General features: G+C 39.9%; 7 protein-coding genes, 1 long non-coding RNA gene and 1 other non-coding gene across 10 annotated transcripts in view; 5 read left to right on the top strand and 4 right to left on the bottom strand.

Moving 5' to 3' along the window:
• Nucleotides 1-34,376: 34,376 nt before the first annotated feature.
• Nucleotides 34,377-37,052, top strand: LOC119477408 (alpha-1,6-mannosyl-glycoprotein 2-beta-N-acetylglucosaminyltransferase). The gene is made up of 2 exons (XM_037751502.1): nucleotides 34,377-34,522; nucleotides 34,637-37,052. Exon 2 carries the CDS (start codon nucleotides 34,895-34,897, stop codon nucleotides 36,158-36,160), a length of 1,266 nt encoding a protein of 421 aa, XP_037607430.1. The 5' UTR covers nucleotides 34,377-34,522; nucleotides 34,637-34,894; the 3' UTR covers nucleotides 36,161-37,052.
• Nucleotides 37,053-41,048: 3,996 nt separating this feature from the next.
• Nucleotides 41,049-58,162, top strand: brox (BRO1 domain and CAAX motif containing). The gene is made up of 13 exons (XM_037751503.1): nucleotides 41,049-41,202; nucleotides 42,040-42,141; nucleotides 42,410-42,516; nucleotides 45,348-45,444; nucleotides 46,959-47,054; nucleotides 47,202-47,274; nucleotides 49,376-49,481; nucleotides 50,999-51,088; nucleotides 52,459-52,544; nucleotides 52,674-52,755; nucleotides 54,778-54,928; nucleotides 56,037-56,196; nucleotides 57,307-58,162. Exons 2-13 carry the CDS (start codon nucleotides 42,041-42,043, stop codon nucleotides 57,388-57,390), a joined length of 1,233 nt encoding a protein of 410 aa, XP_037607431.1. The 5' UTR covers nucleotides 41,049-41,202; nucleotide 42,040; the 3' UTR covers nucleotides 57,391-58,162.
• Nucleotides 58,163-60,852: 2,690 nt separating this feature from the next.
• On the top strand, nucleotides 60,853-62,581 carry LOC119477417 (protein FAM177A1). The gene is made up of 5 exons (XM_037751511.1): nucleotides 60,853-61,492; nucleotides 61,716-61,883; nucleotides 61,972-62,026; nucleotides 62,116-62,210; nucleotides 62,332-62,581. Exons 1-5 carry the CDS (start codon nucleotides 61,469-61,471, stop codon nucleotides 62,542-62,544), a joined length of 555 nt encoding a protein of 184 aa, XP_037607439.1. The 5' UTR covers nucleotides 60,853-61,468; the 3' UTR covers nucleotides 62,545-62,581.
• On the bottom strand, nucleotides 62,296-63,862 carry LOC119477421. The gene is made up of 2 exons (XR_005204228.1): nucleotides 63,298-63,862; nucleotides 62,296-62,462 (listed from the first exon to the last, which is right to left on the bottom strand). It is a non-coding gene; the product is annotated as an uncharacterized LOC119477421 (long non-coding RNA).
• Nucleotides 63,458-63,539, bottom strand: trnas-gcu. The gene has a single exon. It is a non-coding gene; the product is annotated as a tRNA-Ser (tRNA).
• Nucleotides 63,863-65,273: 1,411 nt separating the features above from the next.
• On the top strand, nucleotides 65,274-74,532 carry mep1a.1 (meprin A, alpha (PABA peptide hydrolase), tandem duplicate 1). The gene is made up of 13 exons (XM_037751549.1): nucleotides 65,274-65,277; nucleotides 65,984-66,028; nucleotides 66,140-66,180; nucleotides 66,964-67,039; nucleotides 68,144-68,261; nucleotides 68,426-68,601; nucleotides 69,117-69,335; nucleotides 69,534-69,680; nucleotides 69,800-70,015; nucleotides 71,810-72,274; nucleotides 73,889-74,062; nucleotides 74,144-74,228; nucleotides 74,315-74,532. Exons 1-12 carry the CDS (start codon nucleotides 65,274-65,276, stop codon nucleotides 74,191-74,193), a joined length of 1,731 nt encoding a protein of 576 aa, XP_037607477.1. The 3' UTR covers nucleotides 74,194-74,228; nucleotides 74,315-74,532.
• A 10,422-nt stretch (nucleotides 74,533-84,954) lies between these two features.
• Nucleotides 84,955-95,121, top strand: mep1a.2 (meprin A, alpha (PABA peptide hydrolase), tandem duplicate 2). Its single transcript, XM_037751487.1, has 14 exons — nucleotides 84,955-85,017; nucleotides 85,136-85,160; nucleotides 85,243-85,296; nucleotides 86,806-86,843; nucleotides 86,928-87,003; nucleotides 87,098-87,215; nucleotides 87,402-87,577; nucleotides 87,981-88,202; nucleotides 88,633-88,779; nucleotides 89,881-90,096; nucleotides 90,282-90,728; nucleotides 91,905-92,078; nucleotides 92,327-92,531; nucleotides 94,546-95,121. The coding sequence occupies exons 1-14, from the start codon at nucleotides 84,955-84,957 to the stop codon at nucleotides 94,694-94,696; spliced, it is 2,112 nt and encodes a 703-aa protein (XP_037607415.1). The 3' UTR covers nucleotides 94,697-95,121.
• A 984-nt stretch (nucleotides 95,122-96,105) lies between these two features.
• On the bottom strand, nucleotides 96,106-124,621 carry adgrf3b (adhesion G protein-coupled receptor F3b). Its single transcript, XM_037751479.1, has 19 exons — nucleotides 123,920-124,621; nucleotides 123,520-123,611; nucleotides 120,564-120,624; nucleotides 120,335-120,347; nucleotides 117,242-117,394; nucleotides 114,253-114,405; nucleotides 113,749-113,810; nucleotides 113,583-113,641; nucleotides 110,917-111,041; nucleotides 108,557-108,790; nucleotides 106,442-106,681; nucleotides 105,477-105,617; nucleotides 104,130-104,329; nucleotides 103,152-103,343; nucleotides 99,216-100,529; nucleotides 97,848-97,889; nucleotides 97,571-97,600; nucleotides 97,411-97,484; nucleotides 96,106-96,299 (listed from the first exon to the last, which is right to left on the bottom strand). The coding sequence occupies exons 3-18, from the start codon at nucleotides 120,615-120,617 to the stop codon at nucleotides 97,419-97,421; spliced, it is 3,078 nt and encodes a 1,025-aa protein (XP_037607407.1). The 5' UTR covers nucleotides 120,618-120,624; nucleotides 123,520-123,611; nucleotides 123,920-124,621; the 3' UTR covers nucleotides 96,106-96,299; nucleotides 97,411-97,418.
• Nucleotides 124,622-139,740: 15,119 nt separating this feature from the next.
• The window catches only part of LOC119477398 (adhesion G-protein coupled receptor F1-like), a 14,555-nt gene continuing 10,116 nt past the window's right edge, over nucleotides 139,741-144,179 (bottom strand). The window contains exons 10-14 of one of the 2 annotated variants that reach the window (XM_037751482.1): nucleotides 143,611-144,179; nucleotides 143,411-143,452; nucleotides 142,370-142,411; nucleotides 142,218-142,278; nucleotides 139,741-140,622 (exon numbers count right to left, since the gene is read on the bottom strand). The exon at nucleotides 143,611-144,179 is cut by the window's right edge and continues 793 nt beyond it. In XM_037751482.1, coding sequence (XP_037607410.1) covers nucleotides 140,564-140,622; nucleotides 142,218-142,278; nucleotides 142,370-142,411; nucleotides 143,411-143,452; nucleotides 143,611-144,179 — 773 coding nt within the window. In that variant the 3' untranslated portion in view covers nucleotides 139,741-140,563. The remainder of the gene's footprint in view (nucleotides 140,623-142,217; nucleotides 142,279-142,369; nucleotides 142,412-143,410; nucleotides 143,453-143,610) is intronic. The other variant, XM_037751483.1, reaches the window with a different exon arrangement.

The following is a 144,179-nucleotide window of genomic DNA, read 5'->3' as shown; positions in this document are numbered from 1 at the left end:
ATGATATCATTGTGAAATCTCCTTCAGTGTTGTGTGTCAATGTTGGAACTGGATCTGCAGCATGACATACTTATGTTTCAGCAACTCCCAGATATATTAGTAACATATTACATTTAAAAAAAAATAAATAATAATTTTACACAAATACTGCCAGAGATCCCCTGGTTTATATTTTTAGTATGTGGGTGAGCTGAAGAGTGACCTGTTATGTATAGTAAGTATATTCCGAAAATCAGAGATTTCGAGAATAAAGTCGAAATATTTCAATATGAAAGTTGTTTGAGAATAAAATTGAAAAGTTACAAGAAAAAAAAAAGCATTTTTCTCGTAAAATTACGGCATTATTTGTCCTGACAGTGGCCCTAATGCTCTGTCGTAACCTGTGACTGGAAGGTTTACGCATAATATCCTGAGACAAACAGAACATTTTCTCTGGAAATGCCAAACAGTGCAGTGCTTCCTTTCAATCTGGTGATCAGTTGGCAACACCATCCATGTGCGTTGTGTTCTGCCAACGATGTCCTGGACAGTGACTAGTATTTGAGTTGGCAGCCATGTCGCCCCCCCCCCCCCCCCCCTCTTTATGATAGTAGTGGAAAAAAAGAAGCAATCTGTGAGAGGAGAAAGTCCCCTGAGTGAAAGCGTTACTGGCAGGCCTTTTGGCGTCATCTGTGACCCGTTTCTTCTGTCTGGCATGGATCACCGCTTACTGCATGTCAGTGAACGCTGGTTTAGTCTGAATGTGGAGAGAGTGTGAGGACTAAGAGTGAGTCAAGTGCGTGAGAGTGCGTGTGCAATTCATGCTCCAGATATGATGCATTAAAATAAATAGCAGCGATTTTGCGGGAATTCTATCGGACGGATGATTTGACGTCATGAACGACATCAGGATTCTTTGGGACCCGCTTCCTTTTTACTCGCAGGAAGAAAAGTTAACTCCCACATTAGCTCAAGTGCGGTGCCATATTTTGTCAGACAATGATTAATTTCCCACTCCAGATGTAAAATAAAAAAGCACATTCTGCCACGAGGGATTCTGTTGACCTTTGAATGAAGAAAGTTAATGTGAAATATTTGTGGAGTATCTTCCTTTGGGACTGGGAAACCAGAACGGGACAGTTCAATTCAGTGTCATCAAGTTTGTCTGTTTTTTCCCTTATCATGCTTCCGTCATACAGTAGACGTACATTGTTGCATAAAGTAATTTTGGTTGAGGATGATGATGTGCAACAAGCATGAGAAAAAAGTAAATGGCAAACACACTAAACTGGAATAGAGTGCTCCAGGGATGATGTATTTTTGTAGGCCAGGAAGTTAGCATCGCCCTGGTTCCCTCGACAAAACAGACAATGGGATTGTTCCATTGGGTTTTGCATTATTGCAGAAAATCAGCTCTGTGGCAAACACACGTTTATGATACTGACACGTTTTGTTCAGCAAGATAATCTCCACAAATTAACACCACGTTTATCATTTTTCAAGAGTAAATGCAATCACCAGAAGTGAAAAGCTAACGTTAGGCTATAAACGAACAACAACACGGTCGCGTGAGCGCGAGTACACACAACGAGGCTGTAAAGGAGGACGAGTCGGCGTGATGTTGTTAAGCATCATTTGGCCACTTGTTAGCAACCCCCTTTTTTAAGACACGTAATGTCACGGTCTGTGCTGTTTCTCTGCCATATATATAAAAAATAATATTTGGTAGTTACACATTGATAATAGGGCTGTCGGTCGATTAAAATATTTAACCCTTATTAATCGCTTATTTGTTTATCTGTTCAAAATGTACCTTAAAGAGAGATTTGTCAAGTATTTAATACTCTTATCAACATGGGAGTGGGTAAATATGCTGCTTTATGCAAATGTATATAATTATTTATTATTGGAAATCAATTAACAACACAAAACAATGACAGATATTGTCCAGAAACCCTCACAGGTACTGCATTTAGCATAAAATAATATGCTCAAATCATAACATGGCAAACTGCAGCCCAACAGGCAACAACAGCTGTCAGTGTGTCAGTGTGCTGACTTGACTATGACTTGCCCCAAACTGCATGTGATTATCATATAATGGGCATGTCTGTAAAGGGGAGACTCGTGGGTACCCATAGAACCCATTTACATTCACATATCTGGAGGTCAGAGGTCAAAGGAGCCCTTTGAAAATGGCCACGACAGTTTTTCCTCTCCAAAATTTAGCGGAACTTTGGGGCGTTATTTAACTTCCTCAGAGACAAGCTACAAGCAATGGATTCCTTAGGTTTTCTAGTTTCATATGATGCCAGTATCTTCACTCTACGTTTTAACTGAGCCTGCTACAACCTAAATATCGCAAGTTCATCTTAAGAGGACCAAAGTTGAACTAATGACTTCCAGTATTGTTCTCCTAATCAGAGCTGAAACAATCGGCATCCCCTTGTTAGTTCCAGTAGACCGCAAACTTCCATGGAAACGCACTTCCATCTTGCCGTTACAAATGTGCCATCACTCTGTGTTCTTTGTATTTCTTTGGCATGTCAAGCAAACCCCAGAGTTTGACCTCTGGTCAGTATTTTTAGCTGTTCAGGTCCCACCTCATCAGCCGTTGTCTCTTCTGAACGGCCTTGAGCAATTCGTCCGAAAGCGTGTGCCAGCTCTTGTTAAACATAAAGTGACAATAATTTTTCATTGCTCGTTAGTCAACGTATCCAAGGCCTCGGGACATCGCCCCGGTGAGTTACCTGACATTCTCACAATAAGATACAGTAACTTGTACGTGATTTTTATTAGCTGATGATTTGAGAGGAAAATGTGTCTTTGTCCACACATCCTCTTTGGCAACCATGTTTGTTTGTGTCACTATGGAGGTCATTTAATTGCTGAGGCAATGATATCATAATAAAATACACCGCTAATACGCCAAGTCGTAAATCCAATGCGACAGGAGCTCGCTGCAGTGCCAGTTGGATTCTGTTCCTCTCACACAGCCTCTCAACCTTCTCCTGTTGCTAGCGGGGTGATTTAGTTCTTCCTACAACCAGAGGCCATTGTTGCTGAGATCACGTAGACGTCAACATTTGGCTGTGTTTTTACAGGTTTCTTTTGGGAGACCACAAATATTCCATTTACAACAAGGCAAACCACAAAAAGAGCCATCATTGTAAAAGAAAAAAAGTCTCACATTTGCTTAGTGGAATAATCAGCAGTGAGTGCTATATAAAAAACTGCTCTCCAAAGTGCAGGGTTTGGTTAATTGGAACACTGAGTCTCCTTATAAAAGCTCCCGGAACACCACAGCTTTGGAAAGGGACTCTGCTCGGTCTCTGGAACGGGTATGAAGTCAAAAGCTGAACTGATTCCCAGTGTAACCATCCCACAAACAAAGAGCCAAGTCAGAGGACCAATTTGAGAAAATTATTTGAAAATCTTGTTCAAAGCTGCGTCTCAGCAGCATGAGTCAGCCTTGAATTAAAGATAAATGGAAGATCTCTCACTTCCCTTGTTCATCTCTTGGGTTGGAATATAAACGTATATTTAGTAAGTTAGTTTAATGTGCTTTTAGTTTCATGACTCCAGAAGCCTTTAGCATTTGTCCAAACTGTTAAAGGTCCCATATTATAAAAAAGTGATATTTTCATGTTTTTATTATTATAAAGCAGGCTTAAGTCCAATATAAATACTGTGAAAGTATGGAAACACTAAATCCACAGGGAAACACACACAGCCCTTATTCACAAACTCTGCATTTGCAACAAGCTGTCAGGATTTCTGCCCATTTGTGATGTCACAAATATACAATATTTAGACCCTTTACACAGATTTAAACGTAAACATTCTGAATGTGTCCCAGTTATTCCTGGTTGCAGTGTATGTGAATATTATCAGCTGACAGGAAGTACACATGGACCCAAGCTGTTGCCTAGCAATGCAATTCTGTTGTAATTCCGTCAGAATGCGCTAAAACGGACATTTGAACATTACAGCATGTAAACATGTTCTAGTAGAAACCCAATATACAAGTATGAACCTGAAAATGAGCACAATATGGGACCTTTAAAGCAGCAGTGGGTAGAAATGGAGCAAATATGATTAAAAAAAAAGTTATTTCTATAAAACGGTCACTATATCCTGACAGTAGTGCATGAGACAGGTAATCTGAAAAAAAATCATGTTCCTCTGTGTCCTCCGGTGTCCTCCAGGGCTCCTAGCGCATCTGCAAGATTTCACAGACCGGACAAAAAAACAACCAATCAGAGCCGAGCTGGAGCCTCGCCGTCTCCGAGCAAGCTGTCAATCACTCGCGAACTCCGATCGAACGGTCAAACTAGGCAACGCTGATCAATAGAAATCAATATTCTGGTGCTGTAATGCCTATTTCTCTCCTTTTACACGAAAAAATAGCCATTACAGTAACAGAATATTAATTATATTATTAATTGCTTAGTTTAACCGTTTGATCAGAGTTTGCGAGCAATTGACAGCTGCCTCCGTTGAATGGCGAGAATATAGTCCTGATGATTAAAAATAGCTAGATAATTTTCCCCATATTTATTTGCAATGCTTGTACCCGCCAAGGGTGAAGTTAATTGGATGAATAGATCTTGAGATATGTGAAGGGGCAGTGACACACATATACACAGACAGACAGAGAGAGAATACTTCCTGTGTAGTCGGATGATGCTGCTACAGTGCCACCTATTGGCCAAATTGAATCAAATTTGTCATGCTCACTCAGATATCCTATCTGCAATTTTCCACCAAATGTGGTCCCAATAGCACAAAGTGTTTAGGAGATAAGAAATGTTTTTGTAATATAATCTCTGTCCACAGCATTTGAGCTAACTTTGAGGGCCAGATATAGCAAAACTACATTTTGCAAACTGGTTTATTCAAGGCAACGGCAGTCAAGTGCATGATGTCAAAAGGTTCATGTAAACAACTTAACCCTAATATGACCTTGACTGGAGTGTGGCCAGAATATAGTCCCGATGGCGATAAAGATTAAAAATAGCTTTAATAATTTTTCCCATATTTATTTGTAATGATTAATTGGATTTCTAAAGGACTGAACATTCAGTTCTAGCGTGACATTAGCAGCAGCTGCGCTCTCGCTCTTTCGTGAGATCTGGAGAAAGAAAAAGAAAGGAAGTCAGAAGGTCCATTACGCTGCTGTAAAACACCCTTTTCATATTCTCCTCATCCTCTCCTGGTTTTTTAAGTTTTCCACAGGATGTTGTTCTCTGTTTCCCTGGGTGACCTCCACGCCAAATTAATCAGATTCAATAATAGTGGAACTCTTCGGCATTACTCACCATTCGACCTCACCTGATTCAAAACATGTGGGAAACCAGTCGCAGTATTCATGTTTCAGTATCATTTTCTGGGGTGTAGGCCTCCAATATGAGGGCCAGAACCGATGGAAACAAACAGAGAATGACAGCACAACAATAGACACTGGACTGTAAACGTGCCAAAGCCCTCACTGACTTCTAGCAGGCAGAGTATAACTCCATCCAGAGGACAGTAAGAGTTTTTTTCCACCTTCGGTTGCCTTGCACATTTTATATGCATTATATAAAACCTGTAAAACAACACGACATTGCTGGACTCCGGCCTTGAATGTGCTGCATAATTCAGGCGGAGACGGAGCATGCACGCCTTGAAATCCAGCCTCGGGGTCGGAATTTTTGCTGATGTTTTTGGGTTCTTTTTCAAATTCCTCACACTGCTTAGTGTGTTCAAATGTTTAAAGCAGCAGTAGGCAGAATATTTTTTGGCATCATTGGGCAAAAATTCCATAATAACCTTTCAGCATATTTTAATTCAAGGTCCCATATCATGCCCATTTTCAGGTTCATACTTGTATTTTGTGTTTATACTAGAACATGTTTACATGCTGTAATGTTCAAAAAAACTTTATTTTCCTCATACCGTCTGCCTGAATATAGCTGTATTCACCCTCTGTCTGAAACACTCCGTTTTAGCGCATTTCAATTGAATTGCAACAGAATTGCGTTGCTAGGAAACAGCTTGGGTCCATGTTAACTTCCTGTCAGCTGATGTCATTTACATACACTGCAACAGGAAATAAACTGGGACACATTTAGAATGTTTACGTTTAAAACCGTGAAATGGTCTAAACATTGTAGATTTGTGACATCACAAATGGACAGAAATCCCGACGGCTTGTTTAAAACGCGCAATTTCTGAATACGAGCTCTGTGTATTTCTCTTTGGATTAAGCATTTCGATACTTTCACAGTGTTTATATAGAAGTTAAACCTGCTTTATAATATAAAAGTCATAAAAATTACACTTTTTACATTATGGGACCTTTAAATGACCGTCAAAAGGCATTGTTTTTTTTCACCCATTTTCATTCATATATCTTTAAAAATCTTTATTTAACCTCCTTTGCGACAAGCTAGTAGGAGGGTTTTGTAGTTTCATATGATGCCAGCATCTTCACTCTCGCTTTAAAAGCCCGCTACAACCTAAAAATCGTTGATGCGTTAAAGAAATTAGTGGCGTTAAAATGAATTTGCGTTAACGCGATAACTTTGACAGTCCTATTGTTTTTATTATATATTTAGTAAAAGTAGACCGAACCTGACCTGAACCAGAACGTCATTTGTAAATATCGGTTAGGAAACAACACCTAATTAAACAAATCCTGTCTAATCTCCATTACCACTCGTCTCCATCCCTGGCCTGCTATCAGTTGTATTCTCCAGAATTATTCACGGAATGATAAGTAATACTCAACCAAAGCTTATAATCACTGTGAGCATTCCTTCATTTTTGGCTCTGGCTCCATGAACATAAATTATTTTTTCAGTAGCTTATCCAGCCCACAGAATGTTATGATCCCACTGATGGTCGGTAGCCTCCCTGTTTCACCAGAATAGTATGTAATTAATGTTCCTTTTAACAGCTCGGAGACGGGATGAACATGCTAGATTAAATTCAGAGTTTCAATACCTTGCGCAACGTCACTTCGACATGCGGACTGGAGGAGCACAGGAGAAGAGGAGAACAGTCATGGAATTAATCGTAATTCAATATTTGAATCGATTGACAACCCATATGTATCGGTATCATGTTGAATAACCTGCTATGTAGTCGTAGCCTTCTGATAACGTACAGGTCTGGACAACTTAGATTTTTATATAGCAGATTTTCATCATGAGGAGAAGCTTGCGACCGGAGGAAAACAAAATAATGAGCAATATCCATAGATTTATTGTAGATTAAAGATCAACTAAATTCAATAATACAACACTATATTGATTGTGATGATTATTATAATGACGGTTATATAGTAGGGGAGAGCAGGGTTAGTTGGGACACTTTTGTATCGACGCCAAATAACCTCCCGTACTCACAGACTTCTTGAACAGTAATGAAAATCTGAGAAACTCTGTCACAGTTAACACGATAATAACGCTTTAAAGGTCCCATATTGTAAAAAGTGAGATTTTCATGTCTTTTATATCATAAAGCAGGTTAAAGTGATATACTGTACAAATACTGTGAAAGTATCAAAACACTCAATCCATGAAGAAATACACACAGCCCGTATTCAGAAACTGTGTGTTTGAAACAAGACGATTTCTGTCCATTTGTGATGTCAGTTTTAAACGTAAACATTCTAAATGTGTCCCAGTTTATTTCCTGTTGCAGTGTATGTGAATGACATCAGCTGACAGGATGTTAACATGGACCCAAACTGTTTCCTAGCAGCGTAATTCCGTTGCCACTTCGTTGAAATGTTTTAGACAGAGGGTAAATACAGGCATATTCAGACAGACAGTATGAGAAAAATAATGTGTTTTTTGAACATTAAAGCATGTAAACATGTTCTAGTAGAAACCCAAAATACAAACATGAACCTGAAAATGAACACGATATGGGACCTTTAAGGCAAATTTTTTTTAGCGCCACTAATTTCTTTAACGCAGTAACGGGTGACAAATCTCCTTTTAAGGTACATTTTTAACAGAAAAAAAAGCGTGATTAAATTGCGATTAATCGTGATAAACTATTGACAATCATGCGATTAAATATTTGAATCAATTGAAAATAATTTGATCCCTGAACAGATACGTTGGTCTGCTAACAATTTATCATTCTTTTTAGAGTCCAACCCAGACGCGAAAGGCACAATTTTGTTAAATGTACAAGGACTGCATTTTCCCCAAATTTCGTCGGTGGGTATAGGGTTGGTTGGGACACCTTTTTCTATATATATAAACTGGAAAAAAAAAGTTTGGAAACTTGTGTTTGGTCGATTATTTCTCTGTTGTCACAATGCTAATGGTCATTGTATTTTACATCGTTGGAAAGCCTGTTTATTTACCTTCACAATGATGTCCAACTTGTAAGGATCATGCATTTGTGGGATGAGCAGCACGGCTGATTATGTGGGTAGCGCCCAAGAAAAATGTTCCAAAATGCTCTGCCAATGGTAAACAGTGTATTCTCATAAGGCTACAGGAAGCCTGCAATGACTGCCCCTCACCGTCAGGCCCGTTTGCGCTGGCGTCGACAACACAGACAATGGAACCTGAACGTGTGGGGGAATGTCATGTTCAGTGATGAGTCCAGGTTCTGTCTGCCAAAGTTGGGTGGCAGGGTCAAAGTATGGAGACTACGTGGAGAACGCTATGCTGATTGTTGCACCGATGGAGTAACAGCTTTTGGTGGGGGCAGTGTCATGGTGTGGGGGCGGCATCTCCCTCACTGGCAAAACAAGGCTTGTCATCATTGAAGGCCATCTCAATGCACTGAGATATCGGGATGAGATCCTGCAGCCAGTGGCGATCCCATATCTCCACAATCTGGGACCTAACTTCATCCTCCAAGATGACAACGCTCGCCCCCACAGAGCCAGGGTTATCACAGACTACCTCCACAATGTGGGAGTAGAGAGAATGGAACGGCCTGCCAAGAGTCCAGACCTCAACCCAATTCAACACTTGTAGGATCAGCTTGGGCGTGCTGTACGTGTTAGAGTGACCAACACAACCTCGTTGGCTGACCTGCAATGAATCCTGGTTGAGGAATGGAACGCCATCCCACAGCAACGTGTGACCAGGTTGGTGACCAGCATGAGGAGGAGGTGCCAGGCTGTTGTGGCTGCGTATGGATCTTTCACCGCTACTGAGGCTCCTGACGGTGTATTAAATGAATAAAGTGTAAAATAGCCAATATGTCTTGTTTGTTCCTTGTTACTGATAGAGAGTTCAATCATCCAATCCACCAAACAACTCAAAACAAGAGTCAGTACCAGCAGGAGAATACACTGTTTACCATTGACGGAGCATTTTGGCAAATTGTTCTTGGGCGCTACCCACATAATCAGCTGTGCTGCTCATCCACAAATGCATGATCCTTACAAGTTGGACATCATTGTGAAGGTAAATAAACAGGCTTTCTAACGATGTAAAATACAATGACCATTAGCATTGTAACAACAGAGAAATAATCCACCAAACACAAGTTTCCGAACTTTCTTTTCCCAGTATATATATAATTTAAATTGAAAAAAATTGCAGTCTAAATTTGAACACCTTATTTTTACAATATCACATGTTCTCACATTTCTTTGAGAAAAAGAAAACATATTTAAAACTAGAATGGCACTCGGGGAGAGCGCAGACCTCCGCCAAGGTGCGTGACTTTAAAAACAGATCACAGCTCACGGCTGGCGGTACCGTGAGGTGGTCGGCTTATTATTAACTCGGTGTGTTTCCGTATAACGTGTCGGCGAATAACTCTTTCGTTCAGCAGCCTTGTTATGTCTGTATAACGTTACACTACGTTGTCTCTCATCGCGTCATCTACCGCTTTTTTCTTTCTCACTGCAGATGGCCAGCAGCTCCCGCCACACCTTGATGTCTCACCACACATCCGCACACGTATCTCTCTGCTCGAAGAAGGAGGCGAGATCATGCGTCATCAGTTACACTGCACATGTGTTATACCCTTTGGTTTTAATGCTCAGGCTGATTGGAATTCCTAAAAAATTCCTGAATCCGGATCCGGATCGTCACCAAAATCGAGTGGATTATTCATTGTGCTACACCCCACCCCTCCAAAATATTTCATTAAAATCCATCACGAACTTTTGGAGTAATCCTGCTAACAGACAGACGGACAGACGGACAAACAAACCAACGCCGCTGAAAACATAACCTCCTTCAAGGCAAAACTTCAGACAGCTAACACTAGCATCAACTGATAAAATAAGCCTTCCAAGAATATGTTTTTTTTTGCATGTGGCATAACTAAAAACAGTATGGTAGAAGAAAAATAACAAAAGAGCCAAAAATGTATTTACACTCTGTATATTTCAAAACTGTGAATAAAATGTGAGGAATAGTCAAGAGGTCTCCACTTTGAGGTTTGAAGAGTGTCTAACATAATAAGTTAGAAAGCAACTAGGAATAGCATGCCTGTCCTGTCCCTACCGTCCCCCTGTTCCAACCGATCCCGCTCTCCCCTATTGTAGGCTATATAGTGTCATATCACCCTATCACTCTGGTTGGGTATGAAAAACAGAGGACCAACCAGAACTAGAACTCAAAGTCAAGACAAAAACAATGAAGTTTGACCAAAAAAAAAAAAGCAGATGTAATTTGCTCAGTTGTCATGGAGATAGAGATACTACAAATAAACAAAAGATGATGAGTTTCTGTTCAGATTCACATTCTAATATCCCCTGGTTCCTCACAAGTCAGGACTGAAACAACGGAAATCATGCATGAGTACAAAGCAAGTATGCACCTTGGCACACTCAGACTGGCTAACCCCTGCTGTGTTGTGTGCTGGCTGGTATTTCCTTAGTAATCTTCCAGCTTTTTCTTTGGTGGGATCAGTCCCCTGTCTGTCCGTCTCTGACTGTCTGCTCAGACTGTGGGAAAATCCTCCTCTAAAAAGGTAGAGAATCCCGAGCATGTTGTCCTAAAATGGCATTTTTATTAGTGGAAATATAGGTGCTATAGGTTCTAATATTGCCTTTTTGGATCACTGTAAAGATCACATACTAATAACATGTCTGTAAATCCGCCTGTAACAATACATAGACCCATTTTTATTGGACAATATACTGTATAGAGCAGGGGTCTGCAACCTGCGTCTCTTTAGCTCCTCTCCAGTGGCTCCCTGTGGATTTTTAAAAATGGAAATGAATAACTCTTTTTTGTTTACATTTTCATTTTTATATATCATTGTGGTAGGTCTATGGTACGACGGTACGACGGAGTATTAGGGCCACATTGAGGAAAAAAAAATAAATCTGAGATTTTGAGAATAAAGTCAGAAGTTTACCAGAAAAAGTCTTAGTATTATGATAATAAAGTCATAGTTTTATGAGAAAAAAGTCGTAATATTACAATAATAAAGCCAAAGGTTTACGAGAAAATAGTCGTAATATTATGAAATTAAAGTAATAAGTTTACAAGAAAAAAGCTGTAATATTACGATAATAAAGTCATATTATAAAGTAGTAATTTTATGTGTTATTTTCTTTTTTCTTGTAATGTTATGACTTTATTCCCGTAATATTACGACTTTTTTTCTCATAAACTTACGACTTTATTCTCTTAACATTGCGACTTTTTTTCTCGTTAACTTATGACTTATTTCTCTTAATATTATGACTTTATTCTGGAAACCTCCAATTTTCTTCCCTCAATACTCTGTAGTACATTTTCTCTTTGCCCTCACTGCATTAGACTTATATACTATATACTTAGACTATAAGCTGTGTTACCTTCATCACAATGCTCAAATGTTTTGCGGCTCCAGACAGATTTTTTCTTTTTGCCTAAAATGTCTCTTTTGATAGTAAAGGTTGCTGACCCCTGGTATATACGGTCACAGCAGCTGCCGTCAGGACAGGCTTGGCCTGAAGTACAAATCTTTTAAAACTTTTAAACAAGAAAAGATGAAGTGCATGTGTGCTCATAACTTCTGGAAAGTTTTCATAGTTATATTTCAAGACACTGCGCATTGCCTGGGGGAGAGGCGTCTGTTTATTCAACCTGAAAGAGTTTAAATTTCTCTATTGTGCTCATACGCGAGATGACAGTTATATGGTCGTCTGGGGGAATGGATCTGTCTGGTCTGTGTTCTGATTACATTCTCATCCTCATCTTCAACACATTACTCTCCAACTAACATATTACCACAGCAGTGAGGGGAATAGAGCGTTAAAGGTATAATATGCAACATTTTTTATGCCCCACTCGAAGTGTGTGGTGGTGTCTGTATCTACAGAGACTGTACAGCCCATTTTCTCTTTTCTTCTTATTTTGCTGTGTTCAGGACGTTTCTAAGCGTCAGCAAAGAGCCTGTGGGCTCCACGTGGGGATGTAACCCCCAGCCAATAAGCAAGGTGTGCAGCCCCGTTCTTCATTCCCAGGTCAAATACCGCCGCTTTGTCACGCCCCCACGGCGTAAGTCACCCTTTAGCTCTGTCAGTTACAAAGCGTCCGTATTTGATGGATGAGAATGGGTTGTTACATCGCTGTGTAGATTATGTGCTTCAGTTTTCCCCCTGCTCCTCTATCTCTGTCCTCTGCCTGCTGCTATTAGTGTGTCTGAGTAGTGAGGACAGGATGCCCTTCGGCTGCATTCTTTCAAAATCTGGCAACGCGGCACCTTCCCACAGGGTTGTGCAGAGGTGGGGGTGTGTTTATTTACGCTTTAGAATGAAATTATTGGCAATAAAATGAATTTGCGCTAATGTGTTATTATTGCGTTAACTTTGACAGCCCTGAATATAATGTTTTATTTGTCCCATTAACGCTGCCCCCTGTCTTCATTCACTCCGTAGCTCGCTCCGCCATCGTTGCTGTTCTCTCTCTCTCTCTTGGCTTGTCGTGGAGGAGTTATTTTAACTCGATCTTTTCCTAAAGCTAAACCAAGTAGTTTTTGTCACGTAACTTCCGTACTTAAGTTACAGCGCTACCGGTGTTATTTAAACCCAAACTGTGATCTTTTCCTAAGCCTAACTAAGTAGTTTTGCTGCCTAAACCTAACCAAGTCAATCTTTTCCTAAACCTAACTAAGTAGTTTATTGCCTAAACCTAACTAAGTAGTTTGTTGCCTAAGCATAACCAAATTGATCTTTTCCTAAACCTAACTAAGTAGTTTTGTTGCCTAAACCTAACAAAGTCGTTTGTTGCCTATGCCTAACCAAGTTGATCTTTTCCTAAAACCTTACTAAGTAGTTTGTTGCCTAAGCCTAACCAAGTCGTTCTTTTCCTAAACCTAACTAAGTAGTTTTATTTTGAAAAGACTGGAGCGGAAATTGACACATGCGTCACGTGTCGCTGGACATTCGTAGGAAAACGCACAAAAAATACGTTGTCAAAAGTCGTGCTGAGCGTCAGGAGAAAAAAAAAGGGAAATTTGTGTCTATGTTTATGGATCAAATAGATCAAATTTCGTGACTATTTCACGACTTGCCGTGAGACTGTGTTGGACGTACAGCAGGCTACATATTTAGTTCAGTCATTAAGTAACTATCTACAATCCAGTCCCCATCTGGAAGACTGCATCACAGACTGCTGGACAATGGGCACTATGGTAACTGTGATTAAAAACAAACACACTTTCGCCCACTTGTGTCCTCAAGTGTTGTTCAAGATCTCCCCCAACCCCCCACCACCCGCCACCACCACCATCCAAAGATTTCCTGCTTTCTCCTCCGCTGCCATCAATCACACTCGATTTGTTTTCAAACATTCCTCCCCTCGGTGACTCAGAGCGCAGGGCTTTCGGTTCCACATCCCTTTGCCTTACAGCTATCTGTCCAACACTTGTAGCTTCAGCATATGGGAATCAGCAAAAGCTCTTGACACCGGGCCCGTCTCCCCTCGATGTGATCCAAGAGGCCTGAAACCAGATGTGCAGCTTCCGTTCCACGGTGTCCTTTCTCACCATTGTGCCGTTCGGCTGCGCCAACAAACACAAGAGTTATAACCGCTGCTGATGATAAAAATGAGTGATTGACGTGGAAAATGTAAGCTCACTAATTCACATACTCTGATAAAAGCCAATTTTTTTTTGCACGCAATGAAGCCACAAGCAGATAAATGGCTCGACTTTTCACATCAACTGTGTTTTCAACCAGGACAAACTTTGTTAAGCATAATTGGCAGCGTGGATCCAGGACATGCTTCTTGAATTTGGCTGTTGAAAAGTGGATGGATACAAGCTGTAGTGTGTCTGGTGGACTCAATAGAATCACATTCTGCTCAAACGGACTGGGAGAGTCACGCTCATTCTAGGTACTGATGATGATGTTTTACCACAAAAATCTTGCAATGGCTGGGCTTTACAGACGGCAATGGCACATTTATTTATGTCTTTGCTGCTCCAAAATCAAGAGAAATAGACTGCAAAACCATCCAAACACAACAACAATTTATATATTTATGCATTGGGTGAATTCTAGAAAATAATGTGTCTTTTCCATTTTTTGATATTTTATTTTCAGATAATGAAGCTGTTGCAACGGCAAAAAACTCCTATAAGACGTATCGCAGCTGTTGCTAGGTTACATGATGCATACTTGTGATAATTAGACAGAAGTCAAGGTTTACAAGCCCCATCGTCCTTTACAGAAGGGCAGAGGAATTTGGAGGGGAGGCTTTGGGAGTCTAAAATTACATTTGAGGTTTTGCCTCCTAAGCCCCCCCCCCCCCTCCTACCTGGACAGATACAGCATTGATTTCCACAGAATATTCTTGGCACTAATAGAAATTCTCAGGTTGAATAAAATATCCGTTGTTTTTGACAAGGCGGGCTTGGATATGACCCCAGATCCACAGTTGTCTGGTTTCACAACTCAGCAGTTGGGGATCAGAATAATCTCTGTAGCAGGATGTGAGAGGTCTTTTGTGTTATTTATAACAACAAGTATGCTAACAAAGTCGTTTTATTCTCTAAAAGACAACTGGAAACAATTAACATACACATTTCTGTTCAATAAGAGAAAAGATCCCCCTTAACACACCGCTGACTCCTCCGCTGATCCCTGCATTCACACCCACACACTGATACAAGACTTAGAGAGACATCCAATCAAATAACCACACACACACACACACACACACACACACACACGTACAAATATACACACACACTCTCTCTCATTTCCTGGCATGAAAGACAAGCTGAGGGTGTCAGGGAGAGGGTGTTCTAACGCATGACTAGCTCGCTGTCATCTGCTTTCACTTACTTCTCACCACCTCCCTGTCATGACACCGACTGGCTCGGCAACTCGCTGCGTAGCTCCACATACATGTTTCCAGCTCTGGATCTCCTTATTCTGTATTTGTCCCATTATTATTTGTCTAATTTTTTCTTGCTCTCTTTTTCTGATCTTCTTTCTTCCTTATTTTTCCACTTTTTGCACCACAGACCTTCTGTCATGTCTCTTTCTCAATCAACCACACATTATCTGTTAGTGATATGTCTCACTGTCTTGGTACTACTTTAAAGCATTAGTAGGCGAGATTGGAGCAAATGTGATTAAAAAAAGTTATTTTTATAAAACGGTTGCTATATCCTGACAGTAGTACATGAAACAGGTAACCTGAAAAAAATCATGCTCCTCTGTGTCCTCCGGTGCTCCTAACGGCATCTGCAAGATTTCACAGACCAGAGGAGACAAGCAGTAATAGCTGATCTGAGGTCTGCTGTCCATCTGCCGTCAATGAGAGCCAGCTGTCAATCACTCACGAACTCCGACCAAACGGTCAAACTAGGCAGCGCTGATCAAATATGAATCAATATTCTGTTACGTTAATGCCTATTTCTCTCCTCAGATGTTTTCAGAATCATCTTGTAGTGCACAGTTTAGCTGTAAAATGAGAAAGTTTGTGACGCCGCCGCCGCCATTGTGAAATCTGGTGAAGGAACGCCAAGTTCCGGTCACATGACCGGATCACAGCCAATAGGAACGCTCTCTTTTTCTAATTAGTTTCATATGATGTCAGTATCTGTAAATCTGAGCCCGCTACAACCTAAAATCGCAAGTCGCGTTAATGCGTTAAGTGGTGTTAAAACAAATTTGCATTAACGAGTTATTATCGTGTTAACTTTTGCAGCCCTAGTTTTAGTATTGCACTGTGTATGGGTTCACAGGCCCAATCAGCATCTATAGGCTCACCATGTTGACTGCTGTGGGCTCCAACTAAATACCATTTATCATGAGGGCTACAGGACATAATCCTACAGAAAGTATGTTACAGGTAGCGTTTTTGTAGAATACAAACAAAACGATAACCGCTAAACAAAAGTTGCAATCCACAGATTGGTTTGTCCTTTACATTATTGACATAGTTAAAAGCACAATGAGTAGATTTTCCTCAAAACCAAAAATAATCCCTCTCGATCGACACTTAACGGTCCGGTGTGTAGGATCTGGCGGTATCTATCAGTGAGGTGAGGAGATTGTATGCCTCTCCCGTGTGCCAAATGTTTTGGAGAGCTACGGTGGCCGACGCAAAAACACAAATGGCCCTCTGTCGAGCCATTTGGAGCAGAGCCAGTGCGTGGAGTATTTGTGTATGTGGGAATTGAGTTGTGAAGCAAGAGAGAGAGAGAGAGAGAGTAACATTATCAACTCCGGCCCAAGCAGGAAAAGTTAACAGTGTTTGGTTTGTCCGTTCTGGGCTACTGTAGAAACATGGGGGTGCAATAGGGAGGCACCGATACGGTACCAGTATTGGGTCCGATACTGTGCTCATGTACTCGCAAAACGGCTTCGATACAACGGCACCGATACCACTTTACGGTAGTGTGACATTAACCTCTTTTAACCTCTCGTCACCATCTTTCGGGTCCTATCGCACGCGCTCACGCTCCACCTCCTTGACGGTGCAGGCGAGACGGGCCGGTGGTGGTCCACCTCAGACGGCGAGCGCCAGCCCTCACTTTCATTGCGCCACAGGGTTTTGCTTGCACCCTCTGACTCATGCGTGCGTTAGACTCCTTGGTCCGTGTTTCAAGAGGGTTGGGTGGGTTCAAGACATCGCGGCAGACCCCTGGCTCACTTTGTCCACGGCCCTGGGAAGCACCTCCACCCCGAGCCTTTCCAAGCCGACCCAGAGACGGTCGCGGCGCACCGCCTCGTATGCGGTACTGCCAAGCCTGCCGTGTGTCGCTCATACCCTCCAGCTGGCTGTTAACGAGGGTCTGTTGGCACAGAGAAGTACTCGTATCGGTACTCGGTATCGGAGAGTACCCAAATGTAAGTACTTGTACATGTACTCGGCCTAAAAAAAAGTGGCATCCCTAGGGTGCAACATGATGGACTCCGTGGAGAGGAGCCGCTCCCTATGTAGATATAAACGGCTCATTCTAAGCTAACGAAAACACAACGGTTCTTATTATCAGGTGATTATACACTAAAGAAAACATACTTATTAATATTATATTATATTTCTGCCAATAGAACGCCCTAATTGTTACACACTGGCCATTTAATACCCACTAGAAGTGTGTGGTGGTGTGTGTATCTGCCTGTATTTTCTCTTTTCTTTTCATTTTGCTGTGTCTGGGACATTTACGGGCGTCAGCCTTTATAAAAAAAACAGATGCCAGATTTATGTACACATTCACACAACTCTCCACACAATTAAATAGTTTTGCTACAATAATTCCCTCATACATTAGCTCCTTGTAAAAATTCAAGAACATTTTCTGTCCGTCACACAGGCACATGATGTTAGCAGTTAGCTCACAGTTATTCTCTGAGCTGAACCAGCTGCCTTTAACCCCAGCCGGGCTGTGCTTCACTGTTGTGGCTTTGAGCACAATGAGCTCATCTGTTTTATCATCACGCGAGGGATGTTTTCATAAATTGTACAATGGGAGGTTTCAACCAATGGGATTGGTCCAGAACATGTTCTGCTGTTAATTTTTATTCCCCTCGGTTGCTATGTCAACTCCTGATGTATCCAGAGACCTGGATCCAGACTTCTTTTTTTCATTCAGTTACCACTTTGAAGGAATTGTCTTATACTTCAGAAATGACTGCTGACAATTACAACAACCACAAACATTTGGCAAATGCGGAAAGCTACGTTTAAAGTGATAGTCCACCTAAGATCTCTGATATTTGCAGTGCAACAAGCTGTAAACCCAACATCAACATACTATCATCTTATCAAGTTGATATACAATGTGTTAGCAAAAAAAGTTACAATCCAGCACATATAAAGCAACAGCAGCATTTAGTTGATGGAAGTAAGTAACTCCTTGTAGCTCTGATTTGGTCTCCACCAACACCTGAGAAATATATCTGGCTCTTTAGCTGCTAAACGCTCAACTATGTTCACCAGCTAGCTACTAACTTTGTCTGTTTGCTGTTTGGTGCTGTGCAGGAAGTGTCATTTGACCCCTTGTAAATACAAAAATATTGATTATTGCAGCTTTAAAGGAGACCAATTATGCCTTTCCTCTTTCCTTTAGTGTGTTATATAGTTTTTTTGTGAATGTAAAAGGTCTGCAAAGTTACACTCCAAAGGGAGTTACTCTGCGCCAAAAGAAACACTGCTCCTGAACTGCCTGAAACGCCTCGCTTGAATCCTGCCTTTTCTTCCGTAACATGGTGATGTCACCAAGTAACATATTTTGCCTAACGGCAAAGTTTGGCACGCCCTCAAACAAAGCTACTTAGAGCGGAGCTGGAGCGGAGTCTAAAGAGTTTGGTTCGGTTGACCAATCATAACAGTGGGCCAGCTGACCAATCAGAGCAGACTTAGCTTTTTGAGAGAGGGCGCGGCCAGGAGCTCAAACAGAGCGTTTCAGACAGAGGGTGAAAAGAAGTGCAGCAGCACAGCCGGTATGAGAAAAATAGAGCTTTTTTTTTTACATGAAAGCATTTAAACATGTTCTAGTAGAAACCCAAAATACAAGTATGCACCTGAAAAAAAAAGCATAATAGGTCCTCTTTAAAAGAGTAACTAGTTATTTTACAAACTGATTCTTTAGTAAAACAATGTATTTTAGGTATAAACACTAAAGCATTGCACGCTCTGCATAATACTTTTACTGGCAGGTATTCAGCTTTAAGCCTTCCTCGTGGTCCTCAGCACTGCCCTGAGTGTTTAATATGCTGTAACAGTGAGTACATTTGTGATGTCATCAGAGGGAGGTACTGCCAGGGTTAAAATAGGGAACCTCCTCTCTGCTGCTGTAACGTAATCCTCCACTGCGGCCTCCTCTGGTTGTCTCTGGACAATACTGGCACATCCATTTCCAGATTTTTATCACCAATTGTTAAATTACAATGAAGTGAAAACAGCATTTAATCTCTGTCATGTGTATTGAGAACAATGGTAAATCTTGTGCTCAGCATGTGTCTCAAATCATTTTTCACTATGTTCTGAAAAACTTGAGGCTGAGTTTTGAGTTATGCTTTTGCTGGCTATGTCTCTATCCCTCTCTATTAAAACATCCAGATTTCATAATGTAACAATTGTGGTAAAAGTGGAACACAAGAACCGGGGAATACTGGCTTTATTGTTTGCTTTCTGTCTGGACGCTGCCTTTGGACCATAATTGGTTAGACGCTGAAAATGTGTCAAATCTGCTTCAAATAATGAAAATGGCCTAATGTAATTATCAGCACTCAACAAGACATTGAAGGTTTAAAGCTTCACAGCATAGGGGTCAATGTTTAAAGGTCCCATATCGTGCTGCAACAGGAAATAAACTGGGACACATTTAGAATGTTTACGTTTAAAACTGTGTAATGGTCTAAATATTGTATATTTGTGACATCACAAATGGACAGAATTCCTAACGGCTTGTTTCAAACGCACAATTTCTGAATACGGGCTGTGCGTATTTCTCCATATATTGAGCATTTTGATAGTTTAACAGTATTTATATAGCACTTAAATCTGCTTTATAATGTAAAAGACCTGAAAATCTCACTTTTTACAATATGGGACCTTTAGTGATAATATTAACTTTTACAAGGCACGTTCTATTGAGGATGTAGCGAATAATTCCGATCACAATTTCCCCAAGGTAATATCTTTAAATTGTTTTGTTTTGTCTTACCAAAGTTCAAAATCAAATGATAATGAATTTACAATGATATAAAATGGAGAGAAGCGAGCAAATGCTTACATTCGAGAAGCTGGAAACAGGTAATGTTTGCTTGATAAATGACTGTGATAAATGAAGCGATTATCAAAATAACTGCCAATTTATTTTCTGGCAATCGTCTAATTGATCAATTGGCATATTGTTTCAGCTTTAGTATCTCCTGGTCTACTGTATTAGCACACATTGGGGGTTGTAGGATAATAAATAAATGATCAAATAAATAAATTAATTAATGAATACATTAATAAATGAATGAATAAATAAATAAATACACAAATAAATAATCAAATGAATAAATAAATAAACAAATACATAAACCAAAAATAGATAAAAAACAAATAAACAAATAAATAAACAAATGAATAAATAAATAAACAAATAAATAAATCATAAAATCATACACTTTATTTATATAACACCTTTCAAAACAATGTTACAAAGTGCTTTATAAAAGAAAAAAACAAAACAAATCAAAACAAATATGCACCATAAATGAATAAAATCCAGTAAATATAATATATAATAATAATAAAACACCCAAAGTGCATTCTGCCTAAATTAAGATAAACAAACGATATAGGGCACATTTGCTTTTACCAAAGCAGAAAGTACCGGAAACCTGTGTCATTGTTGGGTGTTTTGATTTGGCGCTGTAGTAGTGGTAATGGATGAGGATCTTCCCCCAACAAACCAGAGGCCCTAAGAATATATCCCTCACTGGCTTCCCAGCAGCCCATTGGTTATAATGCTCAGTCTGGGAATTAATCCCATAGATAGGACACTATAATGTCTTTAGTTTTTATAAATCTTTGCTGGACTTTGTATATGTACAAAAAGAGAACCCAAATCATAATGTGATAAACTACTTTATGCAAGAGCCACACAGAGCGACATGAGATTACATAATCCAAAAATGATTTCCACACTCATATCCTGTTGTCCACCTCAGTCTTCAGTCTCAAGTGTATTTTCTTTGGAAGCTGGGTAGTAAATTTGTTTCTGCAGCAGAAGGAAGCATGTGTGTTTATTGCAGCTGTTACAACATTGTCTTTAAGGATGTACAGTAACTTTAAGACTGTTGCATGTCAGAGATGTAGAGCACTTTATTTAATTGTAGTTTGACTTGGCATTCTGAGGTGGCCTGTAAAAGGAGACCTTTACATTTGTTCATTCCGATGTGGGGACCTCCCTGTAGAGGAATGCTGTTTGTGCTGGTCACCATGTTAAGATACAGCCGCATGTACATTTGACCAAGCTTAAGAAACAAATCCTCTTACACTGCCTATGGTGAAATACAACAGTGTGTCTAAAGAGAGTCGTTTCAGCTGCTTCCTTCATGGAACTCAAGTGTTTTTTATCCAAACTTTGATGCTAAACTGTAAACAGACGGCCTTGAAACCTGAATTCTAACATTGTTCTCAATGGCACTGCCATCATACCTCCCAGGATTGTTGAAGGAAAGATGCATTATGTGGGGATTGTAATGCTGACTTCAAAGGCAAGGGGCGCCCTGAAGGAGCTCCCCACTGATGTTGCATTATGGGACATGTGGGATTCAGTGTCTCTGGAGCTTGACACATAGTAGGGACTAAAAGTCAGGATATCTCCGACTCTGCTGCTTTGATTTTTACTATGCTCTGTATTAGCTGTCTCTTTTGAGCATAGTTAGATAGATAGATAGATAGATAGATGTACTTTATTGATCCCAAATTGGGAAATTCTTGAAATGAATCTCGGCAGACATGTAAAAGGCCACTCAAAACTCTTACATAGGAGCTATACCTGCATCATTTAGCATCTCTTTTGTCGTTTTTTGTCTCTTTGTAGTAATTTTGTGTCTCTTTGTAGTAATTTTGTGTCTCTTTGTCGTGCCTGGTAGTGGGTGTATGTGTTGTCCTCCCATCTGCAGGTTCCCGCACTCCCTGATGTAATCAGCTCACCTGAGTCTCAACACGCAGCTGGCAGTAATCAGGTCATCAGCTACTCTACTTATACCTGGGCTCCTAAGTCACTGAAAGTCACCAGATCGTTGACTCGACCCAGTTGGTAGCTTTGCCTCGGCCGCTCAGTTTGTGAGTTGTTTCTTATTCCAAGTTTTGATTGTATTTTTTCATCCACTAACGTGTGTCTCTATGTGCCTAGGATTCCTGCCTGCCTGTGCTGCACTACTCCCCAGCCTCGGCATTACCTTGGTCATTTCACGATTCATCTTTTTGGCAATTAAGCCTCATTGTTACATTTTTCATCTGCCTCCTGAGTCTGCATCTGGGTCCGCCTGTATCTGGTCTTAACAGTTTTGTGTCTCATTGTAGTCGTTTTGTGTCTCTTTGTAGTTGTTTTCCTGTCTCTTTGTAGTCGATTTGTGTCATTGTAGTTGTTTTGTGTCTTTGTAGTCCTTTTTGTGTCTCGTCATTCTGTGTCTCTTCGTTGTCAATTTGTGTCTCTTTGTTGTCATTCTGTGTCTCTTTGTAGTTGTTTTGCATCTATATGTAGTCGTTTTGTAAATGGAGTTGCATTTATATAGCGCTTTTCTGGTCTTCCGACCACTCAATGCTCTTTACACTACATGGCAGAGGCTGCCATGCAAGGTTTGTGTCTCTTTGTTGTCATTTTGTGTCGCTATGTAGTTATTTGATGTCTCTTTATAGTCCTATTGTTTCTCTTTGTAGTCGTTTTGCATCCCTTTGTGATCATTTTGGGTCGATTGTTTTGCGTCTCTTTCAGTGACAGATGAACCATACTCTAGGGAGATGCTGTTGGTTGAAAAGCTTCAGCTGAACCTCAGAATCCCTCATTCTCAAAGAAGCACAATATTAAGTTACTGGAGTAAAGCCATTTAATTAATTTCTTAATAACTCTTTGCTCTAAGTCAGTGTATTTTGTGAAGAGAATAACCAACAGAGTCCACTACTCATTTTTCAGTAAAAGAGGGCATATCATTAAATCACTAGAACTAATTCACAGATGACCCAACAGCAGGTGGTGCCACACTGCAGCCAAAAAAGCAACCCTTTTACTTGGAATACAAGTGACTTGATGACATCAATGAGTAATATTACATGTACATGAAGGGTTTTAAACGGCCCTCGACTCTGTGATCCAACTGAGAGTTATAGCTGTCTGAACCCAGGTTAATATAAACACACTTGAATACAAGGTATTGTATTTACAAGAATTGAACTTAATTTAAAAAAAAAAAAAAAAGCTGTTTAACTGTTCTGAACCCCGTTTGGGTGTTGTGACTAATGACTCGCTCTCTTGCTTCACCAGAGAGGATGAGAGCTGATGCCATCTATTGATTAGTTCCACATTCTTTTTTGTTTAGAGGATGAGGACATGGTGTACTTTTCAAACATGCAGTATGCAGATAGAGGGCTCCCTGTTGATGAGGAATATATGGGCGATGTACAGTTATTGCTGTTTGTACATTTATTTTTCAACTTAATGCTGTGGTTTGGGGGAAATGATAAACAGCGTTTCTTGGAATGCAGCCAATTATTACTCACAAAGAGGAATATTTTTTTGAGAGCCTGTCGGACGAAACTCCAGATTCAAATTTCTGATAGGAAAAAGCTGTTGTTGTGGGAAGTATTACAGACACACAGGGCCTTCAGTTCTGTTTAAAGTGGCAATCCTTAACGTTTCCGTCCTGGTTGATTTAAAGGTCCCATATCGTGCTCATTTTCAGGTTCATACTTGTATTTTGTGTTTGTACTAGAACATGTTTACATGCTGTAAGGTTAAAAAAACCTTTATTTTCCTCATACTGTCTGTCTGAATATACCTGTATTCATGCTTTGTCTGAAACGCTCCGTTTTAGTGCATTTCAACAGAATTGCAACGGAATTACGTTGCTAGGCAACAGTTTGGGTCAATGTTTACTTCCTGTCAGCTGAGGATATTTACATACACAGCAACAGGAAATAAACTCGGACACATTTAGAATGTTTACGTTTAAAACCGTGCAATGGTCTAAATATTGTATATTTGTTTGTTTCAAACGCACAATTTCTGAATACGGGTTGTGTGTGTTTCTCCGTACATTGAGCGTTTTGATAGTTTAACAGTATTTCTATAGCACTTAAACCTGATTTATAATGTAAAAGACATGACAATCTCATTTTTTACAATATGGGACCTTTAACAGACATTTATTTAATTGAAAATCTTCAAGATTGCCACTTTAAGTGACATGACCTTGCTGCATGCTAGCCTTCAAAGTGTCCAAATGTGTCAAGAAAGTATAATAAACTATCTATATCATATCCCAAACGAATGCATGTACACTTAGGAGAACTCACATCACATTAGGAGTGGGAAATAGGTACATAAACTGTTAAACACTGTTAATTCAGATTTACAGCAATACAGACAATGATGAGCCACCATGTTGAGTGTATGTAGGATTCTAGTTTACTAAGATACAGGGCACCACAAGAAGTCTCTGTGACCATGCTCAGAAGAAGACTCTCCACTCTGCAGTTGACTGCTACCATCTAGTGGCTACAATAAGAAACCACACTGAGTGTATGACTCACACGTTTGGAACGTCTGACTCATGCTCACTTTATCAGTTAATGGTGTTTATGTGCCAGAGGCTTCACACGGTCTTTCCTGACAAAATTGGATTTGCAGAATCAACACAGTTTCCGAATAGAGAGATGAAAAGCTTCTATGATGTGTCACATTCTGTTCAATTCATGTTTTTCTGGGTAACTTGGTTGAACAAAGACGAATCCGGTGAAAAATACTGGAAGTACCCGTCACTGCGGTGGCATCTCCCTACAATAAGCACATATTTTAATGCAAGTTGTCCTAAAAAGTGTACAATATTCTACTTTTACCTTTACTGTCTATGTAACGTTACTTTTGACAACAATGTCGGGAAGAAACCTGAGCAGTTCTCAGCTGCCTTAAGTTAGCCTGACATCGTGGGTAAAAAACACTAGACTTAAGCCCATGAGACTCGTGTTAAACCAGAAGTCAATATTGATTTATTTGTCACGTAACTTCCGTACTTAAATTGCGTCACTTCTGGAGTTATTTTAACCCAAACCGCGGTCTTTTCCTAAAGCTAACTAAGTAGTTTTTGTCACGTAACTTCCGTACTTAAGTTACGCCACTTCTGGTGTGGTTTAACTTGACCACAATCTTTTCCTAATCCTAAGTATTTTTGTTGCCTAAACCTATCTAAGTTGATCTTTTCATAAACCTAACTAAGTGTTTTGGTTGTTTAAACCTAACCAAGTTGTTCCCTGTGAAGACGGATGTTTATTTTGAAAAGACCGGAGCAGAAATTGACGCTGGATATTCGTGGGAAAACGCACAAAAAATTAGGAATAACTTTTCAAAAGGTATCATACAAACCGTTGTGTGAGAATACGTAGCAATTCCCGTGCCAAAAGTAAACATATGCCTCTAAAAATAAAAAAAAAACTAACTTCATTTCATGAACGATGTGCAATGTTTTTACGAGAAGAGAGTGGCTATTAATAATGAGTAAATCTGTATGACTTTCTAATTAATTTTAACCGAGCTGCGAGAGCATTTAGTTTCATACTTAATGTATATTACACCACTGTGGTGATAGAGGAATTAGTCAGATCAATTACGAAAAAGTAGGAACCATAATGCATTACTCCATTGAAAGCAAATGTCAGAGAGGAAGTGCTGACATGTTAGCGACAAAAAGCACCGGATCAAAAGTTTTGATTCAACGCATGAAGAGAACATGCAACTTCTGATCCGTCATAGATGTGATTCAGCTCAGTCAAAACTAGTCCTGGCTTTAAAGGATCTTTGTGTAACAACGAATATTGGCAGAAATTGAATATAAAATTAATATCTTTTCTTTAGTGTATAATCACCTGAAAATAAGAATCATTGTGTTTTTCATCATCTTAGAATGAGCTGTTTGTATATCTACATAGGGAGCGGGTCCTCTTCATGGAGTCCGCCATGTTTCTACAGTAGCCCGGAAAGGACAAACCAAACTCTGTTAAAGGTCCCATATTGCAAAAAGTGAGATTTTCATGTCTTTTACATTATAAAACAGGTTTTAAGTGCTATATAAATACTGTTAAACTATCAAAACGCTCAATATACGGAGAAATACACACAGCCCGCATTCAGAAATTGTGCGTTTCAAACAAGCCGTTAGGATTTCTGTCCATTTGTGATGTCACAAATATACAATATTTAGACCATTATACGGTTTTAAAGGTAGACATTCTAAATGTGTCCCAGTTTATTTCCTGTTGCAGTGTATGTAAATAACATCAGCTGGCAGGAAGTACACATGGACCCAAGCTGTTGCCTAGCAACGCAATTCCGTTGCAATTCCGTTGAAATGCACTAAAACAGAGTGTTTCATACAGAGGGTAAATACAGGGATATTCAAGCAGACAATATGAGGAAAATAAAGTTTTTTTTGAACATTCCAGCATATAAACATGTTCTAGTAGAAACACAAAATACAAGTATGAACCTGAAAATGAGCACGATATGGGACCTTTAACTTTTCCTGCTTGGGCTGGAGTCGATAACGTTACTCACTCCCGTCGCCTCCGTCGCTCTCTCTCTCTCTTGCTTCACCACTCACTTCACTACTGGCTCTGCTCCAAATGGCTCCAGAGAAGGCCATTCGTGTTTTCGAGTCGGCCACCGTATAGCTACCCAACACTCTTGGTGCACGGGCGAGGCTGCAAATCTCCTCACCTCACTGCTAGATACCACCAGATCCTACACACTGTTCCTTTAAGAGAAGTCAAGGAATAGGGGGTGAAAGAAAATATGAAAAATAGCGAATATCGTGATATTATGTTTTGTGATACTGTATCGATTCTCAAAAACACTATCGATTTTTAATTAATAGTTTAACCTATGCTATAAGAGGTAGCCCACAGCTTTTCTATAGGATATGGGATCCATGGATCACTTATATAGAATATTCTTAACCTAACCTTTCTATGGTATTTACTTAATTATTAATTATTATTTTCTATGTGCTGTTTTCTTTTTTTCTTTCTTTTTTTTTCTACATTCATTTAATTAATTAATTAATTAAAGGTTTCTACCTTACTACAATGAATTATATGACTGTAGTACTTATTACTTTTAATTCTAACTAACTAATTACATTATTAAAAAAAATATTTTTATGTTATTTTTTCTGTAACTTTACCTCTGGGGGTGGGAGGAAGAAGGCTGGACCTGTCTCTGTGTGGGAGTGAAAGCAATGTGTATGGGTGTGTATATATGTATGTACATATTAAATGTTAAATGTAAGATATAATTTTTTTTGTATTATGGCACCGGTGTTATGTTTTGTTATGTTTGTTATGCTATGTTTGGAAAAAAGGAATAAAAAGAATTTTCCAAAGAAAAATAATTTATATTTTACGTGCAAAGATTAAATCGGTCAATACTTTATTTCATTTCAAGTCACGTATATTCATAAAGATCCTCATTTGCTTTTTAATTACGTAATCATAAACTAATCAGTGACTAATTATTACCTACTTTATAAAATGTGATTGGGAGTCACAAATTAACAAATGGTTCACTAGCAGTTAGTTCCTCATTCGTTCCTCATTCACTCCCCAGTTACTACTCACATTTTTGTGTACCTTATTGTAAAGTGTTACCCTTTTTTTACTCAGATATTATGCATATTGCGGTGTGTTTTTTAGTTGATATAATCAACACACAGTCTAGTTTTTAGTTTTTAGGTCATGCTGAAGGCTTCCGGGATTTGCAGCCTCTGCCTTTGCACAAACGTCTGCAGACAATGAAGCTCCGTGGCTCAACATCCCCGAGGTTAAACAGAAACATTAATCACATCAACACAGAAGAAACAGAAACAGTCACACGGAAACACTAAAAAAAACTAACAAAACATGATGAGTGATGATTTTGGCCCTGGTCTTTTGCCCTCCAACAGCGGAAGTGAGAAAGAAAATAACTTGTGTTTTTTGTAGAGAATCGAAACAGCAGTAATAGCTGACATGGTGTGGAAAGAAGCCATTTTTTGTGTCCATGGATTGCCTCTGTTGTGCATGTGTTTCAGGCTCCCTCGACCGAAGTGCAGTCTCAACACTCCCCCCATCATGTGGGCCACAGATGAGGACTGGAAGCTTCTTCCTGCAAAGAACAGGAAACCAAGTGTCATCTCTGAAACATTCTGCTGGAATTTGCAGCAGAAAGTCCAAGAAGAAGTTGTATTCTGCAAAACAGGTGACGCACAATGAATGAAATTCATAGTTGAAAGTTCAAATGTGCAGTAAAAGTGTTCCAATCTTCTCCTTGTGAGTGAAAGTGGAAGGTAAAGGAGTGTGGGAAGTTTTCCTGGCTGCGAGTCAGAGGGCTGTTGATGCTACACAAGGGGCTTGTTACAGGACATGAGAAACTCTAGCTGCAATGGGACTGGGCTGCCTGAATATAGAACTAAAGCCTGGGAAATGCAAAATCAGCGACAACAAACACACATCCTGATTTGGAGTTGTATTCTATTCCATGATTTACGAATCTCATTACGTTTTTGGTTGATAAATAGTTTACTAATGTAATCAGAATGTAATCCAAGTCAAGTCAATTTTATTTGTATAGCCCAAAATCACAAATCACAAATTTGCCTCGGGGGGCTTTACAATCTGTACAGGATACGACACCCTCTGTCCTTTACAGTGCAACCCTCTCATCGGATAAGGAAAAACCTAACCAAAAAAAAAAACATTTTAACAGGGAGAAAATTTTTTAGAAACCTCAGGAAGAGCAACAGAGGAGGGATCCCCCTTCCAAAATGGACAGACGTGCAATAGATGTCGTGTGTACAAAGTAACAACATAATGAAAATACAACATAGACAATCCATATGACAAAAAATAATATGTAAAATGTGAATATTAGTGAGAAGGTGGAGCCAGGAGGATGTCAAGCAGCTTCCAGGCGTCGCCAAACAGATAGACCCAAAGCAACACAACCTCTTCTCCACCCCAAACAGATAGAGCCAGAGCAACAGGACCTCTCCACGCCAAACCGGTAGAGCCAGGGCAACACAACCTCCTCTCCACGCCAACCAGATTGAGCCAGAGCACACAACCTCCTCTCCATGCCATATAGGTAGAACCAGAGCAACATGACCTCCTCTCCACGTCAAGATAGATAGAGCCGGAGCAACACAACCTCCTCTCCACCATAAACCTAAAGAGAGGACCGTTAATTGTTAACCTCTCTTATCAGCTATGATACAATATATAATTTATGAACGAATTATTTCATATTACACAAAGTAATGATAAGATAACATAGCATTATTAATAATTAGTAAACATTATTAATTATCATTTCATTGTTTAACAGCAAAATAACTATTAACTAAGTTTAATTAACTATCAAAAAAAATCGGAGATTTTGAGAATAAAGTCGTAATATTGCGAGAATAAAGTTGTAATATTACGAGAATAAAGTCATAACTTTACGAGAAAAAAAGTCGTAAAATTACAAGAATAAAGTCATAGATTTACGAGAAAAAAAAGTCGTAATATTACAAGAATAAAGTCATAAGTTTTACGTGTTATTGTAGAGGGGAAATAGAGCAGCGTTTGAAAATGAGGAACGTGAAGCATCTTGTGAAGTTATACTTTAGTATAGCTTTCATAAATAACCAAATACTTAATCTTTTGGCACATCAGCACCACATTATCATCAGTATCAGGACTTTGAAAAGATTGTGCAAGAAACTGCGTTTATTCCGAAGAAAGAACCACACGGACCTGATGGGGAAATTGCCTCTGTTGCTGGTAATATGTTTTCCCAATATTACGACTTTTTTTCCCGCAAAGTTACGACTTTATTCTCGTAATATTACGACTTTTTTCTCGTAAAGTTACGACTTTATTCTCTTAATATTATGACTTTATTCTAGTAATATTATGACTTTATTCTCTTAATATTATGACTTTATTCTCGTAATATTATGACTTTATTCTCTTAATATTATGACTTTATTCTCGTAATATTACGACTTTATTATTGTAATATTATGACTTTTTTCTCATAAAGTTATGACTTTATTCTCGTAATATTACAACTTCATGCTGGTAATATTACGACTTTATTCCCGTAATAGTACGTCTTTTTTCTCGTAAATTTATGACTTTATTTTCGTAATTTTACGACTTTTTTCTCGTAAAGTCATGACTTTATTCTTGTAATATTATGACTTAATTCTTGTAATATTACAACTTTATTCTCGTAATATTATGATTTTTTTCTCCTAAATTTATGACTTTATTCTCGTAATATTACAACTTTTTTCTCGTAAAGTTATGACTTTATTCTCGTAATTTTACAACTTTATTCTCGTAATATTACGACTTTTTTTTACGCCCTAATACTCTGTCGTAATATATGTCCCTGTTTTGGCCTACAGACACTATTTCCTGAAAGTAGAGATGCTCTCTCTCTCTCTGCGCTGCGATTCAGGCCACATGATTTAAATGTGGCATTATTTGAGGCAGTGGGACCGTTTATATCACTGGGTCACACACCCAGTCTGTTATGTTGTGTTATCTGGAGGAAGTGGTCCAGCAGCCTCAGCAACAACAGAGGCGGCCCTTCATTAACCCTGAGTCGAGCATGGCAGCCTGTGGGGGGATTATAAATAGAAACTGTCACATATAATAACAGCCCACCACAAAAAAGAAGAAGAAAAAAACGGTATACATTAACATGTATGAAATGCTGTAATTCAAACTTCCCATTCACAGCCATTTGACATACATGTGATTGAAGAAATAAAATCAAATATTACTAATAGACAGTATCACTATCACTGTCAAAGTTAACGCGATAATAACGCGTATGATATGTGATATCATATGAAACTAGAAAACCTAAGGAATCCATTGGTACCAACCATGTCATACTAGATTGTCGAGGAAAAACTGTCATGGCCATTTCCAAAGGGGTCCCTTGACTTCTGACCTCAAGATATGTGAATGAAAATGGGTTCTATGGGTACCCACGAGTCTCCCCTTTAAGGTACATTTTGAACAGATAAAATATGTGCCGTTAATTTGCGATTAATCGCGATTAACTATGGACAATCATGCGATTAAATATTTTAATTGATTGACAGCCCTATCGATTATGAATACTTGTTACGATTACGAGCGGGTCCTTGAGAAAATTTTCCCCCCTGTAAGGAGTCCCTGGCCCCGAAAAGTTTGAGAACCCCCTGGCATAGATTAGTTTTCTCACTACAGAGCAATTTTTAATCAACCTAATACAAAATTGAAAGCTTTAAATTGAACAACCAATTTAGTGTCATAGGTCAAGAAAAGACTGGAATGTCATCCCTGCTTCCACGGGAGACATTGTATACAGGGTTGGGCCAATATGAATATATCAGAGGTTTTTCCATAATGTGACCACAGATTTGCAAATACGATACGATACGACAATACTTTATTGTCAGACAGGTCTGAAATTTGTTTTGCATAACAGCAGCTCCATTTGCAACATCACAAAAAGGACAAAGACAAGAAACAAGAATACGTACATTTAAACATTACAACCACAGAAGACGATATTCAGGGCCCTTCAACGTACATTTGATCTGGGATTAGGCTCCATATTTAGTTTTAGGATTGACTGGTGTACAAAAGAATGCTTCAGTCTAACCTTATTAAATCGTGGAACCCTGTATCTCCGATTTGATGGTAACAATTCATATTCACTGTTCAAAACATGGTTGGGGTCAGAGACGATGGTGTTAGCCAGCCTTAAGATGTTATTATGATAGGCTGAGTCATAGAATTTCTCAAGGGGTTGACCTATAATCTTTGAGCAGATTTTCATTTGGTGGAGCAGTTTTGACTTTAAAGTAGTGGACAAATTCTTGTACCATGTAGTATAACAATACTGTAGAACACTCATAATCACAGAAGTAGAAAACAAAAAAATAATTTGTTTAATCGCCCCAAATCAATGAACAGCGATTTATTGCAATTTTGGATACAATTTTATTCATCAACTGTTTCCCAATTCATTTTCCACAAAATGTACTATTTCATGATGTATACTGATATCGCCAGATAAAGGAATTTATCACCTAACTCTAGTTATTAAGTAGTCATCACTACTGAATATTATGCATGGACTAACAGAGAGCACAGGTATTCTCCCAACACTACAGTGTCCTATTTAAACCTATTGTCCCAGTATCTGACGCCGGTCCCGGGATCCGTCTCCTGTTGTAATGTCCCCTTCCTTATCAGGGGGATCAAGTTTTCCAGTTTCAGCTGTTAACACCCTACACCCCTTTGTTTGGGTGAGATTTCAAGAAAACAGATTCCAATTAAACCAGTCAAACCTGAACAGGTAACCTGAAGGCCGGGGGGGGGGGGGGGGGGGGGGGGGGGGGTATATTGCCTCTGAGAGCTGAGCAGTGCCTGTTGAAGTAAATAAAGTCCCTTCAAAAATCCTATTATACATTTCATTCTTATTTAATTTCAAATTAAATTTTTATAGCAACAGTAGGTCAAAACTATAAAAGTTATTTGTTTTAACGCCACTAATTTCTTTAACGCATTAACGCAACTTGTGATTTTTAGGTTGCAGTGGGCTCTGCTTTTTTTTAAGCTAGTGAAAGTTGTGGTATCAGAAACTACAAAATCTAAGGAATCCATCGGTACCAACCATGTCATACTAACCTGTCTCCAAGGAGGCAAATAACGCTCCAAAGTTACGTTATATTTTGGTGAGGAAAAAACTGGCATGGCTAATTTTCAAAGGGGTCCCTTGACCTCTGACCTCCAGATATGTGAATGTAAATGGGTTCTATGGGTACCCACGAGTCTCCACTTTACAGACATGCCCACTTTATGATAATCACATGCAGTTTGGGGCAAGTCATAGTCAAGTCAGCACACTGACACACTGACAGCTGTTGTTGCCTGTTGGGCTGCAGTTTGTTATGATTTGAGCATATTTTTTTATGCTAAACGCAGTACCTGTGAGGGTTTCTGGACAATATCTGTCATTGTTTTTTTTGCTGTTAATTAATTTCCAATAGTAAATATATACATACATTTGCATAAAACAGCATATTTGCCCACTCCCATGTTGATAACAGTATTAAATGCTTGACAAATCTCCCTTTAAGGTACATTTTGAACAGATAAAAATGTGCGATAATTTGAGATTATCGCAATTAACTATGGACAATCATGCGATTAATCGCGATTAAATATTTTAATCGATTGACAGCCCTAACACATACATATACAGGTCAATATATCTATACAATATATAGACAACATCTGTTGAGCAAAGAGCTTTATACAGAGATGAGAGATTTTTTTTGGCATGGGAGTTGGCATATTAAGACAGGACCTCAGTTTTATTGCCATTTAGCTGTAGGAAGCTGCTTGCCATCCAGGTTTTATGCCATCAAGAGACATTTAATTTCAGAATAATAACCCAAGGTGGACCAGCTTTTCTCCTTAAAGTTACGAGCCGCTCCTCTGAGTCGCTCAGCTTTTTAATTAATTATTAATATTTCTTTTAACCGTTATAACCGATTGCGTTAATCAGTTTAAGTGCTTAATGTCAGTTAACGGTTAAACGGTTAATTATTAACATCCCCAGTTCACACATTGGCATTAAACAAATTTTTAAAATGTGTAAAAAACTTACATACAGTCCCTTTAAAATACAGGGCTTAAATATAAACATGACTAAATATAAAAATAGTAAATGTAAAGTAAGTAATGCAAATTTGTAATTTTGTTGAAGACAGTATTTCAGATGGGAATACAAACAGGATGTAGTATATATAATAATGAGAAGTGATACAAATATATACAGAGGTGTAAACAGGTAGTAGTAGTAGTAGTAGTAGTATATACAGTATATAAATAAAGGTAACAAGTGATGAGCTCAGGAGCTCAAATTCTCTGTTTTTATATCAACAGTGCAGCTATATGGGTCCAAACTGAGAATGTAATGCCAGGAGACTATAGTGAGCCTTTCAAAGGTATAACTATACACTCACTGATTACTTCCACACTGTGATGCTGTAGTCGACTAACAAGAGAAACACTGTTCCAGTGTTACTGCAGTAAAGATAATAACATCTTTCTCTGAGAGATGTCCCTCCTGTTCCCTATTCAACTAGAGCCTGATTTACATTACCCTTCTCATATTACTCCGCTGTAGGCAGGACGCTGATTGGTCGAGCAGCAGCTCCGTCTCTCCCCCTGGTTGGCTGGATGGGACACGTCAGCAGTCAATAAGTTGTAGAGACAGACTCCACCGAGATGTCTCATGGTCCGGACCCATCATCCTCCTCTTCCTGGTTATGAGCGTGTTGACACCTACTAGTTTGGGGGTAAGTCAAATGAAGCGTCGACACGCAGCTAGCTTCTTTTGTTTTTAACGCCGAATTAACACACAACTTTAATATAAAGTAGTCAGCTCGCTTTGTTCTACTTTTTCTCAACAGGTGGCAAAAAAAAACAAGCGTCAGTTTGGACAAATGTCTCAGTTTACTGGTGGAGACACCGTCGAGAGGCGCGCGGAGGAGCAGCAGCAGCAGCAGCTAGAGCGAGACGGTTGACATGTCACGACACGCGTCACGCGACGAGTTTCACGAGAGTTTGACGGCGCGAGGACACTGAGTTCACAATGAAGACTTTAAAGTGAATGAAAAGCCATTTTTTTTTTGTTGTGCTCCTCAAAGTGTGTTTTTAACTGTAAGAAGATGAGGTTCAGGCTGCTCAAGAAGAACCTGCTGGCGCTGCTGGGTGTTTCCGTGGTAGTTGTGACTCTCCTGTTTTCCACACGTGTGTTGTTACTGTCTGATAATGACACATCTGGACCTACTCATAGTAACAATAACGCTCAGGGCAACCAGGCCATGCACTCTGGTGACGTCAAGTTCAACTTTGGCTCTCTCCCAGAGTTGACTAAGTCAGTTTATAACGCCAACTACAAGCAGTGTGTCCACAATGCTGACAAGTTCCCGGGGGAGCCTCGGCTGGTGCTGGTCGTGCAGGTCCACAACAGGCCCGAATACCTCAAGCTGCTCGTCAGATCCCTGGAGAGAGCCGCCGAAGTCCACGGCTTCCTCCTCATCTTCAGCCATGACTACTTCTCAGAGGAAATCGATGCCATCGTGCGAGGGATAACTTTCTGCAAAGTGCTGCAGATTTACTTCCCCTTCAGCACACAGCTGTATCCCGACGAGTTTCCTGGGAAGGATCCACGGGACTGCCCTCGGGACATATCCAAGGGCGACGCGCTCAAAACAGGATGCCTCAACGCGGCTCATCCCGACTCCTACGGGCACTACAGGGAAGCCTTCATAACTCAGACCAAACACCACTGGTGGTGGAAGTTGCACTTCGTGTGGGAGCGGGTGCAGGCGATGCAGGGCTACGACGGGTTCGTGATCTTCCTGGAGGAGGACAACTACATCCTACCTGACTTTTTCCATTATTATAAATCCATGATGGAGTTCAGGAAGAGCCACTGCGCTGACTGCGACATGCTGGCTTTGGGGAACCACGACGGTTTAACTGATTTCACCAAACTGTCCAACAAGGTGTTGACCACCGGTTGGATGTCCACTAAACACAACATAGGCATGGCCATCTCCAGGGAGGTGTACTACAAGCTGATGGGCTGCAACGTGGAGTTCTGCACCTACGACGACTACAACTGGGACTGGACCCTGCAGCACCTCTCGGGCACCTGCATAGCGAAGCCCGTCAAGGTGCTGGTGGCGCAGGGCTCCAGGGTGCTCCACACGGGAGACTGCGGCCTCCACCAGAAGGAGAACTGCAGGCCGGAGTGGGCCTCGCAGAAGGTGGAGGAGGGCCTTCATACGGCCAAGGACAGCTTCTTCCCTCCGTCTCTCGTCCTCAGCAGCACAGAGGCGGTGGAGCACAAGGCGCACATGAAGAACGGAGGATGGGGGGACGTCCGAGACCACATTCTATGCAATAACTACGCCAAACGTCTTTGAACTGTAACTTTGGGTAAAAATGTCTATTGATATTCTGCAGATGTGCCATTCATGGGGGGTTTTTGCAACTACAGTCACTTTTGATTCGCCCAAAATTAAAAAAAAAAAAAAAAATTTAAATTTTAACCACCAGAGTACGTAATACTTATAAACCTGTACACAAAATGACATATCATATCACTCATTTTATGTATCTCAAAAGATACCACAGTTGTGGGACATGAAGAAAAGTGCTGTTTGGACCCATAAAATGCTTCATAAATTGTTCAAAATTACATTATTTAGTAATTATTTTTTTACTTTCAAGATAGGTAATAACACGGTGTATATATTTATCAAGCATCGCACTGCAAATGTTGACCCAAAATTTCATTGCTGGGACTTTAAAAATGCCCGTAGTTGCAGAAACACTCTCATACGTAACATTTCAGGGTTTCAGAGGCTGCAGTAATGTTCTTTTCCGGCAAGATTTTTCAAAAAACAGGACCAAATCAACTCCACGAATGCTGCACGTACACAGCTAAACTTGTTCTTCCAGTCATTTTATATTTTGAATCACCAAAGCTGCACAGTTGCCAAAGACTTTTCTTGAGATTTGTGTTGTGTATACTGCAAGCTTGGTCATGCTGTTCAATTTCATGTCACCAGCTTTGTTTATCTCTGGGTGTCTTACAAGCCAAAACATTAGATTAGATTTATTGCATGGGAAGAATATATATCCGAATATGCACACACAATAATTTGCAATTTTATTTGCAAATATTTTTCCTTGTCTGGGAACATTGCACAGGATGTTGTTTAATTCTCAAGAATTTCAATTGTGTTAGTGCATTGCTTTTATGATCCAATATAGCCGCAATGCTTTTTTTACATGTGCTTTTTAATGGTACGATTTTAAGTGCAACAAAAAAAAGAAAAGACTTGCGGTTTTAATCAAAAATGTGTATGACAATCTGAAATATAATGGGGAAAGTTTTAGATCGTACAGCAACTGCCTTTGACTTTAATGTCAAAATGATTTCATGCACATAACGGGATCTGTGTTATACCTTCACTGTAACCAGGGGTCTTTTAAAGCAGCAGTAGGCAGAATGTTTTTGGCATCTTTGGGCAAAAATTCCATAATAACCTTTCAGCATATTGTAATTCAAGTGTTCTGAGAGACTTCTGCTCCTCCTCATGGCTCTGTTTTCAGGCTTTAAAAAAATCTAGGCCGTGACGGGAGACTTTGGCCAATCACAGGTCATTTCAGAGAGAGCGTTCCTATTGGCTGTTCATTCAACGGAGGCAGCTGTCAATCACTCGCAAACACCGATCAAATGGTCAAACATTCTGTTACTGTAATGCCTATTTGTAATGTAAATTGTTTTCAGAATCATCTTGTAATCTACTGTTTAGCTGTAAAATGAGATAAGTTTGCTCCGGCTGGTGGGCGGGGCTTGGTATTTCCTCAGTTAATTTCCAACATGGCTGCCAGATCACAAACATTCTCATTTCACAGTGGAACGGTACACTACAAGATGTTTCGGAAAACATTTTCTGTGAGAAATAGGCACGGAGGAACATGATTTTTTTTTTTTCAGATTATCTGTCTCATGCACTTCTGTCAGGATATAGTAACCCCTTTCATAAAAATATATATATATATTTTTCAAATCATACTTGTTCCAATCTGCCTACTGCTGCTTTAAGGTGAGGTCACCACTTACGTAATCAGTCTGTATTGACCCCCTGGTTGCATCAACAGAGCTTATTGGTTTTTTTTTTCTTTTGATCGTGACTCTTTATATTTGCTTTCTGATAGGTGAAAAGTGACCTTTTGGAGTGTTGTTCAAAATCCTTCTTTCTGCAAACATCAGGGTAGTCTAGGATTCTGCATTTCTACATTTGCACCTTCGTCGTTGGAATTTAATTTTGGGATATAACATCCCAATGAGGGATTTTCTAAAACGGCTTTGCTGTTCCTTTTCCTGGCATTCATTCAATAGTCGGTGAGAAAAAAAAAATCCCACTACAGCTGAAGGTTTTACAGTGTAAAACTGACACACGTATTGTTGCTATTATTGCCTTAAAGCTGACCAAAAGTGCCTTTTATACTTTGTGCCTAAACTTGTTTTTAAAAAGAGATTTTTAAAGGGGCACTGATAACATTGTTGTTGACCAAGTACTTAGTCCACTGTTTATGCATTTGTCAGTGCTGGGGACCTGTAGTTCACATGAAATATATATATACATATATATATATATATATATTTGGTGGTGTCTTTCTTCGTGAGATGTTGAGGGAAATTGAAATGTGAAAGTTAATTTCACAAAAGTCTTCATTGTACAATTAGGTAAAAATAATTGCGTCACTTTGGCATCTTGTTTGTAACGAGTGAATCCAGATAAGCGGTTTAATCTGATATTGGTGCACCTCAGTGTGCCTTACGGAGATTCCTGGTAAAGAAATATGAATGGAATGTGATTAATTAAATAAATATTCTTCTATTTTTATGTTGAAAAGCACAATCAGTTCTTAAGGAACATGGCAAAGATGGCCTGATAAGGCAAAGATGGACTTTGTACAAATGACTTTCTCTGACGTGTGTATGTATGTATGTATGTGGGTTGTTTGATGATTCCTTGGTTGGTTGAGAATGAGACAACTTTTTTTTTTTGCTTGTTTTCTTTTCTTTCTGATTATCACTTGAAATAGCTGTTCATTGTTCACTTAATGTTTGCCAAATGGGGGAAAAAAATAAAAGGCAGAATTTTCATTGTTTGTTGCATCATGGATAAAAAAACAAACTGGTAACACTTTCACTTTACACATGTTTACATTTTTTTTTTGTAAATTAATTTATATGAAACTACATTCTTACAGAGGTTATATTTATATTATGGCTGTCAATCGATTCAAATATTAAATCGCATATTTTTTCATCTGTTTAAAATGTACCGTAAAGGGAGATTTGTCAAATATTTAATACTCTTATCAACAGGGAATGGACAAATATGCTGCTTTATGCAAATGTATGTATATATATTATTTATTTATAATATATATATATATATATATTATTTATAATATATATATAATTTATTTATAATATATATATAATTTATTTATAATACATATATATTATTTATTTATTTATATATATATATTATTTGTTTATAATATATATATATATATTATTTATAATTGTTTATATTTATTATTATCAATTAACAACACAAAACAATGACAAATATTGTCCAGAAACCCTCACAGGTACTGCATTAAGCATGAAAATATGCTCAAATCATAACATGGCAAACTGCAGCCCAACAAGCAACAACAGCTGTCAGTGTGTCAGTGTGCTGACTTGACTATGACTTGCCCCCAAACCGCATGTGATTATCATAAAGTGGGCATGTCTGTAAAGGGGAGACTCGTGGGTACCCATAGAACCCATTTACATTCACATATCTGGAGGTCAGAGGTCAAAGGGACCCCTTTGAAAATGGACATGACAGTTTTTCCTCGACAATCTAGTATGACATGGTTGGTACCAATGGATTCCTTAGGTTTTCTAGTTTCATATGATATCATATATCATACGCGTTATCGCGTTATCTATATATATATATATATATATATATTAGTAATATTTGATTTTATTTCCTCAATCACATATATGACAAATGGCTGTGAATGGGAAGCTTGAATTATAGCATTTCATACATGTTAATTTTTTTTTTCTTTTTTGTGGTGGGCTGTTATTATATGTGACAGTTTCTATTTATAATCCCCCCACAGGCTGTCATGCTCGACTCAGGGTTAATAAAGGGACGCCTCTGTTATTGCTGAGGCTGCTGGACCACTTCCTCCAGATAACATAACATAACAGACTCGGTGTGTGACCCAGTGATATAAACGGTCACACTGCCTCAAATAATGCCACATTTAAATCATGTGGCCTGAATCGCAGTGCAGAGAGAGAGAGAGAGAGAGAGCATCTCTACTTTCAGGAAATAGTATCTGTAGGCCAAAACAGGAACATGTATTACGACGGAGTATTAGGGCCACATTGAGGAAAAAACTAAAATCTGAGATTTCGAGAATAAAGTCGTAATATTGCCAGAAAAAAAGTCGTAATATTACGAGAATAAAATCGTAATATTACGAGAATAAAGTCATAACTTAACGAGAAAAAAGTCGTAAAATTACGATAATCTAGTTTCATATGATGCCATCATCATACAACCTCCGAAAGATCGAATAGTGGCCGGGCCCGACGGATTTTTAAGAGGTTAATATGTTAAAGTAATTTTTGGACCCCTTTTAAAATGGCCATGCCAGTTTTGCCTTGCCAAAATTTGGCCCAAGTTTTTAGCGTTATTTAGCCTCCTTTGCGACAAGCTAGTATGATGTGGCAAGTTGCGTTAATGCGTTATTGTTGCGTTAACATTGACAGCCCTAGCCTATACAGTATAATATAATATTTAAAAAAAAAACTCAATTTGAATCTAATTGAGACAGTGTTCAATGGGTACACGTCCAGTTAATTCCAGTAAGAACCTGGAGGTATTCAGTCATTACACAGGAGGTTTACTGAAAATACAAAAACATAACATCTCTCTACAGACAACCATACAATTTTTGATCTCTGGTCGATCTTTTTCATTCATCCATTATTTTATCATTTTGGTTATGGGAATTATTCTAAAAGGCAACACCTGCATAGAAACGCAACAAAAGACAATTCGAGGAAATTACCAGTTAACTAGTTCGACAAAAACGCTAATTACCAGTGAGTGACCATGCAGCTGTTAACAGCAGTGATCTCATCGCTTGTTTACGCTCTTTTGAGTCGCTGAACAACAGAGAAGCTGATCGAAGATCTCAGGTATTTTCCGGACACGCGTCACATGACTGAACCGTGCGCTCTCATTGGTCCGTCTCTACTCCGTGTTTATTTCCGGAAGTAAGTTGTTGTCAGTGGAAGTGAGACTTTCCACCGCTTTTCCCACCACAGGACTATCAAACCTCTAGTCTAACAGCACCGGGACCACAGGTAAACAGTCAAACATATACTATACATTTAAACTACCAGTATATTCACCCAGCTGTATATAATAGGTCAGTTATCACATCCACTCGACCAGCGAGCTCATCATGTTTACACCTCCAGATGTTAGCCGCTGTTAGCCGCTAGCTAGCTACTGCTCTCCGTAGCTTACGTAACCGACTTCTTGTTTACAACAGACAGACACATACTCGTTAATAAACACCAGTCTTGGCAGCCCAAAGTAACGTTAGAGGCTCTGTGTTCATTTCAGTGAGGTAACAACTAGTGCCTCTGGAGAGAGCTAACTAACACGGCCGCTAGCTAGCAGAGCTGTAGCCACCGTGTCGGTAACATGACGTTAGCCGAGATGACACATAAGCTAGCTAACGATGCCTACCTAATAATCATCTCTAATTAAACATTCTGCAGGCCACCCTTTCCACTATACACACAGTGTGTTAATACCAGAAATACCACTCATTCATTGACTGCATGTCATCCTGTGTTTAAGGTGTGCCCTCATCAATAACCTGATATTTCCAGGTGGAATTTCCTTCATTCATTCATTCATTCATTCACTTATTTCATTCTCACTGTGCAATATAATTTTCCACTTGTGCAATTGTGTTAATAGTCTGTTTATTGTCAATACTGTATATACTGCTCCTATTTTTTGACTTCCTTCTATTTAAATGGTTCATATTTTGTTACACTTTGTTTAGCTCTTTTTTTTACTGTGTTAGCTGATGCATCTTCTGTTTTGCTCTATATCTCCTTTGCTGCTGTACACTGCACATCTCCCCACTGCGGGACTAATAAAGGAATATCTGATCTTATCCACAGGATGGCTCACTGGTTTCACAGGAACCCACTGAAGGCAACAGCACCCGTGTCCTTTAATTTCTATGGAGTGGCAGGGAGCCCCGCTGCCAATAAGATATGCAAGTATGTCTTATCTCCATTATCGAGAACAGTGTTGTCAAATTGGACTGTGACTGTGACCATGATCAAATACCGTAGTACATCGTTTTTGTCTCCTTACCCTCTCTAATGATGATGTAATGTCCTATGACATGTTCCTGTTCCTGTTCCTGTAATCACCTCTTTTTCTTACGAGATGGCCATGCCCTGTTGTTGGATATAATCACTCTGAATACTGTAATGCTATTTTTTTTAGAGCATCGATTGATTGCTATTTGTTTGACACATCCAGTGACCTGAGGACAAACAGGGCGAGACTGCTGGAGATGTTCACTGATGTCACCTGCAACCCCGAGATCATGAAAAATGCCACGGATGCGTACTTCTCCCTCCTCCAAGGTGTGTTTACACTCCCACTATATCGTGCGATCTCATCTATTCTTCTTCTCTGTCTTGTCCGTCAATACAACCAATACAAAACAAACCTTGTTCAAACCAACAGAGCTTTATTTTAACTCTGGTCAAGATCCCAGCGTTTCCCAATGTAACACCCTCCACAAGTGCTGGCTAAGGAATGACAATCAGGGAGTAACTTAAAAGAGTAGAAGTTTTAATTACAGAAATTTAACTTTACAATTATATCCCCCACTGTAACCTACTCACTGTTTAAACGTGAATTTCACACATCTATAAGTCACACGTGATTGATTTCACTGCAAACGATTTGAAACCACACCACGCCTTAAGCCTGCCCTGGCTGTCTGACTGGGATTCGACCTGAGTGAGGTTATACACTGGGGAAGCAGGCAGATTGACGAACAAAACCAAACAAAACAAACAACAAAAATATAAAAAAGAAACTAGTCCGCCCCCAAGGGCAATACCCATATTTTTTTCCCCGCTACCAGCTCACTTGCCAGGGCGGACTAGACAGCAAATAAACCCTAAAGCAAAACAAACGCAAACAAAAAACAGTCCCACGGCAAGAGCAGCTAATGGCCGACTGATGCTCTGCAGAGAAACAAATATTAACAATCTTAAAACACTTTATTATCAAACATTGAAATACATGCGAACTAAATATTAAAACACTACATAACTAAATTTTAAAATACCTGGTACGTTTATTTACTTTCCTACCGACTACCAGCCGCCTTCAACGCAGCAGGGAAATAGGTCTGAAATACATGAACACAAGAAATGTCACACACATTCAAACCCGACAGCATAAAACAATACACACAGACACCCGTCTTAGGCCTACCAGTTGTTCCTGCTCTCTCATTTCTCTGCCTGCCACATGGAATGAGGTGTGCACCTGCCTCACTCCACCGGCCTGAATCAATGCCACAATCAAAGTTCCTCTTGCAGGTAGCCCTATATCGGCAACCCTCCCTCATGGTTGCCCTTCCCCTTTCCCGGTCTGTCACCTGCCACACCAAGATACCAAATGGGAGTGGGATAGGCTGAATTTGAAAGAAATGTGTATAAAATGATGTGCAATACATCTGTATTATGTCCATTTGATTTGAATGGTGCAGCGTGTCAGTGTTAACATCCCATTGCTTCAATAAAGACTTGGAGCAAGCGGATAGAGAATATGCTGCCCATGGTGCTGTCAGATGGAGTGGGAGAAGAATTTTTCCAACTTTTAACCTTTTCCATTCCACCCCTATTTTTCATAGATCCATTTTGTCTTTTTTAGGGGGGTACAGGGGTTCTTTAGGCGGAGTTAGTAGGTCAGCAGTAGATGTCACATAGAAGTGGTGTACATCATCTGAGAGCTGGAACCTGGAGATTAATTTGAGATGCAGCTCAGCACTGTGTATCAAGTTGTTCTTGTCATAAATCAGAAATGACGTTAATTAATTCAAATAGATTGTGTATACCGACTTGGAACATGATGATAGAAGTATATGATGGTCATCCCCATGCTCTATTATGTCTCATAAGTTGTTGCAGCAATTTTTGGGTTGATACCATTTGTGACACAGATTTGGTGCTAAATTCAACCATTTTTTTACCACTCGAGAATTGATAAAAATGATCAATAATCTCTCCAAAGTACCACATTAAGACACCAAGACCTTGAGTAACTCCATAGGTATCAAGAACGTTTGACATTTGGAGATTTCTGCAAGAATTGTATTTTTCAATGACTGGATGGCGAGCGCTTCTGTTGTGTAACTGCTCAGAAACCTCCTTTTTGTCAATCTAGCTGGGAAAGCCATCCATCCTCTGAATGCTCTAGGTCTCTAGTCTGATGCATCCATCCTCTGAATGCTCTAGGTCTCTAGTCTGATGCATCCATCCTCTGAATGCTCTAGGTCTCTAGTCTGATCCATCCATCCTCTGAATGCTCTAGGTCTCTAGTTTGATCCATCCATCCTCTGAATGCTCTAGGTCTCTAGTTTGTGGCTGTAAAGTTTCATGAAGTTGTGATTATCCTAGAGGTCACCACACTTCATTTTATACAGTGAGGTCAAGCTTAAAAATAAAATGGTCTCACTACAATGAAATGGCTACTATGGGGACTAACATCATCACACATTAATACAATCGGGCTCATTGAATCCACAAGAGTCTCTGCATGTTTTTTTTACCCAAACTGCATGTGATTATCATAAAGTGGGCATGTCTGTAAAGGGGAGACTCGTGGGTACCCATAGAACCCATTTACATTCACATATCTGGAGGTCAGAGGTCAAGGGACCCCTTTGAAAATGGCCATGCCAGTTTTTCCTCGTCAAAAATGTAGCATAACTTCGTATCGTTATTTTGCACTCTTTCCGACATGCTAGCATGACATGGTACCAATGGAAAGGTTCTCTAGTTTTATATGATACCACTTTAGCTCTAACACTAAGCCTACTACAACCTCCTGCTTCCTCAAAAAGTGGAAGAGGTCAGATACTTAAGGGGAAATTTAAGGGGAAAACTAGATGTTAAATAGTGTAAAGCCAGTTAAGTATGCAAAATACTTCACATTTGCAGAGTTAATGAGCAACATCTTGGCATGCCATTGCCTAAAAACACTGTGCTTGAAAAACTAATTGCATCCTTACAGTATATTGTATTGTTAATTATTGTAAATTGTGTGTCTGTGTTTGCCTTCTAACATTGCATTTGTTTTTTTGTTTTTTTAAACTTTTATTTTGCACCTAACCAACAGCTTCTCTCTTTTTTTTTTTCTTTCTTTTTTTTTTAAATATTGGTTCATGATACAATAGGCTTCATCTCATCCTTGGATGGAACTACACAGGAGAACAAGATGAGGTTCATCCAGAACTTCAAGTGGACTGACACCTTACAAGGAAACTCACCAAGGTAAAAACAGACGGAATGCTTCCAGTCTCATTGAAAGTATTTTATGTAGTGTTAAAGGTTGCGTGGTACTGTTAAGTGTATGGGTTGCAGTTTTAATAAGGAGGGGCGAAGTAAACAGTTTAAAGTGTTTCCAGGAGGCCATTAACCACCTATTTGAAAGATGTGCTGCACATATTAACAATTCCTAAATGAGGAATTGTGGGCAGAAGTGATTACAAAAACTTGAAAAAAAAAGACATTCAACTTCTTACTCATGACTTAAGTGGCCATCTAGTGAACAACACAGATACACATCTAACATCCGTTCTATCTACCATCTCATCCTGTGTGAAAGTCCTCGCAGTAATGAAGACTACACATAACCCAGCTCTAGTTTAGCTCATTACATTTTCAGCTCAAAAGCTTATAAAGACATAAACAAACTTTCTGATAGGGCTGCACTATTATGGCCAAAATGATAATCACAATTATTTTGATCAGTATTAAAAGATCCTGATTATTCATCTTGATTATTCATTGTTTTTTTTGCGACAAAATATTTTTTTATTGCACTTTCACATTTAAATAAACAGAGCACTGCTTTCACTTCCATGTTGTGCTACATTCCTGCTAATTAAGGCTGACATTGCAATATTCCTTTCTCTGCGATAGATATTGCGATATGAAAAAATACAGGATATATCCAACCTAAATTTTGTAGGCTACATTGTAAAGTTAAATGCATCAATCTGGTGCACTTTGAGAGCAAGATCTATGAAGAACTTTGTGCTCTAAAGAGTTTAAAGGTCCCATATTATAAAAAGTGAGATTTTCACATCATTTATATCATAAAGCAGGTTAAAGTGATATATAAATACTGTGAAAGTATCAAAACACTCAATCCACGGAGAAATACACACAGCCCGTATTCAGAAACTGTGTGTTTTAAACAAGCCGTTAGGATTTCTGTCCATTTGTGATGTCACAAATCTACAATATGTGTAGACCATTTCACAGTTTTTAAACGTAAACATACTTAATGGGTCCCAGTTTATTTCCTGTTGCAGTGTATGTGAATGACATCAGCTGACAGGAAATAAACATGGAAGCTGTTTCCTAGCAACACAATTCCGTTGCCACTCCGTTGAAATGCGCTAAAACAGAGCGTTTCAGACAGAGCGTGAATACAGGTATATTCAGGCCGACAGTATGAGAAAAATAAAGTGTTTTTTGAACATTACAGCATGTAAACATGTTCTAGTAGAAACCCAAAATATAAGTATGAACCTGAAAATTAGCACGATATGGGACCTTTAAGATCTGAAAAGAGAGAGGGTGCAGCCAGCATTAAATCTACTCTCCCGGGAAGCAACTAGGTCTGGGCGAGGGCTCATGTAATGCTCATGGAAATTCACCCGGCGAGGGCCTACTCACCTGCAGCCCTACTTACTGATCATAGTTGTTACCCTGCAAAACCAGCAGCTACAGTTGTACCAGCCTGTATAACCCACCGTCTCTCCATGCTCTCCTCCCAGTGCCCAGCAGGATGCAGTCTTTGAACTGGTCTCCATGGCCTTCAACGTAGCCCTCTGGTACACCAAGTTTGCCTCGAGACTAGCGGGCAAAGAAAAGTATGTCTTTTTTTTTTTTGTCCGTATGGTGTATTCATTCATGTTAAATCCATCGTATATTGATTAATCCTAGATTTTTCAAATCGTGTACACTGCTTTGTTAGTATACTAAACATTTTGTTGCCGTCATGTTTTCCTGTTCTATAGCGTAACAGAGGCCGAAGCGAAAGATGTTCACCGGAGCCTGAAAGTTGCTGCTGGTATATTCAAAACCCTCAAGGTGAGGAACATCTACAGACAAGTCAAGTCCTCCTAAAGCCACTTCCCAGTGTCAGACTTTGAAAAAAAACCCTAGTCTAAAATGTAAAAAGCTAGCCCCCATGATGCCTTGTGGAGAATTATTGATGTAACTTCTGGCGCGTCGGGTCACTGAACCTGAATCGGCATTTTCCATGGTAACAATTATTACATCAATTGAATATTTTGACATTTTAAAATTTTCATTAATCGCCGTTGAAATCATGTTCCGCGCTCCGTACGGAACACCGTTAAGCTTAATGATCTTCCTACACAGGCGGAGGCGTCACTTTGCCCCACTTTTCTCAAAAACTCTTGGTCCAAAAGACATCAGTCAAAGTGTAGACAGTTTAATGGATGTTCTCTCATGAGAATGAGCACACAAACAAGCTTGTCTGGCTCTTAACAATAGAGGAGTTGCTGCCTGGCGTGGCGCTGAAGGGCGTAAAGTGTACAGAACACCGTACCACAGCTCCACAATGACATTTTTAGAAAATGCAAATTTAACATTAGTTAAATATCTGTTAAAAATAAAGCAGGAGGGCCCAGGGGTCTGCAACCTGCGGCTCGGGAGCCACATGAGGCTCTTTAGCCCCTCTCGAGTGGCTCCATGTGGATTTTTTAAAAAATTAGTGGAAATGAATAACTGTTCTTTGTTTTTACATTTTCATTTTTATTTATCATTGTTGTAGGTCTATGGTACGACGGTACAACGGAGTATTAGGGCCACATTGAGGAAAAAATAAATAAATCTGAGTTTAGAGAATAAAGTCGTAATATTAGGAGAGTAAAGCCAGAAGTTTACGAAAAAAAAGTTGTAGTAGTATGAGAATAAAGTCATAATATAAAGTAGCAATTTTACGTGTTATTTTCTTTTTCTCGTAAAGTTCTGACTTTATTCTCATAATATTACGACTTTTTTCTCGTAAAGTTATGACTTTATTCTTGTAATATTCTGACTTTATTCTGGAAATCTCAGATGTTTTTTCCCTCAATGTGGCCCTAATACTCCGTAGTACATTGTCTCTTTGGCCCTTACTGCATTAGACTTATATACTATATACTTAGACTATAAACTGTGTTACCTTCATCACAATGCTCAAATGTTTTGCGGCTCCAGACAGATTTTTTTTAAAATTATTTTTGCCTAAAATGGCTCTTATGATAGTAAAGGTTGCTGACCCCTGGGTTAGCCTATGGGACTAACTAGCTTACTGCTACTTCCGCTACCTCACCGGACGTTACGCCCATAATCGTTTCTACAGTAACACCCCCGAGAATAAGGTGGATAACATGAGGGTTTTCTCCAAAGACTCAGAAACTAGAGATGTTCGATACCATTTTTTCCTTCCCGATTCCGATACCTGAACTTGTGGTATCGACTGATATACTAGTACTGAACCAATGCCAGCGTGATGAAAAATATATATATAGTTATTACTATTATTTCACAGCTGTTTGCTGCTGACCATGTTTGGAAGTGATATGACTACTATCTTCGTTGTCTGATCTGGCTAAAGGTTAAAGAGGTTAAACCCTTTAATGTAAAACATGAACATTCAGTTTTACTTGTTGGACTTTCCACTGTGAAATGTTGCCAAATGGCTGATATTTTCCTCACTCTTGACTACCGTTACACTCTCCACCAGCACCGCACTGTTGTTGTTTGCTATCGTCACGTGACAAACTACCTGCGATCAGTTCTTCTTCGCTGCTCTAAAACAGTAGTTGCCGGTGGCAGCCATGATACATCCAGGGGCGACAGCACAGTGAAGGCTACTGTTTTTGGAGAAGCGAAGAAGAAGTGATTTCTGGTTAAACAAGTCGATTTTTTTTCTGGGTTGATAAGTTATGGTATCTGATCGTTAAATAGCCTCGCCGATACCAGATATACCAAATTTTGGGCAGTATCGGACGCATTTCCGATACTGGTATCGGAACAACTCTACCTGAAACAGCAGCACTTCTTGTTCCTTTACTTCCACTGCAGCAGTCAGATTAATACAGTCAAGAAGTGCATCGGTTAATAATAAATAATAAGTTAAAAACTGATTTTCACACAACGAATACTCTGTTTGCTACAGGAGGTCCACATCCCACGTCTCATCACCCCAGCCGAGAAGGGCCGAGACCTGGAGCCCAGAGCGATCGATGCATATATCATCCAGTGCCAAGCGGAGGCACAAGAAGGTAAAGGCGCTCCAGGCTTGAACTCTGAACTATATAGCTATATAGACTTGTACTTTTCAGCCATAACTAGCATGCACCAGGCCCGGTCAGACACATTTCTATTAGATTAATACACCTAGTTTCTTTTTTTTTTTTTTACTATTTTTGTGATTCGCAGTCGTGGCTTTCTGTTGAAGTTTTAATCTGAAATTCTGCTCAAAATTCATCTTCTCAATTTATACTGTAGGCCAACTGTCTTAGCTGCACATTGCTCGGCTGCAGCGGGGCATTTTTCTTTACTTCCTAGTATGTAACCATCATAAGAGGGAGCAGTAAAACTGAGCTTACTGTAGTGGTGATATCTGTGTACTCTAAAGCCCGGAACACACCAGGAACGTCAGGAGTGCGTGGCGGTTGCGTTACCTGTTGTTTTTATTCCGGCATCCGTGTTAACAGGTAAGAGCAGCCACACTGCCCACGAGAGACGCACGTCACACGCACGTCACACGCACGTCTCAGCTGCGTCTCCTATAGAGATTCGAGATCTCGCCTATTTTTGATGCGTGTCACGCGCGGTTCACAGCAACAACAGACAGTGAAAGTGATCTATTGACTGTATATTAACATCATACCAGCAAGATTACTACAGTTTCGATGTCTACATGTAGAATATGTTACGGAGAAGAAACAAAAGTAAAGACTTATTTTTAAATTAACACTTCCAGCTTTCATTTCTAAATAAAAGCCCTAAAGTGTTTTTTCTGTGGACAGAATTCCTTCATTTGTTAACATGAGGCTTTTATTCTGGAATATGTGCCGGACAGTGTTCTAGAACATGCAGTGACTTGGGGAGCTCAATGAATGGATATAGTACGGAGTTTTAATTGTGGATAATTACTATTATTTACAAATTACCACACGTTTCTTAACCTTTCTCGGTCTAAAATAAATAAAAATGATATTTATAATGAAATGAAATGGCCATTAAAAGGCAAACTCTATGTAGAAAGAAAGGGCTGACAGCTCCAGCAGACATGCAGCTGAAACGCAGCTGGTGTGAACTCCCGACGCGTGATTCATGCAGCCGCCACGCCATGCAGCCGCCACGCGCTCCTGACGTTCCCAGTGTGTTCCAGGCGTAATACTCTCTACACTAGCAGATCTAAATCCAAGACAGAATGTCCCCTTAAGGAGCAATGAAGTTTATATTATACATTGCATCATAGCCTGAAATAATACAATCTGAATAGAACCATAACAGTGCAGTGTGACGTAGCAACATAATTCTTAAGTTGGGTGTTGTGTTATAGGAACTATAACCTATAACCAGTGGATTGTTTTACGTTGAATTTAAATTTATATCGACATCTGACAATAGCTAAGGGTTACAGAGGCTTTTAGAAAATTAAAGAGGGGTCTTTCCAGACCAATGACAGCAGACACTCACAGTAATGAGTTAATGAATTGTTAATGATTCCTAACCGCCTAAATTTTATACCGTATCCATATTTTTACCATCTATTTCTCTTTTTCCATAGTGACAATTGCCAGAGCGATCGAACTGAAGCACAACGCCACGCTCATTGCAGCGCTGGCATTTGAGACGGCAAACTTCTATCAAAAAGCTGGTCAGTATTTTGGAATTTTTTTGAAAATTTCTTTTGAAAGTGTTAAAGTATTACAGTGCTCATTACATTTTCATTTAAAAATTCACCACAATGCAGGAAATGAAGTGTTGGACGCCCAGAACCCCCCGCTTAATATGTCCCCCCACCCACGATGTTGAAACGAAATCTACGCCCTTGCTTTTTAGTATGGCAGCAGTGTAATGTTGTTTGAAGTGCTGTAGTTGCTTCCTTTTAGATATATATCTCTGAGCATCCCCAGCTCTTGGAACAGGTCTTGTGTGTTGCAGTGCCTTTGCAGATCAATATCTTTTATTTCGCACAGTTTAGTCAAATGAAAAACTCACAGACAGGAGATTTGGTTGGAAGTACTTTGTAGGGCTGTCAATCGATATATAATATTTAATCGCATGATTTTCCATAGTTAATAATTTTTTATCTGTTCAAAATGTGCCTTAAAGGGAGATTTGTCAAGTATTTAATACTCTTATCAACGTGGGAGTGGGCAAATATGCTTTATTTATACAAATGTATGTATAGATTTATTACTGGACATCAATTAACAACACAAAACAATGACAGATATTGTCCAGAAACCCTCACAGGTACTGCATTTAGCATAAAACAATATGCTCAAATCATAACATGGCAAACTGCAGCCCAACAGCAACAACAGCTGTCAGTGTGTCAGTGTGCTGACTTGACTATGACTTGCCCCAAACTGCATGTGATTATCATAAAGTGGGCATGTCTGTAAAGGGGAGACTCGTGGGTACCCATAGAACCCATTCACATATCTGGAGGTCAGAGGTCAAGGGACCCCTTTTTAAGTTTGGAGCGTTATTTAGCCTCCTTTGCGACTAGCTAGTATGACACGGTTGGTACCGATGTATTCCTCAGCTTTCATAGTTTCATATGATGCCAGTATCTTCAAACTGAGCCCGCTGCGACCTAAAAATCACTTGCAAGTTGCATTAATGTGTTAAAGATATTAGTGGCACTAAAATGAATTTGCGTTAACTCGTTATTATTGCGTTAACTTTGACAGCCCTAGTTTGAATTATTTTTATATTTTTTGAAAGGCCCTTCAGAGGCGTGAGGCCCTATGCCTGCTGCACCAATCAAACACCCCATGTGACATCTCTGGTAATAATAATATAGCGGTGAGTGAGTGAGTGAGTGAGTGAGTGAGTGAGTGAGTGAGTGAGTGAGTGAGTGAGTGAGTGAGTGAGTGAGTGAGTGAGTGAGTGAGTGAGTGAGTGAGTGAGTGAGTGAGTGAGTGAGTGAGTGAGTGAGTGAGTGAGTGAGTGAGTGAGTGAGTGAGTGAGAGAGATCTATAACAGGCTAGTAAAGGCCAGTATTTCTGTCCACAGACCACACATTGAACACCTTGGAGCCGGAGTGCAGTAGCAAATGGAGGAAGTACCTTCAGCTGAAGCAGCACTTTTACATGGCTTACGTAAGTTCACGCATATCCTAATGCATGTTTTCACAGTACTTTTTGTTCATGCAACAAAACCTTACATGACATTAGAGACAGAAGATCAAATCAGGCTCCTGGTTGTACCCATATATTCTGTTTTCGCAGGCGTACTGCTATCATGGACAGACACTGCTGGCGAGTGACAAGTGCGGCGAGGCTATACGATCCCTCCAGGAGGCAGAAAAGTGTACGTATATATCTATGTGTTGGATTAAGCATTTGTTTCATCTATTGTTGAACCTGATATTTTTTTTTTTTTTAACCACATGTATTAAAGGGATAGTTTGGCTGTTTTGAAGTGGGGTTGTTGTGAGGTACTTCTCCATAGTCAGTGTATTACCCACAGTAGATGACAGTCGGCACGACCAAAGTTTTGAGAAACAGACAGGAGTTAGTGCACAGAACCAAAGCAATGTACAGCTGTAGACGGGAGCAGCAGCAATATGTATTTTTGACACCTAAAAGAAAGGCCCACCTAAAAACTGCTTTATCTTGCCTTGAGACAGCCCTTTTGTGGCGGGTAACTGAAGCCATTGTATCCATGTATGCTCTCGCCAAAGCCACCAGACTCCATTTGAAAAAAAAGAGTAATTTTACCCCGCAGAGCACAGGAGTTGCCGATCTACCGCTGCTTCAATCTATTGGTTTGTTCGTGTTATTGTGTGATGTTGGGTTATTTTGGATTCATCAAAATGACACAATAGCACAAACAAACTAAAATTACTGTTTTTTTTCAATGGAGTCTGGTTGATTTGGCGAGAGTATAGATAACGGCTTCAGTTCCTCGTCAGAATCATGGACTGTATAGTGGTCAGATGGTAAGGTAAAACTGATGTCGATTTTTTAAGACTTTTTTCGGGGTCTAAATATGTTTTGCTGCCGGCCCCGTGCACAGCAGTACATAGCTTTGCTTTCCGTGCGGTAACTAACTGCCTGTTTCTCCAAACTGGGGTCGTGCCGACCGTCATCTACTGTAGGTAACACACTGACTATGGATAAGTACCTCATACAACCCCACTTCAGAACACCCGGACTATCTATTTAATGTATTTGTACATGTGTTTAATGTATTCAGCTTCAGGTTAATGTGTTTTTTTTTTTTCTTTTTGTGCATGTTTCTATGTGAAATACACTCATTTATTTGTCACTGAAAGCACATGTCTAGCGATGCACCGACACCCCTTTTTTTCAGACCGAGCACAAGTACTTACATTTGGGTACTCGCCGATACCGAGTACCGATATGAGTACTTCTCTGTGCCAAAAGACCCTCGTTAACAGCCATCTGGAGGGTGTGAGCGACACACGGCAGGCTGGGGAGTCCCGCATATGAGGCGGTGCGCCGCGACCGGCTCTAGGTCGGCTTGGAAAGGCTCGGGGCCAAGGTGGCTCGCGGCCGCAGCTTTACAGCGCTACCCGCCAGGACCTCGCCGCACCGTGGACAAAGGGCTCGCTGCGCCCTCTCTCCCCGCCGTGGAGGGCCTCCTGCTCCCGGTACGTCTGTCGACCGGGGCGGACTGTCCTCAGTGCACCCTAAACGCGTCGTGCCGCCAGATCGGGGCTCGGCCCACGTAAAAAGGCGCCAGAGGTCTGCGGCGATGTCTGCAACCCACCCGACCCGTCTTGAAAAACGGACCAAGGAGTCTAACGCACTCGCGAGTCAGAGGGTGCAAGCAAAACCCCGTGGCTCAATGAAAGTGAGGGCCGTTGCGTGCCGGCTGAGGTGGGATCCTGGCCCCGCGGGGTCAGGCGCACCACCGTAAAGTGGTATCGGTGCCGTTGTATCGGAGCCATTTTGCGAGTACGAGTTCATGAGCACAGTACCGGACCCGATACTGGTATCGGTATCGGTGTATCCCTACACATGTCAATCAGATAAGGTTAATGTGACATGTGTTGTTACATTATGTGCAGTATGTTATTATGAAAACATGAATTGTTTAGTTAAATTTTTCTTGGTTAAGTCCATTATGCAAAATATAGACTTATACAGCAGGTTAGAGTTTACAGTATGCAGTAATGTTACTGTTAGTACTTGCTCACTTGAGCAAGGAAAACCAGGTGTTTCCTGTGTGTTTGTTTCCTGTGTGTTTGTTTCCTGTGTGTTGCTGCAGATGAAATGAAGAGTCACATTTTTTTTCTTTTCCTCGCTTCCTTTGCTATGCTGCCTGGATTTCTTCTGTATTGACACGAAGAACCTCTCTGTTTAGGTTACTCCCATGCCGAGGCGCTGTGTAAAGAGTATCGTCAGACCAAAGGCCCGGGCACCACGGCCAAACCGTCGGAGCAGCTGTTCTTCCTCAAACTGGGCGGCCTCATTAAAAACACACTGGAGAAGTGCCAGAGAGAAAATGGCTTCATGTGAGTCAGTCACTGCTGACACATCCGTGCATGCAGACTGATATACTGTACATATATTGTTGTTCTTGGAAACATCTATATCTCACACAAAGGGCAGTCATATTTGAGTGGAAGCATTTCAGGAAAAAATATTAAACGCACCACTTTTTGTTTTTGCTCCTGTTTTTTCACAAGTTTAAATCAAAGATCGGAGACTTTTTTTCTGCCCACACGAGGCTTATTTCTCTCAAATTTCCTCTCGAAGCGTTGCGTTTATATTTGCTTTCAGTATAGTTGCATATACAGTACATTTTGTGTCTCTCCCGGTTGTTTTGGTTGCTAAATAGATCTAGGTGCAACACTAAAGCCTCTGTGATATTGCTGGCAGTGGCAGAGACATTATCAAAACTTAAATCTACTCTTGAACGCCACAATATGTGATTTTCTGCCGCTAGGGGTCTCTTAATCAGAGCAAAAAGACGAAGTTTGGTGACGTTGTGAAGTAGTGTGGGTTCATTGGGAGTTGTTGCTGTCATTGCAGTCAGTTAGGATTCCTTCAGTGTTCATCGTTCAGAAGGTTTCTGCCGAGAGCAGAATTATTCAATTCAATTCAATTTATTTTTGTATAGCGTCAAATCACAACAGAAGTTATCTCAAGACGCGTCACTGCGCAGTGGTCTCTTCCCTCTCCAAAACAAGTGGACACGGTGATTCAAACTTGTAAAAACACTGAATAAAGCAGTGTTTAAAATCAGCGTTTCTCCAATTGCTGTTCGGCGGACACAGGACGGAGGGGCTGCGAGCCGAGCTGCCGCTAAACGTTTGCACAGTTTGTTTCTCTGATAACTTGAGATCCACACGTCTGATACATAATTAAAAAGATCTAAAAAGTGTGCCGTAAAAATGCTCCTTAAAACTGGATAAAAAGTCAATTAATGACAGCTTCTGGGAGACAATCACACTTTTCTCCTTAAAGTGACGAGTTTTTCTCAGCTTTTTAATGAATTATTATTATTAACATTTCTTTTAACTGTTTTAACCGATAGTGTTAATCGGTTAAAATACTTAATGTCGATTAACGGTTAAACGGTTAATTATTAACATCCCTACTTTGGACTTATTTCCTCAGATACTTCCACAAGGTCCCAGTTGAGGCACCCCTGCTGGAGTTGAAGGCGAGTTACGGCCTGGCCGAGCCGATCGCCTTCGAGCTCCCGCCTCTCAGCGAGCAGTGCACTCCTGAAGTCTATGCGACTTTTGACCTGACTAAGGGAGCCAAAAATGACAAGGTACTGTACTGCGGCTCATGTCAAAGTGTTATCACAACATAAGCTGGATGACAGTAGGGGGTGGGGGAAAAAATCAATTCACCTATGTATCACATTATTTTTTTACGATTTTGAAATAGATTTTTTTTTTAATACCATAACCGATATATTTGCTTCATTTGAGTTTATGCGGAGGTAGAAGGAAGTTACCGCTTTTATTGTTGTAGTCTGAGTAAGACAGAGTAACCTGACGTCACAGCGAGCCGAACCGAGAAAGTAGAAAACGTCGGAGGCTCCACGTGGATACGACCTGCACCCTCACATGTTAAATCCAGCATGGTAAACACTACACATCCAGTAAAGAATGGAAACACTTTGGGTTTCACACATTGACATGACAAGCAGAGCTAGACATCACGGCTAAAGCTACAAGCTAACTCTGTCACGGACAGGAAACGTTATCGTATCGCGGTAGGAAGTAGACACGTGGGACTCTGTCCGGTTTTCAAAATAAGGTGTTAACAAAGGGAACTGTATATACAAAATACATCTATGTAAATAGGATTGATGGATTATATTCACCAGAAGTATTAAACATTACATGTCCCTTATAAATTAAAAAGAAAATACCACTAATTTGTGAGGGAAATTACTTTATTCTTTGATTCTTGGGTTGTGGAAAAAAATCAATAATTAATGCCTGACAATGACTGATATGACTTCAAGACATCTCAGACTACATACATGCTGAAAAACATTTTTACTGTTTCAATTTAGATATTTCCACAGTAAAAGTCCCTAGAAGTGTATGATTCAACTTTTTCCCATGGTCTAGTGTTAAAAAAAAGTTTTTAAAAAATTGCAATAAATCGTATATATATATATATATATATATATATATATATATATGTATATTTATTTATATATATAAATATCGAATCGTAATATTTGTAGAATCGCAATACTTAAAAATCGCAATACATATCGAATCGGCACCCGAGTCTCGTGATAGTATCGAATTGGAAGATGGGTGTATCAAACACCTAATGAGGTCTTTATTCTGAAGAAAAAACATTAATTAGCTTCCGTCTGTTTTTGAGAATTTTTTTGTGACTGTTGCTTTAACTCCAGGCCAAACCCAAGGAGGAGGAGGTGAAACCAGTGAAGGAGCCGGATCTGAAGCCTCAAAAGGACACAGGCTGCGTCATCTCCTAAACTCTCCACAGATCCTAATTTTCAGCCTCATGCTTCTGTAACCATCTATTGTAATGATGGCATCCATACTTCTTTTCATGTAAACCTCCATAGGAAAAAATGTATTCTTTTTTGTAATATTAATCCATGGTGTTTTACATTTATGCTGTATTGTATTCTTGTATGACAGCCGTTATCCTCGCATCTAAGCCGGAGCCGGTCCTCCTCTTAACCGTCTCACAGCTACTCATAAAGTCAACCTAAAACCTTTTAGAAGATAGAAAGGTATTTAGTAATTACTAGGGCTGTCAATTGATTCAAATATTTAATTAAGATTAATTGCATTGGTACAGGGGAGACTCGTGGGTACCCATAGAGCCCATTTATATTCACATATCTGGAGGTCAGAGGTCAAGGGACCCCTTTCGAAAAGGTCCATAACAGTCTTTCCTCACCAAAAATGTAGCGTATTTTTATAGCGTTATTTAGCCTCCTTCCCGTCAAGCTAGTGTGACATGGTTGGTACCGATGGATTCGATATGAAGCCAGTATCTTCACTCTAGCTTTAAAACTGCCCCCCCCCCCCCCCCCCCCCCCCACAACCCTAAAAATCTCAAGTTGCGTTAATGTGTTTAAGAAATTAGTGGCGTAAAAACAAATTTGCGGTAACGCGTAATTCTCGCGTTAACTTTGACAGCCCTAGTAATAACGTGTCAGCTGAAATATTCACTTTGAATTAGGTCTTTACATGAGGTCATTTCAAGTATTATAAATAAGCCTTATTGGTAAAGCAGTCCTATTATTGGTGCCTTTGGCTGCAATGTAAACCCGCTCACTGTTGCCTCTTAACAGAAGTGTCTGGTTTTCAACCTTTTTTGGGCTCTGGAGTGATCATAGATGACTCAAGTAATGGAAACGGGTCTATCAAAACATGCTGAAAATGGCCTCAGGAAACAGATCTAAACAAAAGATGCAGCAGTAGCATCTAGCAAGAATATTTCCCACTACCTAGAATATGATTCAACCATCCAGAATGAGTAAATGTAGGGAATTGCATTCCCACATCCAAACTTCCTCATAAAACACACTAAGACAATTAATGGAATTGAACTGTAAATCAGTATGCGGACAGACAAAGATGACCGCGTGTGTCAAGCGTGTGCTGGGTGCATTTTGCTTGTTTTAGCTGTAACAGTTTACAATCAATACTTTATTTTTAGATCACATGACGTATGTACTGTAGTTCTTTTTGTACAAGACATTACGTAGCTGTTTTTTCTTTTCTTTTCTTTTTTTTTTACTTCTACTACTCATTTAAGAAAATGATGAGGCTGAATCATGCTTAGGGATTCTGTGATACATCCCCGATAATAATTTATTTCTATTGTGTAATGGTATTTTAGTTAAACACACTTATGACAGCATATACAATTCTACTGTATGTAACTCAAATCATGTGTTTTTGGTGATTTTCTTATGTTTCAGTGGATGCACCAGAGTACCCACCGATACATACGGTAAAACGCTTAAAGTTTTCAGTTGCTGAGAGAGTGCTGTGTTGTCAATAGTTGACACAGTATATGTACTGTACATCTATTGAGTGTTATCCCTTTTCCTTAAAGGGGCTCTGTGTAAGAATCAGACATTTTGCTTCTTAACAGCGACACCTGTGGCCGTAAAGTCAGTCGGCGTCCTGTTGCCCGCGCTTGTGCTCGCACTACCGACACACACGAGACTGTCTGTGATTGACGGGCATCGTGTTGATTAGCAACATTAGCCAGCTGAAACCACGATATCAATACATATTTCACATGCTTGCTAGTAATGTTAGCTTACCAAACGAAGGTCCCCTCCTTGAATCGAAGGCCCGGCCAATGTTGATCCTAGCGTTAACTTTTCCTGCTTCAGCCTCCCGACCGTGGTCAGAAGACACAGGGAAGACACCGTAGTTTTGGTCGTTTGTTGGCGTTAGCGGACTCCATTTCTAACCAAACGTTAGCTATGGTTGCACACTGTTAGCCCTGAAGCGGAGCTGAAGAGAGTAAAGACATTCGCGAGCGCTACTGTTAACTTTTCCTGCTTCAGCCTCCTGACCGTGGTCAGAAGGCACAGGGGAGGCACTGTAGTTTTGGTCGTTTGTTGGCGTTAGCGGACTCCACATCTGTTTTATTTTCCCGGAAAAAACGGGGGCCGGGTTTTTCACAATAAAAGCAGTCTAGAGGCTGATAGAAGAAACCCAGAAAGTTGCGGAAGGTCTCTTTTTTTTTTAGGTTAGCTCACAACCTGTTCACACATTGGCAATAAAAAAACGTTTATACGTTTAAAACTTACATACAGTCTCTTTTAAAGGTAAACATCGGGGCACGAGTGTTATCAGATCTGAGGCTTGGAGAGCACACAATCATTCGTGTCCAAAAGTTATTTTACGTGCTGCTGCTTCACAGAAGTTGTCGCCAAAGCATAACTATTAATTGCTGAAAAAACTTGTATAAACTGTAATATACCGCTCACATGTACTCATTTATGCCCCTACATGTATATTAGCTTACCTGAGCTAGACTCCAAACAGTAGTGAAAAGCAGACAAGCTAACTGTCACTAAATCTCATTATCGCACATTGTAACACCTTTGCACTTTATATTCAGTTGTGCAGGGATTTCAGCGGGGATCTGAATGGATTATAATGGTCAATGCAAGTAACCGTTGTTCATTATACCTGGAACAGAAATCAGACCGACGTTAGTCCTTTTATTCTTTTCAAGGCAACTGTGTCAGATCACCATTACAATGTACACTCCTGTAGCTCATTATTCCTCCTCTAATGGTGTCAGTCATGTAAACTGTATTTCTAACGGTATTAAATCATCCACAAAAGTCCATTCTGTCACATCGTGTGCTTATATATGTCAACATGATTTACGCATCATCCCAGTGTAAAACCCTCTTTCTGGCTCAAGGATTTAATGAAGGAACACAAGCTACAGAAATGATAAATGTTGGTTGTGTATTTCTGCTGTATTGTCCAGTTGGAATTAATATGATACTAGTGGTATATACTATTATATGAAATGATGTGAAAACATATAATTCTATATGATGCTCATTTTCAGGTGCATACTTGGGTTTCTACTAGAACATGTGCACATGCTTTAATGTTTAAAAAAACGCTGTATTTTTCTCACACCGGCTGTGCTGCAGCTTCACCCCCCCCCCGAAAATCCCAGTCTGCTCTGATTGGTCAACCGAACATAACACTTGGGACTCCGCCCCAGCTCCGCTCTGACTAGCTATATTTGAGGGCGTGCAAATAGCTGCAAGGCAGGCATTATGCAAATATTACTTGGTGACATCATCACGTTACGGAAGAAAAGGTGGGACTTCAAGCGAGACGTTTAAGGCAGTTCAGGAGCAGTGTTTCTGTGGGAGAGAGTAACTCCCTTTGGCGTGGACTATGGGCTTTGAAACTTTGCAGACCTTTCAAATGCACAAAAAACGACATAACACACTAAAGGAAAGAGGAAAAGCACAATAGGTCCTCTTTAATATTATGCTGACATTATACTACTATATTAACATTATACTTTTTTTATTTAATGTTATAATATTATACTAATTTGAATGATGTAGATTGAGCCACAACCAGGATGCTAGTGCCATCCCAAATTTGGATTATTTAAGAGGCTGAAGTCAGGCTGAGTTGCATCAAAAAAAAAAGTGGTCTCCTGGATTTGAATACTCCACTTACGTATGAAGTGCTGCAACCAGCAGATATACAGCATGTAGATATGAATGAATGGAATGTTTAATCTGACTTTAGGCCACCTACATTGACATTCTACACAGTGCTACTACAAGCCCAGCCCCTCAAGCCTGAGAATGAAACTGATTGCATCAACATTGACTCTCTAACCTCTGTCCTGTGATAAGGTGTGCACTGCTGTATTCTGCGTCTCAGGTTTCAAGAGTGTTCCTGCATCCTGTAGTTGTTTTTTCTCCACAAAGCAGAGTCGGCGTGGATGGACACATACAGCACAGCTGTGACAGGTAGAACGAATTGACGGTGTTGCATTTGGAGCGACAAAGAAAAGACTTATGAAGAATGAACAACAGCCACCACCAGGAAGTAAGTGTTGTAATAGTGAAGCAAGACAAACAGAGATGTGTTAGCTTAACAGATTGTGTTCAGTAGCACTCTAGCAAACTTTTAACAGCTGTGTGTGACTTTGGAAGACCTCTGTCGGTATATAAAAAAGGCCTATAAAGTGACAACATGCTGCACACAGTTAATGTGACAACGTGTCAGTACAAACAAAAAGCTTCTGTAAAGCCCTGTCCAAATCTGTCAGACGTCACCAGACATACAGGAAACCCAGTTTGGGAGTCCTGCCCTGTCCAAACAGAGGAGGGTCATCCACTTCTCCAGCGGCGAAACCCTGGAGGAGGAAGACAGCGAAGAGGAGGAGGAAGAGGAGCAGTCGTCAAACAGGCCTCCCTTCAGAGAACCTGCAGAGAAGGTGGGACACTGTTACAGGGGAGACATTTCATGTTTAGTTGTTATTAAGTAGGACATGTCATTAAGTTGTCTTGTCTCTTCTTTCTCAGACTAGGTTGTCCTTCAAGAGTGTGGCCTTTCTACTTGGGAGGATTTCACTGCTGAGTACGTAACGTGACATTTAATCCACAATAGGCATGATTATAGCTGTAAAGAAAGTCTCCCTGAGTTATGTCATTGTTGCCCAAAATTAGCTTGCGATTTCCTTGGCGAGAGACTAGCCGGTGCCCTAGGACTGAACGCAGCCAAGTACCAGTATGCCATAGATCAACATCATCGGGACCACAAGGTAACGTCAAATGCGAGTGCAACAAAACAAGCATACTGTCCAAAAAGTAATATAATAGTGTAGTTTGGTGGTGGTGGTTATTTCCTTGTATTCCACTTCATTTCCTGTTTCTCGCTCGTAGACAACAAGCAGCCGAGCCACAGACGACCTCACGGGAGGACAGGCAGAGTCGATCCACCTCTCTCCTGGACCGGACGGGAGTCATTACGGAGCTGCAGGAGGATCACGATGCCCTGCTGGTTCCCAGGAGAGCTGTAATGATGAGAAACATATGGACAGAAGTGAGGGACGTTACAACAGAGCCTATCAAGCAGATGAGGACTACTTTAAATAAAACAACAACAAAAAAAGATGAAAAGCAAAGGAATGTGGGTTGTGGTTTTATGTGAAAGCCTTCATTTAAAGGTCCCATATTGTAAACAGTGAGATTTTCAGGTCTTTTACATTATAAAGCAGGTTTAAGTGATATATAAATACTGTTAAACTATCAAAACGCTCAATATACGGAGAAACACACAGAAATGATGCGTTTGAAACAAGCCATTAGAATTTCTGTCCATTTGTGATGTCACAGATCTACAGCATTTAGACAATTACACGGTTTTAAACATAAACATTCTAAATGTGTCCCAGTTTATTTCCTGTTGCAGTGTATGTAAAAAACATCAGCTGACAGGAAGTAAGCATGGACCCAAGCTGTTGCCTAGCAACGAAATTCCATTGAACTGCACTAAAACGCAGCGTTTCAGACAGAAGGTGAATACAGGTATATTCAGGCAGACAGTACGAGGAAAATAAAGTTTTTTTTTTAACATTACAGCATGTAAACATGTTCTAGTAGAAACATAAAATACAAGTATGAACCTGAAAATGAGCACGATATGGGACCTTTAAAATGCACAGTGGAGGAAATAATGCAGTAATGCTTGCTTTAAAGTATGGTGGGGGCTGTTTTTTAGTATAGTATTGTAATATGGTCATGTAACAACAAAACTATGTGAAAGAAAATTCCCAAAACATCAGTTTGTGACTAATCCTGTAAAGCATGGTGCAATATTTTGTTAATGTGACAACCAAAATAAATAACCTGATCTTGAATGTGTAAACAGCTGGTCTACCAAAGAGAAACGCTGCCGTTTACTGTCAACAAAATATCAATTAAATATGATCATACATAAAATATAGTAAAACACGAAGCCGTACTACACTGTTTTAATAGGATAAATATTGATAACGTGAAAAGATATCGACGAGGATGGGATTCGAACCCACGCGTGCAGAGCACAATGGATTAGCAGTCCATCGCCTTAACCACTCGGCCACCTCGTCCCGGTGCGAAGAGGATGGTAGAGGAGCAAGATAAACATCCCTTCAGTCTGTCGGAACAACTGTTGTTGTTCTGTTATATTCGTAGACAAAGATATGGCTAAACTTCCCTCGTAGGAAGCTAATCGGACCTAGCTATGGCAGGAACGGAACGTTGCCATGCTAATGTTAGCTAACGTGCTAGTTAGCCGTGCGAATGTGCTAATGAGCCACGATAACTCTTACTACGACTAAAGTTGTGGATAACATGCCTGTTGTCATCTGCGTTACACTCTCTCTCTCTTTCACCCCCTAAACAAGCACACACAGGACGTCAGCCCGGTTAACTACACCTGTGTAACCTTCTATGTGACGTTAGCATCGGCTACATTTCTGCAACGGAACTAGCTAGTCAAGTTAAATAATATAGCCTAACTGAATATGTTGTGATGTCACAGCAGTGCTTCCATCCGTCTCAAGCTTTAACTAACGTTAGCCACATGAACACTTAAGACTATCAAAGGGGAAATTTGGGAATACTCATTATGTCCATAACATTTAAGAACCACTAAAATGCCCTCAGACCAGTGCAATTTGGATAATCTTCAATATCACAAATGACCATAATATTGTGTTTGAGTGGGATTGGGAGAGTTGCTCCTTTCAGGGTTGTAATAGACTACTAGAAAGCCTTTAACAATAGGTAGCCTCCAAGTTATCCTTAACAGCACTGAATGTTTTATTAAGAGATTCATATTGTGAAAACTTAGGCAAACCACTGGAACTGTGACATTAGAGTAAAATATTTCTCCCAGTAAATATGTGAATCCCCAACCATAAAACCAACTGCAGGTGTAATCTTGGGGTCTATTTGACCTCTTTGCAGACTCAAACTGTTGCTATTTGTGAGTGAACTGAGTTTACACCACACAGAACACACTGGCCTGAGTATTTGTCGCCATCTAGTGGTTCAATTGGATCCTTGTAAAAAAACACACAAGTGACTGACTCCTCTACCTTCACTTGACTCATAACAAAAGACACATCAGAACTAGTAAAAGGAAGCGGCCGGCCAATAGAGGGCGCTAGGGCGCCGCCCTCCCTGAGTCACACACAACAAAACATTACTACTACTACTACTACTACTAATAATGATAATTATAATTATATAAATTGTCAATATTTGTGTTTTAAATATGGAATGCATCCAGTAATATGTGTAATTTGATTGTAATGCGATTATATTTTGTATTAATAATCTGAATCTGTAAAGTAACTAAAGTTGTCAGATAAATGTAGTGGGGTAAAAAGTCTAATATTTCCCTCTGAGATGTAGTGGAGTAGAAAGTAGCAGAACATGGAAATACTCATGTAAAGTAGAAATACATCAAAATTGTATTAATGTACTTAGTTACATTCCACCACTGAGTACATTTGATACTGTTGTGTTTTTCAAAGCATTATTTACTCTTCCTGTTGGAATAAAATAATTGTTAATTATTTAACTGCAAAGTAGTAATGTGTTTTTGATACCTTCACTTTTTTTGCATTAAATCATACCGGGATGTTTGCTGAAATTGATTGGATGTGGCACAGCCCTACCTAGAAGCATTTCCACCAGCCGCCACTGACTAGTAGCCTCATTTTATTGCCTCCCCAAAAAGTAACTTTGAAATGTGTGAGTCTCCAAGTCTAACTGCATAACTTTGCAAGGTTGGGAAATTGGAGAAAACAATTGAAGAGAAAACCAAAACCAACATGGGTAGAACTCAGTGGTGGATGGAGTACCTGAATGCCACACTTGAGTGAAAGTACAGCCATCCAACCAGAAAATGACTGATATATATATATATATATTTATATATATATATATATAAATATATATATATACTGCGTATATATATATACAGTATATAACATAACACATCATCAATGAGCTGGAAAGAAATTTCTGAATTTAGGGGAGCTACAAGATGTTATAACAAAATCCCATAATACGCCCAGGTAGTGTAAAGAAAGCATGCCATTGCAGCCATTGTCCATGACATGCCGTGTCCAAACACTTCATAAATCAGCTCACCAATCAGTAACACCGCTGACTCAAAGTCCTTCGGTTACTTATAACCTTCATAAACTTCATCGAGGGCTAAAGGTCATATCTTGTCAACGTGCAAATTTACAGCAAAGCGGCAACATTTACTCCGTGACACAGCATGATGATGGAGCGAGTCCTGTTATTGTTTGGTCTGGTGGCCCTTGCCACTTCATATACTGTAAGTATTTATTCATGAATGATTAGCATGATGTGATGTGGTCATTAACTGGGTGACGGCTTACATTGGTTTTGTGTTATTCAGATACCTATTTCCCCCGAGGTACATGGTATGTCAAAACATTATCTTTCTTAAAAAGACGCAGCCTTACAGTTGTTGAAAAGAGTCTGAGCCGTGTCTGTGTTTGTGTTACAGAGGTGTACGAGAATGGCGAGGATGAGAACCCCATCCTAAACCCAGGTGACCTGCGACATTTTAATTGTTCATTGATCCTGATCCTGTATTTCCTGATGTAAAATGTAAAATGTGTTTGTTGCTGATTTAAACACAACGTTTGTTCCTGTGCTGCAGGATCAGACGCCAACCTGCTTGAAGGGGACATTTTGATTCCAGTAGGTTGTATTTTGAGGGGAATTTATTTTCCTTATTTTTGAGGGAAAAATGCGTTTGCTCAAAGGTCCCATATTGTCAAAAGTGAGATTTCCATGTCTTTTATATTATAAAGCAGGTTTAAGTACTATATAAATACTGTTAAACTCATCAAAACACTTAATATACGGAGAAACGCACACAGCTCGTATTCAGAAATTGTGCGTTTGAAACAAACTGTTAGGATTTCTGTCCATTTGTGATGTCACAAATCTACAATATTTAGACCATTACACGGTTTTAAACGTAAACATTCTAAATGTGTCCCAGTTTAATTCCTGTTGCAGTGTATGTAAATAACATCAGCTGACAGGATGTAAACATGAACCCAAGCTGTTGCCTAGCAACGCAATTCCGTTGCAATTCCATTGAAATGCACTAAAACGGAACGTTTCAGACAGAGGGTGAATGCAGGTATATTCAGGCAGACAGTACGAGGAAAATAAAGGGTTTTGTTGAACATTACAGCATGTAAACATGTTCTAGTAGAAACACAAAATACAAGTATGAACCTGAAAATGAGCATGATATGGGACCTTTAATCACTGCTAATCGTCTCTTGACTGTTTCATTGGCAACTTTGTTTGTGCGCAATCACGTGTCTTGCTGTTCTCGGCCCTCTTGCTCTTGAACTTTAGGGCTATAGATCTATTTCAGATAACAACACTCGCTTTATTATGTGTTTTTATTAGCCTCGATTAGGTTTATGGTCACATTTCTTTTTAAACACTTCTCTTATGCAACAGGAAGAAAGGAATGCTTTGGCTGACAAAAGATACAGATGGAAATTTCCAATTCCTTACATTCTGGGTGATGATTTGGGTGAGTTTCTTTTTTTAATATCCAGTACACTCTGAACACTGTATTGACTGTAAATACTCACTGTCACATGTACGGCCCAGAGTTAGTAAGCCCCAGTCTGGAACCATCCGATGGGTCTAATCCTTTCTGACTGACTGATTACAGCGTGTTAGAGTAAATGGGGCTGTGTCTTCCATTATTACTAATACTAGGGCTCCACAAGGGAGCACTATTTCCCCAGTTTTATTACCTTTCTCTACAAATTAATGTGGAAGCAGCACATCTGATCATGTTACTATTAAAGCAGCAGTAGGCAGGTTGGAGCAAATATGATTTTAAAAAGTTATTTTTATAAAAAGGTCACTCTATCCTGACATGAGACAGGTAAGGTCTGAAAAAAATCATGTGTCTCTGTGTCCTCTGGTCTCCTCCGAATGGCATTTGCAAGATTCCACAGACCGGAGGAAAACAACCAATCAGAGCCGAGCTGGAGCCTCGCCTCCTCTGAGCAGCTGTCAATCACTCACAAACGCCGATCAAACTAGCCAGCGCTGATCAAATATAAATCAATATTCTGTTACTGTAATGCCTATTTCTCGCGTAAAATGTTTTCAAAAACATTTTTTAGTGTACTGTTTAGCTGTCAAATGAGAAAGCTGGTGACCCGGCAGTCATGTTGAGATAAGAAATACCAAGCACCGCCCACCAGCCGGAGCAAACTTTCTCATTTTACAGCTGAACAGTACACTACAAGATGATTCTGAAAACATCTGAGGAGAGAAATAGGCATTACAGTAACAGTCTATTGATTCATATTTGATCAGCGCTGCCTAGTTTGACCGTTTGATCGGAGTTTGCGAGTGATTGACAGCTGCCTCCGTTGAATGAACAGCCAATAGGAATGCTCTCTTTCTCTGAAATGACCTGTGATTGGCCAAAGTCTCCCGTCACGGCCTAGATTTTTTAAAAGCCTGAAAACAGAGCCATGAGGAGGAGCAGAAGTTTAGTTTTCTCTCAAAACACTTGAATTACAATATGTTGAAAGGTTATTATGGAATTTTTGACCAATGATGCCAAAAAAAAAACATTCCGTCCTCTGTTGTGACTGTTTCTTTCCCTTCTCAGATCTGAACGCCAAAGGCTGCGTCCATCAGGCTTTCGAAATGTATCGCCTGAAGTCTTGTGTTGACTTCAAGCCTTACGAAGGAGAGAAAACATTCATCAAGTTTGAAAAGAGAGGAGGGTATGGCAGCATTTGCAAAAATCTACTGTTACAGATAGCTGCTGCAGAATAGATACCAATTTACAGAGTTCAAAATTCAAATAACTCTCTGTGCATTGAAATCAGCTTCAGTCATGGGTTCAAGTTCAAGCTATAACTTTATGCGACTGCTTCTGCCATCATAGGTGTTTCTCCAACGTTGGTGACCAGCAGACCGGCCAGATTCTGTCTTTGGGGTCAGGCTGTGATCACAAGGCAGTGATTGAACATGAGCTGCTCCACGCTCTGGGATTCTACCATGAACAGTCCCGCACAGACAGGGATGACTATGTCGACATCTGGCTGGATCAGGTCACACCGGGTACGTCTAGGAACTTCATGGTCAGGGGTCTGCAACCTGCAGCTCTTTAGCCCCTCTCCAGTGGCTCCCTGTGGATTTATAAAAATGGAAATTAATAACTGTTCTTTGTTTACATTTTCATTTTTATTTATCATTGTTGTAGGTCTATGGTACGACGGTATGACGGAGTACTAGGGCCACATTGAGGAAGAAAAATAAATCTGAGATTTAGAGAATAAAGTCATAATAGTACGAGAATAAAGTCATAAAAAAGTCGGAATATGAGAATAAAGTCAGAAGTTTACGAGAACAAAAAGTCGTAATATTATGAGAATAAAATCATAATATTACAAGAGTAAAGTCATAAAAAAGTCGTAATATGAGGTTTTTAAGAACATTATAGCATGTAAACATGTTCTATTACAAACACAAAATACAAGTATGAACCTGAAAATGGGCACAAAATGGGACCTTTAACACTTATTGTGGCATTTTGTGTGGTAGGAAAGACTAAATGGACATGAAATTTCCCGCAGGACTTCAACACAACTTCAACAAGTACAACGACGACTACATCACCGACCAAAACACGGCGTACGACTACGAGTCCGTCATGCATTACAGGCCCTTCTCCTTCAATCAGAACGACCTCCCCACCATCACCACCAAAATCCCAGAGTTCTACAACATCATTGGCCAGTACCTCGACTTCAGCAAGATGGACACCTTCAGGCTCAACCGGATGTACAACTGCTGTACGTATATGTTGCATGAGTAAATTTCCTATGTTGACATGTTGTTTTTTCTTAAAAGTTGACAATGGACCGAATGCGGTATTATTGGACAGAAATGAGCGGAGTCTTTAGGGAGTAGGATTCAGCGTGTACAAAAGCCTCCAAAGAACAAAATGCACCAAAACTTTCAAATGACTCTTGACCCCCTTCCCTCCCCAGCTGGTCCTCTCACCCTGCTGGACCAGTGTGCCTTTGAGTACGCCAGCATCTGCGGGATGATCCAGGCCACCTCTGATGACGCCGACTGGGTTCATACTAAGAGCAGTGTGGGTACAGAGGATCACACACTCCTGGGACAATGCAAAGGTCAGAGTTGAATAATGTCTCTTTTAAAAATACCAATTACTGATTATTCTAAGTTCAGACAGCATGGAAGAAATGAAGTTGCATGCGGTTAAGAGCTCGTCTTGTCTTCGCTCTTCTAGATGCTGGCTACTTCATGCACTTCAGCACCATGACTGGGAACCCTAATGAGTCTGCACTGCTGGAATCGCGAACTCTCTACCCAAAGAGGAGGCTTCAGTGTCTGCAGTTCTTCTACAAGATGACCGGGAGCTCCAAGGACAGGCTGGTGATCTGGGTCAAGACGGACGATGGCACAGGCACCATTCGTAGAATGAAGAAGATACACACCTTTTATGGTATTTATGAAGTGGGCATGTTTATGACAGGACATATTTCCCAGCAACTACCTGGAGCCATAGCTACACAGCTTTGCATCAAGGCAAATATTAGCTGGTTTAGCTGCTCAGTAGTTTCAAATGATATTCAAATCAAGTTATTTTAAGACATCATAACATACAAGTTAGACAGTTACTTACTGCCTAGATAGTTAAAGGTCTTATTGATAACATTTTTACGTAGGTTACAGGTCCCATATTGTAAAAGTGAGATTTTCATGTCTGTTATAGTATAAAGCAGGTTTAAGTGCTATATAAATACTGTGAAAGTATTGAAACGTTCCATATACGGAGAAACACACACAGTCCGTATTCAGAAATTGTGCATTTGAATCAAGCCGTTAGGATTTCTGTCCATTTGTGATGTCACAAACTACAATATTTAGACCATTACACGATTTTAAACGTAAACATTCTAAATGTGTCCCAGTTTATTTCCTGTTGCAGTGTATGTAAATAACATCAGCTGACAGGATGTAAACATGGACCCAAGCTGTTGCCTAGCAACGCAATTCCGTTGCAATTCCATTGAAATGCACTAAAACGGAGAGTTTCAGACAGAGGGTAAATACAGGTATATTCATGCCGACAGTATGAGGAAAATAACGTTTTTTTTTTTAACATTACAGCATGTAAACATGTTCTAGAAGAAACCCAAAATACAAGAATGAACCTGAAAATGAGCACGATATGGGACCTTTAATATTCAAAAAAAAAAAAAAAATACATCCACAACGCTTGTAGAAATGTGTGGACAGTGTATGTCATTTCCTAAAAAAAATCGGGTTATGATTGTGAAGTAATCATTTAAAACGTTTTGGCGGGACAAAATTAACGTGTTGTTTATCTCTGTGGAAGATATTTGGCATTCGGCTCCCACTTCTAACAAGAGAGCACAGATAGCACCAAATCTGTGTAACAAATGGTATCAACCCCAAAATTGCTGCAAGAACTTATGAGACATAAGTGAGCATGGGAATGGCCATCATATACTTCCATCATATTGTGGTTTTCAGAGGGTTAATGGACAGATTTGAGAGTGGTATGAATTATTTCATCTAATTCTTGGCAAGAAAGTGAATATTTCCCAAAATGTCAAACTAGTCAGTAAACCCTGGCTAAGGGCTAATGTTAAAGGTCCCATATCGTGCTCATTTTCAGGTTCATACTTGTAATTTGTGTTTCTAATAGAACATGTTTACATGCTGTAATGTTAAAAAAAAAATAATTTTCCTCATACTGTCGGCCTAAATATGCCTGTATTTACCCTCTGTTTTAAAGCTCCTTTTTAGCGCATTTAGACGGAATTGCAATGGAATTGCAACAGAATTGCGTTGCTAGGCAACAGCTTGGGTCCATGTTTACTTCCTGTCAGCTGATGACATTCACATACATTGCAACCAGGAATAAACTGGGACACATTTAGAATGTTTACGTTTAAAACTATGCAAAGAGTCTAAATATTGTAGATTTGTGACATCACAAATGGGCAGAAATCCTGACAGCTTGTTTCAAATGCAGAGTTTCTGAATACTAGCTGTGTCTATTTTCCTGTGGATTGAGCGTTTCAATACTTTCACAGTATTTATATAGGACTGAAGCCTGCTTTATAATAAAAAACATGAAAATGTCCCTTTTTTATAATATGGGACCTTTAAGTGAAACCTCACTACTTCACTATCCCTCTACTTAACATACAAACAATATTGCCACACATAGTAACATTTGTCATCTTGTCCTTTCCCTATGACCCAGGGGATTCCGACCACACGTGGAAGATCACCCACGTCCCAATGGAGGTAGGGGAAAAATTCCGCTATGCTTTCCAAGCTGTGCGCAACGATCCCTCCGCATCCGCCGGTGGCATCTACATCGACGACATCAGCCTGACCGAGACACGCTGCCCCAACGCTGCGTGGACGATCCAGAACTTCTCCAAGATCATGGAAACGGCCGACAGAGACACGGTTATCGACAGCCCTCGTTTCTACAGCCCTGAGGGCTACGGTTACGGTGTTCGTATCATGCCGTTGTCGAGTCACACTGATTACACGGGCAACTACACTGGGCTGTACTTCCACCTGGTCAGCGGGGAGAATGATGCGGTGATGCAGTGGCCGGCCATAAACAGACAGGCCACCTTGGTGGTGATGGACCAAGACCCAGACATCAAGCTGAGGATGTCCACCGCTCGCAGCCTCACCACTGATATGAGGCAGAGTAAGTGCTGCTTATCTATTGTCTTCAGAGGGATTAAGACAGTACAATACATATATAACATAATTACAACCACATTCAATTGGACTGTGAAACATTATTTATAGATCCCTTTAAACTAGGGCTGTCAATCGATTCAAATATTTAATCGCAAATTAATCGCACATTTTTTATTTTTTCAAAATGTACCTTAAAGGGAGATTTGTCAAGTATTTAATAATCTTATGAACATGGGAGTGGGCAAATATGTTTGCTCTGTATGTATATATTTATTATTGGAAATCAATTAACAACACAAAACAATGACAGATATTGTCCAGAAAACCTCACAGGTACTGCATTTAGCATAAAACAATATAACTCAAGTCCTCAAGTGTTTGGAGCGTTATTTAACCTCCTTCCCGACAAGCTAGTATGACATGGTTGGTACCGATGAATTCTTTAGTATCTTCACTCTCGCAGCTTTGAAACTGAGCCCGCTACAAAATTGCAAGTTGTGTTAATGCGTTCAAGATATTAGTGCCGTTAAAACAAATTTGCCCTACTACTGACAGCCCTACTTTAAGCAACTGTTGCTATTAAAAATGTTTTCCAAAGCATAAACTAAATGGTCAACTTAAAAGGTAGAAATATGAAAATGTTTCATTCGGATCCAGTATAACAAACTCCTGAAGACAACATCTCAAAATGTTTTAGTCTAGATCTTCTATGAACAGTTCAAAATGCCATGGAGATGAGCGCCAATTATCACTCAAATTAAAACATTTTCAACTCGCACTGACGCATCTTTGCCTCAAATCGTACATGGGAATTTGTGCCTAATTGGCGTCCATTTGTGTCTTTCCATTGAGTTTGTATGCAATCGAACCGCCTCTTAAATTCACCTTTAGATTCTACATCCATGCTATACAGCTCTCTGGCCCTGTTCAGACCTGGCGTTAACGTGCGTCCTGAGTGATCGGATCACAAGTGGACAGCGCTAAGTACAGGGGAGCCGATCCCAGCTGACATTGGGTGAAGGCGGGGTACAACCTGGACAGTTCGCCAGACTATCACAGGGCTGACACATGGAGACAGACAACCATTCACACTCACATTCACACTTATGGGACATTTAGAGTCAACAATGAACCTAACCTGCATGTCTTTGGACTGTGGGAGGAAACCTGGGCACCTGGGAAAACCCACGCTGACACGGGGAGAACATGCTAACTCCACAAAGAAGGGCCCCAAGTTTGAACCAGCGACGCATGTGGAGACGCATTCTAATGCCAGGTCTGAACAGGGCCTATGAAGCTGTGAATGCTAAGGTCGGCATGCTAACACGCTCACAATGGCAGTGGTGACATAATGATGTTTAGCAGATCATTTGCGTGCAAACATTCATTTCCCGGTAAAAACAAAGTACAGCCGAGGCCGATGGGTGAGTAATTTTTTTGTTTTTCTCTTCAAAATGTTATGACGAGCCATTCGATAGCTGTGATACAACCGACCGTCGCCCCAAAAGCACTCATCCATCACGCACGCCAGCTTTCAACAATATGAAATCACAGGTTGTTCTGCGATGACGAAAGTATCATTGAATACATGGCGATTCTGTGTTTTTGTGTCCTCTAGCGTCAGATGGAAAGTTGTTTTGGGACAATCCCTCCAAGGTGGGGACGGATGACCCTTCCTGTGAATGCTACAGAGGCCAATCATGGGGCTGGAGTAACTTCATCAAGCACTTTGACCTCAGGCGGCGCAATTACCTCAAGAACGACGACCTCATCATCTTCATTGACTTCGAGGGTGAGTGGTCTTCTCGTTCGGTGTTGTTTGCGTTGTGTGTCAGGATGCAGGCATCACAGGTAATTACTGCTTTGTCCACAGATATAACATCACTGATCAAAACAGAAGTTCCCATTGATCCCAAGGAGTAAGGTCACACAGGATTTGATATCATGATTAACTGGAGGTAAGACATCAGACACTTTTTCTATTTCACAGATTACATCACACTTGTATGTGAAGTTACTTTTTTTTTTCATTTAAAATAATCAGATGCAACATATGCGGCTGAGAAGAACCACCTATGAAGATAAAGAAAGGATGGAAGATTACTGCTGTGACACAATAAAGTTATATTTGGTACATAATCTATAATTAATAGTTAAAATACTGTATTTACATAAAAAGCTTTTGATGAACGTCATCATTTTGAACAACAAAGTTCTTTCGCATTGAACTGTTGTCCTATTAAAAGCTATTAAATGAAGCTATTAAAGAACAAGCCTGTGGTATGTTTCTTTTGTTTTGTGATGTAAAAGTGGCTGCTTGACAAACTGATTGATAAACTAGTATTTATATTTGGTTTTCGATTGTTTTAAAAGGATGCAATAAGTTAATATAATAAAACACAATATCATTACAATTTCAAAAAAGTTATAGTATAGTATGTCCAAAAAGTCATTAAAAAGTCATAGTATATAGTATGTCATTACAATGTCAAAAAAGTCACAATATAGTATGTCAAGAAAGTCATGAAGTCATAGTTTAGTATGTCAAAAAAGTCATAAAAAAGTCATAGTATAGTATGTCAAAAAGTCAAAAAGTCATAGTAAAGTATGCCATTACAATGCCAAAAAAGTCATAATATAGTATGTCAAGAAAGTTATGAAGTCATAATATAGTATGTCAAAAGAGTCACAAAAGAGTCACAATAGAGTATGTTAAAAAGTCAGAATATATTATGTCAAAAAAGTCATAGTAAAGTATGCCATGACAATGCCAAAAAAGTCATAATATAATAAGTCAAGAAAGTCAAAAGGACATAGTATAGTATGTCAAGAAAGACAAAAAGTCATAGTATAGTATGTCAAAAAAGTCATAAAAAAGTCATAATATAGTATGTCAAAAAAGTTAAAAAATCATAGTAAAGTATGCCATTACAATGTCAAAAAGTCATAATATAAAATGTCAAGAAAGGCATGAAGTCATAGTTTAGTATATCAAAAAGTCATAGTATACAGAAACTGCCGACGCCTGCTACATGTGTCTTCTCCTAGAGTGTTGATTTTTATGCTGAAAAAGATGTGTGGACCCCTGCATACCACTTGCTCCTCCTGCTGAGGTGTGGCTCATCTCCACCTGTCTGAAGAGCCAGGGATCCTGAATGGAGCGGCACTTGTTTCAGCTCTCCAATCCAGAGTGTGCAATTTGGGGACTAAAGCATCAAATACCAGGCCAACTCAACAGTCACTACGCAGCTGGCATTTTCATCTCGCCAATGTGCCTCCCGTTATTGTTGTTGAGTTGTTACATGTAAATGTTAATTTTGGTTAACTTTGTGAATTTAAAATAATTGAGGTACTCGTCAGCTAAAGTACCTGGGGACTGGACGGATTACTCACGCTCAGAAAATGTTGTCATGTTTAGAGACACTAGGTGCAGGGTACTGTTTTTTTAGAATCTTCTTTTGGTTTGATTTATTTCTTTATTTTTAACTGCACCGACCAGTCCTTTTTAGTTTACCTCACACATTTTTGTTTGTATTAAATAACCAAGCTCCTTGTTAATATATCCGTTTATTTTACCAATCACATCTGGTTTTATGTTGCTAGCCTTTCCCTTTACGAGCTGCGTTGTAACATATACTGTAGCATATTATGTCATTAAATTGTCAAAAATTCATAGTATGCCATTATTGTCATAAAAAGTCATAGTATATATGACATAAAATAAGTCATGAAAAAGTCATAGTATAGTGTCATGAAAAAGTCATAGTATAGTATGTAAAAAAACAAAACATAAACAAGACATAGTAAATTATATACACAGTATATTGCTTTCTGTAATCAACAACAAAGTGAGAGATCAAATGAAACTTAATGCCTTTTGCTTTGGCATGACATAGTACCTTAACTTCCAACTAAGGGTTAAAGGTCAAGTTTGAGCTCAAGATTTTTTTGTACATAAAAAAACGTCATTAAAAAACAAAGAATTGCCACAGTTCCAATATTATGCTTACAATTCATTTAGCTGGACACCAAAATAACTTTAAAATATTTTTTTTTCTGGTGAGTTAAGGTCTATTTCCTTTGTAGGACAGAATAAGCAGCATGATTTAGATAAGGTGTTTTATCCTTGATTGATTATTACTCTTAAAGGGGACCACCACCAATTTAAGAGATCAGTTTACCCGTCACCCAGCCCGTAAAAACAGTTATATAATGTCTTCTGTGGTTCTGGAGATAATTTGTCAACTCTGAGGAAATAACCCTCATGATGTCATCAGGGTCTGCCAAAATAAGCTACTGGTTGTGTTACACCACTCACACACACGGTTTGGTGTAGAAGAGAGAGTTCAACTTTTATTAATTCACCGGCAGAACTGGCAAAACCAAACTAGCTGTCGATGCAGCACCGGGCACACGCACTTCACCGAACAAGGGCTCCGTCTAACAACAGAAACTTCTTCTTCTTCGCTGGTAGTCATTTACGACAGAGAGTTTCACCCTGCCCCCTGCTGGCGGGTATAATTATACATATTTAAACAAAAGACTGAATATCACAGCATATTACTGAATGACATATTAGATAAATGTTTAATTGTAAAAATGTTTCTGCTGCTGTTTTGCCTGATTTGTTACGGGTTGGGTAGGCTTGTGCAAACTTAGTGAAGTTGTCAATAATCACTAAAATATACTCATACCCTCCCCTGCTTTTTTCAAGGTGAACATAGTCTATAGAAACCATTTCGAACGGTGCTGTTGCAGGTACATGACACATAGGGGCTCTGCTATGCACGGCAGGTTTTTTCTGGATGTTGCACTTACAAACTTGGGTTATAAAAAACTCAATGTCTTTTTGCATCCCAGGCCAATAAAACCTCTGCCTAGCAAGGTGTAAGACACGTTCTACCCCCAAGTGTCCCATTTCACAGTGAAGGTACTTGTACACAAGCTCTTTGTATTTTTCTGGAAGCACAATTTGATTACAGGTCGCCGTTTTGCACTTCAGCAGACCCTCTTGAGAAACATACAGTCTTTTCCATTCACGTAGCAGTTGCTTAGTTTTTGCTGCTTCCATATGCATGATCCTCTTGTCTGGTTTTTCCCCAGACCTTTTCGACTGGAGTACATGGGATATGACAGGATCTTGCAGCTGTGCCTGTAGTAACTCTTGCTGTGTTACTTTTATGTCTGGCTGATTATCTGCAGCTAACTCCTGAACATGTGGGCTGCATGTAATGGCTGAAACCCAGTCCACTTCGTGTTGTTTTTGTGTTGCATTGAATATTACACTTAAAACTTCAGGGGAGCACTGCTCTGTGCACTCACTCATATAAGAGTCCATACTCACAGGTGTGCGGGACAGGAAATCTGCATCTGTATTTGTTTTTCCTGGACGGTACTTCAGTGTTATGTTGAAGTCGGCAAGCTCACACACCCAGCGATGTCCGGTCGCATTCAGTTTAGCTGTGCTCAAAACATAAGTAACAGGGTTGTTATCACTGTATACTGTTACTGAGGGGGCATAAAACAAATAATCCCTAAACCTGTCTGTAACAGCCCACTTGAGCGCTAAAAACTCAAGTTTCCCTGAATGTAAGTGGTAGTTTTTTTCTGCTGGTGTCAATGTTCGTGAGCCGTACCCAATAACTCTGAGTTTGCCTTCCTGCCTCTGGTACAAGACTCCTCCCAGTCCTTGTTCTGAAGCATCAACATGGAGAATAAAGGGATCTTCAAACCTTGGATAAGCTATTACAGGTGGGTTAGTCAGGACATCAACTAGATAGTTCAAGGCTTTCTGGTGAGTGTCACTCCACACTATTTTCTGATGTGGGGGGAGCTGTCCTGCCCCTGCTGACCGAAAGGTGGGCTTTGACTTAGGACTTGGGGTTACATCTGTTGAGAGTAGTTCATACAAGCATTTTGCATGACGAGAGAAATCCTGCACATAGCTTCTATAGTATCCCAGGAAACCCAGAAGTTTGCGCAACTCTTTAATGTTTGTAGGGGGTTTTGTCTTGAGCGCTTGCACAGCTGCGATTTCTTTACTGTCCATCTTGTAGCCTTCAGCTGAAATCACTCTTCCAACATAGCGTACCTCATTTTTGAATAGGTCACATTTGTCTGGCCTCAGCTTAATTCCCCAAGCTTGCTGTTGTTTGAGGACAGACCTCAACATGCTGTGTGAATGTTTTACTGTAAACTAAGACATCATCCAAGTATGGAATACATGTTTTGTCTCTGAGACCTTCCAGGCTCTCTTCCATACTGCGCTGGAAAGCTGAGGGTGCGTTTGTGAGGCCAAATGGAATCCTGTTCCATTCGTACAGCCCCCATGGGGTTGAGAAGGCTGTGAATTTCTTTGAGTCCTCACTGACACTCCCTTGATGATAAGCTTTGCCTTGGTCCAGCACGCTGAACCAAGCATTTCCACCAAGGCCATCAAGTATCTCCTGTATGCGTGGTATGGGGTGCCTGTCCGGGATTGTCTTTTTGTTAAGACCCCTGTAGTCAATACAAAGCCTTAGGCTCCCATCTTTTTTTCTCACGCAGACCACTGAAGCAGCATATGGGGAGGTGGATTTGCGGATGAAGCCTTTGCTTAACAAGTCCTGGATGTGGTTCTTTACCTCCTCATACAATGGGCGAGGTATGGCATTATATGTTCTGGTTACTGGGATCTCATCAGTTAGCTTAATGTCCATTTTTAAGTTCTTAATGTAACCTACATCATCTTTGTGTCTGGCAAATGCTCCTGATTCCTCCCTGAGCATTTGTTTGACCACCGCTTGTTGTTCACTGGTCAAGTGGTCTACCTTGACAGGTGGATCCAGCAGTTTGTCCTGGGGATCATCTTGAGATGATTCTGTGGTGGAGCAAGGTGGAGCCTGAGAATTTTCAACAACTACAGAATTAACCTGGTGTTCTTCTGAGTACACTGGGTAACAGTCTGTTATTCTCTGCATGCTTCCTATCACAGCTTTACTTGGCATTGTGATGTCATGTTGCGTGGTATTTCTCACATAAATGTTCACTTTACGTGAGGAACAGGAAACATTTATCAGTTGACAGGTGATTTTGAGGCCTTCATCCAATGACAAGTTCTCCTCAGGTTCAAAGAGCATTTCAGTTTTCACTTTGAGATTGGTTTTGACAGGACAGGTAATACACTTTATTTCCCCCCTTGGAACTACAACAGATGTGCGTCCTGTGAGGACAGGGTAAGTAACATTCTCATTTGTAGCTCCCTGAATGAGGTTAAGCAATGTTTCTGCCTTTACTGACCCTAGTCTGAGTGAATTTCTGAGCAAAGCTACTCTTTCACTAGACTGAACCTGGTCCTCTCTGTTTATCAACATCTCCTCAATGGCATTAAATCCTATTATGGGCCTCTGCACTATGTCCCTGCTCACTAGTACTGGAACTAGTATCTCATCAGATCTTGCTGCTTTAGCTTTAGGATCACACAGACTGAAACTAACTGGGACCCATCCCTGAAAGGGGATTTCTGTGCCATTTGCAGCCCTTAAGTCCAGCAGTTCATCATCACTTAGCAGGTCACTGATGGGACGGATTCTTGCATCAGGTAAGTTTTGTGACTTCCATGTCTCACTCATGATGGACACTTGTGCTCCTGTGTCCCACAGGGCTTGAGTCTTGACACTGTTCATTCTGCACCAGACAAGACACTTTTTGCCTACCAGTTGTGCTACTTGCTTGCGTTTTGTACAAGGGTTGTGTGAGTGAGAGGGTTGGTCTCCTTTAAGTTTCACATTTGACTTTAAAGGTGCTGATGGGTGAGGAGAGGGCAGTTTTTTTCTTTTCCCCTTCACTGCGTACAGGGTTACAGGCTCTGTTTGAGGGTTCCGCTTTGGGTGATTTTGGGACTTTAATTCCGAGGTCATGGTACGTCCCTCCATCACAACCTCTGGTAGTTTCCCGACGGCTTCTGTCTTTCCCCTACTCTGCACCCTCTTGCCCAATGTGTGTCACTGCCGCACTTAAAACAATGATTGCAGTCCTTTTTGTCCTGCTGACATGCTACACATTGTCTCCTTGGCCTCTTAAAAGCATCAGCTGGAGCTTTGGTATGGCCGTCATCAACAGTATTTCTTCCCCGCTGGACAGTTTGCACAAGGGATGCTACTTGACCTGTCAGCTCCCTTATTGCTGTGTTGCTCTCCTCCATCTTTGGAAATAGGGAGTTGTCTTTAATGGGTTTGTTAGCTTTAGCTGAGACTGGGGTTGTCAAAGGGTCATTTTCATCCTCACTCGTCTCTACTGTGCTCAGACTTGCTTTATGAGTGGCTTTAATTGTAGCTTTATTCTTTTGGGCTCTCTCATTTTCATACAACTGTGCTAGCTGCATTTTTTGAAGGAGCAGCTCATCACTACTGTTCTCATCCTGCAGATAAATCCTCATTTCTGCTCTTATGTTATCATTTGACAAGCCTGTCATGATGGACTGAGAACATCGGCTATGAACTAGCTCTTTGTTATATTTCAGGCCAGACTGGGAACGTTCAGATGCAAACAGGATCTTTTGCTGCAGGTCAAGTACTCGGACCAGAAAATCAAGTGCAGTTTCACCAGGTCCCTGTACAGCTTTTGTCAGTTGTTGGTACAGTACTGTTGCATCCTTTTCTGCATAGTGTGTTCCTAATATTTGTCTGAGAGTGGCTAAGGTGAGATCCATTTTCCCCTCTAAATAGCTCCTCAGTTTCAAGCCAGGATTCACAGCACGTATGACAACCTCCATAATTTCCTCTTCTGGAAAGCCCTTCCTTAGACCTCTTTCAATCTGGTGTTCAAGGCTGCTAAAGCTCAAAGTGTCTCTTGATGTTGACTCACCAACATGTCCGTTTATCCTGAAGTCTTTTCTGAATCCATTGGAAGCCAGAAAGCTGTTGCTGATGGAGTCTCTGCCTCTGCTTTGCGTCCCCTCGTCCCGCGCTGTCTCCCGGGCGACCCGCTGCTTCGGCGCCGGTATGAGCGGTGCGCGGTCCCCCTGCCGGCGTCCCGACGCAGGCTGTGCGGAGCGAGCCGCCTCCTCCTCTTCCTCCTCCTCCTCCTCCTCCTCGTCGGCCGCAGGTGAAGAGAAGAGTAGCGCCGCTCCCGCGACGTCGGTCTCCGCTGGGTCCTCTCGCAGAGCTTCCAGTACATCATTCAGTTCCAAAAGCACAGACATGCCTTCATCTTCCCTCTCCAGAAAGTCCTCACGTTCACAAAACTCCACAATGTGCTTCACCATTGCACGGCGGGTTTTGTTCTTAATGTCCTCAGAGTCCTTGCCAGCAATGTTGCAGTACTCACAAACTCTGTGCAGTTCTTTCACAGTCAGTCCAAACAATTTGGTTTCTATTTCTGACAGAAACTCTTCTCGGTGCTCCGACATCTTGTTTAAAGCGCTTTTGACTCGTCAACACTTGGAAAACAATAAAACGAGACGGTTCAACTGTTCTCTGTAGCTAACGTTAGCTCACTTAGTTGACCTGCTGCTCTCACACGTGTCCAACGTTACCGTGTTCTTCCAGAGTTAACAAGTCCTTCGCCGTGAAATAATATCCATACTCATCTCGGTGGGACCTCCAAATTGTTACACCACTCACACACACGGTTTGGTGTAGAAGAGAGAGTTCAACTTTTATTAATTCACCGGCAGAACTGGCAAAACCAAACTAGCTGTCGATGCAGCACCGGGCACACGCACTTCACCGAACAAGGGCTCCGTCTAACAACAGAAACTTCTTCTTCTTCGCTGGTAGTCATTTACGACAGAGAGTTTCACCCTGCCCCCTGCTGGCGGGTATAATTATACATATTTAAACAAAAGACTGAATATCACAGCATATTACTGAATGACATATTAGATAAATGTAACTAGGAATAGATATAAAAAAATTATATATCTCTCAGGTGCTACAGTTGCATCATGGGAAATGTAAGATCCAGCTGTTTTGGAGCTTGACCTTAGCCTGAGTCCAGACCTGTGAATCACAGCCTGCATCTTTGACTCGTTCAAATAGGTCTGGTGTTGTGCCCACTGATGGCGGTATCACCCAGTTAGAAAAATATTTAAATGAGAAAGTGTGTGACCCGTTGGCCATGTTGAGATCAGTTGAGGAAATACCAAGCACCGCCCACCAGCTGAAGCACACTTTCTCTTTTACAGCTAAACAGTACACTACAAAATGTTCCTAAAAACATTTTATGTGAGACATAGACATTACAGTAACAGAATATTGATTCATATTTGATCAGCGCTGCCTAGTTTGACCGTTTGATCAGAGTTTGCGACTGCCTCTGTTGAATGAACAGCCAATAGGAACGCTCTCTCTCTGAAATGACCTGTGATTGGTCAAAGTCTCCCGTCACGGCCTAGATGTTCTAAAGCCTGAAAAAAGAGCCATGAGGAGGTGCAGAAGTCTAGTTTTCTCTCAGAACACTTGAATTACAATATGCTGAAAGGTTATTATGGAATTTTTGCCCAATGATGCCAAAAACATTCTGCCTACTGCAGGTTTACATTTTTGCTTTTTAAATCTGTCTCTTGTAAGTCCTTGAACTTTCTGGAGGTGCAATAATACTGATAATAAATCAATCAAGTGTTCCTTTAATATCAACTAAATCAGCTGCATTGACATTTGATACATATCAGCACAGACATTATAAGATAAGGAAAATGAAATATAGCACGTTATCAGGGATTAGTGGTGATATGGCACGGCAAATTGAAGTGTCAGCACTTGTGTTCTTCTAATAAATCAAAACACTACAGGAGGATTGAATGGAATGTACAAGCAGTTTCTTCAGTTAACACAAAGAGGACATGGCTGTTAGACACAAATATGCAACCCCTCTTGCATTGCAAGATTGCTTTCTGAGGACTACATGACTTGGTAAAATACTATCCCAAGCCACAGAGAGGTCAGACGTCATACCCATTAAAGCTGAAGTAGGCAAGATTGGAGCAAATATGATTTAAAAAAGTTATTTTTATAAAACGGTCGCTATATCGTGACAGTAGTACATGAAACAGCTACCCTGAAAAAAAATCATGTGCAAAACGGCATCTGCAAGATTTCACAGACCGGAGGAAAATAAGCAGTAAGAGCTGATCTGCTGTCCAGCTGCTGTCTATAAGAGCCGGCTGTCAATCACTTGCGAACTCCGACCAAACGGTCAAACTAGGCAGCGTTGATCGAATATGAATCAATATTCTGTTACGATAATGTCTATTTCTCTCCTCACATGTTCTCAAAATCATCTTGTAGTGCACGGTTTAGCTGTAAAATGAGAAAGTTTGTGACACCGCCGACATTGTGAAATCTAGTGAAAGAACGCCAAGTTCTGGTCACATGACCGGAGCACAGCCAATAGGAACGCTCTCTCAATGAAATGACCTGTGATTGGCCAAAGTCTCCCGTCACGGGCTAGATGTTCTAAAGCCTGAAAACAGAGCCATGAGGAGGAGCAGAAGTCTAGTTTTCTCTCAGAACACTTGAATTACAATATGCTGAAAGGTTAGAATTTTTGCCCAATGATGCCAAAAATATATTGCCTACTGCCGCTTTAACACACCTATCACACAGGTCTGTTCATACAGGTATTTAGGGGTCCACATCGACAACACTCTCAGCTGGAAGGTACATGTTGGAAACCTCTGCTCCAAACTTCAACAGCGGATGTACTTCTTACGCAGACTCAGGTTCTATGGAGTGGAGCAGAAGATCATGTTACTTTTCTACCGGGCTGTCTTGGAAAGTATTGTAAGATATGGCATCACGGCCTGGTACGGTAACCTGACTGTGCAGTTGAGGTCACAGATTTCTCTCCAGGTGCAGACTGCCATGAAGATTATGGGGGTCAAAAACCACCCTACCCTCCAGATGCTTTATGAGCAGTCTGTCATCAGACAGGCACAGAAAATTGTGTCAGACCCAACTCACATCTTACATCAGGAATACCAACTTTTACCTTCCGGCAGGAGATTTAGAGTCCCACAGTGCAGATTGAACCGATGTCTATAAAACTCCTCAACAACTCGTAACATCAAGCTATCATAAGGACAGTGCAATATGTTAAATGGGGACAGTGCAATATGCTAAATTTGGACAGTGCAATATGTTGCATATGTGTAATTTTGGACTATTGTCTGTGCAATATGGGCAAGACGGTAGACGGTGCAGTGCACTACCGGTGCAATACCTGCCATGGTGTGAGTGACAGTGTGTGTGATAGTATGTGCCATTATGTACGTGAACTGTGTATGTGTTGAAACATCTGTTTCTGTGAAACTGGTCCCTGTCTGGTGTGGAATTGTTTATTATTTTTGCTGATGCTGTTTTAATTTAGTGTTTGTAACTGCAGTTGGACGGAGTCCAGGAAAAATTTCCCCACGGGGACAATAAAAATATATCTTATCTTATCTTATCTTAACAACATAATTGCCTGTTTTAATAGACTAAAGAACAGAGTTCTTGTCAATGTATTGTTGATTCGGTTGCCTCTGTACAGGGTCAACAGCTCATTGTGCTGCCAGTCATATAAGTGGAAGGGAGGACACGTGTGAAATGCCTGTTACTCATTGAACATCATAAATAATCCTGATCAAAGTTCCTCTCCAGCTGCTGTCTTTATGGACATGTTTACACTGGCATCAGAGAAACAAGTTTGTGTCTGGATAACGACATGGGCTCTGGAGACGGTTTGAGGAAAATTGCTGCGCTGATCGGAGTCTTTGTGGTATTGAAGGTAGGGAATTTTTTGAAGCATTTGAAATTTAATCACATTGAAACAGAAATTAAAAAAAAAAAAAAAAACGTCTCTCTAGAAGGGTTTCAATTTAGACATATCTCTTTTTGTGTGCTAGGTGCAAGCTGTTCCGACACGTGCCGGTTGGTTAACTTTATTGATCATATGCACATAAAACAAGCTTGGTTTTTATTTTTTGGCGGTAACAATAAATTTATCTTCCAGGTGATAATGCAGACGCTGGTGAACTGAGGGACGACATACTTGAGATCAATAGAGGTATACTTTTTAAGCCTTGTCAAAGATGCCCTGTTTCCTGTTGATATGTTATCGTAGAGGTAAAGTCCCGCCCCTTCCGGTGGACCAACATTGGACCTTATTTAGGAAAAAATATGAACGGTAGTGATATGGAGACAAATCATTTTTATCCCGTTTGAATTGCGCCATGAATCACACATATGATGTTTGTCAAAAACATAATTTTGCAAGTCAAGAAAGTTGCAGTTTGTCGTAAAACTGTTCAAGTATCAGACTGTGAAAATACGTAATTAGAAATACGACATACCCAAAAGTTGCGTTGGCCTAAGTGACATCTCTCTCGCTGAAGCTACGATGCCTAGGTCGTGTCTAGAAGGTAACCCGCGAATAGCGAAAACATGCAAAAACGTGCAAAAACTTTAGCATCTTAACCTTATCTTAACCTTAACTATTCAAGGTCAATGCCAAACCTTAACCATCTTGCGAGAGTTTCACAATTTGCGTCTTACCTTCTAGCCACGACCGGATGCGTGTGCGTTTCATACTTGGATGTTCTCACACCAGCAACGGGTCTTGCTTATTCTTTCTCTTCCCGGCTGATAAAAAGACCAGGAGTCACTGGATGAAACACAACAGGTAAGATAACGTTACATTTGTGCTTGGAATATAACTAAGTTAGCTAGCTAGCTAGTGTTGGTGATGTATATTGTGCGAGACAAGAGATGTAGTTCACTGACCGGTTCCACACAAAACTAAATGATACTACTACAAACCTACGACAAACTGCAACCTTCTTGACTTGCAAAATTATCTTTTAAATTGACAAACAGCATATGATTAATTCAGGCCACAATTCAAATGGCATCAAAACTTATTTGTATCTTGTCATACATGTTTTTTATGAAATAAGATACCTTGGGGAATCAAGCCCCGAGGAAGAGTACTGGACTTCGAAGCAAATTTTATATAGTGGCCAAACGGCGGTACTACAACTTCCGTGTCCGTCACGTGATGCCATTGGACCCAAAATGACTTTTTTCCATAGACTTACATTGGGAAAGAGACGTCTGTAAAACAGAGGATCATTTTTTTTAGGTAAATCAACTTCCCAGTATGAAAACTTGAATAGCCCTTATTCAAATCATTAGGTCCTAAAAGTTATAAAATGCACTAATAACCGAATCCAGAGTTATTTTCCTTCTCCCATTCATGTGAATGAGACCCAGTCTGAGGCTGGACCGCGGGCTGGGAGGCGGAGTTAAAAAAAAACGCTACCGCTCCATGGGCCCAATGGATGCGGAAGATCACTGGAAGATCCGGGTAATTCTATACTCAAAGTCAAGCTTTGTTTTTGCTTCATGCGCCACTGAGCAACTTCCATAGAATGATCAGGGCCCCGCCTCCAACGCTGTATCCAGTTCTCTTTATACATCCATGTGGGGAAGTTGGGAATACTGGAAAGGGAGGGACTTCACCTCACTATATACATTGTTGACTTGATATTCATATGTACTCAACATGTGTTTTTAGGGTTAACACACCTGTTTCAGGGAGACATCGCTGGTGATGTAAGTATACAGAGAGTCTGAGCAGAGAGTATGTTTGTCAAGAACTTAAAAGCATACTCTCAACACTTTCAATGTGTCTTGCAGCCCAACAGGAATGCAATCCTTGATGAAACAAGAAGATGGAAGTTTCCCATTCCCTATATCTTAACGGATTCTTTAGGTACACTATGCACAAAGGAATACATTTCGACCAACAAATAATTTCATGAGTAGGTAAATATGCATATCCTGATTTGGAATTTCCATTACTGTAGAACTGAATGCTAAAGGTGTGATCCTCCAGGCTTTTGAGGAATACCGTTTGAGATCCTGTGTGGACTTCAAGCCCTACGAGGGCGAGAGCAGCTACCTCTACTTCACCAAGCAGTCTGGGTGAGCTGCAGTGTTCCACACGACTCAGGAACGATCTTGGCTGTTACACAACTTTATGGGCCATGCTGTCAAGTCATCAAAAGCGTTAAGATTAGGAAATGTTGATGTGACGAAATGCTATTTAGAGCTCAGTAACAGCACCTGAGGTCGATTGCTGATTGTTAATTTTCCATTTTACCAATTCAGATGCTGGTCATATGTTGGAGATGATAGAACAGGCCAGAATGTGTCCATTGGGGAGAGGTGTGACACTAAGTCCATTGTGCAGCATGAGCTCCTCCACGCTCTGGGCTTTTACCATGAACAGTCTCGCTCAGATAGAGATGACTATGTCAAAATCTGGTGGGACCAGATTGAAGACGGTGGGTCACAATATTTAATTCTTTTGTTTTATTCAGGGCTGTGGTCAGGATTTTAGAAATACTCCAAATTCCGCCATCACAACCCCACCCACCTAGGAAAATGTTGACTAGTCACCAACCAAGTATTTAAAATAATAACATTTAACAATTCAGATATTCATTGAAAACTAAGGCTGTCAAAGTTAACGCGATAATAATGCAAATTGAAATTATTAGCACTTGTATTATAATGTAATCAAAGTAGGTTGCAGGCTGTGTCTTCTAATCTGTCGTGCATTACTAAGTTTTATAGGAGGGTTTATAGCTTCTACATATGCATAACGTTACGTGGTAGCATTGCTAGAAGGAGTTGATTTACTGTCAATTGACTATCTACATGACAATGTTTCTGCCTCCTCCACAGGTATGGAGCACAATTTCAACAAGTACGAGGATGACTTCATCACTGATCTGAACACGCCATATGATTATGAGTCCATCATGCACTACAGGCCGCTGTCCTTCAACATAAATGAAAGTGTCCCAACAATCACCACCACCATACCATATTTTAATGAGGTCATTGGCCAGCGGATGGACTTCAGTGCAGTGGACATCACCAGGCTCAACCGCATGTACGACTGTGGTGAGTGTCTCCTTTCACGCCTGCTCAAAGGTTACAGAAAGGTAACTGGTTCACATCCTATATCCTGGCAGGGAACGTGGTTAAGAATCCATAAGATACAGGTGTGTAAGAAAATTACTGATTTATTGTCACACTAGACCTGAAATACATGTATATTCTCATCTTAAAGCTGCACTAAAAGAACTCTGTAGTCCCCTTCAGCTTTCCCAAATTTTAGTCTATGTTGAGCTTGTTCTTCTGCCCCATAGTCTCCAAAAACTCCATAAATGCAGTATTTGACTTAAGAGCCACACTAGAGAGATTTTTATGTATAAATCCCACTGGTAGTTGTAGATCCTCCATATTACACCAATCAAATTTGAGCATGTACTCCTCTCTGCGATCTCTGTAGAGCTTTGTAGGTTGATTGTTGCTAACTGTCCTGTTCCAGCCAACACACACACTCTCTTGGACCAGTGCTCTTTTGAGCTGATCAACATCTGTGGAATGATTCAGAACGAGCAGGACAACGCAGATTGGGTCCAAACGCTGAGCAGTCCAGCTGATACCGACCACACCGTGTCAGGGCGCTGCAGAGGTACTTAGCTAATTCTCTAGATCATATAGCCTCAACGCCCAGCTGTTGAGTGTCCTATATGATGTAACAGAAGGGCAGGTAATTAGATCAAATTTGACAGACTTACATAAATTAATATCTTGTTCAATACTAGCTATTTATAGCATTTATTTATGCTTCTATGGTGCTTGTCAACACTCAAATGGTGCGTACCTACTCAGGAGGTGGCCATACGCAATAAAAAGTAACGGGGCTCATGCATGGCGCAAGGTGCCAGGGGTGGATGAGATTCACCCTGAGATGTTGACAGCTCTGGACATTGTTGGACTGTCTTGGCTGACATGCCTCTTCAGTGTCGCGTGGAGGTTGGGGACAATGCCCGTGGAATTATTATTGGGCTGCTCAGCCTCCCTGGGAAAGTTTATTCTAGGGTGCTGGAAAGGAGGGTCCGACCGATTGTCAAACCTCGGATCCAGGAAGAACAATGCGGATTCCGTCCTGGCCCGATAGTCCCGTGAGGATTATTACGGGAATATGGGGTACCGAGGTTGCTGTTACGAGGCATCCAGACTTTGTATAACCAAAGTGAGAGCTGTGTCTGTATACTTGGCACAAAGTCAAACATGTTTGCAGTGGGTGTTGGCCTTCACCAGGGTTGCCAATCCTGTTTGTGATTTTCATGGACAGGATCTCAAGGCGCAACCGGGGGGTGGAGAGTATCCGGTTTGGGGCCCTCAGATTTGCGTTCTGCTCTTTGCAGATGATGTGGTTCTGTTGGCTTCATCAGACCCGTGAGTGCCGATCCATTTCAAGCACTTACCCTAACCAAATAGTTTTGTTCCCTAAACCTAACTGCGACCGTTTCACAACGTTAACCACGTCTTACAACGTTAACCATGTCTTATAACGTTAACCATGCGCAAACTTTCTGCATTAAGATACTACGCAAAAGGCTGACGCTGGAAGCTTTGTGCCCAAGCGGCAAAATATGACAAGCAGGGATGAGGTGATGTTTTTTGGATAAATGCTGTTGTAACAGGACATGAATAGCATTATGCTCTAATGCCAGTCATCACTATAAATCAGTTAACACAATATGTACCAATGGGCTTCCCTTTCTAGATTCTGGCTACTTCATGAAGTTTGACACATCTTCTGGCGCAGTTGGAAGCAGTGCCTTGCTAGAGTCACGTATCCTCTACCCCAAGAGGGACGAGCAGTGCCTGCAGTTTTTCTACAAGATGACTGGAGCAGCTGGAGACAAACTGGTGATATGGATCAGGACTGATGATGGGACAGGGACTGTACGCAGTGTCAGGAAGATCCACACCATTACAGGTATTTTATTTTATCCTTCCTGTGCCGGCACATAATACACTGCCTATTGCACAGTGCATTCTAAAATGTTGTCACTTCAAAATCCTTAATGAAAAGCACTTTCTATCCATGCAGTGGTTATTGCATTGTAAGACATTGTAATTCACAAACCAATTTAAATAAATCACCTGCTTTTTGTCTTTCAGGTAACGGAGATGCTCTCTGGGAAATAGTCCATGTGACTCTCAAGGTGACAGAGAAGTTCCGCTATTTCTTCCAAGGCATCAGAGGATCATCCAACTCCTCGGGTGCCATCTTAATCGATGACATCACTCTTACTGAGACCATTTGCCCCAGTGTTGTCTGGCAAATCCACAACTTCACCAGCGCTCTCGCCACCACTCCTCTTGGCAGTCCAGTTAAAAGCAAGTGCTTCTACAACTCAGAGGGCTACTCATTCGGTATCAGTGTTTACCCAAATGGAAAAGTGAGTGCCTATCCAGACTATGTTGGCATAGCCTTGCACCTCTGCAGTGGGGAAAATGACGCAGTGATGCAGTGGCCAGCCATAAACAGGCAAGCGACTATCGTTGCCATGGACCAGGACCCGGATGTAAAACTGAGAATGTCTTCTACAAGAAGCTTCACCACAGGTAGGTGTCACTGGCATTTAGAGTTCTCTAGCCAGATGAAAGGGTTGGATTAGTTCAGCTCTACGGTGCTTTTTTAGCATTCTAGTGCTTAGTTTTATGGCCCACACCTTTACTGTTTTGGTTCATTTTCACCAATCTCTTCAACCTCGTTTCCAGCAGCTGGTTTCTGCAAAAAGTCTCTTGAATGTAGGATGAATGTAAATATCCACTCTCCTTTTAGCTCTGCTTTTGCTCTCCACCAAATCCTGTGGGAAATATCTTGCTCTTTAGCTGCTAAGTGCTTTGCTATCTTCACTGGCAAGTCGCTAACCTTGTCTGCCGTTTGATGCTAGGCAGGTAGTGTACAGTGTGTTGTTAGAACTTTTTTGATGAAAACAGCTGCCTGTAGCGTTTAGAAACAAGCTTGATGAGAGAGAGCCAAAATAGTAAATCTGCTGGCCATACAATCAAAACACTAAGATGAAAGGCCTACAGTGATCTCTGTAGATATTTTGTGTGGTTCAACTCTGAAGGCTCTTGATTGTGTACTGAGGGGTGTAGGATACTACAAAGCAATTTTGGGTTATAGAGGTAGAGTATGTCAAGCCTAAAGCCAGTATTTCAAATGTCACAAAGGTGGCTTTCTTTTATCCTGGCTAGATCGCCATGGCAACCTTTGCTGTAGACCTAGCCTGAACCATCTTCTCATATTAGCTCCGGTCAATGTCCAGAAAATCGGGTCTGGAGTTGCCCTTTCACACATGTAGCACACGACAGGAGATTGTCTGTGTCAGACGTGTTCTCTACTGGAAATATTCCGTTTGGTTCAGGTGCGGTGGCGCCTGTGTAGAGCGCGCAGGCTACGACGCGGCTACTGACTACTTGACCACGTAGCTGGTTTGTAATTTGGTCATAAAGAACCAAGTTTCTTGCCATTGCTTGAATTTGTTTGACAATTTCGATATCTGCCCTTATCGACACAACTTCACGAATCTCGACGTCTCTCCAGTTTTCCACATTTTCGTTGGCGTCCTCGTGTAAATGACCCTTCTTCTTCACAATTGGATGTTTGTTTTCTTCTGGCTCTGTCGAATTTGCTTCGTAGTACACACCCTGATATCCTGTTTCAACCAAAAACATGTAGAATTCAGAAATGGAAAACGTTTGCTTTTTTTCTTGACTATTTCCCCCCCTCAGTCACTGATCCTCGTTGGAACAAACCAACAGCTACTTCAGGTGCAGTGTTGGATGAAGACTGCCGGTGCTATCGTGGTCAAGACTTTGGCTGGAGCACATTCATTTCTCACAAGCACTTGGACAGGAGGAGCTTCCTCAAGAACGATGACCTCATCATTACTGCTGACTTCAATGGTGAGAATCAGAAATATCAGCTCTTCCACCCGGCTATACTAGACTATTCATACATCAGACAAATAGTCTGCCAAACAACAGCTAATTTTCTACATTTTTAAGAACATTTCCTGCAAATGCCTGTTCAATACATAGAATTCTTTTCAGATTTCCTGCTACTTTAAATCGTGTGTCACTTTTCTTTTTTACATACATTATTTGAGTTAACAGTTTATTTTAACATCTTCATTAACTTGTTGTTTTGTTAGATTTGACATACTTGATCAAGACTGAGGTGCCTGTCAAACCGGCCGCACCAAGTAATGACATCACAGATGAGAAGCCAATCAGCGAGGTGGAAATGAGACCAGAGGCTCATAAACACAGAGAAGCACGTGCTGCCAACCCCTGTCATCCCAACCCTTGTTTTAATGGAGGCATGTGTGTGGAGAGTGAAGGGAAAGCCTCATGCAGGTGTGTGTTTTCGGGAGTCGATGTACAGCACATGGCTATATCTGTGGCAATTTAGGAACTTTTAGAGAACTGGGGATATTTTGGCCAATCTTCACTTCCAAAAGATATGAATTTAAATTCAATGTCAATTAGGCGCAGGCCAATGCACTTACATAAGGCTTGCACCCATAGGTGTTTGAATAGTTTTTGTGAAGTGTGAAGATCAATACCACCATGTGTTAAAGAGATAGTTTGGATTGTTTGAAGTGGGGTTGTATAAGGTACTTATCCATAGTCAGTGTATTACCTTCAGTAGATGGCGGTCAGCATGCCCCCAGTTTGGAGAAACAGACAGGAGTAATGGCGTGGGAGGAAACTACTGTACTGATGTGGACGGGGGCTGCAGCAAAACATATTTTAGCCAGCTTAAAAAAATATCAGTTTAAGTGTACACTATTTTTAGAATATTTTCACCGCTATACCACTAGCCCTTTCCGACGGGCAAACTGAAGCCTTTATATCCATATGCTCTCTTCAAAGCCACCAGATTCCATTGACAAAAACAGTAATTACCTGTTTAGTACCTTGCAGAACACGGAAGTTGCCCATCTACCGCTGCCTTGATTGGTTAGTTTGTTTATATTATTGTGTGACTTTGGGGAGTCTGAACTGACCATAGTCTTTAATACACTGACTATGGTTAAGTAAATCATACAACCCCACTTCAAACAATCCAAACTGTCCCCTTAAAGCGGCAGTACGCAGAATGTTTTTGTCATCATTGGGCAAAAAATGACATAACCTTTCAGCATGTTGTAATTCAAGTGTTCTGAGAGAAAACTAGACTTCTGCACCTCCTCATGGCTCTGTTTTTAGGCTTTAAAAAGGCTGTTCATTCAACGGAGGCAGCTGTCAATTACTTGAGAACTCCGATCAAACGGTTAAACTAGGGAGTGCTGATGAAATGTGAATCAATATTCTGTTACTGTAATGCGTATTTCTCGCATAACATGTTTTCAGAAACATCTTGTAGTGCAGTGTTTAGCTGTAAAATGATAAAGTTTGCTCCGGCTGGTGGGCGGTGCTTGGTATTTCTTAAACTGATCTCACCATGGCGGCCGGGTCAACAGAACACTACAAGATGTTCCTGGAAACATTTTAAGCATCAGGCACTACAGTAACAGAATATTGATTCATATTTGATCAGCACAGCATAGTTTGACCGTTTGATTGGAGTATGCGAGAGATTGACAGCTGCTCAGAGATGGCAAGGCTCCAGCTCGGCTCTGATTGGTTGTTTTCCTCCGGTCTGTGAAAAATGCAGATGCCATTAGGAGCACCGGTGGACACAGAGGAACATGACTTTTTTTTTTTCAGATTACCTGTCCGATGCACTGCTGTCACGATATAGTGAACGTTTATTAAAATAACTTTTAAATATTATTTGCTCCAATTCTACCCACTGCTGCTTTAAGTATGGAGCTAGATCCAGGAGTTCATTAGCTTTGCTTAGCATAAAGACTGGAGGCCGGCTCAGTAATTAATACAATCCCTCAGTATTACTTTGGCCATTTATGATATAATTTAGACTACTCTGGGCATGATGAAAAATAATGGGGAAATGTAATTGTAGTTTCTTTAGTATCCTTTGAGAAAAATACTTATTTGCTTTCTTGCGGACAGTAACACAAGAAGATCTATACCACTCTCATGTTTGTGTGTTAAGTATGGAGCTGGAGGCAGGAGGCAATAAGCTTAGTTTAGCATGACGACTGGAATCAAGGGGAAATAGCTAGCCTGGCTCTCTCCAAAGTTAAAAAAAGTGCCTACAAGCACCTCTAAAGCTGAGTAATTAGCATGTTTTATCTTGTTTGTTTAAAATGTAGACAAACAGAAATGTAAAACTTTAGTTTGTAGTTTTATGAGCAGTTCTGTGCTTTAACTATTTCTTGGTTAACAAAATGTATATCATATTTATATCATATTTATATAATTTTTCCATAATAAAAAAAACTTTGTCTGCTGATATTCTCAGGTGTGCATCAAGCCAGACCACCTACTATGCTGGTAAGAGGTGTGAGGACCTGAATGTAAACGGAGGCATTCTAGGAGCTCTGATCGGTGGCGCAGCGGGGACCGTGGTTCTGACGCTGGCCATCTTCACCGTCATCAGGAGAGCTCAGTGAAAGATATTTCAGAGGAATAATGTGTCCTCTGCGTTCATTCAGCAGTGAATTCACGGCAGAAAATGGTGCCAATGCTTTTAGAGATGAGTATTTGTATCAGTTTATATAGGGTCATCATTTTTGCATCTCGGACCTTTATGTGTTACGTCCCCACATGAAATTTATTTTTTATTTTTTCCCTTAGGCTGAGCCCAGAAATCAATCCCCAACAACCACAGGGGAAACTTCAACTGTCAAATTTCTAGTTCTCCCAAATGAATAACATTTTTCAATAGAGCACGAGTTTTATGTGTCTTAAGTTTGTTTAATTTGTATGATACAAAAAAATCATATGTAGTCCACTAAATAAATTCTGTTATGAAAAATGAATAATTTCGATTGAAACTTCTGAGTCATGCATCGTGTAATGATCAATAAAAGACATTATTTTCCTTGTCTTTATTTCAATACATATTTTTAGATACATACAGTAATTTGACACACATAGTATACAGGTTATAGTTCAAGTCAAATAGTGTACATTTACAGACATTCCTTCTAAACAAAATAATCAAACCAAGCCAAACTTGTTTAAAGGTCCCATATCGTGCTCATTTTCAGGTTCATACTTGTAATTTGTGTTTCTAATAGAACATGTTTACATGCTGTAATGTTCAAAAAACACTTTATTTTCCTCGCACTGTCTGCCTGAATATACCTGTATTCACCCTCTGTCTGATACACACCGTTTTAGTGCCTTTCAACGGAATTGCAATGGAATTGCGTTGCTAGGCAACAGTTTGGGTCCTTGTTTACTTCCTGTCAGCTGAGGAAAATAATAATAATATAAACTGGGACACATTTAGAATGTTTACGTTTGAAACCGTGTAATGGTCTAAATATTGTAGATTTGTGACATCACAAATGGACAGAAATCCTAACGGCTTGTTTCAAATGCACAGTTTCTGAATACGGGCTGTGTGTATTTCTCCGTAATTTGAATGTTTTGATAGTTTAACAGTATTTATATAGCACTTAAACCTGCTTTATAATATAAAAGACCTGAAAAGCTCACTTTTTACAATATGGGACCTTTAAATCTATGTTCTATACACAGTCAACTCAATCTGGGCGTACAGAATGCATGACATCTAATTTGCCTCTACTTAATGCTATACAGTGGCAATTCAGTATTTTGTTTCACTTCTTTGGCACTTATAATGCAAATGGAATTTAATCTATATCTGCTTTACCCTTAAAAAATAAAATGGTGGCAAATATATGCGTTAGCTAGATCTACATATAACTCCCTGGAGCAGGATTTCCTGTGAAATCTTTGTCAGCCTCATCTGAGGATGATGACCAGCAGCGCAAGTGCTACTACTACTACTACTACTACTACTACTACTACTAATAATAATAATGGTCAATTCTATCAAATCATTTAATATTATCAAAACATGCAGTGTTCTATTCAGTAACCTTTAGATGACAATTAACCTTCTATTAGGCCATTCATCTATACATCTGTAACTGTCTCTATAATCTAACACAAAGTAGACTAAGAGTTTTAGGCTACAAGTGGAGCTGCATACATGCGAGTCGCTGTTTCCGTCTCCACAATCTGAAACGGAGAGATGAGCAAGTATTTAGATCATTTCTAGACTAGATTCACAAACTCACAAAATATCAAAATCTGCTTACATGTGGCGCAAAAGTGATTTATATAGCCGACAGACCCATTTCATGTAACTTTGCATTGCCTGTTAAGACACTGGGTGCTATGGTTACTGCAGCAGCATTTGCCATTGGACCTTATTGGGTGACCAACAGCACAACATGCGTTATGATCACAAAAGCAGAAAATAGATAGAAGTAGTCACTGAAAATACGCAAAACTTTTCTTTCGGTAACACTTATACTAACGATCATTTATGAATGGTAAATTGATAGTTACCGAATCTTAGTTAATAGTTATTTTACTGTTAATAAAAAACATTTAAACGATAATGAATAATGTTTACTAATAATTTGTAATGCTATAATTTGTTATTTTTATCATTAGTTTGTTTAATATGAAATAATTAGTTCATAAATTCTATATTGTATAGCTGATAAGAGACGATAACAATACATTCTGATTACATTAAAAATTAGCATTTATTATCAATTTATTGTTGCACAAATTTTTAACATTTTAGAAACTATGCTACTACATTTTATATAATATATAAGTATTTGTGAACGATTACCTACCAAATGATTTGTAAACCTTTAAGAAATCGTTTTTTAAAACATCTAAGGTTTAAACATCTTTAAGGTTTACAAAAAATATATGAATCATTAACAGATACTTATATATATATATATATATATATATATATATATAGTAAATACATTTTTATAATGTGTGCAACTGTAAACTGTTCGCTGTCTTTCACATTCTTTCACAACAATGACCCACTAGCTATACATTATCCCGCTTATTACACGGCTACACAGCGTTTTTTGTTCTGTTTTGATCAAAGCAGAGGGTTAGTATGGTTTATAAGACAGCAAGTCAGTGTTGCTCAGTAAAGATGCTGGTGCAGCAACCCAAGCAGAATCAGCAGCTTTGCAGTCTAAATGCATCTACAGTCCTGAAATGCAATTGTTATTGAAAATGTGTGTGATTGAAGATGCAGCCATAGACACAAGTTAAAAGGAGAGTCTTAATGGCGTAATATAAGACTGACCTCGGTCTTCATTTGTCTTTTGTGTACGTGGTTGTCAAATTCGTCTTGCTCTCACTTTTTCCTTTGGATTTTGCCTGAGGGTAGAATGAAAAACGAGTTACGATGCATGTTTCCATCATTTAATGGCGTTGTTCCGGATAGACCTCATTGGTAAACTTACCGTTATGAGCCTTATCATTTCCTCTCGAACCTGTTAATAAAAGCACAGATAGTTTAATAGATTGGGCAGATGGTAAATACTAAACAACATGATTATTGCCAACATTTTTCGGCCCCCGGCATCAAACCCATGCCTCCCATGGCGAGGAAAAAAGAAAGAAAGAATTCCCTACCTATGACCACTGGACATTTGAGAGATTTTCAATAAATCAATGAGCATACTGACACTGATAAAGCATAGCAGAGATATCTTTCTATTGATAAAATGACAAACCTACCTTCTGCTCTGCAAAACACCCAGTGATCAAAATGAAAAGGCCCTGTAAGAGAAGAAATTGAGTGCAACGGGTTATATTTTTATTTGGAAAGAAATATTAAATACCACATTTAAGGTGTGTTATGCTAATGTAGTGGCTAATGTAGCCTAGTAGCCTCAATCAGAGATGTGGAGCAGGCTACAGATGTCTGATCATGAGACATCACTTGCAGGGTTTCCGTCGGAAAAAAATGGTGCCGATCCACGTGTCCTGGAAGATTTTAATGTCCCGGACAAACAGGAGAAATTCCGGTCAAATATTATCCGTGTTTATTGAAATTAAAAACAATTGAGAGGCAGGCTATATTAAGAATAACGCCACAGGACATTTTTACAGATATTTTTCTGACATTTTCAGACATTTCTTTTGGACATTTATCAGCCTTTTTCCAAATATTTTTCAGAATTCTTTCAGACATTTTTCGCACATTTTTCAGTCTTTTTTTGGAATTTTTTTTTTTTATGTTATCGGTTTGTCTGTCTATTCACATGAGGAGCTCAGAAACCCGCGGATCCCAGCGGCACATCAGTAGAGTAGGCGGTCCTTAGAGTGGCCCAGGACACATTCACTACAGACTGCTAAAAGAATGTGGCCATATGTGGCCCAGACCACCTCTGAATGTGGTCTGAAAGATCCAATCTCAATGCGTCTTGAGTGCGTACACACCTGTTCTTGGAGCTGTCCACTTGTGATCTGATCACTGAGGAGGCATGTTGATACCAGGTCTTAACAGGGCCGCAGACTCATCGCCATTATCAAGGTTTCTGCCAGTGTATTGCACCGACGTTTTTTTCTTTTTTTAAACTAAAATGTGTTATACAGGTAGCGAACTCCTTCAAGGAATAACCCAGTGCGAAGGTGTTGCGTGCATAACGTTAGTGAGTGTGGTGGTGCGTGGTAAAAAAAACAAAAAACGGTAATTACCAGATAACAGAAACCCTGATTGATCACTTGAGGCATTTGATCAGATTCCACACAGCTCTCTCTATAGCCCAAAAAGGCTTCATACAACTTTTTTTTCACGTTATGCAGTAGTACGCCTCAAGACTTTTGACGTGTAGGTGGAATTCCCCTTTAAATGACGGTGCCAACTCAGTTTTAGCGCCAATCGGCAATCCCTGGCTACCTTACATATAAATGATCCCAATGAGTGAGTATAGGGATTAAATATATAGGTTCAATTTGGGGAAAAGAGAGCACTGGTAGCGATTGGTGGAGTTGATATTGGAATTGGTATTGGGAGAGGAAAAAGTTGGATTGATGCATCACTAATATCAACATTCTGTTTGGTGTGTGTGTGTGTGTGTGTGTGTTTTGCTTTCAAATTACCTGGAAGGAATTGAGGATGGTAAAACTGTAGCTGGCAACTTTATACATGGGACTGCTAGTCTTCAATAGGAGCAGAGCGAAGCCAATTATCCATGTTACTCCAAAAACAGGCGTTAGAAAGACCAACACTTTGATGATGCTCTTGGCTGTCTCCTTGTCGTCTGCTTTGCTGCCCTCAGGGGCCGAGGACTTCACTAGAGTAAGAATAACGACCACCATGGAAAAGATATTTGTCAAAATAACGGTTCCTATGGGGAGGAGGAAAGCATGAATGGAACCCTCCAAGAGTCTTTCATAAACTAGCCAGCACGTTTTCTTATTATAGTATTCCTTCTCGGTGTATTTAGAATACACATAGCTGGATCCCACTATTAAGATTGGGCAAATGTAGCCTACGATGCTGGAGAAGAACATGAAGACTCTTTTCCTCAGCGGGCTGAAGACGAAGATGAGCTGGTGGACGAGCATGACGCTCATGCACAGCATCCAGCTGAACATGGCCAAGTAAAACAGGTGTTTGCATACCGTCAAAGTCAGGCACCAGGTGTCCCCGAGACTCTCAGGGGAGGTGGAGGCCAAGAAACTGCAGTTAGCGAGCAAGAGAAACACGGCAATGTTCACTATGGCTGTGTGACGGAAATGCGAAAGGTTGCTCTTGACCACGGCCGACCACACTAGATACTCAATGATGAGGAAGATCAGCAACGAGCAGACGGAAATACCCAGGCCCACATTGGTAATGATATCTAGGACTTTATCAGGTACGTCACCCTTGGACATGAGGACAGAGAATGAAGTCAGGTGGTTGCATTCACAGACTGTGCGGTTTCCATCGCTAGTTTGGGCAGTGCATCCCACATTTGACCATTCCCTCTTTAAGCTGTCCCAGAATACGCAGAAAGGTTTAGTGGGTACCAGCTGCTCCTGGGGAAACTGCATTTTAATTTTCATAATTTCTAAATAAGGATCGTGGCGGTCCTCCAGCGTCGTCGATACTAAGAGGCTGGTACGCTCCTTTGTGACGTAATTATTTTTTAGTTTATCCATTAGATTTTTCACGGCAACGGTTTTCATTACTCCAGTGGACTTGTTCAGATTCACGTCGATGCCAAACACGGACACGTTACAGTCGCGACTTGTGCAGAATTTGAGCTGTAAATTTTGAGTGTCGAGATCGTTGCTCTTGTTGAACTTGATATTCTGTACTAGTTCCTCCACGGAGTGAAGGTAATTTGATGACATCTGCTCAACAATAGATCTGTTGACCCCACCCCAGGTCTTGTTCAACATATTGCTTGCTGCGTTCACAAAATCCTGAAACAGAAGAATACAAAATAATCAGTGCTAAGGCACATTTTATCTTGGGATGTCCTGAGCCGATCCTAAGGATAGGTATCCAGTCGCAATTTAATGGACCAGTATCGGCTAAAATAAAGCTGACCGAAATCCAATCCTTTCTTTACTATGATGTGTTTTGTCCACCTCAGCCTGCAAGTGTTGCAGCTGCTCTCCTTTACCGACTAAATTAGAGAAAATGTGTTTGGGAAATCATATCGTCGCTACTTAACGTTTTATGAATCACAACTTCCCAATTAAACTTCCTTTCTTTCACGTCATATAATTTAAGCTTATAAACTTTATAGTTTGGAATCAGGACCTTAAGTTTTTGTATCTAGTTGCTTGTGTAATAAGGTTGTGCAAATTTTAGTAGGCTACATGTATTATTTCCATGTGTCAGATATATATTTAATCAACATTTAAAGGTCCATTTTCAGGTTCATTCTTGTATTTTGTGTTTCTACTAGAACATGTTTACATGCTGTAATGTTAAAAAAAAAAAAAATTTTCCTCATACTGTCTGTCTGAATATACCTGTATTTACCCTCTATCTGAAACGCTCCGTTTTAGTGCATTTCAATGGAATTGCAACAGAATTGCATTGCCTGGCAACAGTTTGGGTCCATGTTTACCTCCTGTCAGCTGATGTCATTAACATACACTGCAACCAGGAATAAACTGGGACACATTTAGAATTTTTAAGTTTAAAATGGTGTAATGGTCTAAATATTGTATATTTGTGACATCACAAATGGACAGAAATCCTAACGGCTTTTTTCAAACGCATAATTTCTGAACACGGGCTGTATGTATTTCTCTGTATATTGAGCGCTGCAATACTTTCACAGTATTTATAAAGCACTTAAACCTGCTTTATAATATAAAAGACATGAAAATCTTGCTTTTTACAATATGGGACCTTTTTTTTTTTTTTAAAGTTATTTTTTTGGGGGCATTTTTCCATTTTTATGACAGGACAGTGGATAGAGTCTTGAAAGGGGGGAGAGAGAGAGTGGATGCGGAAAGGGCCACAGGCCGGATTCGAACCCGGGCCGCCGCGGTCAGGACCAAGCCTTAATACATGGACGCCCGCTCTACCAACTGAGCTAACCCAGGCGCCCACAATATGGGACCTTTAAGTAATATAGCAGATCGGACTCTATATCATCAGATACTCAAAATTAAGGGACTCGGATTGGGATCTGGTCCAAAAACAAAACATTGGGACATCCCTCATTTGGTCATTTGGTTAAAGTCTTGTGTCTCAAAAGTGCGATCTAACATGACCTTGTTTAAAAACCTAATGACAATGTAGAGAATATTTCATTGTATTTTGGAGGCGTTTCAATGGCCCAAGCAACTGAGCCAAAATAGTTTTGCCCCAAAAGCAGCCCAAATCCAGTACATTTAGTTGCCAGACTCATGCCATGGCTGAGAATCACCTCCAGGATGGTAGATTTCTGAAAAGCTAGCTTAATTGGACTGAAGCTAGCTCGAGCTAAAAAGATTAATAATTGAAAAAAAAAAATCACCCATTCTCAAGACAAATCTTGCAGCCTTATATGGGCCAGAGGCTGAAGTTTTATCCTCCAGTGTAGGGCTGTCCCTAATACCATTTTCTGGGCTTCGAAGCTTCGGTAAGAAATATTCGAAGGTATTCGAAGCTTTGGGACAGTGCTGCTGCCGCACTACTGCGCACACACTCACACACACCCCTACACATAACAAACAGCGACATCCGTCTGAGAATGACTAATAATAATGTTGAATATTAATAATGAATAATGTTGTGGGATTATTATTTCACTGGGTATTTTGGGATTTATACATTATTGCATACTTACATATATATATATATACATATATATAAAACAAAGCATTTGAATACTGATTTGAAGTTCAATTACCACGGCAACGGACGAAGCTTCGAAGCATCCGGGTCAGCCCTACTCTAGTCCCAAAAAAAAACCCCTAGACACAAACAGGACCGACAAACAGCCAAAGTTGGATCGACTCAACTGACTACCTGTAGAGGGACTGGAGGATCTTCTCAGCCCATAGTAGAGCAATATGTGAAAATTATGCACAGCTTTAGATGACACATTTAAAACACTTAAAGTAAAACTGCACATTTTGACCAAAAAGTACTTGTGCGATTACTTCTGAAGCTTTTAACCAGATCTTGTGGCCTTGTCATGATGAGGGTTTAGTTGTTATGACATGACCCAAGTATAGAAATTCAGCTATGTGGCAACAGGTGGTCGTATATAGTGTGTGTGTTCTATCTTCTGGGTGTACCAGCAGAGATGTGGAATGGTTTGTTGTAAGTGCTGACTCCTTGTGACTTGTGAAAAACACTTGCTAGACATTCTACTTACCATCCTCCTCCATCCAAATTCCATACTGAGGTCATGTGATAACAACAAAACCATCTCCATGACAACTTAAACAGCTGAGGAGGGCTACGAAATATGGTTAAAAGCTTCGGGAAAAAAAAAAAAGTAGCCTACATGGCCTTTCCAAGGTCATGCATGAACCTTCAAACTCAAAACTCCACATGTATTACAGAAAAAGTAATAATAATCAACAAGGGCTTACAGGAAGGACGTCGTCTTGCAAGTCAATAAATTCCGATGCACTGGCCATCACATCAAGAACACTGATGGCAGCGTTAATGTCGGCAATAGAATAATCGTCATCAGAAAAAGAATCGGATGTAGAGCTGTTCTTAAGCCCTGCAAATATATCCAGGGCCACCGCCTGGGTAGCCCCTAGTCCCTTACGGAAGTTCTAGAAACAAAAAAAAAACAGTATCTCAATGTAAAAATGTACAAAAGCACACAAAATACATCCTCACGCAAAATGTTGATGGGGTCTGGGGATGGGGAACAGCTGTGACCTTGAAATTATAAGGTTCCATCTGCGATTTGAGAGGTTTTAAGATACTGAGGTTCAACGTTTTCACATTCCAGACAGCAAAACTGATATACAGTTAAAATAACAGGCATACTAAATGAAGTGAAAAAATACGACCTTCTAATTCAGATAACTCATTTTCCTCTTGGAATTATAAGGTTCTATCTTCTAAGGCTTTACACAAAGCAATGATTTTGTTGGAAAATGAAGACAGTTTAATCATATTTGCAAGCTAACTGTCTAGCATGGTACCTGATGGTAAGAATCTCGCTATTCACCAAGTTCAAACAAGATTACTCCAAACGTGGTTGGCTTTTCTATTAGTGGCATGTGTTTGATGAAGCCATGCATTTTGAGTAATATTTAATGATATATTAAGCTAATTTAACCCCAGTCTCAGAGCAGTGAGGTGACATGGTAAAGAGACAAATTTCAATTGATTATCTTTCCGAGCACCGTGGTCTGCAGGTACAACGTTACAGGGCCTAGAGAATGACTTTTCTCTTGTCAAATTTTAGGGCCATTAATGCATAAAAGTAAAAAAAACGTACTTGAAATGGTGAAACTTCTTATATTGCCAGATGGATAGGTCATTTTTGACAAAAAACATCAGATAGAACTTTATCATTTTAAGGTCATGAGCTGAAATGCTGCACTCACTTCTGCAGCATTCAAAACTTTCTTCAACTCTTCATCAACGCAGTTGGGAAACACCGACTGCCAGGTAGTGCCATCACAGGTGCGTGACTTATAGCCAACCCTGCCCTCTGGACATGTTGTATTAATCACTGTGTCTCCAGCTGGGGTTTTTGGCCAACATTGTCCATTTACATCTTCCTCAATGCAAAATGTTTTACCCTCTTGGAGAAAAATATAGGGAATCATTAGTTGATGCAAGACACATTGCAAATAAATGTAACTATAAACAAAGTAATACAGTATTCTGAGAATGTGAGAATATATCCGTTCTCACTCCCAACTTGTCAAATACCACCGCTTGGTCAGTGCCCCAAGGCATCAGATAACAACGTACAGAGGCACCCTTTAGAGACTGTATGCGACGCACCAAGCTTTCAACTAACTCCAATGCAAACCCACCCCGTGCGTTATTCAACGGTCGGAGCAAGTGACGTAGTATAAAGAGCATAACGGCGCGTCCACACCACCTGCGCCTGACAGCTGCTTGGCTGGACGGCTGCGTGATTCACGCGTCAGGTGTTCCCAACAGCTGCGTTTCTGCTGCTGCTGCCAGCCCTTTCTTTCTACATAGAGTTTGCCTTTCATAATGGCCAGTTCATTTCATTATAAATATAATTTATATTTATTTAAGACAGAAAAAGGTGAAGAAACGTGTGGTAATTTGTAAATAATAGTAATAATCCACCATTCAAACCCAGTACAATATTCATTCATGGAGCTCTCCAAGTCACTGCATGTTCTACAACACTGTCCTGCACATATTTCAGAATAAAAGTCTAATGTTAACAAATGATGGAATTCGGTCCACAGAAAAAAAATACTCTTGAGGGCTTTTATTTTGAAATGAAAGCAGGAAGTGTTTACTTTTTTCATGTCCGTGACATATTCTACAGATATAGACATCGAAAGTGTAGTAATCTTGCTGGTATGATGTTAATATACACACAAACGATCACTTTCACTGTCTGTTGCTGCTGTGAACCGCACTGCTCGCGTTAAAAATAGGCGAGACCTCCAATCTCTAGAAGAGACGCAGCTGACACGCAGACAAGTTTATTTTGAAAGGACACTATGCATGTAACAAGCGTATATTGTCACACAGCCCCTGTCACGTCCAAAACTAATGCTAGAGGGGTATCTTATGCGTCGGTATCCGAAGCCGAGCGGCACTGACCAAGCGGTGGTATTTGACGAGTTGGGAGTGTAGAGAATGTGTTGCATTATACCATAGACTGAGTTGATAATAAAGCAGATTAAACAGAATTAAAATTCTTTACATCATTTTTTTTTTTTTAAAGAATCAGTTACCATAAATTACTGGGATATCCACTCTTTCACTTTGTACTTGGTCCTTAGTGTTCTTAAAAGTGACAGTAACATATTGTGCCTTGCTGGATTCCGTACAACTGACATCAACGTTGAAAGCATAGACCAGGTTATCTCCATCAGCTGTAAAGAAAGATTAGTTTCAGGGTTAGGTTTGTGGTTGTGGAAATTCATTCATTTTGCAGAACTATTTTGAATTTAAATTTGCGTTGATGTTAACAATTAAAGCAGCAGTACGCAGTATATTTTTGGCATCATTTGGCAAAAATTCCATAATAACCCTTCAGCATATTGTAATTCAAGTGTTCTGAGAGAAAACTAGACTTCTGCATCTCCTCATAGCTCTGTTTTCAGGCTTTAGAAAATCTAGTCGGTGACGGGAGACTTTGATCAATCACAGGCTATTTCAGAGAGAGAGAGCGTTCCAATTGGCTGTGCTGTGGTCATGTGACTGGAACTTGGCGTTCCTTTAACAGATTCCACAATGGCGGCAACGTCAGAAACTTTCTCATTTTACAGCTAAACCGTGCACTACAAGATGATTCTGAAAACATTTGAGGAGAGAAATAAGCATTAACGTAACAAAATATTGATTTATATTTGATCAGCGCTGCCTAGTTTGACCGTTTGGTCGGAGTTCGCGAGTTCGCGAGACAGAAGACCTCAGATCAGCTCTGACTGCTTGTTTTCCTCCGGTCTGTGAAATCTTGCAGATGCCGTTAGGAGCACCGGAGGACACAGAGGCACATGATTTTTTTCAGGTTACCTGTTTCATGTACTACTGTCAGGATGTCAGGATATAGTGACCGTTATATAAAAATAACTTTTTTTAATCATATTTGCTCCAATCTGCCTATTTCAGCTTTAAAGTAGCGTTTTATGCTGCAGCTAACTAACGGAAGGAAAGAGAGAGGACAGATTTGAGAAATACTGTAGGTTTGTCTTACATATGTAGTCAGTTGTTGTATTTTTCCCTGTACCACTGTAGCTCCACCAAACTTCAAAGGTCTCTGTGCTGTTTGAGATGGTGGCAGTGACTTTTATACGAACACTGCTATCCCCTCCCGAACAGTCTGCAGTAAGAGGATTGGTCTTCATGACGATCACATCGGGCAGGAGAGCCACATTCAATTCTGCCTTGGCTGTGTGCCTGACTGACCGATGAGTGAACCCACACTCGTATGAGCCTGTAGGAAACATGTAGGCAAATTCACACTAGCAAATTTATCTTGGAATCAAACAATTACATTAAACAGACGTATCAAAAGTAAAAGTAGTGGTTCTACAGAAAAAAATTGTCCTCTGTAACTGATATAGTATTATGTATGACATTATAAGAATGTTATCACTGATGCATCAGTCTGTAAGCAGCACTTTACTGTTGTAGCTAGTTGTAGCTAGTTTTAACTAGCCTGTTTTATCAACAGTTCAGTGGTTCCCAACCTAAAGGGGTCACAAGATAAATCTTAGGGGTTGTGAAGTGACTATATGGGGTAGGAAAGAGGAAGAAGAAGGAAAAAGACCCTGGAAGAGCACACATGTAGAACTGAGGAACATAGGACCCTGGGAACACGGGGACCCTTTGTCATGTTCCCATTATGTGCCATATAAATCTGGGGAACATAGGACCCTGGGGATATAGGACCCTGGGAACACAGGACCCTTTGTCTTGTTCTCATTATGTGCCATATAAATTTAGGGAACATAGGACCCTGGAAGCATATGTTTCTTTGTCATGTTCCCAATATGTGCCATATAAATTTAGGGAACATAGGACCCTGAAAGCATAGGGCACTTCGTCATGTTCCCATTATGTGCCATATAAATCTAGGGATTTAGGACCCTGGGAGCAAAGGACCTTTGTCATGTTCCTATTATCTGCCATATCAATCTGGGGAACATTGGACTCTGGGAACATAGGGCCATTTGTCATGTTCCCATTATGTGCCATATTTATCTTGGGAACATTGGACTCTGGAAACATAGGGCCCTTTGTCATGTTCACATTATGTGCCATATAAATCTGGGGATTTAGGACCCTGGGAGCAAAGGACCTTTGTCATGTTCCCATTATTTGCCATATAAATCTGGGGAACGTAGGATCCTGGGAACATAGGGCACTTCGTCATGTTCCCATTATGAGCCATATAAATCTGGGGAACATTGGACTCTGGGAACATAGGGCCATTTGTCATGTTCCCATTATCTGCCATATAAATCTAGGGAACATCGGACCCAGGGATTATAGGATCCTGGGACCATAGGGCCCTTTGTCATGTTCCCAATATGTGCCATACAAATCTGGGGAACATAGGATCCTGGGAACATAGGGCCCTTTGTCATGTTCCCATAATGTGCCATATACATTTAGGGAACATAGGACCCTGGAAGCATGGGTTCCTTTGTCATGTTCCCATTATGTGCCATATAAATCTGGGGAACATAGGATGCTGGGACCTTGGGGCTCTTTGTCAGGTTCCCTTTATGTACCATAAATCTGGGAAACATAGGACCCTAGGAACCTCGGACCCTGTTAACATAAGGCCCTTTGTTATGTTCCAATATGTGCCGCATAAATCTGGGAAACATAGGACCCTGGGAACTTAGGACCCTGAGAACATAAGGCCTTGGGACCATAGGGCCCTGGGAACTTAGGACCCTGGGACCATATGACCCTTTGTCATGTTCCTAATACTGTATGTGACCCTATAAATCTGGGGAACATATGGTGGGAATGTAGGAATGACCCCGCTCTTGCACTCAGTGTTGTGTTTGTTAGCAGCGAAGAAAGGAGAGGGGTCTAGCTAGTGTTAGCTGTCTCTCTTTCATGGGTGGAGGTGTGGTGATGGCTAATGTGCTTACCATACACATTCCACACATTACTCAGTGATGATACATGGAGTGACGTAGGGAGTACTCATTTCACAGCTGGGTCTAAACAACATCCTAAATTTTTAGTGCCGCCCACAGAGATATTGCACCAATCACATTACTAGCACAGTAACTGGCAGTCAGAAACCAAACAAGTAAACAGGTCAACACAAACTGAGCTTTTTACTCGCCTGACCAGATGCCTGTCACCTCCTGGAGTGTAACTTCAACACAAGACTTCTCTGAGACCTCTGTAGAACAGTCGTAGCCCAGTTTCACCACACTGCCGTTGTTGAGCTCAAAGCGTTCATACTTCCTACTCATGTTCCATCCAGCACTGTCTGTCGCCTCCTCAAATGTGCATTTCAGTACTGGATCAGACTTATAGCACACTGTAGTGTTTGGGGACTCAATGGTGACCATTCCTGTGTGAAGGAGGCAATATAAATACACAGCAATACAGTTATTATGATTGGGCTAAGTAGGAGGTTCTGCCTTTCAATGTCAGTCCATTGGTTTGTGAGTCCCGACAGTCATCGGTCTATCCAAGGCTTTGGTGCGGAGCAAGATACCTCAACGTTCTGGTTCAGTCTCCATGATGCATACCTGCACGTCTCAGTGGAGGATTTTTTAATGATTTAAATGTTTGGTGACTACATTGTCTTATGATAATTGATCTTAAAAACTGAAAAAAGGATGTATTTAAAAAAAATCTGCTGTAAATATCCCCCTATGGTTGCCAGAGGATGAATACGGTTGTAACAAGCTCTGGCCTTTACCACATCTCCACCAGGAAGAGGATGAACTCTTTCCAGTTTGTCAAATTTGCACAGAATATTATCTCTTAATTTACTATTCAGATTTCCATGAGTACATTCATGCTCCCAGGTGGATAAACATAATGGCCTTACATTTTTATTACCCCAACCTTAGCCCAAATGTTGGAGAACTCCAAAATCATCAATCCATGTTTGTTCATCCAACACTTTTGCACTATATTGGGGGATGTAATGAACATCCCAGCTTCTAGAGACCACTTTAGACTTTTAGTGCTGTTTACAGGCCAATGGCAGAAAAGATGTGCAAATACTCTGACACAATCCCAAGAACTGGAGAGATGACACAACCTAGTTTCACGGGAAAGGCGTATAAATACCACAACACAATTTGTTTGTACGTCATTTGTACGCCACGCAAACATCTGCAGATAGGTTTAGGCAAGAAAACCACTAAGTTAGGTTAAGGGAAAATGGTCATGGTTGGGCTGAAAATAAGTAAACCAAGTAAAACATGTATGGAGACAACTACGGAAAACACGTCACTAACGTCAAAAAAAAAAATGTGACAAACGTCACATGACAAATGCCACTGACGTAACTTACAAGACAAAACACCGATAAACAACAGTCTCGAACACGGGTCTCCGGGTTAAAAGTCGATGTTCAATGTTTGTTGGGCCCATCCACCCCACCTCACCTCACCTCACCTCACCTCACCTCACCACCCACCCGACATAAGTGTATTTTCTTGATTTTTATACTACGTCACTAAGTCTTACCGTAACATTTATACAAGGATGCGTTGACATTGCAGTCAGTACAAGATGGTTTATAAAAGACACGCAGAAATCAAGAAAGGCGTACTTATTAATGCTAAACGCCTTGCACATTATCGTGGAATTTATATGCCTTTTTGTGCCAACAAAACAAAAAGGCCGTAAGAAGAAGAAGAAGAACTAGATAGTTAAATAGATAGATAGATAGACAGACAGACAGATAGATAGATAGACATATAGACAGATAGATAGATATAGGCCTATATTACTACTGTTATTGGTACTGTTAAATAAAGTTAAACAAAGTAAATATGATTTCTAGAGCGTCAGTACTGGCATTACAGGAAAATGTAATAGCATTTAAGCAGTATGTAAACCATTCAGAAGCTGAACTCGCGCAATATCATCCATGTTTATTAGTCTTAATTGGGATCAATGGACCAATAGTATTGTTTTAGCCCACACATTTACTAATCCAATAATTATAATGACTATAAAACATATAATAATCTAAATTTGATTATATGATACTTATGCTTTTTTAATGTTCCTCAAATGTATAACTTATGTTTCCTTGCAATGGACGAACAATTTGTGGACTGTTAAAACAAGATGTTTAATTGTTTTCTGGGAAAGAGTGCTCTTGACCACAAAAATAAGAAAAAAATAATGAATCCCAGAAATCGATGGGTACTAACAAAAAATAGAGAAAATTTGTTCGCTTCCTGCATGAGGCCCAATACTAGAATTAATACAATTCAATAATTGTATTCATATAAAAAAACAGATAGATTCCTGGATTTTAAGAAAAAATAACATAAACCAAAGATAATGAGTCCTAATTCTGATGCATCTTGGCCACATTATAAGTGCAAAACACAAAATACACAGCAGATATTAGTCTATTGAGAGCATGCACTACAACAGCTAAGAAATAGTTACAGAGTCAACATGATCTAAATTAATGACAATAAACAGCAACACTTTTGTACTGACCTGAAGTGTCGACCCAAAGTACAGCTCCGAGACTGGTTTGCAGATTTTCCACAATGACTTGAAGTCTGAAAGTGTCAAATTTGATGCTGACAGCTACCTCAAAGTCGGTAACTTTGTTGTCTAGCCTTGAAGATTTGGAAAAAAACAAAGAAAGTTCATCGGTTAGTCAGAAAATATCTGTTTGTATGTTGAATTAACACATTGTTTTACTATCACACTACCATTTAATTTGATTAAAAACAATGCAACAAATTTGCACACTTTCCTAATGTATATGTTATGTTATCCTATGTTTATATTACATACGTTAGTTGTAGTAGTTAGGTGTATTTATAGTGTATTCTAATATAGTCTTTATATTGTGTATTCTATAGATATTCTATAGATATACAGTATATCTCCAGTGTTGATATGTATATTTACTGTTCCTGTGCAATGCCTGGATAACCTGCTGCTGTAACACAATCATTTTCCAATTTGGGATCAATAAAGTACATCCATCCATCCATCCATCCATCCATCCATCTATCAAAATGCTTGCAACCAAGGTGTGTCCGCTGACAAATCTACCTTTCTGATGATATGTTTAAATAATATGCAGTAGCCAATGCTCATTTTTAAGGTGTTTGTGCAAATTTTCACCTTGCTTTATTCGCGCAAATATGACTGCTGGAATATTTTTGACAGCTAATGTACCAACTCTACAAACGTTAGCTGTAGCAGCTTGTTAGCAACATATGCACTGACCAGTGTGTGCGTGTGTATTCAATTAGAACAGGGGTCAGCAACCTTTACTATCAAAAGAGCCATTTCAGGCAAAAAAAAAGAGAATAAAATCTGTCTGGAGCCGCAAAACATTTGATCATTGTGATGAAGGTAACACAGTTTATAGTCTAAGTATATAGTATATAAGTCTAATGCAGTGAGGGCCAAAGAGACAAAGTACTACAGAGTATTAGGGCCACATTGAGGGAAAACAAATCAGAGATTTCCAGAATAAAGTCATATTACGAGAAAAAAGTAGTAACATTACGAGAATAAAGTCATGACTTTACAAGAAAAAAAGAAAATAACATCAAATTAGAAACGTATGACTTTATTCTCATAATATTACGAGTTTTTTTTCTCTTGTAAACTACGAGAAAAAAAGTCATATTATGAGAATAAAGTCATAGCTTTACGAGAAAAAAAAGTCGGAATATTACGAAAATAAAATCATAACTTTACGAGAAATAAAGTCGGAATATTACGAAAATAAAATCATAACTTTACGAGAAATAAAGTCGGAATATTGCGAAAATAAAGTCATAACTTTACGAGAAAAAAAAGTTGTAATATTACGAAAATAAAATCATAACTTTTCGAGAAATAAAGTCGGAATATTGCAAAAATAAAGTCATAACTTTACGAGAAAAAAAAGTTGTAATATTACGTGAATAAAGTCATAGCTTTACGAGAAAAAGTCGGAATATTACGAAAATAAAATCATAACTTTACGAGAAATAAGGTCTTAATATTACAGAAATAAAGTAATAACTTTTCAAGAAAAAAGTTGTAATATTACGTGAATAAAGTCATAACTTTACGAGAAATAAAGTCGTAATATTACGTGAATAAAGTCATAACTTTACGAGAAATAAAGTCGTAATATTACGAGAATAAAGTCATAACTTTTCAAGAAAAAAAGTTGTAATATTACGAGAATAAAGTCATAACTTTACGAGAAATAAAGTCGGAATATTACGTGAATAAAGTCATAACTTTACGAGAAATAAAGTCGTAATATTACGAGAATAAAGTCATAACTTTACGAGAAATAAAGTCGTAATAATACGTGAATAAAGTCATAACTTTATGAGAACAAAAGAAAATAACACGTAAAATTACTAATTTATTCTCATAATATTACAACCTTTTTTCTCGTAAACCTTCGACTTTATTCTCGTAATATTAAGACTTTTTTTTTCTTAATATTATGACTTTATTCTCGAAATCTCAGATAATTTTTTTTCCTCAATGTGGCCCTAATACTCCGTCGTACCATCGTACCATAGCCCTACAACAATGATAAATAAAAATGAAAATGTAAACAAGAAACAGCTATTATAGTTATTCATTTCCATTTTTATAAATTTACAGGGAGCCACTGGAAAGGAGCTGAAGAGACGCATGTGGCTCCGGAGCCGCAGGTTGCTGACCCCTGAATTAGAATAATGGAGTAAGGAGTAAATACTTCCATTAAACAGAGACAAACACACCATCTTTGCCTGAACTGAGCCTCTCAAAAGCAGTACATCCCTATATATATATACAGTATGTACTGCCCCCCCAAAAAACTCTACCTATCAAACTCTTGAGGTCACGCTGGCCGTCCGCGGTGAGAAAGAAAAAAGCGGTAGATGACAGGATGACAGACAACGTAGTGTGACGTTATATATACATATTATATATATATATATATATATAATATAATATATATAATAAGCCGACGACCTCACGGTACCGCCAGCTGTGAGCTGTGATCTGTTTTTAAAGTCACGCACCTTGGGCGGAGGTCTGTGCTCTCCGAGTGCCATTCTAGTTAAAGGTGCCATCGCATCATTCATTTCAGGTCTTCATAGATACAAAAATAAATGACACGTAAAAGTCTTTGCAAAGTACAATACCTGTGACCGGTTACATTCAGGTACTCAAAGGCATTCAGTTTTCCAAATTCAGTCTCAAGCTTTGAAAAGAAAGAACATTAAATAATTGACATGATACTTATGTATTACAGTGTCAAACATCTCCAACAATGTATAAGCATACATTTGTGATGAGAGTGAGATGTACCTGGGTAGTTTGGACAGAACTCCACATGCCTGTATTCATTATAACTGATCCATTGATGCGAACTGTGTCAATTGCAAATATTATCATTAGTTTCAGTTTCAGATATCAACAAGCATATTTGTACATATGGAAAAAGTACAGAATGTGAATAAAATCTAACAACACAGACAGTAGTATGCATGAATACTTTCAGATTGCAGTGACCCTTATTCCAAACAAATGTGTTAATTATGTCACATCAATTTACAAAATAAATAAATCATCGAAAAAACAAAAAACATCATAGAAAATACTAGTGCAAATACTTCAAAATGTACTGCTGTAATTGCTAAATTGATTAAAAATATGTGCATTTATCATGGGTTTTTGGATATCTTGTAACTAAAGGTAATAATACACGTCTATTTAAATAAATAAAAACTTTAATTCAATTTAAAAAAAAGAAAACTATACTACAAATACTACAAAAAATGAGGAACATTTTTCACCCATCAGGACTTTTACCTTTGACTTTGGCAACGCAGAGTGGAACGATGTCTGACACATTTTGTGTGCAAGTCATTTCACGGCAACAGCTGTGATTGTAGCACACTGTGTTGCTCCAAACATACCCGGGATAGCATTTGCAACTGGTTTGATCTCCAATAATCTGGCACTCTAGAAAGAAAAGCACAGCCGTCAATTCCTTAAAGTCCCTGAAAACTTGGTTTCAAAAATCTTTCTTCATCACATTAAATATAAGAGAGAGAATATCAGAACAGTCAAGAATTCAAATCTACTTTATAAGGACTGTGTGAGTCTGGTTTAACCACATTTGATAGACAGATACCTGCCAGAGCAAGCCCACAGCCCAGTTTGATTCTTATGTTACTTAACTCTGATTGGAGCAGAGAAATAGAGCCTAGAATCCAGGCAGTATGCCAGACACGGTCATCAGGATAAGATAGCATGCGTTCATTCAACACATATTCACTCCCAACTTGTCGAATACTGGCACACAGGGTATGTCTCTTGCGTTACTTTTGGACTAATCAGGGACGGTGTGTCCATATACGCTTGTTACATGCATATTGTTCTTTCAAAATAAACTTCCGTTTTCACAGGAAGTTAGGTTTAGGCAACACAACCACTTATGCCCTGTTCAGACTACACGATATCAGCCCGATTATAGCCCGACACGGCCGAGGAAAAGTCTAGCCTGTCAGAATTGTTCGTCTTGACACGCCTAGTGTGACATCAACGACGTGTGTTCCTTTGCGTTGACCAATCAGGTGCTCTCTCCAGAGCACAGTCGCAGTAAGGTCACTTGGTAATAAACAAACATGGCGAAAAGGAGGAGGGATGCCGAGTTTGCTGCTCTCAGGTGGGACAACGAAACTGACAACCCATACCGTCCTCTCTGTGCCCCCCAGGAGCGCATCCACAACCCTTTTTTCTTTCTTTTCTTTTTCTTTTCGCCACACAAGACCGCCAGCATCACACACAACGCTTCCATGATCGTGGAATACAACGTGCCATGATCGGTCGTGGTCATACGTGTAGTCTTGCCAGTCACCCGACCAAGACACTGAAAGAGTTTATGGCGCTGTGATCGTCAGATCTGACATGGTGACCATCGTCAAAGACAAAACTATCGTGTAGTCTGATCCCGGCATAAGGTAGGGTTAGGAAACGGTCGTGGTTGATGTTAACTTCGCTGACTAGCGACTCACGAGACTGACGATACCGACGAGTCACGTGACGATTGACGTGACAAAATAAAGCAAAGTTACTTTTAGTTTCATATGGGACACCAACACCGATCTCCTGGCTGAAGGTCTACTTTTTGTTTGACCCATTCACCACCCGTCCCCACCGCCCGCCCGCCCTTGGCGGATTCTCACGCTATTAATACTATGTCACGCCCCCACTCATTTACCTGCAAAAGTACAGGGGAGTGCAGGAGACATATTTCAGGATCCTGAAAAGAAACTGGAATAACTCTGAGCATCGAGTAAGTGCTAGTGATGCGTGGGTCGACCCAGAACCCCGGGTGGATTCGAGTGAGCGTACTAGAAAATATCATGGGTTTGGGCGGGTGACAAATTGACAAAGCGACTTTCAAGTAAGTTATGAATAAATTACAGATCCATTGCGTGCAATAGTCCACCTTCTCTTGCTTGTTGTAGCTGGCAGTTTGCGGATCGGGTTGTGTTCGGGTGGCTGATTAACACATATTTTTGAGGGTCAGGCAGGTCTTTGCTTGACTTGTACAGCACTGAGTTTGTCACTGTACTTATTTTCTATTTGATATAAATAAAGTTTTCTTTCTACTGCAAGCACAGCCTAGTTTTATCAAAAGACCAGTGGTGAAATACTTATTCAAGTAAAAGTACGGAAGGAGTATCAGCAAAATGTACTTAAAGTATCAAAAGTAGAAATACTCAGTATGTGGAACAGCTCCTTTCAGTGTTAATACATTACTAGAGGATACATGTAAGAGCAGTTTAATGTTGTAGTTAAATATGGAGCCAATTTACGATACTTACGGTACTACTACTGCATCATATCATATAAGCATATCATGTGTTTTTAAGTAAATGTACTTGGTTACAGTCCATCACTGACACAATGTATTAAATATACGCTCAGTGGGCTACTTTATTTATCAACGATAGGCACAATAAAACAATACACAGCGCGATATAATACAGTGGCATGTAAACGTTTATTGATAAGGAAGCGAGATAAATGTTATTTTCGACTATGGGTCCTGGCGATGGAGATGGGTCCCAGTTTTTTTAGCAACTGGTGGTTAAAAACAGACATAGAGCCCAATAGTTTCCAACAATACAGTAACTGTGCAGTGTGTGCTGAACTGTATTGCGTGCCACCTACCTCCATCCATTTCCCACTCACTGAATTAAAGGTCCCATATTATGCTAATTTTCAGGATCATACTTATATTTTGTGTTTCTACTAGAACATGTTTACATGCTGTAATGTTCAAAAAAGCCTTTGTTTTCCTCATACTGTCGGCCTGAATATGCCTGCATTTATCCTCTGACTTAAACGCTCTGTTTCATTACGACGGAATTGCGACAAAATTGCGACAAAATTGCGACAGAATTGCGTTGCTAGGCAATAGTCCATGTGTACTTCCTGTCAGCTGATGACATTCACATACACTGCAACCAGGAATGAACTGGGACACATTTAGAATGTTTACGTTTAAATCTGTGTAAAGGGTCTAAATATTGTATATTTGTGACATCACAAATGGACAGAAATTCTGACAGCTTGTTTCAAATGCAGATTTTCTGAATACGGGCTGTGTGTATCTCCCTGTGGATTGAGTGTTTCGATACTTTCACAGTTTTTACATTATATAGGACTTGAGCCTGCTTTATAATAAAACAACATGAAAATCTCACTTTTTTACAATATGGGACCTTTAAAGAAGAGCTGTTTAAAATAATAACCAAAGAAAGAAGAGAGTGCTTCAGCACCATACCTGCTACCAGTTCACTGAAGGAGATGGTCACTGGGTGGGCAATGCCATCCTTATCGATCACTGTGAGGTTAGTCGTCGTGTTGAAAACTGACATGACGGTCTCGGCCTGCAGCGTGACATTACCTTCCACCATCAGCTCAGCAATGTAGACATCTTCAACAGCAACATGAGACAATGAAAAGGGATTTAATGCATACAAGAGCACCTTGACCGAAGTTGTTGAGAGTGGAGAGAACCACTATAAACTCAGCCTACAGCTACGATACACTTAACCACATGATACATCTCAGTGTTAAATTTTGAAATGACATGAACGCATGGTTTAAATATAAATTCGTAATTTCTTGAGCATTCATTGATGCTCAACAATAAAAACAAAAATGTGAGAGATTAGAGATTCAGACATTGCAAGAAATGAAAAGTTGAAGCACTGCTGGAAACATAAGCAGAGGACAAAGTTATTCATACTGTATGGCCAAAGGGGCCGCCATAACAGGCTAATAACCAAATAAGACTGGAAAATAAATCAAATTCACCACAAAATAAAGAAAACAACCACGAAGGTGGTCAACCTTATGCGCCTCTGTGTCACTAAAATCACAAAATTGTATTTGCGCGTGTACTCTTGACATTTCACATTGGCTACATATATACACATAACATACATGTAAAAAAATAGTGCGTAATCTGTACATGGAAAGTTTTTCTACTGATCCTATATGATAAATTGTTAACATGCTGTGGTTACGCATGACTACGTCATCTAAATTTAATTTCAGTGCATCCAGTGAAAAGGCCTAGACCCGGGGTCTGCAACCTGCGGCTCCGGAGCCACATGCGTCTCTTTAGCTCCTCTCCAGTGGCTCCCTGTGGATTTTTTAAAATGGAAATGAATAGCTGTTTCTTGTTTACATTTTAATTTTAATTTATCATTGTTGTAGGTCTATGGTACGACGGTATGACGGAGTATTAGGGCCACATTGAGGAAAAAAAATAAATCTGAGATTACGAGAATAAAGTCATAATATTAAGAAAAAAAAAGTCTTAATATTACGAGAATAAAGTCGAAGGTTTACGAGAAAGAAGGTTGTAATATTATGAGAATAAAGTCATAATATTATAAATTAGTAATTTTACGTGTTATTTTCTTTTGTTCTCATAAAGTTATTTCTTTATTCACGTATTATTACGACTTTATTTCTCGTAAAGTTATGACTTTATTCTTGTAATATTACGACTTTATTTCTCGTAAAGTTATGACTTTATTCTTGTAATATTACGACTTTATTTCTCGTAAAGTTATGACTTTATTCACGTAATATTACGACTTTATGTCTCGTAAAGTTATGACTTTATTCTCGTAATATTACGACTTTATTTCTCGTAAAGTTATGACTTTATTCACATAATATTACGACTTTATTTCTCGTAAAGTTATGACTTTATTCTCGTAATATTACAACTTTTTTTCTTGAAAAGTTATTACTTTATTTCTGTAATATTAAGACCTTATTTCTCGTAAAGTTATGATTTTATTTTTGTAATATTCCGACTTTTTTTTCTCGTAAAGCTATGACTTTATTCACGCAATATTACAACTTTTTTTTCTCGTAAAGTTATGACTTTATTTTCTCAACATTCCGACTTTATTTCTCGTAAAGTTATGATTTTATTTTCGTAATATTACAACTTTTTTTTCTCGTAAAGCTATGACTTTATTCACGCAATATTACAACTTTTTTTTCTCGTAAAGTTATGACTTTATTTTCTCAACATTCCGACTTTATTTCTCGTAAAGTTATGACTTTATTTTCTCAACATTCCGACTTTATTTCTCGTAAAGTTATGACTTTATTTTCGCAATATTACGACTTTATTTCTCGTAAAGTTATGATTTTATTTTCGTAATATTCCGACTTTTTTTTCTCGTAAAGTTATGACTTTATTCTCGTAATATTACGACTTTTTTCTCGTAAAGTTATGACTTTATTTTCGTAATATTACGACTTTTTTTCTCATAAAGTTATGACTTTATTTTCGCAATATTACGACTTAATTTCTCGTAAAGTTATGATTTTATTTTCGTAATATTACCACTTTTTTTTCTCGTAAAGCTATGACTTAATTCTCGTAATATTACGACTTTATTTCTCGTAAAGTTATGACTTTATTCACGTAATATTACGACTTTATTTCTCGTAAAGTTATGACTTTATTCTTGTAATATTACAACTTTTTTTTCCGAAAAGTTCTGACTATATTCTCGTAATATTACGACTTTATTTCTCGTAAAGTTCTGACTTTATTCACGTAATATTACGATTTTTATTCTTGTAAAGTTATTACTTCATTTCTGTAATATTAAGACCTTATTTCTCGTAAAGTTATGACTTTATTCACGTAATATTACAACTTTTTTTTCTCGTAAAGTTATGACTTTATTTTCGCAATATTCCGACTTTATTTCTCGTAAAGTTATGATTTTATTTTCGTAATATTACGACTTTTTTTCTCGTAAAGCTATGACTTTATTCTCGTAATATTATGACTTTTTTTCTCGTAAAGTTATGACTTTATTCTCGTAATATTATGACTTTATTCCTCATAAAGTTATGACTTTATTGATGTAATATTAAGATTTTTTTTCTCGGTGCTTCTCTCTCTTACCTCTCTACATTTCCCTTGGCATTGTGTTCACCATTGTACACCACTTTGTTAAAAAAAAAAATTTATTGAAGAGGAAAAATAAAGCGCTTGGTCTCTAACAGGACGGTAAGTTTAGAGTTTATTCAAATGTCCGTGTTTGTACCATCGTCTTTGGTCTCCTAACTGTCCACAAACTATTGCCTTTTTTCCCTTTTCACTGGCCCAGTTCCCCAAAATTAAGATTGTTTGCCACTCTTTCCTTGAGACCCTTTTTTTAGCTTTTACAAAACGATCATTTAGGACTCTCCGGCTCTCTTGCCCCTCAAAGGTCAGCACTATCAAGATGCTGGTGAGACCAGGCCCTTCAATACTGGCCAAATTTGGGGAAGTTTTAGGTATCTTACTGAAACGTCTTACAGTATATGACAACGTAGCCAAGCGACTCACCTGTGGCAAGGACCTGCAATGGCAAGAACAGGCAAACAACAAAATTAGTCTTTCTGTCATGGGTGTTATTCAGTCTTGTGTCAATTAGAATTGTATTTTTAATATTTATTATATACATGCAACACTCTTAAGTGCATTGAAATAGAATATTAGAATATAAAAATAAAATGTAAGTGAAAATTGATGTCCTATCAAAAAATATACACATTAGACTGAGAAGCATCTTTACCTGATAGAGGATGTACACAGCTCCTGTCAGAAACAGAAACACCCTGGAACACATTGTTACTCTGGTGTAAAAAAAAAAAAGAAAAAGGTAAACTAACATTAGAACATTAGCAGCAATTAAGGAACAAGGTGACAGAAAATGCATAAACTCACAAATGCACATATATACAGTATATACATGCCTCTATAAACAGGCATCTTCTAAACTCATGAAAGATTTTCAGGACTTTGCAAGTCTTTCGCATGTCGCACAATGTTCTTGAGTTAACTGATAATTAATGAGTTTTAAGCTAGAACAAGTCTTTAATCAGCATGTGTATGATTTTTAGACTAACTATATCAACAATTGGTCTGTATACCTTTTAGAAACACTTTGGCCTAGAAGGAGATATCTCTACAACTACTTGCCAGATTATCACAAATTCATTTATATTCAGGGTCCCTCAGAAGATGATCCCTAATCATTTGGGTGAATCTTTCGTTTTAGACCAAATGTTTCCCTTGACCAACAAATTGTACACAAATCAACTTGCCGAGAGTTTGCAGGGATGCATGCCCAAAAGAAAAGCCCACATTTCTGGTGGGAAGGAGAAACGCACCTACTTTTAAACATTATGAAAGACTTGGATATCAACAGGTTTTTGGATGTAAAAAATATCACAATGCTGACCCTTTCAAGAAGGTGGTTGCAGCAATGTAAGAGGGTGGCTGTGTAACGCACGATCGAACACCAATAGGGCAAAACCCAGAATATTTTGTGCATGTAAATGTAGTCACTGTTGCTATCTCCATTTTCGACAGTGATCTTGTTTTCTTATGTGTTGGGTGCTTGTGCCAGCTGAGACAGTCTATATTTTCCATCATGATCAGTTGGGAAATACCAACACATTCTCCCTCCTAACTCATCAAATATCGCCGCTTGACGGCGGGGACAGTGTGTCAATATACGCTTGTTACATGCATAGTGTCCTTTCAAAATAAACTTCACAGGAAGTTAGGTTTAGGCAACACAACCATTTAGTTAAGGTTAGGAAATGGTCGTGGTTGACGATAACTTAACCGACTAGCAACTCACGTGACTCACGGGGCTGACGAGACCGACGAGTCACGTGATGATGACATGACAAAATAATTCAAATAAAACATAAATAACTCGACGTTACTTTTAGTTTCAGACGGGACACTAACAACGGTCTCCTGGTTAAAAGTTTATTGACCCATCCACCACCCCTCATGCCCACATGAACGAACAGTCACGCTATTAATACTACGTCACTTGCGACCGTCAAATAACGCTGCGGGGTGGGTTTACATTGTAGTTAGTTGAAAGCCCGGTTCATCACAAACTGACGTGAAATGGTGCCTCCATGCATTGTTTTTTACGATGCTGAGGGCCACTGCCCAATCTTTGCCAAATTACCCCCAAAAATTGCCTAATCAGTCAATCAATTATTTCACAAGTTGGGAGTGAGACTGGGTTGGGAATACATATAATACTCATAGTTCAAACTCTTCAATTATAATGTCTGTGAATACACCTGTAACAGTGCAATGTTAAAAAGTACGAACAGTGCCTTTAAAAAGCCATGATAATAAACAACTTAACTTGAAAAACTTTGCTATTCACACAGTACTGTACTAATCTTTCAAACATGCACTTTTATCTGACTTGTGCTTTAGCTGTTCAAACATCAGCCAGTCTATATTTGACTATGAGTCTGACAGTGGCGCAGCTACACTTTTATAACACCAAAAACTTCCATGACACTCTTATCAGCAGCTATCTGTTTATCCTTCCGCAGAACGGGAAGCTCCTATTCTAGCTTGCCAAAACTTGTTTGCATCAATTTGAATTTGGGTTATTAATACAAACAATGAGTTGGTGTTCTTTTTTTCTGGTCCTTGTAACAGTGCACTGTTCACATCAGTGGCGGTATATACCCAGTGTGGTCAGATGGCTGTTGATGTGGTACAGGTCATGCCCACCTAATTTCCTTATTGGGTTAGGCATGGCTTCCTTTTAACCATTATTTAGCCTAACAATGGGCCACATACTTGCACGCTGACAATGTGCATACATACAGTAACCACCTACATACACACAAATGCATACATTAACAATCCTATAAGAGTTGGACACAATAACAGGAACAACTCAATGTCATAACCATTATAATTATTATAACATTCCCAAATGATAATGGAAACCGATTACGGTTACAGTGATAAAGATCTTATATGAATCAAAAAGCTTGGGAAATAATCATTCTAACTAACACTCTAAATCTATTTTTTGTTTTACTTTATCTACCCATAATACTTTGCCTCACGTTAACCCATCTGCCTCCGGCTGGCTCTACCTGAGGCTGGTGCTGCATGCACATTTAAATCATGACAGGACCAAGAAAGTAATTTTCTGTCAATGAAAAACGTAATGGTAACATTGAAACGGTCAATAAAATTCAGTAAAAAAGTGAAGCTGTCCGTTTCATTACTTTATAATCATGTAATAAATACAAAAAAATGTCAATTAGATGGTAATCTGTGTGAGAAATAGCCTAAAGAAAAATAAAAAAAAATGGTTAGTTTAATCATCTGCATAAAGTTATATCAATTTGACACAGCAGACGTGATCACTATAAGAGGTATCCACTGTGTTGTTATTATATGTTCTTATTTTTTAAGCTTACAATGTCCAGAATGTACTATGTTTTTTAAATTTTCTTTTGAATTGCACATTGACCATAAACACAATTTTAACAAAAACTAAACATTGTAAGCGTCACAAACTTCACAAAACTAGAGGTCAAATATCAGAATTTTTAGTATTTCTGTAGAAATCCGCACTGCATTCATCATTCAACATATTACCTCAAGATTTGGAAATCGTTTTTTTCAGAGAGATAGAAAGAGCCATTTCCCCAATTAAAGTAAAAGTAAATCACCCATACACTTACTCGGATTCTTCGGCAGCAGTCACTTATTCATGTAAGTCGAGAAATGTCCATGCAGTCCAACTTGATGATATTAAAAAAAAATGTTCTTTGGCCTGTGAAAAAGTACACTTCTTGTTAACAAAATACAGGTTCCTTATTATTCATATTAAGAATAGCATGTACATTTTTTGTACTGAATGGTAAAGCATTTCATTTTGACGTCTGGTGGTTTCTGTTGCAATAACAAGGAGAGCTCTCAGGTTTAAACAAGACATCCCAATTGTATGGTGCTATTTATACCTTCGTATTAGGAAATAATAGGCCTACTGTCTGTAAGAAAGTGCTACGTGGTAAGATCTAGCCTCTGTAAAGATCTCATCTTTCTCCCAAAGATAAAAATATAATAATAAAAAGCTCTTACCTTGGCTTTACACTTGGCATCGCACAGAAAGCAGATGATTAACCTGCTGCATTTAGCAAACAGAAATCTGACTGTGCTCCATATCTATCGGGCACACATCAGAACTAGAGTCAAAGTAAGTGAGCAGATCTGTCAGAAAGACGGGGTTAAGCTGGACAGGGTGTATGTGTACGTTTGTGTGTGTGTGTGTGTGTGTTTGGGGGTGGTTGTTACGGGACACACTTATGTCATGACTTTGTGTTGGAAGACCATTTGCATTGATGGCATGTCTCCATGCCAGCTGGACTGGTCAGCATACACACAGAGCCTATCAGCTTTCCATGGATATTTGTTTATCAAATCAAGCATTCTCCTTCAGGAGGTCACAGAGCAGCTGCTCCGTCTCATGAAACCAGATGAGTTTGTGCTCTCTTTGAGTCCTCATAAGTCCTCTTTTAACTAAAAATGTTTCCAATCCAGCGAACACCACCATCACCGACAAATAGCCAATCACATGCCACAACCAGATCAGACTTATGAGCAGTGGTGGAAAGCAACTACCTACTCAAGTACTGTACTTACAAAAACAATTGCTATTATGTAGCGGGAGAGGGGTGGTATTCCGAGAAAAAAAAACTCTACGATTAAGGTCATAAATTTAGGAGAAAAAAACTTGGATATTCACTGAGATTAAAGTCACAAATTCACGAGAAGTGTTTTTTTCTGGGGTCAGGGAACCACATACCCTAACCCTAACCCAAGGGTCAGCAACCTTTAATATCAAAAGAGCCATGTTAGGCAAAAAAATAAAATGAAAATCTGTCTGGAGCCGCAAAACATTTGATCATTGTGATGAAGGTAACACAGTTTATAGTCTAAGTATAAAGTATATAAGTCTAATGCAGTGAGGGCCAAAGAGCAAATGTACGACAGAGTATTAGGGCCACATTGAGGGAAAAAACATCTGAGATTTCCAGAATAAAGTCATAATATTAGGAGAATAACGTCATAACTTTAGGATAAAAAAAAGTCGTAATATTACAAGAATAAAGTCATAACTTTAGGATAAAAAAAGTTTTAATATTACGAGAATAAAGTCATAACTTTTGGATAAAAAAAGTCGTAATATTACGAGAATAAAGTCATAACTTTACGAGAACATTTTTTGAAAGATTACGAGAATAAAGTCATAAGTTTACGAGAAAAAAAATCGTAATATTATGAGAATAAAGTCATAACTTTACGAGCAAAAAATTTGTAAGATTACGAGAATAAAGTCCTAACTTTACGAGAAAATAAATCGTAATATTACGAGAATAAAGTCATAACCTTTCGAGAAAAAAAGAAAATAACACGTAAAATTACTACTTTATAATATTATGACTTTATTCTCATAAAATTATGACTTTTTTCACATAAGCGTCTGACTTTATTCTCATAATATTACGACTTGTTTTCTCCTAATATTATGACTTTGTTATCTAAATCTCAGATTTATTTTTTTTCCTCAATGTGGCCCTAATACTCCGTCGTACCGTCGTACCATAGACCTACAACAACGATAAATAAAAATGAAAATGTAAACAAAAAACAGTTATTCATTCCCATTTTTATAAATCCACAGGGAGCCACTGGAGAGGAGCTGAAGAGCTGCATGTGGCTCCGGAGCCGCAGGTTGCTGACCCCTTCCCTAACCCTTTGCAAGGTTGGATCAACCTCATCAGACTACATGCCCCCGCTTGCCGTATTATGTCTGCCGTGGATGATCTTATCAAATTATACTTTGCAATTGGATTTAGCAATAAGGAAATACCATAGACTGTATATAAGAAGCGGACGTAATCACCGTGACGTCACCCGTTGGTTCGTGGACTGCCGTTTTGAAGCCTCGAGTTCGTCATTTTGGCTGACGCCATCTTGGCTTTTTGCAACCAGAAGTGACACGAGAGAGTAGAGCTAAATACAACCGAATGCTGAATAAGACATTTTGAGGCGACCAGAATGTCATAATTAACTTTCATGAACTGAAAACACACTGTGAAAGGGTTAAAGTTAAGACGAAAACACGGACAACGCCGTGGTAGCGACCTGCTGCGCCCTAAAGCATCCCCTGCTTTATGGTCTATCTGACTCTAAATGACCATAATTTAATAAATGAACATCATGCTGTATTGAAAAAGACTTGAAACTAGCGATTGAGACCATAAACTCATGTTTACAATGTTTACTGAGGTAAAAAATCAAGTGAGAAGTAGGCTCATTTTCTCATTGACTTCTATACAATCAGACTTCTTTTTAGCAACAAGAGGAGTCGCCCCCTGCTGACTGTTAGAAAGAATGCACGTTTAAGGCACTTCAGCATTGGCTTCACCTCTCAGTCCCGTAGGTAGCTCACCGGGGAAATACTCAGGATTTTTTCCCAGAAAAAAAAACTGTTTCGAGTTTTTTTTCTCGTGAATTTATCACTTTAATCTGGGAAATTCTTGGTATATTATACCCTCCCCCGGTTCCGTAATTATTTTGGAGTAATTGCTTACATGTTAATGCGTCAATAATGATAATCCAATATAATGATGTAACATTAACAGCCCAATTTGGGTGCATAGTGACTACTTTTATACTTACATTTGGCTACTTATTGTACATACTTTTACTTAAATAAGGTTTTGAATGCAGGATTTTTACTTGTAACAGAGTATTTTTTAAATTGTGGTTACTTTTTAAGATCTGAATACTTCTTTCACCATGGATTATGATAAAACATAAAGAAAGTATCGACTACTATGGGGTACTACAAAAGTACAGTAATACGAGAAGGAAGTTCGACTGAGCTTACAACTAGGAAATATGAAATATAGCAACTAAGCAAGAGTGAAACGATTACACTGCAAAATGTAAGCTAGAGACTATCACCATATCTAGCCTCAAAAAAACCTTTGAACAATGCATGTTAAAGTAGTTTTAGACATAAAATTTAACAACATCTTGCTTTAAGAGAACAAACCCAACCATAGGGAAAACAAAGACAACTCCTTTCTTTGCAATTTCTCATGCCTTCCTTGCTCATTTAAATGTCTCTAGTTAAGTCAAGCCACACGTTAGATCAGGGTCAGGCAGAGGGTGAAGTGTTTGGAGGGCAGTTAAATTGACTGTAAATTGTGTTTAACTCTTTATCGTCTATGACAAGAGCAAACACAGAAATCATCACCTGTCTCTTCTTTTTACGGCCCATTATTTATGCTGGCAAACTAATACATGTTGGGTATTTGCATAGCAGCAAAAATGATGTAATGATCCTTGTAGACTTGAGCTCTGCTACAAGCAGCTGTCTGTAGGTATAGGCCCTGTACCTTTATTGGAAACTGTCCAATAAAACAGTAGCGGCTAAGGCAGGAAATGCTATTTACTGGCTATATGAACTCTTGATCACCGTGAACATTTTTAAATTAGTAATGAAATCCAAATGTACAGGTTTATATTACGGTGTTTTTTGAAGTATCAAACAGGGACAACTTATCAAAGTTGTTCTTCATTTAGTGAGACAGTTTTCATTTATGTTCTCTAGAAATTTATGTTGTATGCTGGTTTGAGTTAGGTGACAATGGTTTGAAAATGACATAATGGTGAAACAAGTGGTTTAGTTTTCTACATCAATATTTTGACCTTTGTTGTGGCCAAATTAGTGCAGCTGGATACAATGTTCTTCATTGTTAACCTCGTAGCACTGCTGGGAAGGACTACAATATCAGGCTATGCAAATCACTCAACAGCCGTGTAAGGACAAACAGCACAAGAATAACCTCAGGCTGAATAGGACGGCTACAGTTGGTGTGTTGTTTGCTGACCCAGTCTGCTCTACAGTGCTTTGTTTGAGACATTAGAAAAATAATTATGTATATTTATATGCAGGAGTTTGTTTTTTAAGTATCAAGATGTGCTGTGTTTAAGCTCCCACATCAGTCTTTTTTGACATGTAGAATATTAAAGGGCCCATATTGTAAAAAGTAAAATTTTCATGTCTTTTATATTATAAAGCAGGTTTAAGTGCTATATAAATAATGTTAAACTATGTAAACGCTCAATATATGGAGAAACACACACGGACCGTATTCAGAAATTGTGCGTTTGAAACAAGCCGTCAGGATTTCTGTCCATTTGTGATGTCACAAATCTACAATATTTAGACCATTTCACAGTTTTAAACGTAAACATACTAAATGTGTCCCAGTTTTTTTCCTGTTGCAGTGTATGTGAATGACATCAGATGACAGGAAGTAAACATGGACCCAAGCTGTTTCCTAGCAACGCAATTCTGTTGCCATTCCGTTTACATGCACTAAAACGGAGTGTTTCAGACAGAGGGTAAATACAGGTATATTCAGACAGACACTACGAGGAAAATAATGTGTTTTTTGAGCATTAAAGTATGTTCTAGTAGAAACCCAAAATACAAGTATGAACCTGAAAATGAGCGTGATATGTCTCCTTTAATCTGGGCGTGATGTTACTGCAATGTATTTACTTTCCACTATCCACTGTTACATGATGTCAGGTTGAAACATTACAATACTGATACACCTTCAGTTATTTATTAATGTGGCCTCTGAAGCATTTCAACCACATCTACTGATCATATCCTAAAACCACAGAGCTGTAACTCTTACTAAGATTTAATGGCATTGTAGACAAAGCTTTATTTTTTTTAAGGATGGTGCAAAAGAATGTGACAGATTAACAGTAAAGGAGGCACTGATATACAAGGTTAGATGGGTTTTTGAAGGGGTTTCATTTTAATCACTAATACATTTTCATTCATCACCAACATATCATTTGTAGAATTGACACATATGCTGTTTTTTTACAAATTCTTTGTAAGACTTTGCCAAATACAAAATAAACAGCAGATAAAAATGAAGAAATGTTATAAACTACATGGAGAAACCTCAAATGTTTAAAGTGCAGAAAACTACTAAAGAAGCATTTTTTTTTTTTTACAATTTAAAAAAAAAAAAGTGCAGTAAATAACTTCAGTCAGTTGGACTTCAGCCTGTAGCCTGGAAGGACTGACTATATAATATGAGTGTGCCAGTCGATTGTGGAACTTGTTTTGCATAAGTGTGCTGAATGCTAATGAACTTATTTGCTACTTTCACTGTGCTGCTTTGTTTTTAAATCCCAAGCTACAAAAGCTATATAAGGTAGCAAAATCCCTTTGATTGACAAAAGATACGGCCAATTAACTATTTAGTATCTGCACACTTTTTCCCAAACGAATGTATGATCTAAATGTAACGAAACTTGTCATACTAGCTTGTCGCAAAGGAGGTTAAATAACGCTCCAAACTTATGCTAAATTTTGGAGAGGAAAAACTGGCATGGCCATTTTCAAAGTGGTCCCTTGACCTCTGACCTCCAGATATGTGAATGTAAATGGGTTTTATGGGCACCCACGAGCCTCCCCTTTACAGACATGCCCACTTTATGATAATCACATGCAGTTTGGGGGCAAGTCATAGCCCACTGACACACTGACAGCTGTTGTTATCTGTTGGGCTGCAGTTTCCCGTGTTATGAGCATATTTTTTATGCTAAATGCAGTACCTGTGAGGGTTTCTGGACAATATTTATCATTGTTTTGTGTTGTTAATTAATTTCCAATAATATATACAGTACATACAATTGCATATTTGCCCACTCCTATTTTGATAAGAGTGTTAAATACTTGACAAATCTGTCTTTAAGGTACATTTTGAACAGATAAAAAAACGTGTGATTAATTTGCAATTAATCGCAATTAACTATAGACGATCATGCGATTAATCATGACTAAATATTTCAATTGATTGACAGCCCTTATTTTAACAGTTCATCAAACAGGTAGCAAACTCCTGAACTGCTGAAGCAAATACTGGCCTTTCTTCTAAAATTCCTGCATTAAGAATTCAGCTCTTTCTAAAACACTAATGAAAGAATGTTAGGACTGCATGATGGAGCTTCAATAAAGCCTAGTGAGACTATTTGGTAGAGAATATTGTACATACACACACACACAAATTTTGTCAGATGACAGTAACATGTTTCTAATACAAACATGAATGTACACCGATCAGCCATAACATTAAGACCACTGACAGGTGAAGTGAATAACGTTGATTATCTCGTTACAATGAAACCTGGCAGTGGGGGGATGTATTAGGCAGCAAGTGAACATTTTGTCCTTGAAGTTGATGTGTTGGAAGCAGAAAAAATGGTCCAGCGTAAGGATGTGAGCGACTTTGACAAGGGCCAAATAGTGCTGGCTAGACGACTGGGTCAGAGCATTTCCAGAACTGCAGCTCTTGTGGGATGTTCCCGGTCTGCAGTGGTCAGGACCTACCAAAAGTGGTCCAAGGAAGGAAAACCGGTGAACCGGCGACAGGGTCAGACCCGAGGCTCATTTATGTACGTGGGGAGCGAAGGCTAGCCGTGTTGTCCGATCCAATATGAAGGAACTGGCCTTCTACCTCCAAGAGGTCAAGGCCCAGTTACGTGTTGGTTAATCTTGTGTGACAAAGAGAATTTCCAAACAGTTGAGTTAAAGCATAATGATTCAATTTATTCCGAACAATCAATGTTGCATAAGTAAAAATAAAAGAGTTTACAGATATCTGGATCCAATCAACGTGTCCCTGACAACATACAGTGCATGGGTCAGTTCGCGAAGTCTGAACCCCGAGCTATCCCTGATCCAGCCTATTCATGGTTTACACAATATTAATATTCATGAGCTTATGGCACGTGATGTTTCTGCTGCATGTCTTCTTCTTTGTTATCTCCTTCTGGCTCCTTCCTCTCTTTGACCTTGCAAAAGAAAAACAGCACCTGCCTCCCTTTCCTCGCAATCACTCCATTCACAACAAATCCAACAGTCAGGTTATTGCAGGTCATTGTAAGCACTTTTGTACATAATAAATCCAACAGACCCTCTTTTGAACTTAACTAAGTTCACCTACAGATAATGTTACATACAGATATATTTATTATAAGCATAGATAATGTTACGTACAGATATATTAATTATAAGCATCATCACACAACCTCTTCAGGATCAACATCTTCACTATCCCCCACCATTTCCAGGAGACCCTGTCTCTCAGCTTGGAACATGGCCATCTGATAAGAAGGAGGTGCATCCGGATGCTTTCGTTGCACAGCAGAAATAATCACACGCTCAGTGAGGTGGCGAATACATGGAATACAGCAACAACCGCATAATACTAAGCATGCACACACAGCAAGGATTGAGGAGAATAGAGATACCACCATGGACTTCCATTTCCCAAAGGTACGGTCTAACCAGTCGTTAATGGGGCTGTTGATACCTGAGTCATCGTGCATGGATTCAGACAGCGTCCGGAGCCCCTCTAGCGCCTTAGTTACAGTCCCGTCCGGCGCTGTATTGTTAGGGATGAAAATACAACATGAGTCTTGGAACATTGAGCATACACCGCCTTTCTCTGCCAGCAGCATATCTAATGCCATTCTATTTTGGATCACCATCAGTGACGTAAGAGCCATTTGTTCAGCTAGTCCGGCAATTGCATCACGGGTTAGATTAGTCAAACGGAGAACATTATAGTGGATGTAGTTAATGCGGTCAACATTTTTGTTAGGAGTGATAGGGATCAGAGCACTTATTATAGGTATGTTTTCAAAACCTGCAGCTATTTGGTCAGCCAGTTTATATTCATTAGGGGAGCTACCTCATTACATCATTCTTTATAATCTTGGTTTAGCCTTCCCCCCCTTGTAGCCCACTCCTTCCACCCTGCTTCTGAAAATAAAGCATTGTCTATTGTTAAAAAGAGTTACTTGTGATTAGCTAGTTTTAGCAGAGTGCAGAGGCGAGGATGATAAGTAATGTATCTAAACTAATACAGTCTGTGCTTTCCCAGGTTATTCAGATTTATCTGAGTACACAAATTCTACACAAGGGTCATGGTATTTTCTCTCACATTCCCTCCTTTTATCATGAATAACTAAAATGGTAACTGAAAACACGAAAATACATGATGAATTGCATTAAGATAGTAATATGAAATGAAAACATTAAACATATATGATATATATAATATTAAAACATTATAGCTGAAAATATTTAAAATACATGACAAATCACATTAAGAAAGTTTGTACAGAAGAACGAGGACAAGAGAGGTAAACACAAATGCTACAGCAAACGCTACTAGCAGTTTGCCGTACTGCATGATGCTTCTAGTTTGTTTTCCTGCGCGCAACTGAAAAACTTTTATCTGGGTGGTCCTATTTTATACTGGTTTGGGAAAGGAAGTGAAATTTCTCTCTGGTGGATTCTCCCCACCCCTGGTTTCTCTTTTTATCTATTTTAGCATTTATTCTAAGCAACAAGTTTTAATACAATGTGATATATAATGTTTTTCAAAAACCACCTAGATGAGTCCACCTAAACAACCATGTTAGCCTGATTTAACTGTAAATACAGGCAAGACCTTGTAACCTTCTTTCCCTTATGTGTATCTCATCACAGTCACAGTTTATACAGTATATGAAAAATAAAAAATTATACGTGACCCTCTTTTCACGTAGCCTGGGCTCCTTGTGGGGCTGCCTCCTCTGCTTCAGGTCCTGTCCTGCTGCTGGAGCACTGTGTTAGGTGCCACCAGTTGAGTCCTTTTCCTGCAAGCTGCACAGCTGTTGCAGTTCTGGCCAGAACCTTGTGTGGGCCTGTCCAACGTGGCTCCGACCACTTCCTCTTTAACACCTTCAACCAAAGGTGTTCCGGGGGTCCGGGGTCAGGTCCTGGAACGTCCTCTGTGACAGGGGTGACAGGTTTGTCACCTGTATAGGAGAGAGCTGACACAAGAGCATTAACCTTCAAATAGTATGGTCTGTAACCGAGGTCAGGAAGGGGAGAGGGGTTTTGGGACGGCCCTGGGAAAGGTCGGCCACACGTAAGCTCAAATGGTGTGAGTCCTGTTATTGTGGATGATACACAGTGCCAAATTTGTGTTGTAGTCCCAGGGCCTTTTCGACAGATTGCAGGTCTTTATTTTTGAAATGTGAACCATTATCTGACCTGATCAATTTAGGAAACCCATGTTTCGGAATGTACTCATTCACCAGACATTTAATGACTGATTTTGCGTCCTCTTTTCCCGTAGGGTAGGCCTCCACCCAACGTGAAAATGCGTCCACAATTACTAGGAGGAATCTTTTCCCCCCAGCCCTTACTCCCATATCTGTGAAATCCATAAAGATTTCCTGTCCCGGGGCAGTGGGAGAAGGATGTTTTCCTGCCCCAGGAGTGACGGTAGGTCTGATGTTACATGTACTACATACGTCACACTTAGTCAAGAAGTCAGTTATAGTAGCATGTTTCCGGGGAATCCACCAGTGGCGGAGATCTCGTAACATCTGTTTGTGGCTTTTATGGTCAAGTCCATGAGTCTGAGTCAATATTGAGGACATCCAACAGGGGGCATAACTATTTGATCTCTGTTATACCATATACCATCAAACTGTTCTATAGCTCCCTTATCTTCCCAGATGGTTCGTTCTGCTGCTGTGGCAGATTCCTGAGCTTGTATGATGGAGAAATCAGTTATCTCAGAACCGAGATCTGCTGTGGTCATGACCATCATAGTAGGTAAATACCCTGCCGCCTTTTTAGCGGCTGCATCCGCTGCTTCGTTTCCTATACTCTCTAAGTCAGTGCCCTGACTGTGTCCTTTCACTTTGATCACAGCTACCCTCTGTGGTAACTGGATTGCTTCCAACAACTCTTTCATCAATTCCTCATGAGCCATAGGTTTATTCTGACTAGTCTTAAAACCCGCTTGCACCCAGCCAGACATATCTCTGTGAATTGCATTGCACACATACGCAGAGTCTGTGAAAATATTCACTGCCTTCCCTTCCGCTAACCGCAGAGCACAAACTACAGCCGTAAGTTCTGCTGCCTGAGCAGATTGTTTCCCATCAAGAGGACCGTGATCGAGAGTACATGGTTCCTCTTTTGCTGTATTCATAGACACCACAGCATAACCTGCTTTTAACCCTTCGGTGGGATGACGGAAACAGCAACCATCTGTAAATAAGCTAAGGTCAGTTTCCGTTAAAGGGGAGTTTTCTAAGTCCAGCCTTAGTTTTACAAAGGGCAGCGATTTTTCTGCACAGAAGTGCTTCTCGCCATCAGTCATATTGTCAGCCATATTACAGCCCTCATGTACAAAGGAGATGTGTGGTTTCGAGAGTACTTGTAAGATCTTGGTCTGTCTGAGGGGGGTGAGAGTGAAACAGGAGGATGTGACATATGTTACAGTGCTGTGAGAGGTCAGAATCTGTAGAGGATGGTGCATGACTATATGACCTACTTTGTCTACAATTTTTGCCAGAGCAGCTGCATATCTGACACAGGGGCTGGCTCTCTGTTCTTGTGTGTCTAGCAAAATGCTACAATAGTACAATACGTTCCTATCTCCTCTGTGTTTCTGATATAAGACACCATGGGCTGTACTAAGCTGCTCTGAGACATCCAGATGGAATGGTTGAGAGTAATCTGGGAGAGCGAGTGCTGCGGCCTCTGCCATTTCCTGCTTGAGGTGGATAAACACCTCCTCGGCCTCTGTAGACCATTCTAGCTCAGCGGTGAGATTTCTCATTCCAGCCATGGTTACCATTTGTCTGAGTAACTGAGTGCCGCCTGCATAGTTAGGGATGTATTGTCTTGAATACCCAGTCAGCCCTAAGAATGATAACATCTCTTCTACTGTCTGTGGTTTCAGATGGTGGAGTATTGAGTCACGATGAGCTGGAGACATTGCGGTGCCCTTTGCTGACACCATTCTACCTAGGAACGAAACTTGTGTGCGGCAACACTGAAGTTTTTCCTTTGAGACTTTGTAACCGTAGTTATGTAACCTCAATAACAATGCATGAGTTAGTGACAGGCATACCTCAGCCGAGGGTGCGGCCACTAACAAGTCATCTACATATTGTACAATACAACACCCCTCAGGGAGTTCAAGGCCGGCTAAGTGAGTTCTCAAGGTTTCGTTAAAAATAGAGGGGGAGAGTATAAACCCCTGTGGTAACACATTATGTGTCAGCCTTTGGCCTTCATATGTAAATGAGAAAATGTCCTGTAAATGATCTGCTAAGGGCAGGCAAAAGAAGGCGTTAGCCAAATCTATACATGTGAAAGATGTATGGGCTGGGGTGAGCATCGAGAGAGCAGAGTGGGGGTTCGGTACTGGTGTAACAAGAGTCAAAACCAGCTCATTGATGGCTCTTAAATCATGAGTCATTCTGTATGAGCCGGAGGGTTTGATTACTAGCAAAATGGGAGTGTTCCACTGAGAGTAAGATTTTCTTAATACTCCCGCCTTTATCAGTCCTTCAATCGTAGGGGAGATACCCTGGGCTGCTTCCACTTTATGCTTATACTGAGGTCTCCAGATAGGGCAGTAAGTATTCATCTCGAAAGTTACCGGTTCCATGCTGTACCTGCCAACATCAAAGGGGCCCGTAGACCACAGTGAGGAAGGGAGAGCTGCCAACATGGAAGTGGCTCCTTCACCATCTAACATCTCCCTACCGTGGTGGCGTGTTAGTAACTCATGTTTGCAAATACCTGACACTGCATTGTAAAAGGAGAGTCTATATATGTTAGAGGATGGTGAGATTGAAACCCCCAAAAGGGAAGTGGGAACCCAGTCTGTCAGAGCGACTGCTGCTTTAACCATGGGGCCTAAGTCTTTAGCCTGATGTTTTGGAGCTATGGCTAGGGACACATGGGGAACAGCTTCTTCTGACATGCGATACCATTGTTCTTGTGCTGGGGTTAGTTTTACTGCGGCTGCTACTCCTGCTGGTGCTATATAAACATCTCTTACTCCTATCCCCCAGGTTGTATCTAACAGGTTCTGTTGGAACTCATCTTGATACGTAAGATCATTATTTCTGTCATAATTCAGAGTGCAGTGGGGAGGATCGGGAACAGGGAGGTAAGGGTGTAGAGCCCTAATCCATGGTTGCCACATGTTGTAAAAGTCAATCAGAGGGTTTCTGTCGGCTAGCAGGGCCCAATATATGTCTGCACAGGGTGGTGGGGCATCAGGTGAGGTATCAGGACTCAACATGCACATGCGATCAGCACTGGAGGGGGAGGAGCACACCATTTCTTCTCCTCCGGGGAAACTCACTATCACAGCTTCTGGTGAACAATGTACAGAAGCCCCCAGTGCTGCCAAAACATCTCTTCCCAGGAGATCACGTGGACAATCAGGTGCATACAAAAAGGGGTGCTCCATCACCTGTCTCCCAAGCCGGACAGGAAGGGGAACAGTAAAAGGCAGTCTTTGTTCAGTGCCGGAAAATCCCAAAACGGAAACATAGTGAGAGGAAAGGGAACACATAGGTTCAGCTAAGGTGGAGTAACGTGCTCCCGTATCCACCATGAACCATCTTCGTTTTCCGTTCACTGTCAACTGGAGACAGGGCTCTGCCAGCCCCTGCCCCTCCATCTCCGTCGGGCACCCCTATGGGAACATTCCTGGTGTATATGGACCAGGTGGAGGTCCCTGCGCAGAGTACCCGCTGTATGCCTGCATTGGAGCTAGCTGTTGGTTTGGTGGATTCTGTATTGTTGATATGACTGCTGTGGAGGCCCTCTCATCTGCTGTTGTTGTTTCTGAGGACAGTCACGTGCCCAGTGATCCGGGCTTCCGCAGATGAAACAACTGCCTCCTCTTGGTTGGGCATACCCCCTCCCCCTGCCTCCTCCTCCTCTCCCTCTGCCTCTATTCCGGCCTTCATGATAAGGGGGCTGCTGATATGGGGCAGCTTGGTAAGGAACATGATACTGGGGTTGATACATAGCCTGTGGCGGGCCCTGCAGTGGATAAGCGTTCTGTGGCGGGGCTGGAGCTGGTGTTAAAATTTGAGCCATCTGGGTATCTTTCTCTTAACTCCTTCCGGAGCATGTTTTAACAGAGCTAGTCTGAACAGAGACTGCTGTGATTCTTTATCTGTGTTCACCCCCGGATAGTTGGAAACATGCCAACGCACTGACTCCTCTGTTTGTCACCTTTGTCTTCGTACTTTCCATAAACTTTATGTGACCTAGTTTTGGGGGGTGTATATGGTCTCGCCTCTTCGTCCCCACCCTCCCGTCTCCTATGTATCCCTCTTTTGGAGTGCGTTCTCATGGTTCCCTCTATAGTGATAGGAATGTTTTCGTCTTCATCATCATCACCCTCCTCTACTGCTCTACTAGCCTCGTCATCAGCGTCCTCATCTACCTCTCCACTAGTGTGGACATCATGATACTCTGCACGGGATCTCTCTGTGTCTCTCTCAGTTCTCTGCATCCAATCACCTATGTCCGGACTCTCTGTGTGGGGTTTGGGGGTAGATTGAGCTCTCCCTCTTACGCCTCCATTACGCAAGTCTGGTGGTAACATGGCTTGTCCTAACCTGTATTGTTCAGCCTGATCTCTCAGTTCTTCCCTTAGCCTGTCTATTTCTCTGGTTACATCAGACATACTACCCGCCTCTGAGGCTGAACCTGCTCCTCGTTCTTTTTCTATTTCCTCTTCTAGTTCCAAAGTACCACCTAACACTTGAAACAATGGTGCCATAACTTCGTTTGTATAATCACTGTCCTGTGGGGTTGGTACCGGACTAGGGGTAGGAGGAGGATAAGGAGGGGGGTTGGGATGTGGGCCAGGTGGGTACTGCTGATGGAGGGACATGTAATGTGGCGGCTGGCTAGTATGTGGGTTTGGTGGTGGGGGTGCGCTAGGACTGGGTGAGGGTTTCACTAGTGGTTTTGCTTCAGCGGTTTTTGCGTGGGTGGCTTTCGTCTGGCTGCCTAAGGCTGATAGTGCAGCCATCTGTATCACATTATATTTTACCAATTTACTTGCCAACTCGTCTTCTTTCTTCCTCAATCTCCTCCTTACAAACATATGTCCCTTTTCTTTGTCTTGTCCTGTTTGCAACAGCTTTCTATGAACCACCTGTATTAATGCTCTCATCACTGGCATGAATTTGGCTTCACTTCCCGTGGCTGGAAAATGCTCTTCCTTCACTGTCATGTTATACCACTCATCTAGGTCTTGAGTCTCTTTATTTCTAGTCTTGGGATCAAATGTACAGATTACATTGGTCCTGACTTTAGCCCATTGCTGTCCAAATGATAAACGGGGAGGCCCGCAGCCACCCCGTTCCTCACAGTCTTTGTCAAATTCTCCGTCCATTCTGTCCAGTACTATTTCACACAGGTTTATTCAGTTTATGACAGTAACTAGATTCAGAGTAAATGGGTCGCTATGCCCCTCGCTGTGATCCTACCAACATAAGCTTCTACTGGACACTTTGATGTTCCAGCGATGTTGGCCAAGTATCAACAGTAAGTTTTAATTTTCCTCTGAATACTAGTTATTAATGTACACTCATACAGGCGCTTCAAGCGCTATTTTTACTAAACTCTAACATCCTAGACGTTACTAAAAGGGCAACTTTCCTCCTTTTAGTTTTCAACACTAAACTCTAACGTCCCAGACGTTACTAAAAGGGCAACTTTCCTCCTTTTAGTTTTCCAGACGTTACTAAAAGGGCAACTTTCCTCCTTTTAGTTTTCAACACTAAACTCTAACGTCCCAGACGTTACTAAAAGGGCAACTTTCCTCCTTTTAGTTTTAAACAGAAAGTCTTTACTTTTGCAACATTTATCACTACAAAGGAGATTCAGCACAACAAGAGAGATAATTTAGAGTAAGCCAATATGCAGAGTTCGATACAACAGGTTCTGCTTACCTTAAGATTTCAGGGCCCTTTCTCTCTCTCGCCGGTCTGTCCGTCCTTTGGACACGCTTCTCAATGCCGAAGATCACGTCGGGGTCACCAATTGAAGGAACTGGCCTTCTACCTCCAAGAGGTCAAGGCCCAGTTACGTGTTGGTTAATCTTGTGTGACAAAGAGAATTTCCAAACAGTTGAGTTAAAGCATAATGATTCAATTTATTCCGAACAATCAATGTTGCATAAGTAAAAATAAAAGAGTTTACAGATATCTGGATCCAATCAACGTGTCCCTGACAACATACAGTGCATGGGTCAGTTCGCGAAGTCTGAACCCCGAGCTATCCCTGATCCAGCCTATTCATGGTTTACACAATATTAATATTCATGAGCTTATGGCACGTGATGTTTCTGCTGCATGTCTTCTTCTTTGTTATCTCCTTCTGGCTCCTTCCTCTCTTTGACCTTGCAAAAGAAAAACAGCACCTGCCTCCCTTTCCTCGCAATCACTCCATTCACAACAAATCCAACAGTCAGGTTATTGCAGGTCATTGTAAGCACTTTTGTACATAATAAATCCAACAAATAGAAGAGCTACTGGAGCTCAAATTCCCGAAAAAGTTATTGCTGGTTCCGATAGAAAGGTGTCAGAACACACAGTGCATCGCAGTTTGTTGCGTACAGGCACCGGTTAGGGTTACCCGTGCTGACCTGTGTCCACCGCCAAAAGCGCCTACAACGGGTACGTGAGCATCAGAACTGGACCACGGTGCAATAGAAGAAGGTGGCCCGGTCTGATGAATCACGTTTTCTTTTACATCATGTGGATGGATTGAGTTGGAGGTGTTGACTCGGCCTCCAAATTCTCCAGATATCAATCTGATCGAGCATCTGTGGGATGTGCTGGACGAACAAGTCCGATCCACGGAGGCCCCACCTCGCAACTTACAGGACTTAAAGGATCTGCTACTGACGGCTTGGTGCCAGATACCGCAGCAGACCTTCAGAGGTCTAGTGGAGTCCATGCCTCGACGGGTCAGGGCTGTTTCGGCGGCAAAAGGGGGACCTACTCAATATTAAGCAGGTGGTCATAATGTTAAGGCTGATCAGTGTATATGTAGTTCTATTGGTTTTATGGATATGCAAAAACAATACTGCCAAAAACAGCAGATGATGTTAAACTGGGTTGAGGGTCTCCTCAGTATACTTTACTGTACATGCAGTGGGACACAACTATGTTGAGATCTGGGAGAAGAGAAGAGTGGAAAGTGGCCGTCTGTGTGATTTTTTTCTTCCTGTTGCTAAGCTAAAGCTATAATAGCAGCAGAGGCTCCATATTTAAAAAGACATTTAGCTTTTTTCACATTGTCTTTGGGTAATTGCTGGAACTCCCCTTTACCTGTTTGGAACTATATTTGACTGATAGTCTTATCCAAGTCAATTTGTCATTGTGATGCCACACCTTGAGCAAACAAGTTCACTGATCTGTGTAAGACAGCCTTGCCTGGCCTAACTGATTTGATTGGCAAAGTAAACCAAAACCAAGAGCCATTTTGCATCTTGTGGACATTTTGTTGTTGGAACACGATGCGATGAATAATGAATAATTTTAAATGTCCACATTTTTTGTTTTATTTTAAGTAAGCGCAAGTAAGTGGAATCTCTCAATATACTGCACACACACAAATTGATACTATACATCACACATACAATATGTAATACTAATAAATATTATTTTTCTTTCTGCAATGAAGAAAGAAAGAAGAAAAAAAAAACGTTGTGAAACAGCTGGTTTGCTTGGTTGGTTGTCATTGTGACTGACCAGAGCTGTTTGCAAAGATCATCAAGTGTCGGTGAAGGACTGAGACAAACCGGTGGCACTAGATGACACATTGTAACCATCTGCAAAAACAGAAACAAAACAAAGTGATTAAGTCTGTTCGCAAAACAATATGACTGATAGTGAACCAAGACTAACAGGCGAATTCACAATGAATAGATTGCGGCCTCTGATAGCGCCTTTGAATTGCACATCGCTTGCAACCGCTATCTGCTGTCTTAAGGTCCAATTCACACAAGGCACTGAAATGATATTACAGTGCAAACACGGAGATAACATTTTGCAGCTGAGTGCAATTTGCCCTTTTTTTGCATCTTATCCATGTGGCAAAGTATAAATGTTGCCTTTGTGCCAAGAACACAGCAGACAGAACAATGGAAGAAAGGAAAAGAAAAATTAAATTTTCAGGCAAGGAATTTAAACGTGACAGAGAGAAACACTATTTGGGATTAAACCTCTTCCACTCACTGAGGGTGCCTACGCCCTAGAAAACCTAAGGAATCCATTGGTAACAACCATGTCATGCTAGCATGTTGGGAAGAATACCAAATAATGCTAGGAATTTCCACAAAATTTTGAAAAACTGGCTCGTGAAATTGGGGTTCTATGGGTACCCTAAAGTCTCCCCTTTACAGGCATGCCCACTTTGTGATGATCACATGCAGTTTTGGGCAAAAACCATGCAGTTATTTGCATGCAGTACAAATGTTATTTTCGCCTGTTCTAAAAATGGTGTATCTGAATATTTCTGCATACTGGGGTCCATAAACAGTCTTGGAATTACATAAATTGGGTATTACGTAAAGCTGAGACTCTTGTCGATTCAATGAGTCACATTGTATTCATGTGTGATGATGTTAGATCACCAAGAAGACATTTCATTCTAGTGAGACCATTTTAAAATTTGACCTGACTGTATAGAATTAACTGTGGTGACCTCTAGGATAATCACAGCCTCATGAAACTTTACAGCCACAAACTAAAGACCTATAGCATTCAGAGGATGGGTGGCTTTCCTAGGCAGATTGATAATAAGGGGGTTTCTGAGCAGTTTCCAGAACAGATGTGCTCGCCATCCAATCGCCAATTCTTGCCAATTCTCGTCAAAAGTTTACAAAATCACAGCATATTCTCTCAGATGGTTGTGTAACAAGCCATCTGGCCGGTAAGGTTAATATCATAGCAAGTATCTCCAACGCAGAATTAAAACTCAGAGGTTGATTTAGCTCCTAGTAATTACAGTCTGAACAACATGATGACAGTAGCATTATCCATTAATGTTTAGCACAGTCACGAGCATAGTTTAGTGCACATGCTAACGTTTGCTAATTAGTACATTAGCAAGTATTACACAAAGTGAAATTTTGCGCAACATGGAAAAAAACAGGGGAACACCACTTACATTACACATTAGAATACACTGGGGAACATGAATGTTGCTACCAAAATGTTGTGCCAATTCATCTAACAAATGTTGAGATATTTTACTGTAAAAGTGACAACTTTGACCTCAGGGGGATCACCAAAGTCATTAAGCTTCGTTTTCTATAGGAAGCACGAAGCAATTCATCCAATAGTTATGGAACACAAACTGCAACACTAGCCTTAAGAAATTTAGTGATCTTTAGGTTCTTTCTTTTCTTAATTGTTGCTATACCTCTTCTCCAGTTCCGGAGAAAGGCCAGTCCACCTGATGATGAGATTCCAGTACTGGAGGTCTAAAAAGAATAATGAAAACAAGAACATGAATCACCACAATATGTGAGTCTGCTAACAAAAAAATGACACAATTAAGCAAACTGTTCTTACCGTTGTCCCGGTTAGTGACTTTATTGTTATTTCTGACCGCACCTGAAAAGTTAATATTCAAAAATTAGAAACAAACGTTTGTTTTAATGAAAACATGTTTTTAAAGGGTCAACAAGTAAGATTTTATATAGTTCTCTAAACTGCTCTGCAGGGTTTTTTGTAAGACAGGCCTTCAAACTCATGTTTGCAGCATCGATGATTCAAACTGGTCTTTCTGAATCACATTTCACTTTCCCGCCAGTAACTGTGACAACACATTCACACTAGCGAGTATTTTTAATTTTTTTTTTTAAATGCAGTGCATTTTTCAGACTGAATGCCAGCAAACTCTGAGAGTTTTTGCTTTTTGATATTTTGAAGGAAATATCTCTACATCTTTGTAAAATCACAATGGTTGCTGTAATAATGTTCTGGAATGTTTCATTATTTACTCCCTGGACATTCATCCCTTTTTGTCTGCTGCTCAGCGGCAAAATTCATATATTGAAGGAACAGTGTGAAACATTGAGGGGGATCTATTAGCAGAAATTGAATATATTATTAGAATTATAATATTCATAACTATGTTTATATTAGTGTTTTAACACCTGAAACTAAGAATCGTTTTTTTTTGTTAGCTTAGAATGAGCCCTTTATACTGTATCTACTTAGGGAGCGGGTCCTCATCACAGAGTCCACCATGTTGCTCCGCCATGTTTCTACAGTAGCCCAGAATGAACAAACCAAACACTGGCTCTAGTGAAAGCCTTTTGCATTTTTACATTACCTATAGGCTACCGTAGTTCTCCGACACATAAGCCGCCGAGTGCAAAACCGTGGTACTGCCAGCCGGCGTCTGATGGGGCGAACGACGTTACCACGGTTTGGCACTCTGCGGCTCACATTACCACAATCTTGGAAAGGGAGGAGAGAGCGGAGGGATACTCATATGGTTGCAATCTGCAACCACACCACTAGATGCCGCCAAATCCAACACACTGTACCTTTAAACATTAGCAATTGCAATATTAGAGAAATAACAAATGTGAGACACATACAAACCTTTTTGTCCAGTAGCGTTCCAAAGACCAATATGAAGAAACCCTTTAAATAAAGACGCACAGAGTAGCATCAGCTAAGAGAGCTTCAATGACAAAAGGTAAACTCACTATTCAGAATCCATCGAGTCATTTTACAGTAGGGACCACAGTATATAGTAATATATCATAGATAGATCAGTAGTATTACTACTCCATTTGTACCTGCAGTGAATTGAAGAATGCGAATGAAACATGGATCCCTCTATTTCTTGGGTCGGTCACGGTTCCAACTCCCAGACCCCAAGTTAATCCAAAAAATGGCGTAAGGACAGCCAAACTCCTGACAATAACCACCAGAACGTGCCTCTCAGCTGCTTGCGCAGCGTCTCCCACTACCCTTCTCCTCAACATTTTATACATCACCACCAACAGGATCAGAAAGTTAATCACCACTATTAAAAGTACAGGGATCACAAAGGCCAGCAGAGCTCTGGACTCGTCAAAGTTGAGCCAGCATCCAATTTGTCTGATGTACTCTTCTTTGGGTGCGGTTACAGCTATAGTTATGATCACGATGAGGAGAGGTGCCCCGTAGCCTAGACAAAATCCAATAGCCAGCAGAGATTTTTTGGACAATCCCCCATCAAAGACACTGACTGTGCGGTAGAACAACAACAGAGCCGAGGCTAACATCCAGAAGAACAGGGCTAGGTAGAAAAAATGGACAAAAAATGTAGCCGCATTGCATGCGGCTACATTTTTCTCATCTGCATCTGAAATGGCTGCCCCAA

Source organism: Sebastes umbrosus, chromosome 18 (assembly GCF_015220745.1).
Source record: "Sebastes umbrosus isolate fSebUmb1 chromosome 18, fSebUmb1.pri, whole genome shotgun sequence".
NCBI classification, from domain to species: Eukaryota; Metazoa; Chordata; class Actinopteri; order Perciformes; family Sebastidae; genus Sebastes; species Sebastes umbrosus.
Note: the sequence above shows the minus strand (reverse complement) of the source record. Positions and strands in the feature narration are given on the sequence as shown.

Bases quoted from the DNA above. Each gene is read 5' to 3' on its own strand.
- LOC119477408 (XM_037751502.1), top strand. From the start codon at position 34,895: ATGAGGTTCAGGCTGCTCAAGAAGAACCTGCTGGCGCTGCTGGGTGTT.
- brox (XM_037751503.1), top strand. From the start codon at position 42,041: ATGGCTCACTGGTTTCACAGGAACCCACTGAAGGCAACAGCACCCGTG. The intron at 47,055-47,201 runs GTATGTCTTTTT...CCTGTTCTATAG, and splicing joins AGACTAGCGGGCAAAGAAAA to CGTAACAGAGGCCGAAGCGA. The intron at 52,545-52,673 runs GTAAGTTCACGC...CTGTTTTCGCAG, and splicing joins AGCACTTTTACATGGCTTAC to GCGTACTGCTATCATGGACA.
- LOC119477417 (XM_037751511.1), top strand. From the start codon at position 61,469: ATGAACAACAGCCACCACCAGGAA. The intron at 62,027-62,115 runs GTACGTAACGTG...GCCCAAAATTAG, and splicing joins TGGGAGGATTTCACTGCTGA to CTTGCGATTTCCTTGGCGAG. The intron at 62,211-62,331 runs GTAACGTCAAAT...TCTCGCTCGTAG, and splicing joins AACATCATCGGGACCACAAG to ACAACAAGCAGCCGAGCCAC.
- mep1a.1 (XM_037751549.1), top strand. The intron at 67,040-68,143 runs GTGAGTTTCTTT...TTCCCTTCTCAG, and splicing joins CATTCTGGGTGATGATTTGG to ATCTGAACGCCAAAGGCTGC. The intron at 70,016-71,809 runs GTATTTATGAAG...CCTATGACCCAG, and splicing joins GAAGATACACACCTTTTATG to GGGATTCCGACCACACGTGG.
- mep1a.2 (XM_037751487.1), top strand. From the start codon at position 84,955: ATGGGCTCTGGAGACGGTTTGAGGAAAATTGCTGCGCTGATCGGAGTC. The intron at 87,216-87,401 runs GTGAGCTGCAGT...TTACCAATTCAG, and splicing joins TACTTCACCAAGCAGTCTGG to ATGCTGGTCATATGTTGGAG. The intron at 88,780-89,880 runs GTACTTAGCTAA...TTCCCTTTCTAG, and splicing joins CGTGTCAGGGCGCTGCAGAG to ATTCTGGCTACTTCATGAAG.
- adgrf3b (XM_037751479.1), bottom strand. From the start codon at position 120,617: ATGTGTTCCAGGGTGTTTCTGTTTCTGACAGGAGCTGTGTACATCCTC. The intron at 106,682-108,556 runs GCGAGTAAAAAG...TGTTTCCTACAG, and splicing joins GGTGACAGGCATCTGGTCAG to GCTCATACGAGTGTGGGTTC. The intron at 97,890-99,215 runs GTAATTTGAAAG...CTTCTCTTACAG, and splicing joins CCATCCTCAATTCCTTCCAG to GGCCTTTTCATTTTGATCAC.